Here is a 144,179-nt window from a genome sequence, read left to right on the forward strand (position 1 = left end):
CCTTTGTTCGGAAAGGGGTTGTGGGGTTGATCAGTAGACTGTCATCCCGCTGAAAAGCACCTGCCATCTGCGAATTAGCGAGGATAAATGAGTTCTGAGCGTAGCCAGGATAGTGTGCATACACATTTGTGGTGTAGTTGTTGCCACCACACAATACTTAGGTCAGAATAGGCCCCCTTACAATTTATGTAGAGGTGCCTATTCTGTGTTGGTCCGCGTAGCTGCACGTGTGCAATCGATAACTCTCAGGACACCAGGAAACCCATACCTCCCAAGAAGCAGCAGTGTGGAGTAGTGGTTAGGGCACTGGACTCCTGACCGGAGGGTCGTGGGTTCAATCCCAGGTGGAGGACACTGCTGCTGTACCCTTGAGCAAGGTACTTTCCCTACATTGCTCCAGTAAAAACCCAACTGTATAAATGGGTAATTGTATGTAAAATAATGTGTAAAAAATAATGTAATTTGATAAGGGCTTTGGAGGACAGCGCGTGTTCATCTTCGCCCCTCCCGAGTCAGCGCAGGGGTGGTAGAGGTGAGCTGAGCCTAAAAATAATTGGGCATTTCAAATTGGGGAGAAAATAATAAAAACTAATTGGCAACGACTAAATTAAAAAAAAAAAAAAAGAAACCCTACTTTGTATTTTGTTGCAGCTTGTGAGAGACAGGGAAATTGATTAATTCTCCTACCTGTTAAACTCAAACTGCAGTTACATCTATAGTCTAATATGAGTTTGTAACGGGGGGAGATCTGTGCTGACTATCTGGCACATGCGTGGTACTGCAGGAAGAGGGCAGCAGCCTCGTAGGATCCGCCTGTCAGTCATGGCGATGACACGGAGAGGTGGAGAAGAGGGGGTGTGTGCTTTCCCTCTCTCTGAGTGGCTGAGAGGCGGGCCTTGGGGGATTGCTCGGCCCATAAGAACTGCGCTTGGTTGTGCATTCGGGTGGCCGTGTTCAGAAATATACAGTGACGCTGGCAGAAGACGCCAGCCAAGCCCGACTGAGGGAGACAGCCTTCCTTAAAATAATTTTAAGTAAAAGAAATAATTACGTACTCGAGGGGACGTGTGTAGTTATACGGGGAACTCTGGCCACCACAGTGTATAGAAATAGCTGAGCGTAGGTCGGAGGCCTGTACTGACCGGCTTAGCGGTAGTGGGGGCACTGCGTAAGCAGCACCTTTATTTTGTAGTTTTATTACTGTGTTTTATTTTCCCTTTTCATTTCGCCTTTTGTTTTCATTATTATTTTTGAGCACCCGTGAGTGCGCCAGTGTTTTTTACTGTTTACCAGTATTGGTATTCCTGTGGTCCTGTGTACCGTTGCCGGTACTCGGGCCACGGACAGCAGAAAACATAAAAAAATAATAAATCTGGGCACCAGTGCGGTGTTTTCAAATTAAACCTTCTGTCTCCCATGTGTGTCAGTGAATTGCCCACCACCCTTCCACAGAGTTCTAAATATTTGGGGACGTCTCTTCGCCTCCTCATCCTCTTTATTTGTCTGGCCACATAGAAATCCAGTGCACACTCCATATTTCTTTTATTTCTCTTTTTCTCTCTCTATTTTCTTTGCCTGCTTCCCTGGTAGTTTCAGCTGTATTTATAGTCGACCATGCATTTTGCGCACAGTTTAGACCTAGTTTTCACATGTCAATTGAAACGCAAATGCTAGCACTGTTGATGGTTTGCTAAATCACTACATTTGTGTGTAAATGAGGACACCCTCCTAAAGTTCAGTCCATGTCCAGCACTAATGCTGACTTGCTGGGTGGGCACTAAAACACGGTTGCAAAATCACATAGATGGGCAGAGTCTGTTTGCCCACACATGCACCTAATTTTGGTGCGCTAACTGTCTGCAAAAGTGTTTTGCGGTTGTCTTAGGGGTTTGCGAATGTTGCTAAATAGGGCCTATAATGCCAAGGTTTTTTTAAATCCATTTGACTACACAGTTATCCATTCTGGATAATCCATTTTAAAGTCCTGGTAACTGGTCACAATACAATACATGGCCTGATTGCAGCTAGACCATTGGAATGAAGCTGAGCTACATCACATGATGTGATTGACGACCAAGAAGCAGAAGTAGCATTGTATTTAAAATATATTTCAAATTGAAGTACAGAACACAAGCAAAAGAACCACATGTCTTCAACAGTTCTAAAAATGGAAGCAGTGATAATCTTGTATTATTAAACATGAATTTAAAAACCTTGGTTTTGCACACCTACAAAGAGAATATACCATCCTTCCAATAAGCTAACAGAAGGGTTGCTAAATATGGTTTTTCCATTGTCAGAGCTGCTGTTTTGAAATTAAGAGAATGTAACTGTTTGACATTTTTATTAGATATACATAAATACTGTAATAACCATAATTTATTTTTAGTCATGTTTCATCAGTGGTCTCATATTTTTCCTCATTAATTAATGTGAACAGAAGCACAGTGATCTTACAAAGCCACATTATGGCAGAGTGCCATGATTCCTTTAAAATTAATTTGGGTGTAAAAATACATTTGAGTCCAGTAATACTAGACATGAGCATCAATTAGTGCCGTGCACCTGCTGCATGTGTACTTAGATATTCCAGCCGGTGTTTCCCTCAATTTAATTTACAATCCCTGGAAACAAGACAATATCTGGTACAGGGTTTATGAAAGAATAACAGCTGTAGTTGCATTAGCTCAGATACCTTATTATGCTAACCCCCCAGTGCATGGAAAAAATTAATCACTGATCTTTATGCTAAACATTTTAAACTTCACATCACTATTTTAGCAGCCTATTTACTGAAGGTAATGGAATACATCAAGTAATGAAATGGAAAGTCAATCTGGAGGACTAGTAATATGCTTTGGTAACAGATCCCTTGATGACTGACAATAGGGTGGAGGGTGGAGTGTATCACTAACATTAACCCAAGTGCTGCCATCTGCTCTGCTGTCAGTAATTGCTTTTGTGCTGACAAAACAGCAAGATCATTTTACTGATCCTACTAAAAGCAGTTACTCTAACAAATTATAATGTAGCAGATGACTATTCATTTTGTATATGGTAACTCATTTTGATAACATTTTCAGTTTTGTCTTAATATTAAAAACATAATTTTTAATTGCCAATATTACATTTGTGTCAAAATTAACTGTAGCCCATTTTTTTTAAAATACAGGTCACAGACAAAAGTATTGGCACTCTGCACTTAATAAAAGATAATTCAAGAAAACATGTTAAATACAAGCATCTAGTGAACATTAACCACTAGTTAATATGACAAAGACCAAAATACACAATTTCTTCTAGTTTAACAAATAATCTATACAATTTTTTTTTTAAAAAAAAGCACTTAAGCAATTTCAAATATTTGTTCATGACAAAAGTATTGGCACATTTACATTAAATGTCTGTACTCTGTACAAATTTAATATAACTCTTTTTATTATTATTATTTGTTTATTTAGCAGACACCTTTATCCAAGGCGACTTACAGAGACTAGGGTGTGTGAACTATGCATCAGCTGCAGAGTCACTTACAGTGCCTTGCATAAGTATTCACCCCCCTTGGACTTTTCCACATTTTGTAGGGTTACAACCTGGAATTAAAATGGATTTAATTAGGATTTTTTTGTCACTGATCTACACAAAATAGTCCAAAATGTCGAAGTGGGGAAAAAAACTACTTATTTTTCAAAATTATTTACAAATAAAAAACTGAAAAGTCTTGATTGCATAAGTATTCACCCCCTTTGCTGTGACACCCCTAAATAAGCTCTGGTGCAACCAATTGCCTTCAGAAGTCACATAATTAGTTGAATGGAGTCCACCTGTTTGCAATTAAAGTGTCACATGATCTCAGATTAAATACACCTGTTTCTGGAAGGCCCCAGAGTTTGTTAGAGAGCATATCTAAACAAACAGCATCATGAAGACCAAGGAGCTATCAAAACAGATCCGGCATAAAGTTCTGGAGAAGCACCAATCAGGGTTGGGTTATAAAAAAATATCCCAAACTTTGAACATCCCCCGGAGCACCATTAAATCCATTATTAAAAAATGGAAAGAATATGGCACAACCACGACTCTGCCTAGAGAAGGCCGTCCACCAAAACTCAGTGACCAGGTAAGGAGGGCATTAGTCAGAGAAGCAACCAAGAGGCCAATGGTAACTCTGAAGGAGCTGGAGAGATCCACAGCTGAGATGGGAGAAACCGTCCATGGGACAACTATAACCCGGACGCTCCACAAAGCTGGGCTTTATGGAAGAGTGGCGAGGAGAAAGCCATTACTGAAAAAAACCCATATCAAATCCCGTTTGGATTTTGCCAAAAGGCATGTGGGAGACACAGCAAACATGTGGAAAAAGGTTCTCTGGTCTGATGAGACCAAAATTGAACTTTTTTGCCTTAGCGCAAAATGGTATGTGTGGCGCAAAGCCAACACTGCTCATCACCCTGAGAACACCATCCCCACGGTGAAGCATGGTGGTGGCAGCATCATGTTATGGGGATGCTTTTCATCGGCAGGGACTGGGAAACTGGTCAGGATTGAGGGCAAGATGGATGGAGCCAAATACAGGGAAAACCTGTTTCAGTCTGCAAGAGACCTGGGACTGGGACGGAGGTTCACCTTCCAGCAGGACAATGACCCTAAACACACAGCCAAAGCTACACTGGAATGGTTTAAAAACAAGAACCTGAATGTCTTAGAATGGCCCAGTCAAAGCCCAGACATCAACTTGACAACGCTTGAGCAATTTTGCCAAGAAGAATGTACAAAAATTGCAGGATCCAGATGTGTAAAGCTGGTAGAGACTTACCCAAAAAGACTCACAGCTCTAATTGCTGCCAAAGGTGCTTCTACCAGGGGGTGAATACATATGCAACCAACAAATGTCTTTTTTTTTGTTTAATTAACTTTTGTGTCACAATAAAAAATATTTTGCACCTTCAAAGTGTTAAGTATGTTGTGTAAATCAAATGGTAAAAATCCCAATTAAATCCATTTTAATTCCAGGTTATAACACTACAGAATGTGGAAAAGTCCAAGGGGGTGAATACTTATGCAAGGCACTGTACAATTACATCTCATCTGAAAGACAGAGCACAAGGAGATTAAGTGACTTGCTCAGGGTCACACAATGAGTCAGTGGCTGAGGTGGGATTTGAACTGGGGACCTCTTGCTTACAAGCCCTTTTCCTTAACCACTGGACCACACAGTCTCCTATTTTTAAATATATTCATTGATTGAAACTATTATACAGTAACTAAACTGCATTATAATTCAATAACCAGAAAAAGAGGTCATTATTTCTAACATCTGTAAAGAAGAACGTTGTGGCAACATAGCAGATGATGGTCAAAACAAAAGAGTTGGATTCACATTTGAGAAAACCACTCGTAGGAAACTACAACAAAGGAAATGACTACAGAACAGTATCAAAGAAATATGGAATAGCAAAATCCACAGTCAAAGTAATAATCAAGAAGTACCACAGAACAAATTCAACTGAAAAGCTTGAAAGAAGTGGACGCCCAAAGACAATAACGGGTACAGCAGGTAGGAGAATCATCTGAGCAGGACTTAAAGAGTAAGTAGTGGGGTTCCGAAAATTATAGCGTTACGCTTTGCTACAACTGTTTAAATAACGTGCCTGTAATTTTTCTTTTCATTGTTAACATCGGGACAACTTTTTACACTTATAACTTTTAAAGTATGTTTCAAGGCTCTTTTCAAAATGGCCGCTCTAGTGCACTCTAGTGCAAGATTATTGCCCACATTGTCAAACAGGGTGAGACCCGTTGTCACCAAAATCCAGGCTTTGGCTGATGCAGCAAGACTCAGGTGAGGTCACTACTGGGATTAGCCGGTTATTACCGCCACTTTATCCCAGAGTATGCCACAGTGGTTAACCCTTTAGTAGACCTCACCAAAAAGAGTGCACCAAATCTAATTAAATGGTAAGTTGAGTGACAGGGGGCATTTGGTACTATTAAGTGTAAACTTTGCCAGGCCCCCACTCTTATCACACAAGAGATTCATCCTCCACACGGATGCGTCGGATGTGGGTTTGGGTGCAGTCTTGTCCGAAAAGGTAAATGGAGTAGTAGAACACAAGATACTGTATCTTAGTAAATAAGGTGATTCCTCGGGAGCGCAACTACTCTGTGGTCGAAAAGGAGTGTTTGGCCATTAAATGGGCTACTCACTCTTTACGATATTACCTGTTGGGACATTCATTTGATCTTGTCACAGATCACACCCCACTCAAGTGGTTAAGCACAATGAAGGACAGCAATGCCCGGATAACTCGGTGGTATCTGGCGTTGCAGCCCTTCATGTACCACATGGTACACCGTGCAGGGAAAGACCACCAAAATGCTGATTATTTTTCGCGGGAGGGAGGAGTAATGGGAAAGGTAGATTTAGCCGAGTGTTCCTTCGGCTCCACTATGAGCGGTGGGATATGTGACAGAAATACAATGACTCTTGGTAGTAAATCTCCCTCCCGACCTGTGAGGGTGCTAAGCAGCGAGAACAGAGTACCTTGGACGGGCTGGCCCGACAGTTCTTTCCCAGGGTTCAAGGGAAGTTGGCCAGTTAGAAAGGGGGCAGAACTCTGGTGCATTAATTCATTGACCCGGAAGGAAAATGATGTGGCAGTCACGGATTAGAGGGGTGGCTGCACTCGTTTACCAAGGGGTCATGTGTGATGGCATAAAAGGGGATGAAGAAACGCAATCTGTTCCTTCGTTTTGGTTAAGAAATATAACATGGAAGGACCTGTGGAAACTGTGATAAGGTACCGTGAGTGTTTTGTTTGTTTTGTCTCTAATTATTATTGTTTGTTATTAGTAGACGGCTAACACGTTCCGGAGCTGTCGCCAAGGGCCAGCACAAAACCCGGAACAGCACTTCACTTTTATCACACATAAACTTGTATCACCCACCATGAGCACTACGGCACGCACCCAGGACTGGTGACTGTGATTGTACATTGTGGGAAAGATACGTGTGTTTATTATTTGGGACTGCAACCTGTTTATTTATTCCAGTGCATTACACATTGTTGTGTATTGCCTGGAGTTATTGTTTGGTCACCAGACCAGAATTATAATTAAAAACCCTTTCCAACTGGATTACAACTCTCTGTCTGTTAATTACATACTGCATCACTCCTGCACCTGTACACAATCAACCACTTTGCCACAAGGTAAAACAGCAATAATGATCCATGACGTGGTACGAAACAGAAAAACCAGAGCACTTTTTGTTATTATTATTATTTTTTTTAATAGCTCTTCCTGCAGTGATTTAAAGGACAGATCTCAAACCTCAGTGTACTACAGCGGCCATTTTGAAAAAAGTATTTGAAACTGACTTTAAAGTTATAAGTGTGAAAATTTGTCAGGATGTTAACAATGTTAACGTGGGAATATGTAACATATTTTTTGGACCTCCCGTTATTTACTCATTAAAGAAAGGTTTAGAAGCATCAGGCATAACAGTGCATGTAAGGCACCTGAACACAGAAGAATTGTGTGCACATTGACCTCGCTGCAAACCACTTTTAAAGAAAATTCATAAAACAAACTGTCCAATGAGACTAAAATATAACTGTTTCCTAAAAATGGACCACAGTATGTTTGGAGAAAAAAGGGTACCTACAGTTAAACATAGAGGTGGTTCAATCCTGATATGGGGGTGACATTCATGTGATTGAAGGTTGAATGAATGCAGACATGTATCAAAACATTTTACAAAGTACAATGACACCATCAACTTGTAGGCTGATTGGCAGACAGTTTATCTTCCAACACATCAATGACACAAAGCAAACGGCTGTTAACTCTGGAATTCTTCAAGAAAACTAATGGCCTTCTCAATCACCAAATCTCAATCCAATAGAAATGCTTTGGATTTATCTGAAAAGATCTGTAACCAAGCATTGTGTATCCAATCTGCCTGAGTTGAAGGTAATATGCAAGAATTGGCCCAACAAGATGTACCTTCTCAATCACCAACAAGATGTAGAATACTGGTTAAGAATTATCATAAACGTCTTAAAGCCGTAATAAAAGGACACATGCAATACTAAACCAATAAATACTTTAAATTAATCGTTTATTTTTTGATAAATATTATTTCTTAAATTACTAGAAATTGCTAAATGCTCTTTGTTTTGTTAAAACGTGGTTACATTTTACTAAATGTAAAACTTTGAAATATGGCATAATAGCATAGGATGCCAATATTTAATAAATGGCGAGCACATTTTTTCAATGGGCTCATCCAATTGATATTTCCTGTATTAACCTACCAGTTAATAAAGGAACCACAATCTCATTAACACCAGCAACAGAGCGCGACCACAGCATGTGCGAGCTGTCAGACTGAAAGGAATTCCAACCATCCTCACATAGTTGCTGTCCTCACTCGCTTCTCAGCCGGGAAAAAAATTGCTCACCAGAAATTATAGAAAATACCGCATGGGGTAGTGTGTGATAAATGTGAATTTAATGCCCACCCGCAGGGTGGCATGCTTGAATAAACTCCTCAGGCTTTGCCCTCAGGGTTTATGTAGCATTCCATACCTCAGATGGGCATTACATTCTCATATCACACACTACCTAATGCATTATTCTCTCTCTCTATACATAATATCCTTTCATTGGTATTCAAAAATGTTTCAATAGTGCTCAACTGTTTTTTTTTTCTCCTCTGCAGTTGGGTTAATGGTGGAAAACAGTAATGCTACATGGTGACAAAAACAATATGGTGTGAGAGTGACAACTCCACTAAAAAGATGAGAGAACAGTCACCTTTGGACTGTGCTGTGCACCAGTCACTGGTGGCTGAAAGAAAAGCTTCAATTCCAAGTGAGGAGTCAAATGTTTAATTTTTGTGACACTCATCAATGGCATGTCCCTTTTAAAGATGGATAAGCAATAGTAAACATTGCTTTGACATTTTAGCAGGCAATAATCGAAATATTATTAATTTGACAGCTGACAATACAAATGCTATGGTGAAAAAAAAAAAAAGTTCTCTGATTACAAGCTTCCTAAAACTTTTCAGAAACGAAACACTAGATCAGGTGTAAGAGTTATGTGATTTACACTATATCAGACAAAAAAGATTTGCCTGTCATTACTTTCAGTTATTTCTGAAAAGATAAAAAAAAAAACATTGGGACACAGTATGTACTACAGGTACGTGATTTACAAACGCTACGTGAACTACATTTCCCAAGACTCCCAATATGCCGTCCTAAATACAGTTCTGTATTTTTAACTTCAGAGTGAGTTTTTTTTTACACGAGAGTTTTCGACACGTGTTTGTGTATCTAGTTTCTTACAGGGCCACATTATATAAATAAAATAAATTAAATTTTAATACGAGTATGCTTTTTATTCTTCTGACGTTGTAAATTTACATAAGAAGGCGGTTTCTGAAGCAGGAAAAACATGGCGCAAGAAAGAAACACTGACACTGTGAAGTGTCCTGTATGTTTGTCTGATTTTGAAGTTACGATTATCAATTCTCACTTGGACAGTTGTTTACAGCAAGCAGAACTAAATGACCAAATACAAGAAACCGATAGCAATATTGATGACACTGCACCTCCTTGCAAGAAAACGCGCATTTCATATACTGTGGCTGGTCCTACCAGTGGTAGTGGTGTTGAATTAAATGATGCGAACAGTAAGAAGTTGGCAATAAAAACCTGTACAAGTGCCCCAAAGGAGAAGGAGAGCCGCGGTGGTGACCCCCACTCCTCGACTGTTTTTCCACTTTTTCAGAAAAGCAAACCGACAAGCTCTGGTGAAAGTGACTCGAAAATATTTTTCTCAAGCAAACCTGGGAACTCGGGGAAAACAACACCTGCGACGGAATCAGTTATGAATTATAAAGGAATGAAGAGAAGTACCCCAAACGACAAGATGACATTAATTTATTCTTCTAACACAGGGCCTACTAATGATACCCGTAACCTGGCCCAGCCTATGCAAACACGCACTCTAGACAAATTGTTTGACAACAAACCGTTAGCAGAAAAAATGAGACCAAATACTTTAGAGTATTACTTTGGACAAAATAAAGTTTTGGGAGAGAATACCATGCTTAGGTCACTTGTGGAAACACATGACATTCCATCATTATTACTGTGGGGGCCACCTGGATGTGGCAAGGTAAGTGAATGATAAATTATATAGATTGCCAGTATTGAGTGAATCAAGTGCAAGTGCAATTGCGTTTAAATGCAACTGCGGGCATGCATTTGTAAGATTTACAGTTGAATGCAGCTATAAACAACCTTTTTTGCCATTATAAAGAATATAATGTTATCTGTGTATCCTGCAGGACACGTTTTTCTTTATTAATGTGATTTTAATAGTGTATTGCCATTAGTAAGCTATTAATTCTGACTAGACAATTGTGCTCCAAAAATGTTTCTAGTTACAACACAAGATGACATATGGTGTTGCAGGGAAGAGCAGTTTTCGAGCCTAAAGAAATGGAACTTGGCAAGTCCTTTCTGTATTTTCATGTGGGAAACCAACTAATAGAATGCACACTTTTTTGGGAACCTGCAGCGAATCTCTTTACAGAAACAACACAGCCTGTTAATAATGTGCCTTTTAAATGTTGACAGAACTACAGTTGATCCCCACCAACTAGACGCTATTCCTTAAGCCAGCCAGCCAGCATGGGAAGTTACACGTTTTGTTTACTGTGTATAATAGTCTATTTACCTTAGGCATATGAGAGACATGTAGTAACAAATGCATCCTGTACAAAACAGTACAGTAGTGTAAGCATTGCCAGGGTTTAACATTTGTGGTGGGACGGTGTTGCCTGGTTTACCACACTCGCTAAACTAAATATACTGGTATCCCTAAAAAATTAGTCACATCTTCAAATATATACTACATGTTTAAATTAACAGCCTGTCCCACAATTATAATTCTACTCCCTTAAAGAGTAAGTAGCTGGGTTCTGAAAGATAGAGCGTTACAAGCCCCCATGTGTGGCTACAACTGTTTAAATATCGTACATGTAATTTATTTTCAGCAACATCCTGGCCACTTTTCACACTTACAACCTTAAAGTCTGTCTCAAAGCTCTTTTCAAAATGGCTGCTGTAGTGCTCTGATAATTTAAGATTTCAAGATTGAGGACAGATCTCAAACACTAGTGCATTAGAGCGGACATTTTGAAAAGAGCTTTATATGTTTAAAAGTTGTCAGGACGTTAACAACAAAAAGAAAAATTACAGGTACGTTATTTAAACAGTTGTAGCAACAAGTGGGGACATATAACGCTGTATTTTTCAGAATCCCTTACTCTTTAAGCTTGATAATCACTGGGCATAAAGGTGTATCATCCCGTTTCTAATTCAAAGCTGAGTAACTTTTTAATCAATTATTTAGATTTGTGGCAGTGCAACAGCATAACTTAAGTTTCCTAAATAATAATATGGTCCCTGCAGAGCTATGGGCAGAGGTTAATAAAGCAGACACTAAACCTTCGCCTTTGACCGACACCTGCTACACAGAAAAAACATTGTGCTAGCTGTGGAATTCATTGACATGTTGAAAATGTTAACTCCAGCAGTAAAACTGCAGTAAATTAACTTTAATGGATTTTGTTCCACCAAAAGCCATGTATCAAAACCTCCAATTATATACAGTTTGCACTCTTACAGTAGTGTTGTTCGTCTGCAGTGTGCCTAATTCTCATTTTACATAACCTTACTGTGTGAGTGTTGATGTACATCTTAGAAGTTTTCTGGTTTTAAAACTGAGATGGATGTTTAAAGACATGTTTGAGTGTCTAACAGTCTTTGGGTTCCTTTTTCTCATGAAAAGGAAATTCCCCAGTGAGAGGGACAGGAAGATTCATTTAATGAAACCCTGCTCCGATCTAGCCAGGGCACTCTTGAAACAGAAGCAAGAGTTGACAGCTGCTGCAGTGCAGAATATTCTTACACTTGTATTAGCCAAGAGCGTTTCTGGATTCCTGTACAGGGGGCAGGTAGATTTAAAAGAATACATACATACATGTCATTAAATACCAACAGAATTGAAACATAACTTAATTTACTTTTGCTTAATTCTAGGTATATGCAAAATTTTATTTTGTCTATGGCAGCGTACTGCTGTGGGACCATGATTCTGCATGCTTTGATTATGGACACAAGCAGTGAAAAAACTGGCACTATTTTGAATAGAAAATGTCTAATTTTTCCCTGTCAAATGCAAACTTTTAAAAATGTAAATGCATATAAAAATGTAGGCAACAATTTAGTTTTAGTTTTAGAGAATAGCTTTCTGATTGAGTGTATAAAGTAATGAATGAATGATAAAACTGCCTGGTAGTCACAGACTGCAACTGTATTTTCCACTCCTTAGAAATCTCCACGAAGTTTCAGTTTGGATGCTTCAGCTTATCTATGACACTCAAGGAATTATGGCCAGGAATGTGATACATTTCTTACTACACTGGACTTCTAAAACCAGCAGGTGTTAGTCGTTCTAAAAGTGCCCAGTGTTGATAGACGCATATGCCGTCAAAACATGACATGCTGCCCTTGCAAGAAAGATTTAGTTTCATTGGATTTATTTTTATAATTTATTACGCTGTCTGTAGAATAAATATTACCAAGCATCTTTTCCAAAAAACATGAACAGTTTTGCATCAGTTGTCACATGAAAGGCGTAATAGCCAAATATCTGAAACCTTTTTTTACATTTTTATATTGGCATGATATTCTCAAGTCTTTTTGTTAAGAAATGATCTTCAATTTATCCTACAACCACACTTTAGAATCAGTTCCTGTGTTGTATTAGGACCCCAACCATGGAACCACCAGGGTCCCACATACTAAGCAGAACCAGTCATATCCGAACCTGTAAGATACAATACTCTATACTAACCAATGGACCTCTGGCATGTGACATTCGCACATGCAGCTACCAACTGAATGGTACAGATACAAACTGATCAATGCACATTTTACTATGGGTCTAAACAGTAAATTCAGCTCTTAGCAGGACTAAATGGATTCAGTTGCACATAAAAAAATATATGTATTTTAAAAGATGGTGGATTTGTGGGTTCAGTTTCACTTTTTACGTGCTGTCACTTGACGTAAAACAAACTGCCCAGTTTAACCATGTTCAACAAAAGAAAACAAGGTGGCAAGGGATTAATATAATGACTGCACTTCAAAAGCTGAAACAATAGTACAGTAGTGCTCGTGGTGGGTGATAAGTTTATTTTAGTGACGGTGGTGAAGTGATGTTCCGGTTTAGTGCTGGCCCTTGGCGACAGCTCCGGAAACATCTTTAGCCGTCTAGCAGTGTACAAGACAATTACAGACAAACAAAACACAACACTCGCAATTTAATTTTCCGTAATTCACCGTCCTCAGTTCTTACTCACATTTAAACCAAAGCGAAGGAACAGATTGCGATTCTCCGCCCCCTTTTATGCCGTCACCCATGACCCCTTGGTAAACGAGTGCAACCGCCTCTCCAATCTGCAGCTGCCACGTCGTTTCCCTTCCGGTAGCGTTCTTGCAATGGAGTCTCGCCTTCATCCAGACTGGCCGACTTCCCGACCCTGGGAAAGAACTGTCAGACCAGCCCGTCAAAAGAACTCTGTTCTCGCTGCTTGGTGCCCTCACACGCTGGGAGGGAGATTTACAACCAAGAATCATTGTATTTCTGTGACAGTGACACACTGTCAATGAAAACATTACGTTAGTATCGGGTATGACCTCCCTGAGCATTAACACAATCCTGGCAGCGTTGACGCAGCATCTGGATAGACTGCTGTGGGATGTTCCACCACTCTTCCTGTGCAACTGCAGCCAGCTGGTGAAGGTTGGCTGGTTGCGGTTGTCTCCTGTGGATGACACTGGCGATTTGGTCCCGCAGATGTTCTATTGGATTCAGGTCAGGAGAAAAAGCTGGCCAGGGCAAGACCTCAACGTTGTTTTCTTGAAGTCGTGCAATTGTAATCCTAGCACTGTGTGGTCTTGCATTGTCCTGCTGGAAAATCGACACATCCGGCTTGGTTTGCAGGAACAGAAAGATTGTTGCCTCAAGGACTTTGTCAATGTGTTGCTGAGCAGTAAGGTTGCTCTCAATCTACACCAAAAGCGTTCTTGTGTTAAAGGAGATTCCTCCCCACATCGTCACACTTCCACCGGTTGGCTTGAACAATATGTCACGTTCGAGTTACAAAGGTAAAACTCAGGAGGGAACAGTACTCTTAGTGGTTATACTCATGCACTGGGCCCAAGGGAAATGAGCACATTGAACCCATTATACTTTGAGAAACAAAACCAGACACAATACTTGTATTTGGTTACTTGCCTCCTTAATCAAGAACAACAATGACAATATTACAATGTTTTATCTGAACTGCTTCTAATTAGGAATATTACTACAACAATATTGGAAGACTTAGGTTTCTAACAATGTCATTTCGTTTGAAAATGTCATACAAGTATTAAAGAACAATCGAACGAGAATCAATTAAAATCAGTTACTGTTTTCAGTCAGGCATACTAATCTAACTAAACTACTCTATACAATGCATGTACTAATTCTACTTCTTTTTAAAGACATCTGTACTTCAGGCAATGAATATATGCTTACCCTCTTTGAGGAGCAATTGGTTCAGAGAGGGCAGGTGATGCCAATCAGTAGGTAAAGGCTTTAGTCTCGAATCAGGATTCAAGTACAGAGGCTGGGTTCAAATTCTCACAAGCTCAGTTGAGGGTCAGAGGTTGAAAGAGAACACTTTGGTATCGTTTGATTAAAGTTTTTATGTCCAATTTTGCAGCTGCCTACCCACCTTTCATGACGTCCCCACAACCCCACTGCTCATACAGTATGTGGTTACAATGTGTCTGCTAGCTATCAAGCTTACCTAAATGTTTAGATTCATACGACAAGATATTTAACATATTTAAGCAAAATGCACATACTACTCTAAGTAAATCTAATTATAATGCTAATCCTAAACTTATTATAGTTAATTAGTAAATTTAGCATTTTAATTATACATCCTGTCTTAACACCTTCACTAAAAATAGACCCCCAACCTATTTCTTCAGAAACCCGCTTCTAGTGAGCAACACTGCAAGACCAAACACCTTGATATTTTGATTATTTTTTATATTAGTGCACTGCCTAGATGGCCGTTACAGGGTATAACCAAATTTTTCAGAGAAAATGGTTAGTTTAGGAAAAGTTCTCAGCTCTTTCCCATCTTATAAAAAATTTAGGTGTTGCTGCTTCACCGAAAAGGTGTTAAAAGACAGCTGTGGTCCACTTTTTAGAGAAACTGGTAACTAGAAGCATAGGTTTTACTGCAAGCAAGCTCTTTTCTTCATTTCAAGAGGGACCCCATCTTTCCTGTTCTCCTCTTCTCCCTCAAACAGTAAAGCTGGTCCCAGGCATCCAGTGTCTTGCATCACAGGTATGGTTATCTCTCTGGCTGGCACCTGTAATGTACTACAACTCCCTCAGTAAGCTCCCTATACTGCAGGCATACCATGCTTCCCATGGCTGTCCAGTCTACTGGCTGTTTACACTTGAGGCAGGTTGCTCTTATTATTTCCTTTCCCTTGAAATTGAGAACTAGGCTGACCTCAGTATAAACATATCTTCCAGGGGAATAAACTGTACAAGTGCTCTTTTTAAATAGGCCTTGTCTTTGCTGGCACTTGTCACAACTACAATCTGGGTGTCTCGGAGACGCTTGTTTATTCCTGGAATTTATTACTCTCAAACCAAATCTTTTGGAATCCCCTGCAGGACAGTTATGGAAGGTCCCCTACTTAGTCATTTCAGTCTGTTCACAAAAATATACTAATCTGGGCACACCATGTGCCATTTTAATATCTGTAATAGAATATGGACTTTACTCTGTGTCTGCACATCTGTGCTGTAATCACAGTCAGTAGGTATTTGCAACAACAAATTAGACAAGGAGCCTACCTGAACACCAGTATTTACTTTATGTATTCTCCACACCTTGCCAGGCTCAAGGGTTTTGATCAACTCTGCGACAAACGTAACAGTTGGTATAACGCTCACCATGACGTCTCCACACATTGTCTTCTGTTAGGTCTGTCAAGGGCAAAACTGCATTCATCGGTGAATAAAACACTCCACCACACTCTCTGCCGCCACCTCAGATGTTCTCTGGCCCACAGAAGACGCAGATTTAATCTCCGTTGTCAACATGTTACCCCTGAACGGCCTCCGAGCATGCAAATCATTTTCATGCAGACGGCGAGCTACAGTCATTCTGCTGATGCGCGGGTTATTTCTTCCTGGAATTTCTTGTGCTGTAGCCACTGCAGTCTGAAAACGATTACGCAGATGGATCAGTCGGATGTGACGGTCCTGGGCTGGTGTTGTGGCCCTCTGCCTTCCAGAACATGGCTTGTCCCTCACAGAGCTGGTTTCTTTGGACAAGTCCGAGCAACTTCTCTCACAGACAGGCCGCCTTCAATCATGCCGATAGCAACCAGGCCATCTCCATTACTCAAGCAGAGCATGGTCATATTTTTCGCTGTTCTTGCGTTAATTAAAATCATGTATTTTTGAATGGCTATTTTATACAGATTCTTAATCCACTCATTTTGGCAATTTTAACTCAACTCAAATACCAAACACTAAGCACCTGATGTTTTTTATGAAATAACATGACTTGAGCTCTGTATTTTGTTATCCCAAGGAACAAAACTACTCAAACAATTAACAAACTTATCAGCTCACTATTTAAAATGAAAATAACATTATGTATGTGCCCAATGAGCTAACTTAGGCTGTTGTGTTTTCATTATGTGTGTGTGTGTGTGTGTGTGTGTGCGTGATATAATATATATATAATATAATATAATATATTATACAGTGCCTTGCATAAGTATTCACCCCCCTTGGACTTTTCCACATTTTGTAGTGTTACAACCTGGAATTAAAATGGATTTAATTGGGATTTTTACCATGTGATTTACACAACATACTTAACACTTTGAAGGTGCAAAATATTTTTTATTATGACGCAAAAGTTAATTAAACAAAAAAAAAGACATTTGTTGGTTGCATATGTATTCACCCCCCTGAGTCAATACTTGGTAGAAGCACTTTTGGCAGCAATTAGAGCTGTGAGTCTTTTTGGGTAAGTCTCTACCAGCTTTGCGCAGTTTTTGCCCATTCTTCTTGGCAAAATTGCTCAAGCTCTGTCAAGTTGGATGGGGACCGTTGGTGAACAGCAATTTTCAAGTCTTGCCACAGATTCTCAATCGGATTGAGGTCTGGGCTTGGATTGGGCCATTTAAGACATTCAGGTTCTTGTTTTTAAACCACTCCAGTGTAGCTTTGGCTGTGTGTTTAGGGTCATTGTCCTGCTGGAAGGTGAACCTCCGCCCCAGTCCCAGGTCTCTTGCAGACTGAAACAGGTTTTCCTCTAGAATTTCCCTGTATTTGGCTCCCATCCATCTTGCCCTCAATCCTGACTAGTTGCCCAGTCCCTGCCGATGAAAAGCATCCCCATAACATGATGCTGCCACCACCATGCTTCACAGTAGGGATGGTGTTCTCAGGGTGACGAGCAGTGTTGGCTTTGCACCACACATAGCGCTTTGCGCTAGGGCCAAAAAGTTCAATTTTGGTCTCATCAGACCAGAGAACCTTTTTCCACATGTTTGCTGTGTCTCCCACATGCCTTTTGGCAAAATCCAAACAGGATTTGATATGGGTTTTTTCAGCAATGGCTTTCTTCTCGCCACTCTTCCATAAAGCCCAGCTTTGTGGAGCGTCCGGCTTATAGTTGTCTCATGGACGGTTTCTCCCATCTCAGCTGTGGATCTCTCCAGCTCCTTCAGAGTTACCATTAGCCTCTTGGTTGCTTCTTTGACCAATGCCCTCCTTACCTGGTCACTGTTTTGGTGGACGGCCTTCTCTAGGCAGACTCGTGGTTGTGCCATATTCTTTCAATTTTTTAATCATGGATTTAACGGTGCTCCGGGGGATGTTCAAAGTTTGGGATATTTTTTTATAACCCAACCCTGATTGGTGCTTCTCCAGAACTTTATCCCGGACTTGTTTTGATAGCTCCTTGGTCTTCATGATGCTGTTTGTTTAGATATGCTCTCTAACAAACTCTGGGGCCTTCCAGAAACGGGTGTATTTAATCTGAGATCATGTGACACTTTAATTGCACACAGGTGGACTCCTTTCAACTAATTATGTGACTTCTGAAGGCAATTGGTTGCACCAGAGCTTATTTAGGGGTGTCGCAGCAAAGGGGGTGAATACTTATGCAATCAAGACTTTTCAGTTTTTTATTTGTAAATCATTTTGAAAAATATGTAGATTTTTTTCCCCACTTCGACATTATGGACTATTTTGTGCAGATCAGTGACAAAAAATCCTAATTAAAACATCGGGATTTATTTGAATGAGTTTTTTTATATCATGCTATATAAAAATAGGACTTCTTGTTCCTTTTAAATTGAATCCACACAGGTGTGGCTCATGCGTTAAGCAAATAACATCCCAGCATGGTTAGGGTCATGTATAAAAATGCTGGACAGGCCTGGTTGCCTATAATTATGGCTAGCATGGCTGCAAGAGGAGACCTCAGTGACTTTGAAAGAGAGGTGATTGTTGGGGCGCGTTTGGCAGGAGCTTCAGTGACCAAGACAGCTCAACTTGCTGATGTTTCATGTCGGCATGGAACTCCGAGGGAAAGACATCATCAGCAAAGGGAAACAGTGGGCGGAAGCGCATACCCCAGGATCGTGATATCCGTGCATTAATTCGAAGTGCAAGGCAAAACAGGCGAGCAACTGCAGATCAATTGACTGCAAATTTCAACCTGGGGCGCGAGCAGCCAGTTTCATTAAAAGCGGTCCGCCTTTATTAAGAGCAAAAGGTCAACTCGCAACCGCATTTGGGCTGTGTTTGTACGAGGTTATAGTCATAGTTTACATCATGTGCAAGAGAAGTATTTTTATTTTTTTTTTAAATTTCTAAAGGAAAAGAAACAGAATGAAATTGCATTATGAATATATGTTAAAATATATTATTTTAAAATGAGAATTGTTTTTTTTATTCCTAAACAAAATGAATTCATAAGGCGAGACTTTCTTTGCCACAGCAACCTGAGAAACCTCAGGAGACTCCAGCTCCTTCCAAGAGTTAAACCATGGTTTACGCAATTTACGCAGGTCACAGCGTAATCACTGCACTGCGCTACGCAACCTGTCTTGCTTTGAAAAGCATTTGAAAATACTGTATCCCAAATAAGCAAAGTGACGTCCCCATTAAATGACATAAATAGCATTAGGAAGAATCGTCTCCCAGAGTTGTGTCCCATTCAAGCTGATTGTCAGTTTCCCGATTAGGCAGGCGCCGACTGTAATGGAAAAACACCATTGTTACATTTTAAAGTTTAATAAACTGTAGATCTCAGTGCAATAAAAAATACAGAGAAACTGTGTAGGCTCTGCAATGTTCTCTCTTGTTCTTGTGTATTTTGCTGCCAGGAAATAACTACTGCACATAGTAAGTGCAAGATTTGGTTTTAATGTTGAAGAGAATTTAAAAAAATGTTTAAAACAATGCTAGTATTTAAAATGTCTTGCTCGCAAACATTTCATGTTTTACAGTATGTGTCTTGCGGCTGTTGTCCATATGAATTTTGGTATGCGGCTCATAGGGTCAGGAAGTTTGGCCACCCCTGTAATAAACAATACAGGTTGATATGCTGCTTGTAATTTCGGGATTTATTTTAAAACATTTTACAGTGATTTCAGACAGTGGGATACATCTCATTTAAGTTTCCACTTTGGAAGAAATGCCGCGTGTGGTGTTTTGGTGTGCACATCAAATATGTAGTAGACTGTCTTTCAGCATAACGATGAAAACACATATAATGTTTTTGTGTGCATTGCAACATAGCCACAGCGTGAGAACAGTTAGCCAAAACCTTAGCCCTTGATTTGCTAGTAAGTGTGCAGACACGATTACAAATAATGACAACAATTCATAATGAGTTTATATGTGTTGCGCTGTTTATTATTGTTACACTGTCACATCTAAGTTGAAAGCTTCAGCTAAAATTGAAGTTGTATTTTTTCAGCTAGTCCGATTAGCCAGTCATAATTTCTTCAACTCGGTCATAAACCTAAATATATCTGACTCCAGGGATTAATTGAGGAATGAGGTCCATGTACAGTGCTGAAGACTGCAAAGCAAGTTTTCTGAACATTAAGGTACACCTGCAAATTTAAAGGATAAAAAAACAAAGTTGACTTGTATTGACTTCACTTCAGTGGTAGTTAATTATTCAGAAATTCAGCAAATTATGTCAGTTGTCCTTTACATTTCCATGACACATGTGTATAATTAGTTAAAACTGTGTCTCTTAGCCCCCAAAGGTAATTTATATGAATTACCACATGGAAGAGAAATAGTTATTTAGATGAGTTTTAGTTTACCTTTTTGTGTTTTGTGCTTACTTTCAGACAACCCTGGCTCACATTATTGCCAGCAACAGTAAAAGTAGCAGCAACAGCAGGTTTGTGGCACTGTCAGCCACCAGTGCATCAACCAATGATGTGCGGGAGGTAATCAAGCAATCGCAGAATGAGCTACGACTGTTCAAGAGAAAAACCATCCTGTTTATCGACGAGATTCACCGCTTTAACAAAACACAGCAGGTGCAGTACAGTATTTATTAAAGTCATTCTCCTAGTTTCATGTTTTAACTGATACTCTCAAAACCCCTCCATGTTTACCTTTCGTTAATATCCTTCATGTTCTGTTTTGCAAACATGATTGAGATAATTTTAAATAAATTAACGTTTCGAATTCAGCAAATGGTTAGTGTAACTATTCAGTACCAAAGTTAAACCAGTTTAATATAATCTGTGCTGCCCTCATTTTATCACCAGATAGAAAGCTTCTAATATTAGCAACATGATTTATTATTACATTCCCATTTAATACAATTCAGATTTTAGTCATGCAAGTGTGTACTCGCATTGTAACCCTAAGAATCAATGTTAAGTATGTTGCTGTTTAAAGTTGTACAGTATTGGCATTCTACATTTTACATTGTGTACTTGTAATATACAATGTACACTTTACTGATTAAACAAATGTGTTATTTAATAATCAAATAGTACTATACCTTTGAGTTTTATACAGTATCAACATTTTTTTTGTTTTGATGTGGTATTAGTCTTTTGTAAGTGTTAATATTGTTTAAATATAGTTCATAAAAATGTACAAAACTTGACTGAAAATAAATAAGTGCAATATACTGTCTATAGAACAGATGCATACATCTTTTAAGAAGCTTTTTTGTCAACATATGCACAGCACTACAATATTTCATGGGGATGTTTTGCACTTGTGCAGATTTAAATAGCTCTGACAAGTGATGCTAAAGTATGTTGTCTTACAGAAAAAGTAGCTGTACCAATTTTCCAATTGTCAAAAAATAAATAAAATAGTTTGAATTCATAAAGGATAACTATCTTTAGTAAGCATATCATGTACGTTTTGTATGTAAAGAAGATGGTCCATACTTTTTTATGAATTGGCTTTAAACCTTAAAACATTGAAACATGTAATTGAACTCACTCTGAGTATATAAGCACATCCTTAACAATTAACACACTTTTCTTTTCATTGTCAGGACACCTTCCTACCTCACGTTGAATGTGGCACGATAACGCTGATTGGGGCAACGACGGAAAACCCTTCCTTTCAGGTGAACGCAGCTCTGCTGAGCCGCTGTTCTGTCATTGTCCTGGAGAAGCTCTCTGTTGAGGCGATGGAAACTATTCTTATCCGGGCAGTCCACTCTCTCGGTATCAGAGTGCTGGGAGAGGAGGAAGACGTGGTCGGCTCTTTGGATAGCAGTAGCAGCTCTGAGTAAGTGCCTGCAGAATGCAGCTTGTTATCATACTGAGTGTTTGGAATTCAAGGGCCATGCGTCACCACCAGGGAAGACAAGAGGGGAAATTGCACTGAGGAATGCCTGAGCACAGATAGGTCAGAAATAGAAGCTTTTTTTACCTGAATTGTGACTTGGCAGCTAATTTGTAGATGAACTGGGGATGTATGTTGCATTGTTAGTAAGTGTGATTGCCTCAGTTAACCACATTTTTGTATTTATTTATTTATTTATTTATTTATTTATTTATTTTTTAATTTGATTGACATATGTCATCTCTTTTACTAAAGCGTGAAAATGTGTTTTAAAAAGAACAGAACATTCCAAATGATGGTTCACAACATTTTAATATTATTTCTCCTTAGACTACAACGGTGATGTGAGTCAGTTTTTTTGTGTCTTTAGTATGCCAAAATAAGTCCTAGGTCTGATCTTTAAACAAAGATCCTCCATTGTTTAGAGCAATAGGTACTTCTTATTTTAGCTGATTTATTAAATGCCACTTGGCAAAAGCAAGTTGGACATATCCTGTTTTAAATACACTGTACAATTAAAGTAGGAGGGTGACTGTAGATTTCACTAAAACTCTAGATTGTTATAAACAATATACTGGTAAGTAAAATCCCAGGTCACTCCAGAACCAGCTTGTTTCCCTAAATACAGCAGCTTCAAAAATGGTTCTTTTAAAATCAGCAATTTAACTAAGCCAGTTGTGTACAGTATAGTATATGTGTGACAAAGAGATCTGTTCTTTCTAGAAATGTAGTCTCCTTAGTGCAATGCAAATTATTTAAGAAAATATTGGCCTTTGTGGAACATGTTTTGTAGCAAGCTAAGTAGTCACTATCGTGTGTTTTTAATATGCACAATTATGAATGTGTAACAAACAGGTTAATTAGGTTTCCAAGCTGGCTTGGGAAGCCTGTTATTGTAAAGATTTATTTATTTATTTATTTATTTATTTATTTTTATTGTTGTTTTTCCTCCCAAAACTTTAAACTGCTCCTGTTCGCACGTGGTGTAACCAAATAAACATGAAACTTGGCTGGTATCATCCCGTGTAGATTACATTTAAGATGCAAAAAAATTGCGTTCCTGCATCAACCAAGATGGCGACCTGATGCATTTTTTGGATTCACATACGTCATCAGCAACCAAACCCGCTTCAAGTTTGCAAAGCAGAAGTTGCTGCGATAAATGTTACTGTCAAGATGGCGTTTGTGCGTGAACCAATATGGCCACCTAACGCATTTCTTTAAAAAGCTTTCAAAATCTTCGGTCAAATGTAAAACTAGCTTATAACTCCTTACAAAGTGCAGATAGGTTAATGTTTACTATGGAACACTGTGGCAAAGTGCCCCGCCCCTGTGTGCATTTGTGTGATCTGTGTTGTATGTTGCGTGCGTGTGTATGTTAATGTTGGTGTATAGATTGGTACACAGGATATAAACGGGTCTGTGTTTCACGTGTGTTTAAAAAGTGTAGATTTGTATTTAGGCACGAGGAGAGCACAAATCACTTCACGTGCTGGTTAAATGTAATATGTGAGCACGGGGTTGCACAGAATTAATTCACGTGCTGGGATTCAAGTGAATAATTAATTAGTAATTGAATCCCAGCACAACAGTATATATAGAGACACGTAGCACTCAGTCGGGGTTAGGTGTTCGGTGAGTGGAGAACGGGAGAGAGAGGAGAACGTAAAAGCAAAGCAAAGTAATAATAATAAGAAGTGTTTTCACTCACCGTGTTTGTGTGTCTGTCCGTGCACCGTTTGTTTAGTGTTAGTCGTTTTGTATGTTTGTTTATTTTGGCGCAAGTGCCGTGTCCTGTTTTTGTGTTCCAACCTTTTATTTTCTGTTCTGTTGATTAAATGCTGAGCGAAAGCATTCGCTCAGCTGCACCAAACCACAAATCTCTGTCTGTTTATTTCCTGTCTCTGGTCTGACACCACCCACTCCGGCCGTCTTTGTGACACGTGGTGTCAGAAGAGGGATCTACAGCGCCTCCAGGACTCAGGCCAGAGCAGGAACAGCATTTCTGGATTACAAAAAAAAAAAAAAAAAAAAAAAAAGAGCAAGAAGAGGGATGGGGAGAAAGAGCTGCAGGAAGCAGCCGAAGCAGCGGTCACCCCAAGCAGCAGTAGCCACCCCACTGCCACCGGGTTCCCCACCGTCCCGAAAAATATGGGACTGGTTGGTGCACCCCGAGGGGAAAATGGAAGGCTGGAGAGACGGCTGCCGGGACCTGGAGGACCTCCTCGGGGGCCTCGAGGACCAAGGCTGGTGCCTGGCCTGTGGGGTCCAAGGACACACGGTGGCGATCTGCCCCTTCCAAGGTGAGGAGGAGGAGGAACAGCAGCCCGGGTGTTACTGCTGTGCTGAGCCTGGGCATTCCAGCACCAACTGCCCCTGGTACCCCCTCGGACAGCTACCCCAACGATGCCCCATCTGCGGAGGTGAGCACTTCGTGGCCCACTGCCCTGTCCATCAGGAGAGGGAGGAGCAGGGGTCGCCTCAGTCTCCACCACCAGCAGGGGGAGGTAGACTGCTGCTCCCACCGCCCCAGCCACAAGTGCAACAGCGACCAGAGGAGCCAGAGAACCTGTTCCCCTGGTGCACCTGGTGCGGAGAGGTGGATCACCGCTGGAGGGACTGCTCCGAGGTGCCACCGAACTGGTGCGGGCGGTGTGAGGAAGGGGGACATGACTGGTCAGGATGCCCCTATGCCAGCTCGCCAGTGCCCAAGCAGGAGGAGCCTGAGCGTCCACAGCCCAAATGGGAGGAGCCTGAGCGTCCACAGCCCAAATGGGAGGAGCCCGAACGTCCTACGCCTGAGTGGGAGGAGCCCGAACGTCCTACGCCTGAGTGGGAGGAGCCCGAACGTCCTACGCCTGAGTGGGAGGAGCCCGAACGTCCTACGCCTGAGTGGGAGGAGCCCGAACGTCCTACGCCTGAGTGGGAGGAGCCCGAACGTCCTACGCCTGAGAGGGGGGAGTCGGTGCGTCCACAGCCCAAAAGGGAGGAGTCGGTGCGTCCACAGCCCAAAAGGGAGGAGTCGGTGCGTCCACAGCCCAAAAGGGAGGAGTCGGTGCGTCCACAGCCCAAAGGGAGGCAAGTCGGGGCTTCCACAGCCCTGGGACCCAAGCCACCAGCAGAGGGAAAATGCTTGCTGGTTCAGCCCCAAGAGCCGGAAGGGGAGGGGTTACAGGCTCAACCCCCTGAAAATTTTTGGGGGGGAGAGGGGCAGGAGGCTGGTGTCCCCCAGCAGCCTCTATTCATGCTGCTGAAGGCAGCACGGCGCGCACCAGCCCAGCCGCCACAGCGGAGGGAGCCAGCGCCGCCAGGAGCAGAGGAGCTGCCTCTGCCTCCGCCACCTCCACCGCTTCCTCCACTAGGAGCAGAGGAGCAGGAGCTGCCTCTGCCTCCACCACCTCCAGGAGCAGAGGAGCAGGAGCTGCCTCTGCCTCCACCACCTCCAGGAGCAGAGGAGCAGGAGCTGCCTCTGCCTCCACCACCTCCAGGAGCAGAGGAGCAGGAGCTGCCTCTGCCTCCACCACCGCCAGGAGCAGAGGAGCTGAAGCTGCCTCTGCCTCCACCACCGCCAGGAGCAGAGGAGCTGGAGCTGCCTCTGCCTCCGCCACCGCCCGGAGCAGAGGAGCAGGAGCTGCCTCTGCTGCCCGTACCTCCGCAGGGAGTACGGTGGCCGGAGCCCCAGAAAGGGGAGCTGCCGGCCACGAAGAAGGGGGAGGAGGTCTGGAGACCACTTTCCCCAGCAGCAGTTTCGCTGCAGGAGTTCTTGTGGCCGGAGCCCCACAGGAGGGAGCTGCCGGCTACGAAGAAGGGGGAGGTCGGGGGACCACCTGCCCCCGCAGCTTTTTCGCTGCAGGATGGGACCAACAGGCTGTCAGCCGTGCCACTACCGGCAGGGGTGCTGACAGCATTGCCAGCCAAGGGCCCACTGAAGCCTCCCTTCCCAGCCCGAGACTTTGTTCTGGACTGCTGGGTTTTTAAGGGGGGAGGTGGCCGTTGAGGCCATGTGTGCTGCGCACAAGGGGGGGTATATGTGGCAAAGTGCCCCGCCCCTGTGTGCATTTGTGTGATCTGTGTTGTATGTTGCGTGCGTGTGTATGTTAATGTTGGTGTATAGATTGGTACACGGGATATAAACGGGTCTGTGTTTCACGTGTGTTTAAAAAGTGTAGATTTGTATTTAGGCACGAGGAGAGCACAAATCACTTCACGTGCTGGTTAAATGTAATATGTGAGCACGGGGTTGCACAGAATTAATTCACGTGCTGGGATTCAAGTGAATAATTAATTAGTAATTGAATCCCAGCACAACAGTATATATAGAGACACGTAGCACTCAGTCGGGGTTAGGTGTTCGGTGAGTGGAGAACGGGAGAGAGAGGAGAACGTAAAAGCAAAGCAAAGTAATAATAATAAGAAGTGTTTTCACTCACCGTGTTTGTGTGTCTGTCCGTGCACCGTTTGTTTAGTGTTAGTCGTTTTGTATGTTTGTTTATTTTGGCGCAAGTGCCGTGTCCTGTTTTTGTGTTCCAACCTTTTATTTTCTGTTCTGTTGATTAAATGCTGAGCGAAAGCATTCGCTCAGCTGCACCAAACCACAAATCTCTGTCTGTTTATTTCCTGTCTCTGGTCTGACACCACCCACTCCGGCCGTCTTTGTGACAAACACATATAAGAAACCATATGTGCTCTATCCAAAAATGACCTTACCTGCGACCTTTGACCTCTCCATAGTTTATAATGTAAAACTAGCTTATAACTCCTTACAGTGCACATAGGGTTATGGTTACTATACAACACATTTAGGAACCCATATATACTCTATTAAAAAAATACCTTGATCATGACCTTTGACCTCTCCTTAAGGTTAAATGCCAAATTAGCTTATAACTCCTTACAGTGTGTAGATAGGGTTGTGGTTATTATGGTGTTTAAAGTTATAAAGCATCGTGAGAATGAACTAATGCAGTATTTTTAATTGAAACTGCTCCAGAAAACTGATCTGTTGCTGACACTTGTGCTGCAATGCTACAGCTTGCCAAAATGTTCAACTGGTGCTGAGCTTGGAAGCTGTAAAACTGCCTGGCAGTTCTAGTTTATTTTTTATTATTATTGTTGTTATTATTATTATTGTTATTTAGCAGACACTTTTATCTAACACAACCATACAGAAATTAAACAAAATACAGAAATACTAAATTTAATTTAAATGTTTCTTATAAGAAGGAAAGATAAAATAAAAAAAATAGATACAGAGAGAAATGGCAGATGGAAAGACATAGCAGACATATATAAAAGCAAATTTAAGACTTAAAGCCCGCAGAGGACTAGCTAATTAAATAACACAACACAGAATATGTGATATGTGATACAGTAAAGATGTGTGACTCTAAGCCAATCAAGAGATGGCTGAAACAAAAGAATAGAGGCTGGCAACCAACACACAAGGTTTTACATTTCACATTGCATATTCAGATACAATCTTTTGAAACTATGCAGTTTCAACAGGAATGAAGAGGATTATTTTTTTTATTTTTTATAAATTAACAAGATCATCTTTACTCTGAAAGCTTATAGTAAAACTTGTAAAGGATCAAACTGGAAATAAAGAAAGAACATTTTCTTTTCCAGGCTGCCATGCCAAGTGATCCTTTTCCTTTCCTTGTAAGTACAGATTAAGTATAGTTGTTAGTAGAAGATTTAAAGGGGGTCATACAATTTGGAGAAGTCTGTTCAACTCGAGACAATGTATTCGGACCTAGAACATTAAATCTGTAAGCTGTAATGTGTGTGCGTGTTTTGTTTATTCCGTTGCTGAGTTTTTGGATGCTTTCCTTCCTAGCAAGTTATGGCTGCACTTGCAAACGATCTGATTTTACAACTGCCAGCCAAGCAAGATAAATTTAGACGAAAGGATTTTGGCTTGCCTATAGTTCCAAGTGGGTCAGTACAGCGTGTACTTAAGTGCTTAACCCACTTTACCTTATAGTCCCCTGAATTATCTGTGTCTTTTGAACTAACAGACCTTTAAAGGCAACTGCATGTAATCCAAAATAACAAACTGTCTACACAACATCTGTGGACACCACACAGTGATAAAGATGCATTTACAAAGATTGTTGTAAATTTGACATGTTGAAAAATACATGGGTCTGGTCAGCATATCGATCTATCCAAGCTGGTACTGTTTGGTAGAAACTCTGATATTGTAAAAGCTTCTCTTCGAATTCCTCATAAAGCTAATGACGCTTCTTTGAAAATGGCTGACTGTATGTCATGGATGATTTGAGAGCAGACAGGAACGTTTTGGTTCATCTTTTCTCAGCAGTAAGTCACGTAGCTGCTTATCTACTAGAGTAGTCATGCCTTTTGTTGGTGTTTTTTTTTTTTTTTTAAATACACGCATTGCTATACTGTACTCGAATTTAAGATGCAGACTATTTTTGAGAAGCAAAAAATTGTTAAAGTTCGTCTTAAATTCAAAGGAATACAGTATATCTTTGCCTTTTTTAACCTTCTGTGTTTTGGAAGAGAAAAATCGTTTTCTAATAGCGACGGTGCCCTCTCGATGAAGGCTCTACTGTTCTTTCTGCTTGGGATGCTTAACTCCAGTCGCGGTCAACTAACACATGGTAGAGCCTTCAGCGACAGGCACTATTGCTACTAAATAAGTATACGATTATATCGCAGTGGTCATGACTTTCACAGAACCTGAATTTTGCCATTTGTTTCCACTCCACTTAAAAATAGGAAGTGAGAAGTACAGATCTTTTGAATTGGTGGCAGTGAAAAGTTAAAACGGTTAGTAAATCAAATAAAGATGAATACTTACACAGAAAAATTGCTAAATTAAGTTCTAAGCAACTAGCAGAGCAATATCCCAAACAATTTCATGAAAGTGGAGGGCGCAACTTTAAAGGAGAACAAACTTTTCAGATTAACCAGAGCCTTTTTGTGGAAGGGCGGTGGTAATTCACTGACACAGGGGAGACAGAAAGGTGAACTTGAAACACAGCATAAGTGCCCAGTTTTATTATCGGTGGGTGAGTCCATGTTTTAGCCCGCAGAGGACGGCGCTGTTGACCGTGGTCTGTCTACCAGAGTACAAGTGCAGGCGCACTCACAGGTGCTCAAAAAGAATAAACAAAAGGCGAAAGGAAAAGACAAACTACAAATAAAAGGTGCTGCACTCGGCAGCGTCACACCGACCGTCGCTACACACACGGCTCGGGTCTCCGTCCTACTCGCTGCTCCCTCAGCCTGCTGTAACAATACTTGGGGTCTGCCCATGGTCTTCCCCGCTACCACCATTTTTCTTTTGTTTTCTTTTCTTTCGGATTTTCCTTCCCAGCCGTGTCTCAGTTCTGGACCAGAGCGTCCGCACATCTCTTAAAAGGGCAGACCTGAGGGAACTGCAGAATGTTATTTTATAGTGCCAGCAATCCCTCCAAGACCCACCTCTCAGCCACTCCGAGAGAAGGAAAGCCTACACACCCTCTCTCCCACCTCTCCGTGTCATTGCCATGACCAACAGGTGGATATTGAACAGCTGCTGCCCTCTTCCTGCAGCACTATGAATACACCAGAAGAGTCAGCACAGATCACCCCCTGCTACACTTTTGTACAGAAAATATACCCCTGCATACCCTCTAACGCAAAACCAAAAGGGAGAACGGTTTACGGTTTTGGAGAAGCATGAAACCCTGATTTGCAGCTCTTGCAGTAGTTGCCAAACTGGGGAGAAAATTGGCATGTAAAATAGGTGGGTACACCTATAGAATTAATTATTTATTTATTTAATTTTGTGACTGCTTTCATAAGGAGTGCATTTTCTTCCAGTTTCCACAGTTCATTACGTATGTAAAGTAGAGTAAAACATTCCTTTTCTGAGAGCATTTAGTTTCCGGACTTATGTTTCCTTGGACACTGTGAATCGTGATGGACCAGTCAGTTTCGAGCTTACAAGCATGACAACCGTTTGGATTGAGCTAAGTAGGGTACATCTCTGGGGTCTTCAAGTGGGCACCTTCCATCCTCAGTGTTTCGTCAACTAGCCCACGACACCTCAAGAGGGCTCGACGGTGATTCTGGCGTCCCAGTATCACCCCCCTCCGTCCCCCACTCAACTCAGCCCAGCTTACTTACCTGTACATCAGCGTTTCTTTCTTTCTATTGTGCTTGAGATCCCCAGCCAGAATCTTTCCGTCTCAACCACAGCCAGTTGCTGCTCCTCTCTGCTGCTTCAGATAAGTTCTTCACTGTGCGACGCAACTCTTGGCCACTGAATCCGACGTCTCTGAGAAACCGGGTTGTAGAGTGTGCCACAAATGCTCGACAACCCACTTCCACTGGGTAAACCCGGACTCTCCATCCTCGCTGTTCCGCTTCAGTGGCTAGTTGAGCGTACCGCAGTTTCTTCCTCTCATACGCCTCATCTACAGCATCCTCCCATGGCACTGTTACCTCTACCAGGTGAACAAGGAGTGCTGATCCAGACCACAAGACAATATCTGGTCGAAGGTTAGTGGTGGCAATCTCAGGTGGAAAAATAAGCCGTTGACCAACATCTGCCAGCATTTTCCAGTCTCTAGCAGCTTCCAGTTGTCCTGGGCGAGGATTGGTTTTAACACCTTTTTTTGGTGGTTGCTCTCCTGGGCGGAGGAATGTTGTCTTTTGTGTGTAATGTTTTGATGGAACAGATGGCAACTTATTGGTCATGTTACGCTTGTCTTCCAATTTAATCACATCCTGATGTAACTATCACTATTTAATCATATCCTGATGTAACTATCACTATTACCTGCTGTATTATTGAATTGTGGTTTGTCAAACTTGTACTTTACTTGAACAAAAGTTATTGTATTTCTTGCTCTTATTGTATTACTTGTATTGTAACGCTTGAAATGTTTTTGCTTACGATTGTAAGTCACCCTGGATAAGGGCGTCTGCTAAGAAATAAATAATAATAATAATAATAATGCTAAGGCCAAACATCGCAGCACCTGGTCATGGCGCCAAGTAAACCGTCCTTGGCTAAGAGCCACCTTACATCCTGTCAAAATGTGCCTTAATGTTGCGGGTGATGAACACAAAGGACATGAGGGATCCTCTCCTACCCAGAGGTTTAGGTTCTGTGGTGATGGGAGAACATCATATGTTGACCTGATGAGGAAACTGATCCTGCTCTGTTCCATTGACCATAGGTCTTGCCAGCCAATCTTGGGTTGTTCCACACTCTCCCATCTCATCCATTCTCCCTGCTTGGCCTGGGAAACGGCCTTTATACACCTCATCCTCGCCTCCTGCTTTTGCATTTCGTTGACTACCAGCTTCCTCCTTTGAGCTGGGGCTGCCTTGTGCCATGTAGGAGGAGTTGAACTGAGACCAAGACCCCCTCTTTCATGCTGAACTTGCCCCATGGTATCACCAATTCGAAGGGCAGCCTTTGCATCTTCCACAGCTTTCTTTGCTGCCCACTTTCTTCCAGTTTTCAACACAGGTGCTGCCTCCCTTACGCATTTGTCGCATGACTCTACTAACGTCATTTCCAGTCTGACCTTGGCGCACTTAAACTCCTCGGTTAGAGCGGAGACTGGTAGCTGCAGTATTCCTTTACCATAAAGTCCCACTCTGCTGAGGCAGCGTGGAACTCCCAACCATTTCCTGATGTATGAACTGATTAAAGCTTCCAGCTTCTCTACTGTTGTCAAAGAAACCTCGTACACAGTCAGTGGCCACAGCAACCTCGGCAGTAGACCAAACTGAAAGCACCAGAGTTTTAGTTTACCTGGTAAAGCGCTGCTGTCTATGCTCTTCAACCCTTCCACTGCTTGTTGTCTAACTTCTCCCACACGAACTGTGTCCTTTAGATCCCTGTCGTACCATCTCCCAAGACTCTTCACTGGCTTCTCAGACACTGTTGGTATTGCCTCACCATTAATGAAGAATGTTTTATCGACTACTTTACCTTTAATTATAGAGATGCTCCTTGATTTAGTGGGCTTGAATTGCATTCGTGCCCATTCAATGTTATTGGTTAATTTGCCCAATAACCGATTAGTGCAGGCTACTGTTGTAGTCATGGTTGTCATGTCATCCATGTATGCTCGAATTAGTGGTAGTTGCATTCCAGAAGCCAAGCGCTCTCCTCCTACTAACCATTTTGATGCCCTAATGATTACTTCCATTGCCATGGTAAAAGCCAGTGGAGAAATGGTGCATCCTGCCATTATTCCAACCTCTAGGCGTTGCCATGTAGTGCTGAATTCTGAAGTTGAAAAACTAAATTGCAAATCTCCAAAGTAGGCGTTCACTAAATTTGTTATTGTCATCGGAACACTGAAAAAATCAAATGCTGCCCAAAATAGTTCATGTGGCACTGAACCATATGCATTAGCCAAATCCAGGAATGTCACATGGAGCTCCTTCCTATCCTTTTTAGCTGATTGAATTTGTTGCCAGATCACATTGATGTGTTCTAAGCATCCTGGGAAACCTGGAATGCCCGCTTTTTGTATTGAAGTGTCAATGAAGCAGTTCTTTAATAGGTAAGTTGACAATTTCTGAGCAATAATGCTGAAGAAAATCTTGCCTTCTACGTTTAATAGGGAAATAGGACGAAATTGACTGATGCTTGTAGAATCTTTTTCTTTAGGTATAAAGACTCCACCTGCTCGGCGCCATGCTCTTGGTACAACCTGTTTTTCCCATGCCACTTTCATCACTATATAAGCGGCAAGATGTACCGGTCAGATCTTTTGCTGCATAATTAGTTGATGTATAACTGTGGTCTAGTAATATTATTGACTGTTTACACACAAAATGTATTTACAGATAAAAAGTGCACCCACGCACACAAAAAAAACACACACAAACACACACATACAAATACGCATAAACACATACTGTTATCTATCTATCTGTCTATCTATTTTAAATAGGCACAGTATTAAAGATTTTTAAGAAGTTCAAGTCAAATGGAAATTTATTTTCAAACATATGTACTGTATGAATCTCTTCTTCCTTTCTCTTCTGTTGATGTCACACTTTGCATGTCTTCCCATATTGGGTAAGAGCAACAGTGGGGGGAGGTAGGGTATTTTCATGCTAAATGGAATGCTGTGAAGTACTTTTTTTTTTTTACCCAGGAAAGGTAACTGACGCTTGGGTATAGAGCTCCTTCCCCACACATACCCTGTCCTCTGCTCACTCCCTCCCCAGCACCCTCTACAACCCCTACTATCCTATCCTCCTTCTCCTCCTTCTCGCCCCTCTGGGATTCCGATCTGTGCTCACTGCTCCAGAGCAATAAACGCACCACGTGTGCTCTAGACTCCCTCCCCGCTCACCTTTTCCAGGCTGCCGCCCCTGCCTACTCCCCTTTTATTTCCTCTTTCCTCAACACATCTCTGCTCTCTGGCTGTTTCCCCTCTACCTTCAAACAAGTCTGCATCACCCCCATCCTAAAAAAAAACAAAAACTCCTTGGAGCCCTCATCCCTCCAGAACTACTGTCCTGTCTCCCTCCTCCCGTTCCTCTCCAAAACCTTTGAGCGAGCGGTTCACCGCCAGCTCTCTGCTTTCCTGTCAACACATTATCTGCTTGACCCCCTCCAATCTGGTTTTTGTCCAGAACACTCCACTGAAACTGCTCTTCTCTGTCACAAACTCTCACTCTCTGCTCGTGCTGCCTTCTCTTATCACTTCTATACTGATGATGCCCAGATCTTCCTCTCCTTTCCCACCTCTGACTCTGACATTTCCTCCCGTATCTCTGCCTGTCTCTCGGCCATCTCCTGGATGCACTCGCATCATCTTAAACTCCATCTCACAATCAGATCTCCTCCCCCCCCACTGCTGATCTCCCTCTATTCCTCTTGACTCCACCACCCTCTCTCCCTCCTCATCCACCAAAACCCTTGACCCCTCCCTCTCCTACTCTCAGCACATCTCTACTCTGGCACGGTCCTGTCGCTTCTTCCTCCGCAACATATGCAGAATTCACCTCTTCCTCACCAATTTACTCCACACGGCACCTAGTTCGGGCCTATCACTGTCTTGACCATTCTGCTCCCTCCTATCTCCAGACTATCATTTCTTCCTACACCCCCTCTCATCCTCTCTCTTCCTGCACCTCTGGCAGACTAGCTATAGGAGGCTGTGTGGTCTAGTGGTTAAAGAAAAGGGCTTGTAACCAGGAGGTCCCCGGTTCAAATCCCACCTCAGCCACTCACTCATTGTGTAACCCTGAGCAAGTCACTTAACCTCCTTCTGCTCTGACGTAGTTGTAAGTGACTCTGCAGCTGATGCATAGTTCACACACCCTAGTCTCTGTAAGTCGCCTTGGATAAAGGCATCTGCTAAATAAACAAATAATAAATAAACTAATAATAATACCCCACCTCCCCTCCCCCGCCTCCAGAGCCCGCTCTTTCTCCACCCTTGCCCCTCAGTGGTGGAACGACCTACCCACGGATATCAGGACTGCTCAGTCCCTGACCACCTTTTAGCATCTCCTCAAGATACACCTGATCAGACGCATCTGTAAACACTCTCAACTATACTGGACTATATGGCACCCACTTGTACCAGTACTTGCATCAGGTTGTACTTGCACTGAACTGCTGCATTCAACTGCTGCTCCTACCTATAACTGCATACTATATCTTCTATTTGATTTTACTCTTATAGGTATCTGTACTCACATTTTGTGTAATTGCTCTTATTTGAAATCATTCTTATCCATTTATCTATTTATACTTACCACATGTTCTTACTGGACTTTGCTCATATTAGCAAGTAGTTACTATAAGGTTTAACTGCACTTAGTTGAATTCGCTCTTATAATTTACTGTATGCTTTATTTTGCTTGTACTTGAATTGATTTTATTGTACTTTTATATCTGCTCTTATCTGTATTATTGTATTCTGTAATGTGATATTTTATAATATGGTTACCTGTAATGTGATATTTTATAATGCAATACTTTGTACTGTGATAACTTGTAAAAATTGTAAGTCGCCCTCGCTAAGGGCGTCTGCAAAGAAAGAAAGAAAGAAAGAAAGAAAGAAAGAAAGAGAAATAAATAAATAAATAATAATGCGCTGGTGTGGCACTGTCTACTGCGTGTCAAAAAAGACACAATGCGCTGGTGTGTCCAGTCCTTTAGAGTGCTAAAAGGCATGGTCCAAAGATAGACCCAGTATACAAAATGCAGGCATTAATGTCTGTGTTTGCTTTCACTTTCAAACGTTTTACTCCTACGCACTCACTCACTCGTGGCGACACGTTCTCGCAAAATTTGAGCTACAACAGTATTACATTGAAAGTCTTAAATAGTGTATACAGTCTACGTTAATAACCTTTACCCTTGTCCAGGGTACTACATAAACATTAATGTGATTTCTATAGTAAGCAGTCGTACTTTAATACAAATTAAAGCTAGTAAGCTGTGTATTGCAGTGTTTTATATCAGACTGCAAGCACCAGCCGAAAAGGGAAGCTGCTCCAGATTTCCAGATTTCCTATAGTAATGCATGCTAATCTCCTAAGGAAGTGGTTTGTCGGTTTGTGCTAATCTGTATTCAAATGAATAACAAATATCCCAAACCATCTGTCTGTATAAAATGTAATTTGTAGCCCTTTTCCAGTTGGTAAGTAATTTCCATGTTTTTCCATTTCATATACCTATAACTTGATATTTATGTACTGGGTTTTTACTTTCAAACTACGTTGTTCAAGTAAATGGGGCAGCAGTGTGGAGTAGTGGTTAGAGCTCTTGACCGGAGGGTCGTGGGCTCAATCCCAGGTGGGGGAAACTGCTGCTGTACCCTTGTGCAAGGTACTTTACCTAGATTGCTCCAGTAAAAACCCAACTGTATAAATGGGTATTTGTATGTAAAATAATGTGTAAAAAATAATGTCATTGGATAAGGGCGTCTGCTAAGAAATAAATAATAATAATAAATGCCAATACATTATTTATTGTTGTTTTGTATTTATTTTAATGAAGCAACAGTTAACAGAATTGAAAAAACATTAAAAACAAAAGAAAATAACACAACAATGTAGAAATCACATTATTGTTTACAAAAAATGCAGCAGAAACAAACTAATGAACTGTAAAATCAACAGTGTTTGAATCGCAGTTCTCGCGTGCATTTTTCAAAATGTATAATATAATATCTTTATTTTTATATAGTGGACCACCATCACAAAGCGCTTTACAGAGGTAGGCTGTGAACTGTGCATTATGTGCAGAGTCACTTACAATAGGACATTGATTTAACATCTCATCCGCAGGATGGAGCACAAGGAGGTTAAGTGACTTGCTCAGGGTCACACAGCGAGTCAGTCAGTGACAGAGGTAGGATTTGAACCAGTGACTGTTGGTGGGAGGTGTGGGATTTGAACCGGTGACCTTCTGGTTACAAGCCCTGGACTTTAACTACAGGAGCACACTGTTCAAAGAAACTTGCTTTTTCTTAGTGGTCTTGGCAATGAATGTGAAAGTTTTTGTAAAACATTTGCTTCATCCAATATGAAAGCAAGTGCAACAACCCTCTCCCCACCTTTCTCTATAAATAAAAGCAATGCAGCCAATTTGCAAAGTGATCAACTCTTGCTACTTTTGCTGTGCTTGGGTAAATGGTTACTGTTCATACTGGGTGTTTACTGAGGTACAGGCTACAGTCAGTTCAGTGGGACTTGTGTCATATGTTTATTATTCAGTGCTTAAACCCAATGGGGTGAAATATGTGTTTATTGAGGCGTGGGCAAGGGGTTTAAGATGTGCAATTAGGTCAAACCAATTTTATTTGCTTGTTTTGTAGACCACAGGTTTACATTGAGCAGAAAGCTGTCCGCACCATTGCACACCTGTGTGACGGAGATGCAAGAAATGGGCTAAACGGATTACAGCTTGCTGTCCAGACGAGAATGAATGCAGCAAAACTAGGCCACTTGAAGCTCGATACCTCTCAGACCATTTTAATTGAGGAAGATCATGTCAAAGAAGGGATGCAGAGATCACACATACTGTATGACAAAGCGGGTAAGTTCTAGCATGCTGTTTGTCTGGGATTCTTGCAAGTTACGGTATGTGTTTCAGAAAAGGTGTAATCGAAGAGGTGGTATTTTGCTGTAGCCTATATCTTTCACCATAATCTCTGTTTTTATTTGTATTTTGTACAACAGAACCTATAGTTTCAGATCCTGTAAAATACTATATCCTCTATTAACTGATGGACATCTGGCATGTGACAGTAATACATGCTGGTACCGATTGAATGGTACAGATGGAAACGGATCAATGCACATTGTATTATGTGTCTAAAACAGTAAATGCATCTCTTAGCAGCACAGAATAGATTTGAGTTGCATATACAAACCAGGTGCTAGAAAAGGGGGGTATTTCTACAGACCCAAAGGTGGTCAAAAAGACTGCCGTTTCACCTTTTACATGCTAGCTGTTACTAAGTTCATGGAAAACAGGACAAGAGTATGAGGGATTCATATAATTACTGTAGCATTAAAAAGCTGAAACAATGTTTTCACAGCTGTGTCTGTGCACGCTAATTCTGCAAAAAATTAAATACTGTCAGATTACTTTGGTACGGACTGAAGTACAGTATGAATGTTTTGTAAATTCCCAAATACTGTATTACAGTGCTTTGTTTTTCAGTACTACACTTTTTTTGCAGTAATTTTTCCAGATTTTCTTTGCATAGTATGTGTGCAGTATTGTACGTCAGTGTTTTTGTTGCCCCAATGTAAAGCAACTACAATGTAGTACAACAACTCCCTCAGAGATACAATATTTTCACATATCAGATAAACCCCTGGAACCAATTAAATTGGATATGCCAGCATCTGTTGTATTTCTCATTAACATATAATGGTTTCTGTGCACAGCAATATGCAGTGGCATTTGACAATCTTTTGCCGGCCTTAAATTATTGCCATGAAATGGATAGCCAGATACTCGTGTGGTTCAACAAAGGTTTATGTGCCTTGCAAAGTTATCAGGTTTTAAAGTGGAGAGCCACTTTTTTTTCACAAACCGGGGAGGAGGGTTATCGCTTTGCGGTCCTATGTCAGACCTGGTCCGACATTGCAATTTTCCCTTTCCGGTCCAATGTAAAAAAGATGTAAAAAAACAGGTCTCTAGTCATTTTTTCTCCGGAAAAAGCAGAAAAAACGATTCAATGGCTGAGTGAGACCGATAGGAGCCGAGAGAAGCCGAAAAAAAAGGGGCGTATCTCATGAATACAGCCCCGACACTACATAGATAACATGGACATAAACAAGATAGCTGCTTCTGCATCCAGCGCTCAAAGAATATCACAGACATTTGCAGAGCTTTTTTTAGATGTTATAGTAATAAAATAATGACTTGGATCGCATTATTGAGGAGTTTGTTGATAAAACGAGTGATCAGGAGATGATTTATCGGTATGCACTACTATGTAGAGGTATGTAAAAAATACAGCGAACAAGGGGTGGGTTGGGGCTGGAGATGCAGTACGGAGTGTCTTGTTGATATGCAGTACCTTTTAAACCTGTTTTACTGTGAAAAAAAATACTTTTAAACAGCGCGTCTAAAATAAACTGCACGTGTGAAAATAAATTGGACCTGACGCGCCTGACACGCATTGAATAAATGGACCGCTAAGGGTTAAGCCTTAGCATGTCCTTTGCTACCCTGTTCTGCTCGCTTTATTTCCTGCCTTATACCGTGGTTTACATGCTACAGGAAGCACCGGAGCAACTCTTACACTAAGTGATGCCTTCATTCCCTCTCTGTTAGAGACAATACGACGCCTCTGTAAGGGACATGACAAGTGCTCAGCTGTCAGGGTTATTAGTGTAGGCTTAACTTGAAAGCCTGCCTGAGGCTACAAAGTACAGACCCATTGTTTATGTTGGACTGAGAAACCGAGCCATTCGGAGGATTCTCTGAGGAGAGCCTATCAAAAATAGCTATGCCAACAACCTGTGTACTTGAGGTATTGCAGCAGTGCATAGTGGTGTGAGAATGGCATTGGGTAAGCATTTGAAATATTAACCACATGAGAAAGGCACTTTAAATAACTAATGTAACAATATAGGGGATTATATTTTGTGTGAGGTCATTTGAGACCAGTCACAGAGGCGGGAACGATAATGCATTTCCTCTAAGATTTTCATTACACGAGAGTAGATGTTAAAACTTCATGCTGATTTGAACTCGGCTCTCGCCAAGATAAGCACCAACTAAGACGTAGCTTTACAGTAAACTAATGTGATCCATCTGTGTCTCCATCCATTTGCGCTTCCTTCCATATAATGATGTAGATATCCTTCTGTCTGGTGTTGATGGCTGAAGTGTAATGCTGGCTCCAGGGATTAGTTTATTGCCTCCCTAGCGCATCAGCACACACAACGGCTGTGATGCTGGCTCCGGGGATCAACCAGTGCGGTCTCCCCAGCGCATCAGCATGACAACCGTCTGTCTGGATTGAGCTAAGTAGGGTACATCTCTGGGGTCTTCAAGTGGGCACCTTCCATCCTCTGTGTTTCGTCGACTAGCCCATGATACCTCAAGAGGGCTCGACGGTGATTCTGGCGTCCCAGCATCACCCCCCTCCGTCCCCCACTCAACTCAGCCCAGCTTACTTACCCATACATCATTGTTTCTTTCTATTGTGCTTGAGATCCCCAGCCAGAATCTTTCCGTCTCAACCACAGCCAGTTGCTGCTCCTCTCTGCTGCTTCAGATAAGTTCTTCACTGCGCGACGCAACTCTTGGCCACTGAATCCGACATCTCTGAGAAACCGGTTTGTAGAGTGTGCCACAAATCCTCGACAACCCACCTCCACTGGGTAAACCCGGACTCTCCATCCTCGCTGTTCCGCTTCAGTGGTTAGTTGAGCATACCGCAGTTTCTTCCTCTCATAAGCCTCATCTACAGCATCCTCCCATGGCACTGTTAACTCTACCAGGTGAACAAGGCATGCTGATCCAGACCACAAGACAATATCTGGTTGAAGGTTAGTGGTGGCTGTCTCAGGTGGAAAAATAAGCCGTTGACCAACATCTGCCAGCATTTTCCAGTCTCTAGCAGCTTCCAGTTGTCCTGGGCGAGGATTGGTTTTAACACCTTTTTTTGGTGGTTGCTCTCCTGGGCGGAGGAATGTTGTCTTTTGTGTGTAATGTTTTGATGGAACAGGTGGCAACTTATTGGTCATGTTATGCTTGTCTTCCAATGCTAAGGCCAAACATCGCAGAGACCATGTGGTTAAAAGCAGTTGTTGTGTGTGATAAAAGTATCAACAGGAATTTTATATGGTTGTGCATTTGTCCTAAATAAGTCCATTTGAGCAGTAGGTTATTTATTTACGATTCTTCAAGTCTGTTTACTGTGCATATCTCTGCAAGTATCCATTCTGAACAATTTAAAAACACCTGCCAATGTTGTCATACTTTCTTATTTAATGTACACCCTCCTTAGTTCTTGTATTAACTTTAATAAAAAAAAAATTAAAAAATCACATATTGATGTAAGTCCCAGTTTTTACTTTTTGTACAAGACACTTGAAATTGTATTCATTGAATGATGGTGACCACAGCCCTTGATACCAGGAGAGACATTCTAATTTCTAAAATGCACAGCTTATAGTATATTCAATAACATCTACTCTTGTGTAATGGAAATCAATAACAATACAAATGATGTGATGCTGAGGACTGTGACGTAACTGAGTCATAAGCATCCAATTAAGCCATGACTAACTTACATTGTCAATGAAACACTGTCATTAAGTGGTTTACTCAGAATGAACTTGTACAGTAAGCATGACTAATAAATTGTTTTTATAGTACCGTAGAGTGTTTAGAAATAAATACAGTACTTGGCAAACAATAAATCGACCTGCATTTATATTCATGTATATATCAGGTGAAGAACATTACAACTGCATCTCTGCACTACACAAGTCCATGCGGGGCTCCGATGAGAATGCTTCCCTCTACTGGTTGGGGCGCATGCTGGAAGGTGGGGAAGACCCCTTGTATGTTGCTAGAAGACTTGTGAGGTTTGCAAGTGAAGATGTAGGTAAGCAAGCATTATACATTATTATAATGTAATGGTTCGTATTTAGTTGTCCTGGGATTTTAATTCTGTACGTATACAGGGTTCAGTGGCAGAGTGGGTTAATGCACTACAGTGTGACACGCTGTATGCTTTTCTTTTGTTCATCTGTCCATTGTGATTATAAGCTCTTCCCTGACAATATTCATAAAAAAGTATAATGCTTCTTTTACAGGAATGGCAGATCCAATGGCATTAACCCAGGCGGTTTCTGCTTTTCAAGCCAGTCATTTTATAGGGATGCCAGAGTGTGAGGTATGTTTATTTACAGTTTTTTTTAATTTTTTTTATTTTGTTTTATTTAAAAAAAAAAAAAAAATTACAGATCCTAAGAAATTAACCAATAAAGTACAGTACATCATGTGCACAATGTCACACCTGAGCCAGATGTTTATGTATGTGCATAGGCACCTAACCCATAGGGCAGAGGGGGCACGTGCCGCCACCCCCCCACCCCCCCCAACTTTGATTACAACTTTGATTTTATAATAATAAAAATAATATATATTTTAGCTCAGAGCCAGCTGCCCATTACTGTATTTATTTATTTATATATATATATATATATATATATATATATATATATATATATATATAATATATATATATATATATATATATATATTGATGCACAATGAAAACGCAGCAGTCTTAAGTTTTACATCAACAGCTCATTGGACACATACATAATGTTATTTACATTTTAAATAGTGAGCAGATAGGTTTGTTGATTGTTTGAGTAGTATTGTTCCTTAGGATAACAAAATACTGAGCTCAAGTCATGTAATTTCAAAAAAACTCCACATGCTCAGTGTATTTGAGTTGAGTTAAAATTGCCAAAATTAGTTGATGAAGAATTTGTATAAATAGCCATTTGAAAAGACATGATTTTAATTCACGCAAGAACAGCGAAAGATACGACCAATCTGGAAGTGTTGATTTTCCAGCAAGACAATGCATGACCACACAGAGCTAGGATTACAATTGCATGACTTCAAGAAAACAATATCTAGGTCTTGTCTACACCCTGTTTCAAAATTTTCACATTTTTGTTGCCTTATAGCCTGGAATTAAAATGCATTAAAATAAGTGTTGTGTTTTTTGGGTTTTTTTGTGTTCTTTTTTTTCATTTATCTACACATCCTACCCCACAACTTCCAAGTGAAAAAAATATTCTAGAAATTTTTAGAAACTTAATTAAAAATAAAAACTGAAATAGCTTGGTTGGATAAGTGTCCACCCCCCTTGTAATAGCAATCCTAAATTAGCTCAGGTGTTACCAATCGCCTTCAAAATCACACACCAAGTTAAGTGGCCTCCACCTGTGTTAAATTGTGGTGATTCACATGATTTCAGGATAAATTCAGCAGTTCCTGTAGGTTCACTCTGCTGGGTAATGCATTTCAAAGCAAAGACTCAACCATGAGCACCAAGGCGCTTTCAAAAGAACTCCGGGACAAAGTTGTTGAAAGGCACAGATCAGGGGATGGGTATAACAAAATATCAAAGGCCTTGAATATCCCTTGGAGCACGGTCAAGACGATTATTAAGAAGTGGAAGGTGTATGGCACCACCAAGACCCTGCCTAGATCAGGCCGTCCCTCCAAACTCAAGAAGGAGACTGATCAGAGAGGCTACCAAGAGGCCAATGGCAACTTTGCAAGAGCTACAGGCTTTTGTGGCCAAGACTGGTCAAAATGTGCATGTGACAACAATATCCCAAGCACTCCACAAATCTGGCCTGTATGGTAGGGTGGCAAGAAGGAAGTCACTACTCAAGAAAGCCCACCTTGAATCCCGTTTTGAAGTATGCAAAAAAACACTCAGGAGATTCTGTAGCCATGTGGCAAAAGGTTTTGTGGTCTGACAAAACTAAAATGGAACTTTTTGGCCTAAATGCAAAGCATTATGTTTGGCGCAAACCCAACACAGCGCATCACCCAAAGAACACCATCCCTACTGTGAAGCATGGTGGTGGCAGCATCATGTTATGGGGATGTTTCTCATCAGCAAGGACTGAGGCACTTGTCAGGATAGAAGGGAAAATGAATGGAGCAAAGTACAGAGAAGTCCTTGAGGAAAACCTGCTGCCCTCTGCAAGAAAGCTGAAACTGGGACGGAAGTTCACCTTTCAGCATGACGACGACCCAAAGCACACAGCCAAAGCTACACTGGAGTGGCTGAGGAACAAAAAGGTCCTTGAGTGGCTCAGTCAGAGCCCCGACCTAAATCCAATCGAAATTTGTGGCATGACTTGAAGATTGCTGTCCATCAACGCTCCCCAAGGAACTTGACAGAGCTTGTAAAGAATGGTCAAATATTGCCAAATCTAGGTGTGCAAAGTTGGTAGAGACTCACAGCTGTAATTGCTGCCAAAGGTGTTTCCAAGTATTAACTCATTGGGGTGCAGACTTATCCAATTATGATCTTTCAGTTTTGTATTTTTAATATATAATTTTTTTCCCCTTAACAGTGTGGAGTATGGTCTGTAGAGAAGTGGAAAAAATCCTAATTTAAATGTATGAAACTGTGGCACTGACACAACAAAATGTGAAAAAAGTTCAAGGGGGTGTAGACTTTTCTATAGGCACTGTATATGTGTGTATGTATGTGTGTGTGTGTGTCTATATATATATGTATGTATGTGTGTGTGTGTGTGTGTGTGTGTGTCTATATATATGTATGTATGTGTGTGTGTGTGTGTATATGTATATGTATATATATATATATATATATATATATATATATATATATATATATATATATATATATATATATATATATATAATATATATATATACACTACCGGTCAAAAGTTTTAGAACACCCCCATTTTTCAGTTTTTATTGAAATTTAAGCAGTTCAAGTCCAGTGAATAACCTGAAATGGTACAAAGGTAAGCGGTAAACTGCCAGAGGTTAAAAAAAAAAAAGTTTAGGTTACCAAAAACTGAAAAATAATGTACATTTCAGTTATACAAAAAGGCCTTTTTCAGGGAACAAGTAATGGGTTAACAACTTACAGCTGTTCTGCAGCAATGGAAGTAAATTAAGCCTTGAAAGTTGATGCTAACAATTCCTACAGGTGTCCCAACTTTTGTTGATTACAACTTTTGTTGATTCTGTCTGTATAGAAGCAGTGTTGGAACAGACTGTGTTACTACACCCTCTTAAGCATTATTTGGACAGTATTGTACTGCAGGAAGTAGTATATTGCTCTCATAATGGCGAGAAAAAGGCAATTAACAAAGGAAGACAGACAGACCATTATAACCCTTAAAAGTGTAGGTCTGTCCTTTTAGAGAAATTGCAAAGAAAGCCAAGGTGTCAGTGAGTACAGTTTCCTACACTATCAAAAGGCACTTGGAAACTGGAGGAAACTCTGACAGGAAGAGGTCTGGCAGACCCAAAGCCACAACAGAATCAGAAGACAAGTTTCTGAGAGTCAACAGCTTGCGTGATAGGCGGCTCACAGGACAACAGCTTCAAGCACAGCTTAACACTGGTCGAAGTAAGCCAGTCTCAGTTTCAACAGTGAAGAGAAGACTTCGAGCTGCAGGTTTGACAGGTCGAGTGGCAGTAAGAAAGCCATTGCTAAGATGGCAAAATAAGAAAAAGGGGGGGGGGGAGCAAGAATCAGACCTTTTTTTTTGGTTGTTTTTTAAAGGGAATTAACAGGAATTAACTTTGTTCCTGGGTAGCCATAAACCGGTTTAACACCAACCCTAAATAAAAAATGTTGTTGCATTGATATTAACCAGTAGTAATTATCTGAAGCAGTGGTATTTCAAAATAACAGAAGCCTCTTTTTACTTTAGTGTATTAGGCTACAATATCTTTTCCAATAAAATTCAATCCTTATTGAAATTAATGTTCAGCTTTCACAATGACACTTGTTGTGTTCTGCTCATACAATCAAATCAAGTACAGGGTAGGAATTTGCTTGCATCATGTATAAAAAAATAAAATAAATACGTTTGCAGGCCTTCGTTTGCAGCCAGTGTCATTTTACTTTAAAGACGTACCTAAAATTGTAAAAAAAGTAATTGAAATATTTTGCTTACATTACCCTCCCTGCCATTCTGCACAATGTCAGCCCTTGTTAAAGATACCTTGCCCAATATTTAAAGTAAAAAATATATAAATATTTTTAAAATAGCAAGAAATTACTTGTTTGCAGTAGCAGCAGTTAGGAGGCTGTGTGCTCCAGTGGTTAAAGAAAAGCGCTTGTAACCAGGAGGTCCCTGGTTCAAATCCCACCTCAGCCACTGACTCATTGTGTGACCCTGAGCATGTCACTTAACCTCCTTGTGCTCTGTCTTTTGGGTGAGACGTAGTTGTAAGTGACTCCAGCTGATGCATAGTTCACACACCCTAGCCTCTGTAAGTCTCCTTGGATAAAGGCATCTGTTAAATAAACAAATAATTATGGTTTTAAGTAAAGTTTGCCCATAACAAAATAACTTTGCTCTCTAACTCAATGGCCCTATTTAGAAACAAGCACAAACGCAAAGACTTGCAGGAATAAAACAATTGTAGTGGTATAAAACTACTCCTTCCTGCAACTAACACTGATAAAACTGTTTTATTTAGCAAAAGTATTTGCACTTCAAAATGTTTTTTAAAACCAATACTTTTGACATGACAAGTAATTTGAACTGTCTAGCTTAGAGAACACTTACCTTTAAAAGAACAGTACTTGCTTTTCTTTGTTTGTTTAACACTTTCCTTTAATAAGCTGCATGTGGGAATTCTACCTGTGTAGCATTGTGCAGAGATGCCACTGGTACGGGTGCTACTTGCATGTATTTGTTATTAATACATGCTCAGTAAAAGCCGAAGTCTGTAGATTTACAAATACTAAAACAGTAACTTGACAAAGACTGAACAGTAAGATTTGCTTGTTTTTTTAAGCACTCGGTATGCTTGGAAGTTAGTCCTTCAATTTGCCCTCCCACATTTCAACGAAGTTAGGGGCCTATGTATATGTGTACCTCTATGAAGAGTGGCAGTTTGGATCTAAGTAAGTGAAATACTGGATCTTTGAACATTTTCTTCACTAGTGCCTAGGAAATGTGCTTTTTTCGTGCTTCTAACCTGAAAATATTTCAGACTATATTGATGAACTTGTGTTAATTTTTTTGTTTTTTTGTTTTCCTCTTCAGGTGATTTTGGCACAATGTGTTGTTTACCTAGCCAGAGCCCCTAAGTCAGTTGACATTTACAAAGCTTATGGTAATGTAAAGGCATGCTTAAGGACTCACAAAGGGCCACTGCCTTCTGTCCCTCTGCACCTAAGGAACGCCCCCACCAAACTCATGAAGAACCTTGGCTATGCGAAAGGCTACAAGTACAACCCAGCCTTCAGTGAACCTGTGGAACAGGATTACCTGCCAGAGGAGTTGAAGGGAATAAACTTCTTTACGTATGCAGCAAATAACTGAACACAAGTGTGTACTTTAAATGTTGCAATACTTAATATTTTGCGTAAAAATAAGTTTCTACTGATATCCTAACAGTAATCAGTCTTTCATTGAATGTAATAAAATTGTTACAGAGAGATATTTGTAATTTAACCTGCAACTGTAGAGTTGATGCAACAAGTTTTGGAATCATGATGTCAATGCATGCAGGGGTCTTGGGTCTGGTTATAAGATGAAGCAATGCCAAATATGGGAAAGTATGTTCCACATGCTTTTAATGCTTGATGAAAACAACATCTTCAGATGCAAAGGTCACCTTGACCTGACATAACTGTCTCTGCAGCCGCTGGACTGGGATCAGGCAGTATCCTGTTTTTTAAACAGACTGGGCTTTGCCGTTGGCTGTCCCTTGGTTATTCCTGCTTGCACTCACAAATTAGTCTATTTGCAAAGCATTAAAAACTTGCTTAATCAACTGAAACAGTGCAGCATGGAACTGTGATTTCTGTTCTGTACAGTATCCTGAAAATTGATTCATTGAAAGAACTGTATTCAGTGATCGATAATCTTTGTTGAAGAAAAAAAAGAAAGCTTTATTTTGTAAAACTTAATGTTTAAAATTATATGTTTTGTTTCTTAATGAAAAAATAAAAATAAATTCTAACATTTTTGAACACTACCTGTCCTTTTTTTCCCCAGTATAGTAGATGCACACTTGCATACTTACTAAACCTGCCTTTTATTTACAATAGTCCGAAGACCTTTTTAAACAATTAATTCCATTACAACTGTTTACTGCCACCTTATTGGTTGAAACCATGCTGTTTAATATTCCTCAACTGAGCTTCTATGTAAAGCAAGTGGTCTGCTTTTTTCAAGATGTTTCCACAGCTCAACCCCCGCTTGACTGTGGCGTCCATGATGCTGCCCACTTTGAACACGCCCAGGTGTAGGCCCCTTTGTAAGTCTCTCAAGTAGGCCAGTACTGCATCCAAAAGACTTCTTCCCAGCTGCTGCTCGCAAGCTTCGGAATTCCAAGAAAGAATCAAAGTGGGCAACGTGTCAGATACGTAAACTGAAAGTGTGTCAGAGTTGTGATCAACCTGTAGCCCATAAGGATAAATCACAGCTTGATTTTTTTTGAGAATTTCCACCGCTACTTTTTAGGCATAAGCCCCAGATAGGTGTATTCAGATGACATCCAGGGTGTAGCCACAGTATTATAAAATGCTCCAAACTAAGGCCACAGTGCACATTAGTCCACAATACAAAACCACCGCTTTATTTGGCAGTGTTTTGTTCAGGAAGCACAACACTGAATGGCAGGAGATGTTAAGCGCTCAGAATTAAGGTGCGGTTGCAGAGCTTGGCGGAAGCCTGTTGCATCTGTCAACCTTAACTAGCCAATATGTTTAAAACATTTTAATATGGTACACTGCTATGAAAGCTTAAAATATAATAACAAAGAAAAACGTACATGTGATGAGGATCTACCTTCCGAGACCCCCCCTCTGTTCTGAATCAACTGAAGTAAAATTCTGTCCATTGTGTCTGATTTATTATTTTATTTTCTCCTTTGGTATCTGGCCGTCTGCAACAGTGAAAACAAAGTTTTGTTTTTGTTCTTTTTAGATTTGACCAGGTGATTTAAAAAAAAAAAAAAAAAAAAAAAAAAAGTTTTACAATACTAAGGTAAAAACTGAAATGTTTGTCTGCTTGTCTTGGTTTCGTGTATAGTTTTATTTTATAGAATTATTTTAATTTATAGAATACTGTTTACAAATAGGTAATAGGAATTTACCCAACAGTTTTGGGATACCTGGGTAATATTGTAGTTCATACCAACAAAGCAGTTCTACTAACTGATTTTTCATTGGGGTATGAAATGGGAGTTGAGGTACTATTCCATTTGTACCCTACCACAGCAGGTTTCATTACTTAACTTGGAAACTGTTTTAAGGATTGTATCAAACCAGTGCTCTAAGTTGAGCTCAGTTTAATAAGAATTTGCCTGGCAAGTTCCCTTTCAATTTGAAGATGACCACCAATGACATTACGTATGGGATATGCCTGCCCATTGGGTAGGTATTGCTGAGCTCGCTATACCAGAGCTGCTGATAGGCCCCTTCCTGGGATGATGTACTTGGTCCCGCCCACCGAAGGGATAAAACTCTCAACCAAAGGAAGCCATTTCTCTTTTTCCTTCTCAAGACGGTACAGTAAGACCTCTGTGTTGAGCTGAGCATGTTGATAAAAAAGAGCTTCTCAAGTCGATTGTATTTGCCTTGCATTCGTACTGAAAGCTGGCTCGCTGCTTTCCCAGAATCAACAATTTTGAAAAAGACCAAGCCTTTTTGCCTTTCTGTCTTTCAGCAGCCTTCTCGTTTGTGTGGTAGGCTGCTCTTTGTATCTGTCATGTGTGAGTGACTCCCTGTGCAGTCATCCTCGGGTGATTGTCTATTCTTTCTGAGTACACAGTTCATCCATGGGACTAGGCCTTGCCGCATCCCCGCTGTCGAGTAGACCCTTCTGGCTGTGGAGGCCCGCCCACCTCAGTGAGTCAGGCCTTGTAAAGAAACAGTGTGCTCTTCCCTATACTATCTACCGTGTTTTTGTCTGCTTCAACTCACCCACCGCGGCTTCTGCCTTGTGTCCCCCTGGTACATGACACTTGGGTATCTCAGTGCATATGGCACATGGTGCCCAGCACCTCAGGGTCAGTGCACAGTCACAGCGCTGCACGGTACACTGTGCACATGGTGCTTGGTACCCACTACTACAATGCTAGTGCGGGAACTCACGGTGCTACGCGGTACACATAATGCATGGTACTCTGTGTGCACGGCGCTCAGGACGCACGGTACACACGGTACATGGTGCGATGTACAATGCTAGTGCAGGAATGCACAGTGGTGCACGGTACTCGGTGCGCACAGTGCACACGGTACACGGTGCTTGGCCACTGTCTCAGACCTAGCGCAACAGCTCACAGTGCTGTACGTTACTCTGTGCGCATAGGGCTCGGCACTATACTACACTACTGCACGGGCATGCGGTGCTGCACGGTACGCGGTGCACAGTGCGCGGTGTTAGGTACCCTCTGCTGCAGCGCTAGTGGGTGAGTGCACGGCGTTCAGTGCTTGAGCGCAGTGCACGTTCCATGCAGAACACCAGGCCCATGTCAGGCAAGTTGGGGTTCCACCCCTGCACGGCCTGCAACGCCAATATCCCGTAAGAGGACAAGCATACCCCCTGCGTGGTGCTTGGGTGTTCAACATGCCACCTTGGCCCTCAAGAGGGATGTGGCCTGTAGCATCTGTGAGGCTTTCCAGCCCCAGATGAAAGAAGCTCATTTGGAGAGGGCCATGAGAGCATCACAGGAGGCATTTTCAGGGCCAGCACCCTAAACAGCCACCCCAAACTGCCCTGCCTCGGCCTCGGCAGCCCGAACAGGGCCCCTGAAGGCTGGCAGCCTCAGACCCCCTTTTCGGCACAACAGCTGCAGTACTGGCGCGCTTGCACCTCAGACTCCTGGGTGCTCACCACCGTGCAAAACGGTTATGTGCTTCAGTTCCGCTTGGGACCTCCTCCCTTTCAAGGCATCATAAATACTTTCGTGACAGACCCTCTCCAGGCCTCGGTACTTCAGAAGGAAGTGGGCGCCTGTGCAACTGAGCCATTAGTCTCGTAGACCCCAACTCCCACAGAGAGGGGTACTACTCAAGGTATTTTCTGGTACCCAAAAAGGGCGGCGGCTTTCGCCCCATCTTAGACCTGAGGCTCCTCAACGGGTTCTTAAAAGAAAGGAGGTTCCAAATGCTGACACACTGTCACATCCAACAGTCCATCCGCCCGGGCGACTGGTTCACCACCGGACTTACGGGACGTATACTTTAACGTTCCCATTCGTCCAAAGCACAAAAAGTATCTCCGCTTCTCTTTTCAAGGAAGCGTTTACGAGTTTGCTGTGCTGCCATTCGGCCTCTCCCTAGCTCCTCGTACGCAAAGTGCATGGACGCTATTATTATTATTATTATTATTATTATTTATTTCTTAGCAGACGCCCTTATCCAGGGCGACTTACAATCGCAAGCAAATACAAATACATTCAAGTGTTACAATATAAGTCATACAATAAGAACAAGAAATACAATAATTCTCAAGTGTGACAAACCACAATTCAATAATACAGCAGATAATAGTGAAAGTTACATCAGGATATGATTAAGTAGTGATAGTTACATCAGGATATGATTAAGTACAAAATACTACAGATTAAACACTTGGGAGATTACAATATTCTGAGGTACAGGATTAAATGGCTCCCCTACGGCTGCCTATTGTGCCAGAAACTACTGGGTCTGATGGCCGGAGCCATGTGCCTGCTACAAGCATGGCTCAATGCGTTCCACCTTAATGCCAAACACCACAGACCCCGTCGGCTGACTGTGTCTCGTGTGCTCGGCAGCCCTACGCTGGTGGAGGACTACCTCTCACCTGCGCAAAGGTGTACGAATGGGAGTAGTGTTGAACCGCCAAGTGGTGACGACAGACGCCTCCAACTTGGGTTGAGGAGCAGTCTGGGAAGGCAGAGGAGTACGCGGATCATGGCCGTACCGCTGGACATCCCTGCACGTAAATATGCTGGAGTTGCAAGCGGTATCCCTTGCTCTCCACCACCTTCTCCCAGTGCTGAGCGGTACGTATGTATTGATCCACATGGACAACACGACAGTGGTGGCGTATGTCAACCACCAGGGTGGCCTACGGTTCCCGGGGTTGCATCGCATGGCCTTCAGACTATTGACATGGGCTCGGAGGAACTGTCTGTCCCTACGGGCGATGCACATTCCCGGAGCGGTGAACTGGGCAGCGGACCTCCCGCATCCATCAGAGTGGCGACTCCACCTTCAGATAGTGGAGCGCATTTGGGAACGGTTCGGGAAGGCACAGATCAATCTCTTCGCCTCAGCAGAGACGACACATTGCACCCTATGGTACTCCCACCACTGCTTAGGCGGTCCAATCGGCGTAGCGCATGAATGGCCCAAAGCGTTTTTGTACGCTTTCCTGCTATACCGCTGCTCCCGGCTTTTCTCGAAAAAGTCCGGTTAGAGAAAGCATCAGTTCTCCAAGTGGCCCAGCTGTTGCACGGCCAGCCCTGGGAGATTCCACTTCACATGGATCTCCTCAGGCGAAAGGCTCCCTTTGGCACCCGGAACCGGGCAGGTTCCGGCTATGGGTCTGGCCCCTGAAAGGGACTGCTGGTTATACCTAGAGCTATCAGATGCAGTTGTGGGTACGTTGCAGAGCGCTAGGGCAGACGCCACTAGGTCTTTGTACACCTACAAGCGGAGGTATTTCCAGGCTTGGTGTCTGGTTAGAATGCCAGTCATCTTACAGTTTCTGCAAGAAATGCTTGATGCTGGTAGGTCACCTTCCACCTTGAAGGTGTATTTAGCGGCTATCTCTACTTGCCATACCCCTGTAGATTCGGTGTCTCCGGGTCCGCATTTTTTGGCTACCCGTTTTCTTAAAGGCGCTCGGTGATTACGCCCTCCTAGGAGGACTGTTCTCCCCGAAATGAGCCTTAATGTTGTACTGGAGGCTCTTACGAAGGCCCCATACACTCCATAGAGCTGAAGTACCTGTCTATGAAGACAGCCTTCCTCTTGGCTATCACCTCCGCTAAGCGGGTCAGTGAGCTGCAGGCGTTGCCTGTGCACAGCTCCTGCATGCGTATTTGGGAGGATGGCAGCAGGGTGTCTCTGCGCACCAACCCTGCTTTCCTCCCCAAGGTGATCACAGCCTTCCACGTTAATCAGTCTGTGGAATTGGAGTCCTTCCATCCACCTGTTTGCTTCAACAGAGGATGAGAAATTAAATTTCCGCTGCCCAGTGCGGGCATTGAGATGCTACGTATATAATACAAGAGCTCTGAGTCAATCTGACCAGCTCTTCGTCTGTCACGGGACATGGACCCTAGGACAGCTCCTCTCTAAGCAGCGTCTGTCACGTTGGATTGTGGATAAGGTCTCAACTGCATATAATAGTGCTGGCTTGCCTCCACCTGTAGGGTAGTCGCACACTCCACTAGAAGGTTGGCTACATCTTGGGCCCTCTTCAGAGGTGCCTCGATGTCTGATATTTGTACTGCGGCTAGCTGGGCTACACCACATATCTTCTCCAGGTTCTACCATCTTAATGTGGTAGACCCTGCCTTGCCTTCTGTAGGCACAAGGGTCCTTGAGGGTGTAAGTTCACACCGCTAACCTCTGGGTTAGACGGTGCTTGTGCGTCCCTCATGTGCTGCCGTTCCTTCTTGGTTGTCCTCACAGATTCGATGGAAAAAGAGAAATGGCTTCCTTTTGATGAGAGTTTCATCACCCCGGTGCGCAGGACCGATTGCATCATCCCAGGAAGGGGTCTATCGGCAGCTCTGGTATAGCAAGCTCAGCGATACCTACCCAATGGGCAGGCATATCCCATACATAATGTCATTGGTGGTTGTCTTCTCTTTCAGGGAACCAGGGTTATATTAAGTAACCTAACCTAGCATGAGCATTTCCTTCAGTTGACCCGTGGAACTTGAAGATATTTTCCTCATCTAAACAAATAAAAGGTGTGCCCCTAAAGTATTTAACCTATTTTAATGTATTTCAGCTAAAAAAAAAAAAAAAATTTTTTTAAGTACATCAGTACGTAATGTGCAATGTTTAAACCCAGCTCAAACATACAGTGCATATCGTTTCCTATTCAATGTCTAATTACAAACTAATTTGGACATTTCAAAATTTTAATGGTAATGGCAGTCTGAGACTTTTATTATGAACACAAAACATTACCTCCCACAATAGCATTATATGTCCCCACATGTTGCTACAAGTAGCGTACCTGTAATTTTTCTTTTCATTGTTAACATCCTGACAAAGAAAAAAACACAAGTATGTTGAATCAACTATTACATAGGAAAGATTCTACACTTTTCTTAGTGTTGATATTTCTAAAGGAATTTAGCATCCGTAGAGCTTCGCAGGTCACATGATCAAGTCCACCAATTTGCAATGACACCACAAGAGGATGCACCATAGAACATACAAACTCATTTATTATAACAATGTCTATGATTTCTCCCTCTGTCCAATGTATAGTTACTCTGGTGTCTTCTCAGGTGGAATCACAGCTCCCCTGCCCCATTACCTTGTTGATGTCATCCAGCTAGCAGAAAAAGTAGTTTCTTTAAGCCATTTCCAAAGCTGTTTAATATAAGAGCACTAAGAATGATTACACTTACTCCTGTAAGAAGAACTGGAAGAAATCTGCTTAAAGTTACACGTGTGGCAATGGTTTGTGCCGAAAAAACTGTGTCTGTTGATCATGATGTAAATCTGTGCGTGACAGATCATTCAGGAGTTGGATATATGAATATACAATGTCAGTGCTTGTTAAATGTCAGAACTGGACAACTCCCAATCCCCATGTTCTAATAGCTAATGATATTGTCCTGCTATATTTAAACTTGCCTGTAATTTACCTATGCTGTAAAATTGTCTTTTGCCTTCAGTTCTGTTTTGCCCTACTAGCTCCTAACTTCTCTTCTTGTAATGTGTCAGTGTTTTATTATGTTTGCTTTGTTTTTATTGTTGTATTTAAAATTGTCCAGCTTGGGTACTTCACTTTATCCCTAGGGTTATTGTAAATGTATTCACATATTGTTGTTTGTTCAAGGGTGTGTGCAATTGTAGTTTTGTTTTTAAGCATAATAAAACTTGAGTTTAATTTGTGTTTTATTAGATAACTTTTGGCTGGTTTCATAGTCCTCGATTTGGTAGGTAATCCACGATTAGTGCTAGCTGAGATTTGTATACTGTATATATCTTCCACCTCCCTTATAGAAGTTTGTAAACTGAACTGCCTGTGCACTAGGGTCTTTTGCTGCTTGGTGGCAGTACATAATTCTCTTGTTTCCCTGACTCTTTCTAATCCAGACATTACTTGTATCTAAATAAATGGTGCCAGATATGCTATTAAACAAAGCACACAAATAAAATATTGCGTAAAATGGATTGCTCTGTATGTGTGACATTTAATTGATAAAGTGTGGACATGATGAGTTGCTAGCGACTCTTCTAGTCTACCACAATCTTTGCTGGCAAGTATAAACTGTAGGTTTTGTGGATAACTGAAAACCAAAATTAATTTTGATATACTGTAATATTTAAGCAATTTTCTCTAGCAGGTATTTTGACTAGCTAAGCCTATGTATTTAAGGCTTTAATGTTTATTGAGATATAGGGTAGCACACACATTTGTTTTTCTTAGAATACTAAACTACACATAAGCTTATTTTGGTACTTTCTTTTAGTTTTAAAATTGCTCTGTAATCTGTGTAATTGTAATAGCTGGGTGTAGATTCTGTTCCTCCCTAAAACAGTACAGTACATGCCTCCACTAGTGCAAGCCTCAAGGACATTCTTTCAATGAACATTATTTTGTTGATGTAAGAACCATATTATGCACTTAATATTAACTTTATTATTGTTGTAACATTACCTTGATGTATTTTCTTCCAGCTTTAGGTCTTCAACATGTTTACTGGCTTACTGTAGCTGCAGAGTTAACTTTGTTGCCTGCCAGCTTTTAAAAAACTTTCCCTGCCTAGCCTACTGTAATAGTGTAAAGTTGAGACACTGTATTATCGTGAATATAAGTGCATGCGCCTACGTGCAGCAATTCTTTTCTGCTTGTTTTTGTGCATATGCATATGGACAAACTGAATTATGATTGGAAATGTTGATGTTCACAAAAGAATCTACTGTATAGTAAGTTAGTGATGTTATTATTTTGTTTGAATGCTTATACATATTGTGTCTTCTGTTTCAGCTCTCCAGCACATGTACCTACTGTAGGTTTATGCATAAGCACAGTCTTGAATACAGGCACAAGCTTATATTTGTGAAAATACAGTACTAATGGAGCCTGCAGACTCTTGAGAAATACTGCCTGTTAAGTTTCAGTTTAAAGAAATTTCAAATCCATTGTTACACACACACAAGGAAATGCACTGTTATAGTGAAAATTAAGTTTTAAAGTTTAATAAGCAAACAAAATATAATTGTGCAAAACTAGGATAAGTGCCTTGGGACAATCAGTTGTAAAGTAAAGCAACACACTTCATTCATAAAAAAAGCTTTAATTTCAGGTTTAGTTGTTGGTCATTGGGAATCAAGCCAGGGGCATATTACATTATGAAAAGGAAAGATTATTTCCATTTTTTAAATTTTTTTTTTTCAGCTCCATCATGGAGATGAATACCTGCCAAAAAAGAGAATGCTGTTGGTTTTGTTGTGCCGAATGAAGAACAGGAATGGGTGGTCCGCAGTGAAATGCTCCTCTCGCAGCATACAGAAGGCGATTATGCCGGCTGTGGCAGCAGCAGCTTCAGTGCCTTCCTCATTCACCTCCACAAAGGACTTGTGCACAACCTGGGACAAGAAGAGGCCAGGCCCTCCATTCATTCCTGACAGGTCAGCTTTGGAGCAGAAAACATCTGCCATGCCTAAGCTAGCCAGGTGTGTCTTCAGTTCATAACTTTCTTCCAGCTTGAATTTGGGAAGGTGGACATATATATCAGTGTGAGTGTCCATGTTGTCCCTCTTAGTCCACTCCTGGATCTTTTCCAAAGTCAGCTCTTTCTCCAGCTTAGAAACACACAAAAAATATTTTTAAATGGTTTCATAAGCCATTTCCACAACTTCGATCAAGGCGTTACTCTGATTTATGGTTTGAATAACTATAAATAAAACATTTACTGTACAGTTACTTTTTGCCCCGATTTGTTCAGGTTCTGATGCTCTACCCATGAATTACTTTCTCCATAAAATATCTGCTGCTGTTTTACTTTCTTTTGTCAACAATTTCATGACCACTCTACTCTGCCAGTCTAAGTTCTCATCACCATGGTTAGTGATTGTTGGCCTTTGTGTCGTGGCTGCATGTAGAAAACTTAGGGGGCAAGTCGATCAAACTAACTTCTCTGCTGCATACCAATTATTTGAAACAAAATGTCATTTAAAGTCATTTTTCAAACTTTTAATAACATGTTATTTGAAGAATAGGGAAGTCAAACCTTCCTGGAAAATAATATTAGCATCGCAGAGGAAATGCCCACATTTTAAAGGCAGCACAGAGCGGAGTACTGACAGACAAACTGAAAAACACTATCAGCAGGGTGCTCAAACATATTTTTTGATTTAAACAGAAAATCTAAATGGATTTTATTAAATAGTTTTAACCCAACTTAAAGATATCTGAAACAAAAGCTTTAAAAAAAAAAAGTGTTTTTTAAACCAATTAAAAAAACCTTTTAATGTACAGAAATCAGCTCATTAGCGGTATTTAACCATAAGTCCATCTTGGATTTACTGTACATGCTGTACTAACTTTGAGTTTCAATAGTTAAAAACATTTAAATAACTATGTAAGGGACAAACAACAATTCAAATAAAAAAGTGAATGTGTGTTAAAATAGCAAATCGCTGACTTGGTAGTACAATACGTGCCTCTAAAAACACCATGTCTCACTGTAAACTGCCAGTCAAAAGTGGAAGGCAGTGACTGAGCAGCTGCCCCAGTGCACTAAGACGTATCAAAATATGATCATTAAATGTATGGGTGCCGATGATACAAACTGTCTCATCAAGTCACTGGAGAAATATATCATGAAGAAGAATCCGCCAGCTTTCTATCTTTATCCACAACCTGGACGAGAGCCAACCAATGTGAGCGATAAAAAATATCTGGTATACTTGCAGGCCATTAAGAAAAAATTAAACCGGTGTCCCAGGAAAAAAGTAGATCAGGAAAAAAGTTGATCAAGCTCTAGAATTTAAAGGGGAGGTTCCATTGTTTCTAATGTAAACGAGCCTGGGCTAGGAAATAAGTAGATCGGATATATTAATGAACAATAAATAATTTAAAATTAATGTTATAAGTATAATTTATATCAATTAGTAGATCGGATTTATTCGGCGGTATGCTGCTAGATAAGATGATGTGAATATCGCTTTAGATCCGATATATTAGCCTAAAACAAATGCATAACCTTTGTACGTATAATTTACATTAACATGTAGATCGGATATATTCGACAGTATTACGCTAGATAAGGGAATGTGAATATCGCTGTAATATATATTAGCAGCAAATAAATAATTTAAAATGAATTGTATGATTGTACATTTCTGATTGTGTATTTCTGTTTGTGTAACAAACGTTAACTACCAAAATGTGTTACGTATTGACATTATTTTGCATTTCTTTTTGTTTTGGGAAACACTTACAGTATGGACAGCAGGTATGCGAGCGATTGTCCAAAATTTAAAGCATGAGTTTCAATCATGGAAAAAATTAAGCTCCATGCTGCGATTACTAACTAGGCCACGGTGCACATCAATCACACGATGTACTTGGAAAACGTTGCTAATACAACATTATTACTTTATATTTGTTCTTTCATTTATTTTTACATACAATACTTTGTATAATTAGGACAGAAAACGAACAGGAGACTGATAGTGTATGTACTTCAATTACAATGTGGGAAGAAACAATACATTCATTAATTAAAAACTAAAGAGTTAACGTCTTTGCTAAACCGTGGTAAATACCTGTAGTTCAACACCAACCAAGATTTTGTGTTGTGAGAGAGAGCAACCAGTATATGTAGGCTACTCTAATATCAGCATCAGCATAATTTTAAAATGGTAAATCCCTGTAGTGCAACAACCAATAAGACATATAACGAGAAAGAGATACAGTATATTGAATTAAAGTGAATTATCACGATTTAAAATCATGTAGATATACATATATATATATATATATATATATATATATATATATATATATATATATATATATATAGTATCTCTCTTCCTCATTATATGTCTTTTTTATATATCTCTATAACATTATAAATTCCTGTAGTGCAACCATGTAAGACATAACGAGCAATCATATCTACCATGGCATACGTTTTTCATTTCTGTATTTGTCCTATCAAGAAGATTTGACAGGGTCCTTTTTTTTTTTTTTTTACATAGTACAAATCTTATCCCTTAGTAATACTATATATTACTGCAAGGAATACAATTGTCACGTTCACGAAGAATATGGCATTTATGTTAATGTACTGTGTGCAAACAACGATATATATTTTTTTTTAATTCCCAACCTGAGTACACGACACAATTCCTTTCTAAAAAAAGCTTTCGTCTGGCTATTTGTGGTTAATTTTCTTCACCCTATCCCAGTTTAAAAACCACAACCCTAACCTAGAACCTTTTTTTTAAATAAACATAAGACATGCAGACAAATCAAGGTACTGTATATACTATTCATTTTTTTTAACTGGCGGTTTTGCCACGTCTAAACTGTAGTAAAGTTATTAGCTATACTAATATTAAAATGTAAAAATACGACCTTGTCATACTAATATGATGGATGCAGCATGTCATCAGATTATATTACTGAAACATTTTAATTAAAGATTGACAACATTTTGACGTGTAAAATAATTTAATATATAAATAAATCTCTGCGATCACACATAAACTACATCTGATTGACAACGATGTTATAGAAACATAAAAAGACAGGGATTTAAAACATTTTACCGTATATAGAGCCGTCGACCACACATTTTAAAGTTCATACGAAAAGACAGTGGCACAAACACGCACCAATATACAGTCTAGTAAATAAAACGGCCAGATAAAAATAAAAAGCCATGCAGTGAACCTCCCCTTTAATCAAACTCTAGCCCCGCCTTACTTTTGTCTATTTTTGCCTTACTGCGCTTGCGCAATCAACTTTTTTCCTGGTCAACTTATTTCCTACGACACCGGTACCATAACGGCAAAAATTTAATAAGGGCTTCTGAGTGGCGCATCCGGTAAAGGCACTCCGCGTGGAGCGAAGGATGCGCCCTATAGCCTGGAGGTCGCTGGCTTGAGTCCAGGCTATTCGTACATACATACACAGAGAATTCAAAAACAGCAAACAGCTCTATAACAAGGAGAATCAGGATCCAACATACTCATCAGTCACTAGAAATACTTAGCTACTGTAATTAGCTACTACTAACTATAAAAATAATGAAAACTATGAATTATTAAAATATATGCCTGTTTTAGGATACACATTTGCCTCAGTGTCAATGTTATATTTGTATCTTATTTTTCACTTGTTATTTTACTGGCCTTTTAATTTTCCAACTTCCTGCTATCAACTTCCCCTACTTTAATTTGGGAAGGTTTTGTTAATGGGAAGTTCAGCGAAGTTAAGCCAATTTTATTTGATCAACTAGCATGGAGTCGGAAGTTCTACAAAGTTGAGTTGAGGGAAGTTCGCAAACCTTGTCCTAAAAACATACTTCCTGGGAAGTTGTTGATCGATTTGTCCCCATAACTGAATAGTTCCAACTTATTTAAAATTGCAATCTTACCTGCTGCAGTCCAGTGGAGCTATCGTCCATCTCATTTGGTAGTAGAATGATCATACTGAGCTCTTCCTCAACATACGGTAGCTCCAGGATTTGGAGTTTCAGTTCAGGAACATAATTGAAAGGAAACTTCTTCATCTGGTACATCATTGTCACTGGTTTACTTTCATTCTAAAAAGCACATTACCATTGGAAAACAAACATTCTAATATTATTGATATGCGTAGTGTTGACCCAGTCAATATACTTTTAGCTAGGAAGTGCATTTTTAGGAAAATATTAATTTAGGCAATAAACAGAGTAATTATTCAATTAGTACATCGTCGGTGATACATTTGCTATGTTTATTTTACAAATTAGTATATTACTCCAGCTACATTGTAATTAAGTTGTCCCGATAGCGTGTCAGGTACTGTATACACACAAAGGCTTCTTTGAATGTTAAATTAAATGTCAAAATAAACAATGAAATTATTACTATTCCTGCCAAAGATCTAAAATTAAAATCTGCAGTAAAATCTAAACAAAAAAAATAAGGACAATGCATATGGGTAGTTAACAACCATTTGTAAATGTACCTCTGTCTGATTTTGAAATGACCAAGGAACAAATGATTAAAAGTCAGGAAAGTCATGGGTTACTAACTGTATTACTTGTCAATGAATAATGGAAATATTCAAAGTTTAAAAAAAACAGATACTGGAAATTGTATAGATACATACAGAGATATGTTTGTTGCTTTCAGTCAAATAATCTTCAAGCTCTACTTGCCTTATTCAGTTTGAAGGGCATTTCTTTTGTATTCTTTTCATCAAATTTGTTCAGCCAGTTTCCTTTGAAATAGATTGCGTTCACCAGTACCAGTCTTGTGAGGCTGTTGATTGATCCCTTTTTCAATAAGTCCTTTATTTTACCTTTGGGGAAGGGATATAGTTTTGACTTGTTTCTTGATGATCACACTTCAACATTTCAATTTTGCGCTAAATTTTACCATGCTTTTCCTGTGGTTATTCTGTGCATTTACCATAGTTTACCCTGGTTTGCCATGTTTATTAACATGCTTTACCATACCTCACTATTCTTTACAATGTTTACCTATGCTGTCACTATGCTTTATTACACTTTGTTATGCTTTTACAATGGTAAACTTCAATAAGGGTCCCCACCTCTGTTTTCAAATCTGTAGAGTTTCACCCTTTTTCTATGAACCTTTCTCTGGGTACAGCTTCAAAAACCAAGGCAACACGTCCTTGCTTTTCAGAACAGGAATCCAATCAAGCCATTCATTCATTCATTTTGGTTTCAGTCGTTTTCTTTGTATGACCTCATTTGAATTGACAATGCTTATTAGGTACTTGAATACTTTTCTTCTCAGATTCACTCAATACTTGTTTAATACTGATGTTAGAAAAGTAAATACAAAGGTGGAATGCCTGTGTTTACTTTTTTCTCTGGTCTGTCTTAAAAGCAAGTGCCTGAGCCAATGACAAAGCCTGCTTCCACTGTGTTATACCAATAGGTGATTGCCATAGGAAACATTTTGACAGACCGGAAAGACCCGTATTGAAACAAGTCATCTGACATACAAAGTGCCTGAGCTAGTAATGTTAGAATCCTGTAGATTTGTTTTAAACTTTGTAAAAGCAGACATGAAATCAGGAAATGAGACACAAGTGTTAACAATGCCAGGCTGCAGAGGACTTTCACTTTAAATATTCTACTTATACAGCCCCTTTATAATGACCTACCTTCTGTCTGGCTTTCTACCCACTGGTTGACCTGCTGCCTCGCTTCCTCTGTGGCACCAATGAAATCCACAGCTGCTAGGTCTGCATGGTAGAATTTCAAAGTGGACTCCAGGAATTCCTACAGGTTGAATGCAGACAGTATTTCTGAGACAGAATGGCTGAATTCTACAGACAATAACACAGTTTGTTGCAGGGATGGGCAAAGGTCTTTGTTCCAACCACGCCAGAGCCATGTTCTAAAATGTTTAACTGTATCAAGTCCTAAAGTAGTTTATTCTTTCATTCCATTTGTTAAAGCTGGAGAGGAATGGGTCTGCAGACCACCACCCAGTGGTCAAATCTTCTGAATCTTCTGAATGAAAAAATATGACCTGGTATAGATACTAGAATTAAAAATGAATACCCCCTCTGCTCAAACTATAATTAACAGACATATGGTGGCAGGTGTAATCTATCCAACTGACCTTAAGAAAGCTGAACGTCTTCTCTCCGTACAGACGGTTAGCAAGTTTCAGCAAATAGGAAGCACCAGGTTTGTTGATGTCAGCACTCAGTGTCTGAAAACCAGAGTGCACGTCCACGGTCTTTTCGAAATGGAGTGCCTGTCAAAAACATTTGAATCAAAGCAGATCTAAATCAGGCTTATTAATAAAAAGTTGGTAAAACACACAGGGATATAAAGCTTTAAGGTGTGCTAAGCAAATGTGTAAGGTATGGCTAGGAAGAATGGGAAATGTTTATAATTTATTTTAAAAATAAGTCAAATCTGTTACATCTAAACGCCCATCATACACAATGAAACATGTTTCTACAAATTTATTTAGGAAACACTGCTACTATAAAGTCACAAAAACAGCATTTATATTGTATTGATGGTTTATTGAGTCCACTGTGACATACATTTCAGTGAAATTGACCATTTTAGACACATCTTGTAAAAAAAATGATTTGGAGGACAGCTGGTTCTTGTAAATAAAGCTCTCCCCCACTTTTTAGGTTCATTAGTGTCACAATACTCAAATCTAAAGGACCAGACCAGACCACTAAATTACAACACAGTAAATGATGTATAAAACTACAAGAAACTCAATTCCCACTTTGGTCTACATTGACCATCAAGGTATCTGGAATTTCAGTTGTATGTAGCTTTTGTAAGCACAAAACAGGTCAAAGTTCAAATAAGGATATCTGCCTCTTGTCATGCTCTCTCACAGATTCACCCCAAGACAAGGACAAAAAACAAGACTTCAGCAAAGGGACTGAGCAAGTGGTCAAAAGACAGAGATATTGTAAACAGTCACAGATAACGCAAAGGATACTTAGCAAATAACCAAATGCTCAATTTGTAAGTAAAGATTTTCTAAAACAAACACATTAATCTTCCTTTACCCAACATCTTCTCATTTACTGCACCTGTACTTTGTGCCAAAATATTACTTAATACTAAAGCAACTGGCAACTGAAATAGAAGCAGGCTTGTCCTTCTCACAGGCTGTGCACACAAAAAGGCAATCTGAAGTTAAACAGTGACTCATGCTGCAATATAATGTAATGTTTACTTTAATATATTGGCATTGCAATTGGGTGTCCCAGGGGAACGTTAACAGCTTCTCAAGTTAAATTCTTAAATCTCTGGAGCTGGGAGACACCTAGATAAACAGTGGCAGGTAAGGGGCCAAACCCTGCTGACTCACTTGCCATTTTCAGATACAGTTCAGGTGGTCTTGCTTATTTAGTGACTCATTCTCTCCCTACACCTCTAAGCAGCAAGTCGCTAGCAAGCCCCCCAGTCAAGGTAATTAGGATAAGTGAAGTCACAGAGTGAGCACTATGTGGCATCCCAAAACAACCCTCAATAACAATGTATAAGACAGGGTCACAATTTAAACTGGTGCCCAATAACCCCAGTAGCGAGTCAGTGTATTTGCCAGCCTATATGTTCATGCAACAGGCAAAATATAGGTCCTCAATTAAGCATGAAGCATTCCCAAGTACAACATTACCTTACCTTGGCCATCTGAGCAGCAGTGTTTCCTTTGGCCCCGAGATACACCATTGCTAGAGCTGCTGTGATGCTCAATGGAGAAAAGAAGATGTTGCCACTAGAATTGGATTCATTGATCTTTCTGAAGAGCTCCAGGGTAAACTGGGTATTGGCAGCACTGAGACTTTCTATGTGGGACATTTCTGAGAATTACAAAATAGACAATTACAATGGTTATATTTGGATTCATCTTGCTCTACCCTGTAAGAAAATTAATAAATAAATAAACAAAAAAATACAGATAATATACAGTAAACCGTTGTACATGGAGGGTCTTTTTATAAATAACCTACATCCCTTTATTGTAAAGTCCAACCGTTTATTGTCTACACTCCTAAATTAAGATATTTTCTATAAACCTTGTCAGGGATTTTACTGGTAAGACTCTCTTTCATGAGCCCTTCCATGTTTTACTATGTGCCTAAACAAATATAAAGCTCCGAAAAAAACAGCCCAAAATTGCCATCCCTGCAAAATACAGCTTTATATAAAGTGTTACTGAACTGTGTACATGTGTATTAAATGTCTGAGTACGGACTCTTATTTTGAGACTCAATATTTCAATTTACATCCTGTTGTATCTTCCTGTAGTTCTCGTTAAAGGTATGGCGCAGATGTACGCTAACTAAACTAAATAATACTCGTTCGTTGTAAACCGTGTTTTTATTTGTTTGTTCTGTTTTACATCATTAACAAGTCCTCAAACTAAAATTAAAAATGTTTATACAGTCTTTTTTTTTTTTTTTTAAACTGCTACAGTGGATTCCAAAACAAAATACAAGCAAGCCATTTTCACCTAGTGATCTGCATTTCCGTTTTGGTCAATAGCAGATATTTTGCAACAGATATTAATCAAAAACGTGATTGTATGTTTGAAATAAATAAATAAACCGCTTACTTGTCGTTTTCTATTCCTTTTTGCTTCGGGTTACTGTTAATCCTGGTCCACATGCAACTGACAGACTGCGGATGAACACTAGAAATTGAATGCGGGGAGGGGAGTGTTCCGGGTAAAGTTTTTATGTGGTACTTCAGTCGTAGGTTGTGAAATTCAAAGGTGTGCGTCGAATATGTAAGAGGCCATAAACACAGTTTAAAGTCCGAGAACTGGAATTTATTATTATAGATAAGAAAACGATTCAGTATCAGCAAATCAGCTTTCAGCTATAGGGCATAATGAAGCATTAACACAACGGGATGGGTTGACATGAGTAACCGGTGCGGTTAGGCTATATCATATAAATCCACCCCCTGGAGTGCCTTAATGCTATTGTAAACCTATAATTATGAACACAGCAAAAACAAAACAAAAAAAAGCTTTCCAATAACAGTAAATATCACTACGCACGAGAACATCTTCCAGTGAAAAGTAAACAACGTTGGTTTAAAAGTGTTTTATTTTAATAAATGAACATCAGTTTATTTATACATATCATAATTAAATATTGATTAAAATGTGTATTAAATCACTTCTGTATATCAGTGCGTCTGTGTGAGAATGCTTTGGTTAGCTACTGTTACGGGGGGTAGTGTTTTGTCTTTTCCACTTATTTTTTTAATTACTGCTAAGAATATTAGTTAAAATGTTAGCATTGTAACGTTCTGTGCTATGGAGTTGAGACAGACTCAGGGAGACCAGGGCTGTGTTCCATTTCAAAACCTCGCCCCTACACCCTACTTCCCTTCAAAGTGATCACTTCCAAGAGTGATCACTTCGAAGGGTTGTAGGTCGTAGGGGGCGCAAAAGTGTTTTAATTGGAACACACTTTAGCGTCATTATTCACGGCCAGGGAAAGGCGTCATTATTTGTCAGCGCTAGAAATTATTATTATTATTATTTATTTCTTAGCAGACGCCCTTATCCAGGGCGACTTAGAATTGTTACAAGATATCACATCATCTTGTATCACATCATACAATTACCCATTTATACAGTTGGGTTTTTACTGGAGCAATCTAGGTAAAGTACCTTGCTCAAGGGTACAGCAGCAGTGTCCCCCACAAGGGATTGAACCCACGACCCTCCGGTCAGAAGTCCAGAGCCCTAACCACTACTCCACACTGCTACCCAGAAATGTGTACAGTCTGCCGTAATGATACGCAGCATTTTATTTTAGGGAAGTTGGATATAAATGTACATTTTGGTGGTGTTGATACTTTGCTTTATTTTAACAAACATTGAACAGAAGTTTTTGTATATCTTTAATTTCTTAGTAGTTTTTGGAAGATATATTCATAAAATGAAGTTGTCAAATTCTACTCTAAATTGTATTTGATTTAAAATAGAGATGATTATAGCAACACCTTTAAAACAATTAGAAATAAGAAAACAAGAAAAACGTGTGCTTTTTTAAAATTGATTTTGGAAGCAACATTGTAATATTCCTGGCAATGTAGAAAGTTTATTTCTCTCTCGTTTTTATTTTATTTTATTGTATTTATTTATTTTTATTTTTTTTTTTATAGGAGTTGATATCCTATTGATGTATAATTTTGTTTCAATAAAAGCATTTTAAAAAGTACAGTCTGCCATAGAAGAAACTCGGGAGGTCGTTGACATTTTTTTTTTTTTTTGTATTAAAGCACTAATAAAACATTTGCTTTTCGTGTTGTCATTTTATATGGGTGCGTATATAAAATATAAAATATATAAAATAACATAATACTAACCAATACAACTGAGATATGTAAATATACTTTTAAAAAGTGAATAGAAATATAAAAAAAATGTATTTAAAATTAAAACGTCATCAAGCAGAGAGTGCAATAAATTCATCTCGAACATTGGTTTATATTTATCTGGGGACACGTACAAGAATCACATGAGTGTTATTTATATGACACGAAGCATAATATTGTTTTGTTATATGATTGCTAATTACATTTGTAGACGAACTCCAATTCTCTGGCTCTATTTTTGCGCTGTGTCTTTAAGACGCAATGTTTGATGGGATTAACGCAATGCTTGGTGGGTTATAAAAAGAAAATCTTCCGCAGAAGTGTACAGTGCTTGTACACTTCGGGAACGCCCACTTGAAGGCCCCTTCGAAGGGAGCATTTTATGTTCACTACGGATTGGAACACCCCTTAACATGGCCGCCGCCCACTTCCGCCCTTCGATCTTCACTTCGTAGGGCGCATTTCCATGAATTGGAACACAGCCCAGATGGGCTTCGAAATAGGCTTTTTTAATCCTGAACTAAAATGAAATAAACAAACAGCGAATCCCTGTTTGGGCTGGGGTTCACGCCAAAATAATTATAAAAGCTAAATCTCTCACTACACTTTGACTCGCTTTCTTGTCATACACTCCTTCGTCAGACTCACTCTGGGTTATCTCACTATTACTACACGCACTCTCCCGCTCACGGCTATCCCCCCTCCTACTTATAGCCTCCGGGGGGCCCGCCCACTACACGCACACACACACACTCCATAGGCACACGTACACACCCACACTAACGCACGCGCACACACCCACACAAAAGACTTGCCCCGTACCCGTACAATACACATTAAACGAGACATAACAAACAAGACAAACAAGACAAACACAATGTCCAGGATGCCGTCATCGCCAGGGTCGTTACATAGCCCCCCCCCCCCCCCCAAGTCCCCCGTCCCTCGTCCCTCTGGAGGCTGTGTGGTCCAGTGGTTAAAGAAAAGGGCTTGTAACCAGGAGGTCCCCGGTTCAAATCCCATCTCAGCCACCGACTCATTGTGTGACCCTGAGCAAGTCACTTAACCTCCTTGTGTTCCGTCTTTCGGGTGAGACGTAATTGTAAGTGACTCTGCAGCTGATGCATAGTTCACACACCCTAGTCTCTGTAAGTTGCCTTGGATAAAGGCGTCTGCTAAATAAAGGACAAAGTCTTGGAAACGACCCGGGAGGCGATGTTGTCTCTGTGGGCAGGAGCCCTGTGTGGAGGACGGGCTCCTGTCAGCCTCAGGGGACAGGGAAACTGGACTATCGGGGGAGGAACCCTCAGGCCCGGGGTCCCCGGGAGTGGAAGGAAAGGGACGGCCAGGGCGGGGTGGATCAGGAGGAGGTAGGGGAGGACTGTCAGGAACTGCTGGATCGGACGGTGCTGGGTGTAATCCCAGGTAGGGGGCTAGCCAATCCCCACTACCTTGCGTCCTCTAGGAGGCAGCTGCACCCTGTAGGCCACGTCCCCGCTCCTCTCCAGGACCTGGTAAAGCCCGAGCCAGTGGCTGTCCAATTTGGGGCAATGGCCCCGCTGTCTCTTGGGGCTGAAGACCCACACGAGCTCCCCGGTGGTGAAGTGGCGCCCCTGTACCCTGAGGTCATAGTTCCACTTCTGCCGTACACCAGCGGCCTGCAACTGGTCCCTGGCGAAGACCGATTCCAGTCAGTCATGTAACCTCCTGGCATACTCGGGGCCCGTGGGTACACTGGGGGCGTCTGGGGGGCAACCGAAGGCTAGCTTCGCAGGCGTGCGCAGCTCACGCCCCAGCATAAGCAGGGCAGGGGTGCAAGCGGTGGAGTCCTGGATGGCAGAGCAGCAGGCCAACAGCATGACAGGCAGGTGGGTGTCCCAGTCCCGCTGGTGGGCAGCGGTGGTGACGGCCAGCCGCACGGCCAGTGTGCGGTTGAACCTCAGCACCAGTGTCTTCTTGATGCCCAGGTGCTGGCAGATCCCGATCTCAAAGTTGCGTCCCTGGTCGGAATGCAGCTCCTGAGGGACCCCGAACCGGCTGAAGAACCCCTCCAGCAGTGCTTCAGCGACCGTCTCTGCCTCCTGGTCTGGCAAAGTGTACGCCTCTGGCCACTTAGTGAAGTAATCGAGGGCCACCAGAATGAACCGGTTCCCCCTCTCGGAGCGTGGAAAGGGGCCTAGTACGTCCATGGCAACCCTCTCCATAAGCCCACCGACCTGGTACTGCTGGAGTGGGGCATGTGACCGGCCCTGGGGTCCCTTCCGTCCTCCACATCTCGCCTGCACTACCCCCAGTAGAACGCCTGGCGGAGTCGCCTCAGGGTCTTGATCACTCTGAAATGACCAGTGCCTGGGGTCCCATGATGGACCTCTAGCACCTCCTGGGTCATTGCCCCAGGGACAACCACCTGCCACCTCACCTGTTGCGGGCACCTTCCACTGCTGCTGAAGGACTCCATCATGCAGGGCTAGTCCAGTCCACTGGGCCCACAGTCCCCTAGTGGCGGTGGATAGAGTGGCCACCTCCTCCCAGGGAGGCCTTCGCTGCTTCTCTAGCCATTGTAGCACGGGGCGGAGGTCCAGGTCTCGGTCTTGGTGGGCCCTCCATTCCACCCTCTCGGCCGATACTCCCACCCGTCATTGCTCTTCACCCCGGCCGACCAGCTATGTTTCCCTCTCCTCCCTCCTGCTGCAATGGGTGCATCCCACCCGGGCACAGGGCCGACGGGACAGAGCGTCCGCATTGGCGTGCTTCTCACCAGCCCGGTGTTGGATCCAGTATTGGAACGTCTGGAGCTGCTCGATCCAGCGGGAGCCCGGCAGAAGAGACGGACCCCCTCCATCACTGCAAACAGCTCCCATCGGGTGACGCAATACCAGCGCTCCGCCTTGCTGAGCGACCAGCTAAAATATGCCACCACATGCTCCCCTTCAGGACCCGGCTGGGACAAGACAGCCCCGATCCCCTCATTGCTCGCATCCGTGTCCAGCAGGAAGGGAGAACGGACATCCGGGGGGTCCAGTACCGGGGACTGGTACAGCACACTTTGCAGGGACGTGAACGCCTCCAGTTGCTCCTTGCTCCACTCAAAGGGCTCGTCCTCAGGAGGTTGTGCAGGGGGCCTGCGATGGTGGCAAAGGCCTGCACAAACCTCTGGTAATAGGACGCAAGCCCTAGGAAGCCTCTAACCTGCCGGGGGTTGACAGGGGCAGGCCACCTCTGTCTGGGTCCCCTCTGCTCCCACTCTGTGCCCAAGGAAGGAGACCTCCTGGTGCATCAGCTGGCACTTTTCAGGGTGCAGTTTCAGCTCCGTTCTTCTCATTCTCATTCTCCGGAGCACCTCGCACAGGGAGGCCAGGGCGTCCTGGAAGGTCCCTCTGTGGACCAGTAGGTCGTCCAGGTAGACCAGGCACTCCGAGGGGTGTACTCCGGCCAGCACCTTCTCCATTAGCCGCTCGAACGTGTGCCAGTCCCCGGTACTGTTCCCCCCGGATGTCCGTTCTCCCTTCCTGCTGGACACGGCGTTGCAAAGTCCAAACAGCATCACAGTAAACTGCTACAGACCCCTCCCGGTGGAGAAGGCAGTCTTTGGGCGTGCAGAGGGGTCCAGCGCGGCCTGCCAGTAGCCGCTGCGGAGGTCCAGCGAAGAGAACAATCTAGAGCCGGCCACCAGGTCCAGGGACTCGTTGATGCGGGGAAGGGGGTAGGAGTCTTTCTCCGTCACATCGTTCACTCGCCGGTAAATCGATGCAGAAGTGCCACTTGCAATCCTTCTTCTACACCGTGACTACCCGCGAGGTCCAGGGCTGTCGGATGGCTCAATGATCCCTTCTGCCTTCATCTCCTCCAGCACCTGCTTGCTGGCAAAGCCCCTCGCAGCTCCGGAGCCAGACTGTGTCTTCGGTCGGGACCGATGGCGGTGGGGAGACTGCTGTGGATGCTGGGTTACCCCTGGTGGTAGGGCGTGGCATGGTGGTATCCTCCGGCAGCAGTTGGGCGCGGTTAGCAGCGCCGGGCAGGGCTGCGTTCCTCTGGGCCGTGCTGGGGCTGCAGGAGGGCGGCTGTACAGGCTGGCAGCGTTGCAGCCTGAGGGTGACCTTGTTGGCTGGCGAGCGTTGCAGCCTGAGGGTGGCTGTGTTGGCTGTAGCTCCTTGCGGCGTTGGGCCCGTCGAGACACTGTGTTGTCCCTGGTGACGCTGGCGCATAACGGGGCCGGTGGCCTGGTGTGTGGTGGAGCCCGGCGGAGGGATGAGGTCTCCCATCTCGCTGCAGCGGTTCGTTGTGCCCTCGACAGAACCTGAAGCTGTTGAGCAGAGGGGTCCCGACTCCGACCCAGTGGTCCAAGGTGGAGGCTTGTCCCCTCGGGTTGGCTAAAGCCAAAGCCGGGCCCCCCTGTATGTGCAATTGAGCCACCGTTGAGCCAGTGTCCACGAGAGCAGTGCACGGGACCTCCTCGATTCGGACGGGGACGTGGCAGAAGTTGCTGTTTCCGTGGGGAGCGATGAAAGGGACTGGGTTGGACGCCAAGGGGCCTGCATAGACGGGACTACGTGGGCCCCTTGGCGTTTCCCTGCGGTTGCTGTGTCAGGCATGGTGGTGCAGCGGCTGCTGCTGGGCAGTGGCGCCATAGGTGGCCAGGCTGTCTGCAGCCCCAGCACAGCTGAGGGTGGGTCTCAGGAGTCCGAGCTGGCTGGGTGATCGCTGCCCTGATGAGGGTGATAAGCTCTGCAGGCCAGGTGGGGTCAACAGTGCTGTACTGGGCCTCCTCTTCCTCTGTTTGGGCCATGCGAGCTGTAGGTGGTGTGTGGTCAGGCCACCTCTTCTGCTGACCCCTCTCGATTCCAGAGGCAAGGTCCTGCTCCCCCTAATCGAGCACCGACTCGACTCGTTTGGCGTGAGCCACGGTGAGCTCTAGGGAGGTTGGGGTCAGTCCGCGGACAAAAGCTTCCACGGCCAGGTGGCTGGCGGGAACATGAGGTACCCCCTCCAGGCTAGGTACCGGACATCAGCCGCCAGTACACCCAGTTTCTCTCCAGGGCCTCTAATGCGGTTAGCCAGCTGCAGGCGCAGGCCGACTGTGGTCTCCACTCTTCCAAAACGGTGCTCGAGATCTGTGGTTAGCACCTTGTACTGGGCCACCTCATCTGGGCCCATGTCCAGCAGAACCTGCAGAGCTTCTCCCTCTAATGCAGCTGCCAACTGTCCGGCCTTCTCATTTGGCCCCCAGCCATTAGTGAGTGCTGCCATTCCGAACTTGGCACGGTACGCCTCCCACGGGGATCTACCATCATATCAGCCCGCTTTCCCTGCCGGCTCGCCCCTGGCGTCATGTTCCCCCCACACATGGCTTAACGTCACGTCTCGTCAGACACACATTCAGTGTGATTATTATTATTATTATTTGTTTCTTAGCAGACGCCATTATCCAGGGTGACTTACAATTGTTACAAGATATCACATTATTTTTACATACAATTACATTATTTTTTTACACATTATTTTTACATACAATTACCCATTTATACAGTTGGGTTTTTACTGGAGCAATCTAGGTAAAGTACCTTGCTCAAGGGTACAGCAGCAGTGTCCCCCACCTGGGATTGAACCCACAACCCTCCAGTCAAGAGTACAGAGCCCTAACCACTACTCCACACTGCTGCCCCGCAGTTCAGCAACCAATGTCCCGTAGCTACTATAGCCATTTAGATCGACGGTGGTTAGACAATGTGAAACCTCTTCTTGTAAATAGGCAATTAACTTGCTGGCTTTCTCTCTCTCTCTCTCTCTCTCTCTCTCTCTCTCTCTCTCTCTCTCTCTCTCTCTGTTCAATCGTTTTCCATTGCCATCATTTCGAATTGCTTTAAAAAGTCTCTCCAATCGGCCTTACCATTGTACTGCAGATGGCAATAGTAGGCCCCTTTGTTGACATCCTGCTGGAGGGCGTGTGTGTCCGGTGGTGACGCTGCCTCTTCCGTGATGCGCATTTGCGGTCCTCCCATCTCTGTGCACGATGATGTTGTTGCGGTTTGTGAAGAACCTCCTTCTCCCTCAACAACGATGACGCAGTGCCCCTCAGCCTGCGGGGCAGTGTGTCGTTCTACCAGCTCCACCATCTTGATCCCTCATTTCTCTTCAGCCCAAGGGTTCCTGCTTCTCTCTCACTCCGTGTTCTCTCCTCCCCACGCGGCACCCGTTCTCAGGTCGCTCCTGACCCTCAGCTCAGCTACCAGCTCCTCCAGTCTGGCTCGCAGCTCGTCTCCTCTCATCTCTCTCGCGTCCGCCATCTTCTCCCTCTACTTCTGTTTCACCCCTTGTGGCAGGCGCTGTACAAGTCCCACATCTGACACCAATGTAGCGTTCTGTTGTATGGAGGTGAGACAGACTCAGGGAGACCAGATGGGATTCGAAATAGGCTTTTTAATCCTGAACTAAAATGAAATAAACAAACAGCGAATCCCTGTTTGGGCATTTCTTGTCATACACTCCTTCTTCAGACTCACTCTGGGTTATCTCACTGTTTCACAGTTAGGCGTGCTTTTCACCTTTCCCTCTGTCCCTCACAGTTGCTTCTCCATTCAAGTCCACACGCGCTCTCCTGCTCACGGCTATCCTCCCTCCTACTTATAGTCTCAGGGGGGCCCGCCCACTACACGCACACACACTCCATATGCACACGCACACACCCTCACTAACGCACACGCACACACCCACACTAAAGACATGCCCCGTACCCGTACAATACACATAACATTAAACGAGACATAACAAATAAGACAAACACAATGTCCAGGATGCTGCCATCGCCAGGGTTGTAACAGCATTGTTAAATTCTGCATCTTTCGCTAGATTAACTTTTCTGCTGTATGGTGGGTCATTCAAAGATCGACTCATACCAGCTCGCAGATTAGATATGCTGTATATACATTTTTATTCCTCACTGAACCGACATCAATTCCCACAGGAGATTGTTCAACTCGTCCTTAGAAAGTACATTAAATATATGTCTACCTTTTTCTTGGAGCATAGTTTTGTAGCATATTCACAGCCCATTTAGAAGTCTTTATTGTGTGTTTTTTGTTTCAGTCAAGTTCAAGTCGACTCAGTTCTATTTCCATTATTTCACTGTGCTGTTTTTCTTTTAAATAAATTGGAATTACTGCTACGTTGTCCGGTTCAGAAAATCCATCTTCATACCATTCTTCAACAGTTTTTCCATTAAAAAGATACAAAATTGCTTTTCCTCTGCCCTGCCACAGGGCCCCTTCATCCTTTTTGCATTGGTGGCAGGTTCTCAGAGAGGCTGGATTCCAACTTCATCCAAAACAGCAGTTTTGTTTGAAAAACCAGAGGGTCTGAAAAAAAATTCAAGCCTCTGAAACTCACGGCTTGTCCCATTATTATATTTAGATGATGGGCATAGCAATGGACATCATGTGCATTTGAATATATTTACCTTACAAACTTCTGGACCCCACTGGTCTTGCCACACATTAAACTAGCTCCATCGTAGCTCTGTGCAATTACTTTAGCCTTTTCACTTTCTTCTGTGAATATGGCATCTAGCTGTTGCATAATGGCAGTGGAAATAGCTTCAGCATTTCCACATTGCAATTCAGTAAACCCAAATCGCTCGTAAATCGCTCAACAACACGTCCAGTTTTGTGAACAATGTACCTAAAACCTAGCACACTTTGGGAAATATTTGTAATGTCACTGGTTTCATCAACTTGAATAGTGACATAATCAGTCTGTTTCAGTTCTTTCACAATATTTTCTCTGCAAACCTCTAACATGCCGCCTAGAAGTTCTTGAACTGTCTTAGAGGTGCCTTTAAAGACTGTTGCCTTCTTCAAGTGTGTTTCCATTACCTGATCAAGCTTTGAAACAAAATCAACCAGCCCAAGAAACTTTCGTTAGCACCCTCGCCTTCAACTAGGGATGCATAACTCCAGTCACACTCAACTAACACATGGCAGAGCCTTCATCGACAGGCACTATCTCTTAATTAGAAAACGATTCCGTATCATCAACCAATCAGCTTCCAGCTATAGTGGGCATTGATACACAGTAGATGCCCGCTGGAATGTCACCACATCACCTGTGAATCAAATTTAAAATCAATCCACGCAAGTACCGTGTTTAAGACACAATTGGTCCAAATTTATTTTATGAAATAATTTCCTAATAGTGATAGTGACCACCAATGAAGGCTCTTACGTTAGAGTCGTATTACTCGGGATGCCTTTGGCTCGAAACGCATAAGAACATAAGAAAGTTTACAAACGAGAGGAAGCCAGTCGGCCCATCTTGCTCGTTTGGTTGTTAGTAACTTATTGATCCCATAATCTCATCAAGCAGCTTCTTAAAGGATCCCAGGGTGTCAGCTTCAACAACATTACTGGGGAGTTTGTTCCACAATTCTCTGTGTAAAAAAGTGCCTCCTATTTTCTGTTCTGAATGCCCCTTTATCTAATCTCTATTTGTGACCGCTGGTCCTTGTTTCTTTTTTCAGGTCGAAAAAGTCCCTTGGGTCGACATTGTCAATACCTTTTAGAATTCTGAATGCTTGAATCAGATCCAGTTGCGGTCAGCTACGATATGGTAGAGCCTTCATCGACGGGCACTATCACTTAACTAGAATTAACTGTAACAAAACATTGAATGTATATGAATTTGGCTTAAACTTTTGACTTCCTCCATCTTTAAATTTAAAAGGGATCAAATTTTCTAAAATAATATTGAGAATTTAACGTGATAGAAATCCATTATTCAAGCCTACTCTCAACATGTATTGCTGAACATACTGTAGCGGCGGGGCAGCTGCAACGAGGGACCCGTATGAAATGGACGGTGTTATGGACTGGGGAAGGGGATGGGACTTTGCTGGTTACAATCTTGTATAATGTGTATTTGTTCTGCTCTATGCATGCTGTCAGTGCGTGTGTTTCTCTGCCTTGGTCGTCTCTCTGTCCCCTGTTTTTTGGCTGACCCGCTCGGCTGCTGTGTGTGTTTGATGGGAGACTAGGAGAGCGTCACACATGGGGAGAGATTGGTTGCATGTTCGACCAATGAGGTGTTGTACTACGAATGGGCCAATTGTTGAAAAGTGGCCAGAGTTGTGCTGTATTAAAGGGCGTGAGTGACGCCATGCTAAAAGAGTACCCTGAAAGAGCTATTCATCAGAATCCATTGCCACGCAGAGCAGGTAATAGTAGTTTTTACTGCTTGAACTTCACGCTGTGGTTTGCATCTACCTTCCCTGCTAGAACCCACCATAGCCGGCCACTACACTGGTGTCAGAAGTAAAGCGGGATTGAAATGGAACTAGCGGAAGACACACAGCAGGACCTGAGAGAGTGAAGCACTGGTCGGAAGCAGACAGTGGGCGCTGTCCTGGTTAAAGGTGACACTGATAGTAAAGGCGCTCTGGAAAGTCGAGAGAGAGGGAACTCCAGATGGCGCTTCACAGCACCACGCAACAAACAAGCAGGAAACGGGATCCCCGCCTGGCAAGACGAGCCTATAGCAATAAGCCCAACAGCTTCAACCATCTGATTGCCCTGGATACCTTCTTGCGAAGCCTGCAACCGCTGCAGCTGAAACATCAGGTTTGCCTCGCTGGCCCCCGCACCATAAATGAGGCAGTGGACCGGGCCCTAGTGATTGAAGCTGTGCTGCACGACGAAGAGCCCCCACCCTATCACCCGACAACCTGGCCGGTCTGCACGACCGACCACGCCACTGAAGAAACTCCAGGCTGCAAACATGAGCATGCGTGAGGGAGATGAGGCCAGCTGGGGCACCTGATGGCCAACTGCTGCTGCATAGAGGCCAAAGAGATGTCTCTGCCAGGACCGGCGGGAAACTAAAGGAGGGGCCCCGCGACTCAACCCCACAGCAGATGCCTTCCAGCCTCCCGATGAAGCAGTAGTTGGGCGCACCGGAGACGACACCTTCCTATACGCCCCTGTCCACATTGAGGGAGTCCTGTGCACCACCCTGATCGACACTGGGTCCTCCATCACCATCGTCCGTCCAGATGTGGTACAGCAAGCGGGGACGGACAGGAGTCCAACCGACCCTGGTGCAGCTGAAGACGGCCACTGAGAAGCTGGCATCCATGGAAGGCAAGGGATGGCTGCAGGTGGAGTATGGGGGAGTGACCAACCACCATGAAGACCTCTGCTTCCTCGGGCTGGACTTCCTACAATGCGTGGGGACTCTGTTTGACTTGCAATGGGAGCTGCCACCCCCGACTATATCACACCGGATCCATCGCCCGTGTCAAGCTGCCCGCTGCCCGATGGGTCTTCCCCTGAGCCTGGCTGCCACTGCTTTGTCTGCCATTAGCCACCTGTGTGCCCCCACCATGACCTCCCAGAACACCCCCGCCTCCTTGCCACCAACTCAGCCCGGGACATGGTCAGCAGTGGAAACAATCTGGTGCAATAGCTGTGACACTGGCTGACTAACATCGTCACATCCCCATCAGACAGAGACTGTACCGACTGCCCCTCTCCCGGCAGGGAGTAGCGGACAGGATCCATTGAGAGATGTAGGAAGCGGAAGCCCTTCGCAGTCGCAGTGCTCGAGCCTAAAAAGAATGAAGAGTGCTGCTTCTGTGTTGATTATCTCAGTCTCAAGGACACCATGAAGAAGAAGAAGTACTCCTACCCCTTGTCACGCATTGACAAGTCGCTGGACCTTGTGGCTGGTTCTGGTTGGTACAGCTCATTGGATCTCTGCGCCAAGACAGCCTTCTCTACAGGAAAAGGGCTGTGGCAGTTCAAAGTCCTCCTCTTTGTGTGCAACGCGCCTGCTACTTTTGAGAGGCTGATGGAGCAGGTGTAGACGGGCTTCCTCCACTGGCGCTGTCTCATATACTTAGATATGCCACCAACTTTGACACGGCCCCGACAAACCTGCGGGTGGTGCTACAGTGACTTGGAGCCGTCGGACTCAAGCTGCATCTGGACAAGTGCAGGCTGGTGGAGATGAATGTTGCATTCCTGGGGCACTGTGTGGGGAATGACAAAATCCAGAGGGATCCTGAGAAGATTGAGGCCGTCCAGAGATGACCGACCCGAACTGACCAACATCAGCTGCAGGGCTTCACAAGACTCGTTTCCTATTACTGACACTTCATCCCCCCAGTCATTGCCAGTAACAGGTTTGTGCTGGTAGCGATGGACTACTTTTCTAAGTGGTAAGCTCTACCAAACCAGGAGGTGGTTACAGTCGCAGATGCCCTGATTGAAGGGTTCTACTCCTGCTTTGCCTCCCCCCCCCAGGAGATGCACTCTGCCTGGGGATCAGGCACCACCCCCCTTCACCCACAAAGTGATGGGTTGGTGGAGCTTGACAGCTCGTGGACCGGTCCCGCAGGATCATCAGCCACCTGGGAGAGGTAGTATAACACGTGGGACTTCCCCCCACCCCACCCCACCCCACCCCACCCCACCGGCCGTCATCTTGGCAGCGCCTCCTTCACCATTACCCATCGTCAACTCCCTCTCACACCCACTCAGCTGCAGTGGTGCCTGTTCTTGAGAGACGGGTCAAGAGGCCGAGCCTGCGCCCGGACTCATCATTGCCCTCTCCTCAGTTGCCAGATCCGGCTGCCCCTTCACTTCAGGACAGGTCAGTTCTTCCCAGGTTGGGAAGTGTTTGAGAGGGGGGCAGTGTAGCGGTGGGGCAGCTGCAATGAGAGAGAGAGAGAGAGAGAGAGAGAGAGAGAGCGAGAGAGAGAGAGAGAGGGGGAGAGAGAGGGAGAGAGAGGGAGAGAGAGAGAGCGCTCATTAATCACTTAGCTAGATATTAAAATAATGAGTTTTCAGTTTATCAATCACTTTTTTTCTTCATTTAATATTTTTAAATTAAACAAAATGTGATATCTTTAAAAACTGCACACTTGAGAGATAAATAGGGCATAAATAGGAAGAAATCAACAGGTAAGATTTGGGGAATTATTTCATTAGCTATTAAATCTAAAGGATCTTTATAAAAGGATACTTCATAGTATATATAGAGTAAGTACCTTAAGATGTTATTTTTCATAGCTTTTTTTATTACATTTCCTCTCACTATGTTATAGTGTTTGCAAACATTCTGATTGATTCTGGGATATTTTGTTCCAATCTTAAGTTATTATTGCTTTTCCCTAAAACTGCCTTTACCTGGCTTCGAGCTTGTATGGAGAATCCTCTGAGCTGAGACTAACAGCCTTCCTCCTTTCATTTCAAATCATGACAAGACTCAGAACCACTCAGAATAATTGCAGACACTACAAAATACAGTAGCATAAAAATGATCTTTAATATTTCTTATCTTACTATACCTGTCTATATATGTGTTCTCTCTGATAACCAATTGCTTTTTACTTTCTGCTTAGATTATTATATTACCAGACTTACTTACTAATGTCCTTTTCAATCACTGAAAAAGTGGAATTTCTGAAGTGAGGTGGTTTGAAAAATGACCAAAAAGGATGCTGTACAACTGTCATTTTGGACTCTCTGCAACTGTAGAGCTAGTAAATGGAAAACATTTATTCACAGCTATGAAGAGGCTAGAAATTATAGATTTTAGAAGAAGACCCAGTTCAAGAAGTGTGAAACAGAAATGTACATAGGTTGGTACAACACTGTTAACAAATAGCATCAGAAAAATCCCAAATTATATCCAACAACAATTTAACAAATTGAATACATCTTTCAACAGTTGTTGTGTTAAAGGCCATTCTACATGTAAAGTAGCTAGATATAGTTAGTGATTTCATAGACATTGGTTGTGACATCATAAAACTCATTACAACAAACTAAATAAGAGTTCATATCATTTGGCTGGTCGGTTTACTTTGCAGCTTAATACAATTGCACATATTCTCTGTGTGGTTCTGTCCCTAAGGAATGTGTAAGTACCTAGTGTGTATTTGTAAGGGTTTGGCGCATGTGATCTGGCCAGAAAAACAAGAAATCAGGCAGCCATTGAAACAGGAATGCTACCAAGAATGGCTGGATGACCCAGCCTCCCATCCACAGGTTTCTGAACAAACTGTGACAGCTGGAACTCCAGTCGTCGCAGGCACAAGCAGCTCAGGAGTACCTGGAGCTGGTTCTGGTTGCTGTAATTTTTTTCAAACAACGACTTTGGCAAACAGAATATGACGTAGTGCAGTTTTGTCAAATCCATAATGAATGTTTTAGAACTTTTTGCCAAAATTTTGATAAATGTAAACCTTTGTTATGGAATTGAACTTAACTATATACAAATATGGCATACTTTGTTGCAAGTGTTCTAGCTTCTACCCTTTTGTTATTTGTTTATGCAACATATATAGCAGATGTGCAGCATATTCAACAACAATAATATCTATAATTTAGTATGTATAATGTTTTTATATATCTGACCCTAATCAGCAGTGGGGAGTGGTGCTAAAACTTTACATTATCTTATACACAAACCTTGCAACTAGCTGTGTACCTGCACCTTTTAATAACATGCTTATTTATGGACCCAGTCTTTACATGCTGCTCCACAAGTGTGAGTATATCTTTCTGTAAATAAACTATATGGCTGTGTGACATCACGGCCCGGATATTATTGGCAGAGGATATTATTGGCATGGAGACTCAGAACACAAAAAAGCTGCAGTTTGGCACACATGTGCACTTTTAATAATAACACAAATAACAAAACAACTAACAAAAGACAATAACAAACAAATAGGCACAGTGGCCAAAACAAGATGAACACTTTATCTACAACACCGTGTGGTTTCAGGCTGAGCCGCCACTTCCATGTAAACACGGCCGTGAACTCCACTAAACACCAACAATACTGTATTTAAATTACAAACATCACAAACACTAACCTTCACCTCTCACCAACATCAGCGCTAATCATTCTAAATTATCACCTGTGAACACCTATTTTATACACCCATGGCTGGAGCCTAATTCATCATTTTATGATTTATTCACTTGTCGGCTCCAGCCACATTCCCACGTGTTTTGACAGGGAGAAATTTACCCCCCTCCCTGCCAAGCCAATATTCCCCACACCAACACATACACACGTGCACCGTCAGGGCTTTCACCCTGCCACACTGTCACAGGCTGGTTTCACAGACCCTCATTAGCACTGATTTTGGACTACCTTACCTAAGTTAACATTGGGTAGCTCAAGACTAGTGTTAATTGGGGGCTGTGAAACCAAATGTTACAATGACAAACATTGCTTACGTGCCTGGTTGCAAGGACTGTGGTTTGATACTGTGGTTGTAGCATTTACAGCTTGTAAATGTGCAGTTCCTAAAACAAGCTTTACACATAACCCTTGATGCCTCAAGGCCGCATGTCATGAACAGGAATTAAAAACGAATTTGGAGGTACAGAAAAAAGGGTATATATCCAAATACACTGGACAAGACACTACATTGGACATTACATAACAAAAATAATTGACCTGTTCACTGTTTTCGTTTTTTGGTATAATATTTTAACTATTTATCTTTATGTATTTAGTAATATTTGTTTTTGCATATTCATGCTTTTTTATTTCTTAAATCCACTTAAAGGTTTAAGAAGTGGGTTTCACTGATTGTTTAATTTAGTCATGTGTGTCTTATTTGATTTGAATTTGAGAAGACTGACTGTGATTAACTAGGTGGGTTATATAAAGAGGGACCTGTATGAATGTGAGGGCAGTTGGTTGAGTCAGGTGACACGTGGCAGACTGCAGGCTGCAGTGCCTTTTTTATGCATGTGGCCACTCTCCAATTAGCACAAATGACCTAAGTGGGGAATGGTCACACCTGTGATTGCTGGCAAGGCTAGATTTAACCCTATCCCTGCCAACCTTACATTCCCCCCCACACACACACACACTACTTACAGCAGCAGGGCTTCTTCCCTGCCACAGTAAATGTTCAGGAATATTTTAAAGTAATTAAAAAATGAAGAAACCTGCTTCTTTTGAAAAATTTGCATCTTAAATAAAAAAGACTATTTTGCTGGCAAGTCAGTTGTTTGTAGAATTGTTAAGAACTGTCTAACACACATACCTGGCAGTGAAGTAGCAGAATGCTACAGTACCATACGAGAGAGATTTAATTAAAATTCAAAAAACCTATTCAAACCTCAGATAGATCAGCTGTCTTTTTAAAAACCCTGTAGTATTTCATTTAAAAGTGGTTATAGCTATCATAATACATTTATACATTTTACCTAGTATGCACTTCCCGTTTTAATGTTATAATAACATTCATTTCAAAACATGGTATGTGTGTTACTAAATTAGGTGAAATAAAATCTGTGTGTACAAGCCATGCTTTTAGGTCTTTGGTTATTTCACCTAGAGAGTGAAATTGCCCCCAGCCTTCAAAGCCTTTTTTCAGGTCATTAACCAACCAGTTGTCTCCCTTATTGACTGATATGCTTTCAGCTAGTAGCATTGACCCAGAAGACACATGTGTTTCTTTCAAAACTGCTCATCTGGGGGCTCCCGAGTGGTGCATCCAGTAAAGGCGCTCCACGTGGAGTGCAGGATGCGCTCTATAGTCTGGACATCGCGAGTTAGAGTCCAGGCTATTCCTTTGCCGACTGAGGATCTCCCAGGGGGCGGCTCTCAATTGGCCGAGCACCGCCCGGGGGGAGGGAGGGCTAGGTCGTCCAGGGTGTCCTCGGCTCACAACGCACCAGCGACCCCTGTAGTCTGGCCGGGCACCTGCGGGCTTGCCTGTAAGCTGCCTGAGAGCTGCGTTATCCTCTGACGCTGTAGCTCTCGGGTGGCTGCATGGTGAGTCCGCAGTGTGAAAAAAGCTGTCGGCTGACGGCACATGCTTCGGAGGACAGTGTGTGTTTGTCTTCGCTGCTTCCGAGTTAGCGCAGGGGTGGTAGCGGTGAGCTGAGCATAATAAAACAATTGGCCATTCCAAATTGGGAGAAAATAATAAAAAATAATTGGCAACGACTAAATTAAAAAAAAAAACTGCTCATCTGAGACCAAAGTAACAAATGGAAGTGCACCACACATAAGATTTATATTTTGCTTAATCAGTAATCCCAGTTAATACAATAGAATACAGAAAACATTTGATGGTTATCGTTATTATATAATTTTTTAGAAAGTTATTTTTTTATTAGTTAAGCTTAACATGTATTGTTTATTTATGAAAGATGTTAGAGTTCATGTTTCATATGAAAAAGTGTCATGAGTTGTTATTTACGGTATGTGAATACAATCAAAATATTTAAATTGCCTTGCAAAGAAAATAAACAAGGAGAAAAAAGTTTCTTACACAACCATTTATTGCTTAGATCTGTATTCAAGTAGCTTGTCATGGTCTGAAAAGAAAAAAAGGGAAGAAAAACTCATTTAAAAATATATCCTGAAACTTTTTAAAGCTTAATTTCCAGTTTAAACTCCACTATATGCTTTGTCAGCCTGCCTTACTGGAACAGTGGGTCAGGTGATAATGACACAATTATTTAAAAATACAGAGATCACTGGGGGGACTGTAATACACCACAGTGGAGACGAAGACTGCTCCATAGAGAAATATTTATAAATATTTTTAAGTTAAAGATTAGCTGCCTTAATTTTCAAACAAAATCCATATCTTTCACATTTCACATCTTGCATTTCTTAAATGTGTTGCATGAAAAAATAAACTAGCAAATCTTTATGATTTAATTTTGATTTAGTGGAGAAGAAATATTTTATATGACCCTTTGTTTCAGAGCAACACACTGCATTTTAGATTTTTTTTCTGCTGTAGTAAGGATCATGTAGTAATACAAATACATTTGAAATATATAGGCTACTTTACACAGACGAGTAACCATATCCTCACTGTGGATAACCACGTCATCAATGTAAGCAGCAACATACGGCTGATGGGATCGTAAAATACGATCCATCACCCGCTGGAACTGGCGCTCCATGCAACCCAAAGGGCATGGTAATAAACTAGTATAACCGAAGGGAGTCAAAAACGCTTTCCTCTCCCATGACTCGGGAGTCAGGGGTATCTTAAGTGAGCCATGCCTAAACGCTCCAGCAATTCATGTACCCGGGGCTTGGGATAAGCATCGAATTTCAATTATTTTATTGGCTCGCCTAAAGTCAATACAAAACCAAGTCGAGCCAGTCATTCCGGGACTCTTCTATTACCCCCAGCTTAAGCATTTTATGAATCTCTGCTTCAACTTACCTGTCTTTTACGTTCAGGTATATGATACGGCCTCTGGAGAACTTGCACCCCCAGCTCAATGTCATTGTGATGGTGGGCTATTCGAGTCTGTCCCGAGACTGGAGAGAAGACGTCTGGAAAAGCCACCAGCAGATCTTGAGCCTGATGTTTCTGTTTTGGTGTCAGATTGTCTCCAATCTGCACCGACCCTGTTTTTGCCAAAACAGAAAGATCAGGTCCCAGATCTGTGATGTCAAAAGACTGCGCGGCTAACAATGCCTCCTGTTGGAACCACGGTTTCAGGAGGTTTATGTGATAAATGTGTTTTTCCCTTCATCACCCCGGTTGGCAGATCTCATAGTCCAATGTCCTGACCCGGCATGTAACCTCAAAAGGTCCTTGCCACTTTGCCAGAAGTTTAGACTCAGAGCTGGGTAATAATAGAAACACTTTATCGCTGCTTAATTTCATAATTTAACTTTCCTATAGCTCGAATCACCTAATATGGCCCCTGCACACAGTTTCGATTCTGATGAGGGAAGAAGCTGGTGCTGGTGCTGAGCTGATTTGAGATTGTCCTGGGCCAAATGACCGACCAAATCCAGACGATCCCTAAGTAGGAAGACATGCTGCACTAAATTTTTGGATGAGCCTTTGTGCTCTTCCCACCCCTCTCTCAACAGATCAAGGATGCCATGAGTCTGTCTGCCGTACAACAGCTCGAAGGGGGAGAACCCTGTCAAACTCTGCGGCACCTCTCTCACTGCAAAAAGGAAGTAGGGGAGAAGCGATGACTAGTGTTTTTGCTCTTTGTTCACAAATCATCTCAGCATCTGCTTTAGGGTCTGATTAAAACGTTCCATCAAACCATCTGTCTGTGGATGATAAACAGATGTCCTTATGGGACATATTTTTAACCCTTAGCGGTCCTATGTCGGACCTGGTCCGACATTGCAATTATTCCTATCCGGTCCAATGTCGGACCCTGTCCGACATCATCAAAAAGACGCAAAAAACTGGTTTCTAGTCGTTTTTTCTCCGGAAAAAGCCGAGAAAACCATTCAATGGCCGGGTGGGAGCGACAGAAGCCGAGACAAGCCGAAAAAAAGGGCGTATCTCATGAATAGTCATACTTGCCCCTGGCATCAGATAACGGCGGCCATAAGGAAACAAGCTGGCTGCTACTGCATCAGCGCTCAGAGAATATCATGGGCATTTGCAGAGCTTTTTTTCAGATGTTATAGTAATAAAATAATGACTTGGATCGCATTATTGAGTCGTTTGGTGATAAAATGAGTGATCAGGAGATGATTGATCGGTATGTACGACTATTATTATTATTATTATTATTATTTATTTCTTAGCATATGTGAAAGCTATAGCGAACGAAACGGTGGGGTGGGGCTGGAGATGCCTAGTGAGTGCTTTGTTGATATGCAGGGCCTTTTAAACCCGTTTGACTGCGCGTCTAAAATTAACTGCGCGTGTGAAAATAAATTGGACCTGACGCACCTGACACGCACTTAATAAATGGACTGCAAAGGGTTAATATTTTGTAAACTTACTGTAATGTGTTAGACAGAAAGTTAGTTCCATGATCAGTCAGTATCTCTTTGGGGATTCCTACTCTGGCCATAATCTACACTAATTATTTTGCTATCGCAGTGGCACTAGTGGACCACAATGGAACTGCTTCTAGGTATCGCGTTGCATAATCTACCACTACTAATATATGCGTATACCCAGAATTAGAAGGTAGCAAAGGGCCCACTATGTCCATTGCAATGCGTTCAAAGGGGGTGAAATAATCAGCAGTGGGACCAAAGGGGCGGGGTGCACTCGACCCGGCACCACTCGCTGGCAGTCTGGGCATGTGGCTAAACATTTTGACACTTCTTTATGAAGACCTACCCAATGAAATCGAGCCAATATACATTCTCCCACGTTTTATCAGCTCCGAGGTGCCCCGCAAAAGGGATATCCTGTGCCAGCCACATGATCTTGAGCCGACAAGACAGGGGATTATTGTATAGGGTAAACCTAGCCCGTGGCAAGGTTTACCCTATACAATAATCACCCCTTAATAATGAAGTGTGGAAATATTAGCACCCCAGCGCCTTCAACATCCTTACCTTCAATAGACCGGACCTGTCCCCAAGTGTGCACTATTGAGGGGTCGAGTCTCACATGTCCAGTATATTGAGAGGGGCTGGAGTAGCCTCTGCTCTGGCTGGCCCTGTAACCTCGCCCTCTCGGTCACAATGCGTTCCAACTCCCTTTCACTGGCGTTTGTTACCCTCAGCACATTCTCCCACCAGGCCCCAGCCTTGTCTCGTTAATGCTCCACCTAATTTTTCGACCCGTCTCTCTTTATTAGTTTTTTCTTGGATGAAATAGAGGGGAATACATTTCAGCGTGGAAGGGAAAACATCACCAATGATTTCCCTTTTTTCTTTTTCTGCCACTTTTACGTGTGTGGTCGAGACTGCCATTAATTTGACCAATTCTTTATAGTTTGGCCAGTCTCAGCCCAGAATTACTGGGTGTGGTAGCCTTTCCGCCACCCCTACTAATAGATGACATTTTATCGGTCCCACCAATAAGTATACTTTTAATGTGGGGTATGCCATCGTGTCTCCATTGATACAGGAGATAGCCACCTGACCTTGTGGCTGCCACAACACACCGCCCAAGTGAATTGTTCGAATTAAAGTCTGCTTACACCCTGTGTCCACTAATGCGTGGGTTTTCAAATTCCCTAAACCCATATTAACAATACAAGGCCCCTTCCGACCATTTCCCCTTCACTTACCCGCTTCTGATGCCACGTCACACTCCATTGCCGATGGGCATGACCTGGCACTGTCCGGGCTGTTGGCACCTAAAACAGACAGGAGGGGCAGAGGGAGCAGAGGTTAAGTGTCTGTCCTGTTGCTGGTATGGCAACGGGGCAGGGGCAGGGGCAGCAAATCTACCCCAGCTGGGGGCCAACCTTGGCCTCCATGGTAGGGAGGTAAGGTTGTCCATTGGGGTTGGCGGTCTTGGAGGTCTCGATCCAGGTCTTGGAGGTGGTGGTACTGGGAGTGGTGGAGTTGAGAGAGGAGGTGGTGCTCGGCTGCTCCGTTGGGCTGGAGCAGTGAGTAGGCTGGTCTTGGCGGAGATCAGAGTCTTCGAAATCTTCTGCCAGTTTCATGGCCTCTTCCAGGGTATCGGGATTGTGGCGCCGTATCCAAGCTTGGGTTTCGATGCCAACCACATGGCAAAACTGCTCGGTTACAATTGCTTCACCGATCTGTGGCCCCGTCTTCTGACCGGGGCTGAGCCAGTATACCATGTGATCACACAATCGTTGGGCTTCATTGTCCGGCATGGCCTGGTACGCTGCCTGGGTTTCCCTGATCAGGCAGGACCCTAGCTGGCTGGCCCAGAACTCCTTTGTGGTAGCCAGCCGCTAAGTACGCTTCCGGGTTATCCTCCACCATCATTTGCTGTGTCCGCGCCTTTGGGGCCATCATCATGGGTCCCATTGGTACATGGGGCAACATCGCGATACCAACCCTATCAATTAGAGTCGTATACCTCTCCTCTCTCAGTCTTTCCTCGACCTCCCATCTGCCATCCAGCGCCTCCAGCAGTGCCGCTAGTGTAGCGTGATCCAGCCCGTTTTCTGAGTGGTTTGCAGTGAGTAGGTATAGAGGTGATGCAGTGCTCAAGACAATGACAAACAACAAAGTACTGGTGAAATGGTGGTTTATTTATAATCCAAAGTCTGATGACAAAGTAAAGAAATGGAGTGCTGGCAACACACAGTGATGTGTATTGCACAGTTCAATAAACAACGGGTTGCAATCCCGAAATAATAGACACAAACTAAATACACACATAAAATACATACACGATCACAAGTCCAAAGTGAGTGCTGTAGTGCACGTGGTGAAATACAATTGTAATCCGTGAACAATGGTGCAGTGTTGTCCGGGTTTGTGCTGGCCTAAAGTGACAGCTCTGGATTGTGTTAGCCATCTAATAAATAAGAAGCAGTACAATTATATGATACAAACAAACAAAACACTCACGGTTATTTTATACTTGTCCTTCAGCGGTTCTCTCTTAACCATTACAAAGGAACAGATCACCTAGCCACGTCCCCTATTTGTACCTTTAGTCACTCTCCCTTGGTTAGTGAGGGAAGCCATTTCTCCTCCAATCCGCGGTTGCCACATCACTTTCCCTCTGGGGCGATGACTTAATGTATCGCAGCTGTGCCCCCTTTCTAGATGGTCCACTTCTACCTAACCCTGGGAATGAATTGTCAGGCCATCCAGTCAGGGCACTCTGTTCCCTTTATACAACGCCCTCACAGGTCGGGAGAGAATCATTCTGTCTCTGTCACAATGCTCCATTACTATTTTGTATATTAAACACATTTTGTTCAGGGAGTTATTTGTGATATACAGCAACTAAGAACATGTAATTATTTTGATTCTTTTTGAGCAGCTGAAAAAGTATTTAAAATTGATTTCCATGTTAGATTCATTATTACCTAATAGTCCATGAGCCAGGGGGGTAGTCGGTACCACCCGGAGGGATGAAGGCTCATTATGATTTTTGGCAAGATCTGGATCCCTAGAGATAGAAAATAAGTAATAGCAGTGCATAACTCTTTGCTTTCTCTGTGTTATCACCACATTTTCAACCATACCCCTGAATTTGCCAGCAAATTACCAGGCTGCGATATGGAGGAGGTGTCTGGAGAAGGACCCAGGGACACCTAGCTCTATTGGGAGAGGCTGAAAGTGAGAAAAACAGGATGGGGAAGTGCAGCTGGCAGTAAAATGGTTCCCGACAACAGCGGAACCATTTAGAAACCGCAATACTTTTTTTTTTTTTTACCAGCCTTAATTAAACAATTTCGTGCCATTTACTTTTATATGGACAAAAAGTCAAAGGGCATAATAATAGGAGCATGCTATAGACCGCCAAATTCAGAAGCTGAGCAAAATAATCTGTTATACAATGACATTCGAAAAGCTATACTAATGGGGGATTTCAACTTCCCCCCTTTTAAAATGGGAGAACCCTGTGGGGAGCACGACGGACGAAATTGAAATGGTGGAAATGACAAATGACTGCTTCCTAATGCAATTTGTCAAGGCACAGACTAGAGGGGAGGCATGCCTTGATTTAGTCTTTTCAAATAATGAAGACAGAATAACTAAAACAGAGGTCAGAGAGCCATTGGCAAACTCAGACCACAACATGGTCTCATTTGAAGTATTTTTTAAAACCCCAAAAGTAATGACTAAAACTAAGGTTTACACTTTTAGAGAAGCAAACTATGAAGGTATGAAACAGAGACTAACAGAAGTAGATTGGAGTAAAATAGAGAAAACATCCACAGAAAAAGGATGGCTGTTTTTTAAAAATGTAGTACTAGAGGCGCAAAACAATTACATCCCAAAAGTAGACAAATCTAAATCTAAAACAAAATGGCCAAAATGGTTTAGTAGATCAATTTAAAAAAATGTTCAGTGAAAAAAAGGCACTTTACAGAGCATTTAAAAGGGACCAAAAACAAAATACACAGAAAGAGTACTTGGAACTGCAAACACAAGTCAAAAAGGAAGTTAGAAAGACCAAGAGTGAGATAGAAATCAATATTGCTAAGGGGGCTAAAACCAATTCCAAAATGTTTTTCCAATATTATAACAGCAAGAGAACATTCAAAGAGGAGGTTAAATGTCTAAGAGACACAAATGGCAAAATCATAGATGAAGAAAAAAAAAATAGCAAATACATTAAATGATTACTTTTCACAGGTTTTTACAAAGGAGGGCACGGACAACATGCCCCACATGTCGATCTGTTCCTATCCAATTTTAAATAACTTTAGCATAACAGAGGCAGAAGTGTTAAAGGGACTAGGAGCTCTTAAAATAAACAAATCCCCTGAGCCGGATGAGATCCTCCCAATAGTACTCAAAGAAATGAAAGAAGTTATTTACAAACCGCTAACCAAGATCATGCAACAGTCTCTTGACACAGGGGTTGTACCGACAGACTTGAAAATAGCAAACGTAATACCGATCCACAAAAAGGGAGACAAAACCGAACCAGGTAACTACAGACCAGTAAGCCTGACTTCTATTACACCGTGTAACAATTTTTTTTTTTTTCTGTTCCTGGGTAGTAAGTGTTATTTCCTAATTGCTTATGCCTCAAAAGTATAGAAAATGGCTATTATTCCCCACAAACTTTGCTTTTGTGACCAGGACAGTGATATTTTGAAATTTACCTATTTTCCAGAACATTCCAGATAGATTCAGTGCTGAGTAAACTTGGAGTAACTTCTAGAACTTTCTAGAACTTTCCATTAATATAAATAGTAGTATAAATACAGGGGCCTTAAGCCCACCAGTTCAGTTTAGTTCCAGCTGCCTAAGTGGATACATATCTGCATTTTTCTGAGATGGCATCAAGGTCATAGGAGACTTCAAAATGGTGGCATTCCTGATGGGTCTCCAAGGCGGTTTTACCAAGTTTCCCTGCTATCTTTGCCTTTGGGACAGCAGGGACACCAAGGCGCACTACCACAGGCGGGACTGGCCACAGCGGACCGAGTTCTCTGTGGGGAGGAACAACGTCAAGTGGGAGCCACTGGTGGACCCCCGGAAGGTGCTGATGCCACCACTGCACATCAAATTGGGCCTTATGAAACAATTTGTCAGAGCTCTAGATAAGGAGTCGGCAGATAAAGAAGATCCTGGAGTGCAATGAATTCCCCAAGAAGCTCACTAGTAAGGAGAAAGCGGCTTGGAACAGCTTTGTCGCAGTGGTTCGGGGCTTCCTGGGCAATCACAAGGCCGAAAACTATGTGGAGCTGGTTGAGACTCTGGTGAAGAACTACGGCACAATGGGCTGTAGGATGTCCCTCAAAGTCCATATCCTTGATGCTCATCTTGATAAATTCAAGGAGAACATGGGAGCGTACTCGGAGGAGCAAGGCGAGCGCTTCCACCAGGATATACTGGACTTTGAACGCCGCTACCAAGGACAGTATAACGAGAACATGATGGGAGACTACATTTGGGGGCTGATTCGTGAAAGTGATTTACAGTATAATCATAAATCTTGAAAAACTACTCACTTCTAAATCTTTTGTAGTCATTTTTGTATTACTTTAGTATAAATACATGTTAATTTGGATTCATATGTTGTTTTTGTGAACGAAAAGACACAAATTCGCCCGTTTTCTCATTGGAAATAGGTAAATTTCAAAATATCACTCACCTGGTCACAAAAGCAAAGTTTGTGGGGAATAATAGCCATTTTCTATACTTTTGAGGCATAAGCAATTAGGAAATAACACTTACTACCCAGGAACAAAAATTGTGTTACATAGTGTTATATGTAAACTTATGGAAACTATAATAAGATCCAAAATGGAGAATTACCTATATGGTAACAAAATCCTGGGAGACAGTCAGCATGGTTTTAGGAAAGGGAGATCATGTCTAACTAACCTACTTGACTTTTTTGAGGATGCAACATTGAAAATGGATAATTGCAAAGCATACGACATGGTTTATTTAGATTTCCAGAAAGCTTTTGACAAAGTCCTGCAAAAAGATTAATTCTCAAACTGAACACAGTAGGGATTCAAGGAAATGCATGCACATGGATTAAGGAGTGCTTAACATGTAGAAAACAGAAAGTAATGATTAGAGGAGAAACCTCAAAATGGAGCGAGGTAACCAGTGGTGTACCACAGGGATCAGTATTAGGTCCTCTGCTATTGCTAATCTACATTAATGATTTAGATTCTGGTATAGTAAGCAAACTCGTTAAATTTGCAGACGACACAAAAATAGGAGGAGTGGCAAACACTGTTGCAGCAGCAAAGGTCATTCAAAATGATCTAGACAGCATTCAGAACTGGGCAGACACATGGCAAATGACATTTAATAGAGAAAAGTGTAAAGTATTGCATGCAGGCAATAAAAATGTGCATTATAAATATCATATGGGAGATATTGAAATTGAAGAAGGGAACTATGAAAAAGACCTAGGAGTTTATGTTGACTCAGAAATGTATCATCTAGACAATCTAGACAATGTGGGGAAGCTATAAAAAAGGCCAACAAGATGCTCGGATATATTGTGAGAAGTGTTGAATTTAAATCAAGGGAAGTAATGTTAAAACTTTACAATGCATTAGTAAGACCTCACCTAGAATATTGTGTTCAGTTCTGGTCACCTTGTTACAAAAAGGATATTGCTGCTCTAGAAAGAGTGCAAAGAGGAGCAACCAGAATTATCCCGGGTTTAAAAGGCACGTCGTATGCAGCCATGCTAAAATAATTGAATCTATTCAGTCTTGAACAAAGAAGACTACGCGGCGATCTGATTCAAACATTCAAAATCCTAAAAGGTATAGACAATGTCAACCCAGGGGACTTCTTTGACCTGAAAAAAGAAACAAGGACCAGGGGTCACAAATGGAGATTAGATTCAGAACAGAAAATAGGAGGCACTTTTTTACACAGAGAATTGTGAGGGTCTGGAACCAACTCCCCAGTAATGTTGTTGAAGCTGACACCCTGGGATCCTTCAAGAAGCTGCTTGATGAGATTCCGGGATCAATAAGCTACTAACAACCAAACGAGCAAGATGGGCTGAATGACCTCCTCCCGTTTGTAAACTTCCTTATGTTCTTATGTTCTTATATCTAAAATACATTTTAAAATAGCTGCATCTATAAGACATTTCATACCGATATAAAAATGAATACCATAGATTTTTTTTCCCCTTACCCTGTGCACTGGTGCTCAATACTACTAGGCTATCCACACTACGCATAATCATTTCTCTGCAAGTGTTGCATTTGTTTTTTCAGACATCCGATATTATTATTATTATCATAATTACTATTATACAATATACCATTATCAAATAAACTCTGTGGCCCAAAACTACCCAAAGAAAATAAACATGAGCACGGCTTTCATATTGCTGACTTAATAAAAACAATAACGTCAGAGTGCTATAAACCAGTACAAACACGTTGTGTGCTCAAGATTTCTGATGCAGAAATCAAAAGAATGAATCCACTCAACCAGCTTTTTTAGGTAAGCTTTCGATTTTTTATTTTATCTTTAAGGTAATGTTCATATGCACATTACCGGGTAAGGGCGTCTGCCAAGAAATAATAATAATAATTACATGCAGTTCACAAGGAGGTTAGGTCTACTTAATTTCACTACATCGGGGAAAGCATAAGTGTTTATTTCATGAATGAAGTTGAAGAGCTATACGTGACCATGCAAGTCATCTTGGCCCTGTAATATTCGATGCTTTATTTTTTAAGTGGGTGGGAAACGGTAAACACAATTTGCAAGATATAAATGGTACAACAAACCAAATATAGAAATACACTTTTTTATTGCCATAAATGACCCCAAAACATTTTTTTCGATTTGAGATATGGAGTTTAAAGCTACAGTACACAACACAACATAATAAAATAACACACCAAATAGCAACCTACATATTCTACATTTGTTTAATTTTAACAAATAATAATATTAATAAAATAATCTGAATAGTGCAACTGGTTCAGAATGCTGCTGCTGCAGGAATACTGACAAGTACAAAACGAACTGACCATATTCCATCTGTCTTGGAAACTTTGCATTGGATACCTTTCAAATATCAGGTTATTTTTAAGATTCTTCTGTCCTTCAAGGCTGTCTGTGGAACTGGCCTTAGATATTTATCGGACTGGCTGCATCCCTACATGTCAGCTGTGCTCTTCAAGCTCAGAGCTGCTGGCTGTTCCCTTGACCAGGTGTGTCACTCTGGGAGGTTGGAGTTTCTCCACTAGTGCTCCTAAACTTTGGAACTCGTTGCCACTAGTTGTGGGAGGCTCTCATTCTCTTGAGAAATGTAAAGCACTGCTAAAAAGACATTTGCTTTTCCTAGCCTTTGGTAATAGGCAGATTTTTTTTTTTAATGTAAATCATTTTGTAATGTTTGTAATCGTGTTTTTATTTTAGTTATGACGTTGTACTTTGTATTTTTTTTTTTTCTGTGAAGCGCTTTTGGATGTCATTACCATGAAAGGTGCTATGGGCAGCAGTGTGGAGTAGTGGTTAGGGCTCTGGAATCTTGACCGGAGGGTCGTGGGGGACACTGCTGCTGTACCCTTGAGCAAGGTACTTTACCTAGATTACTCCAGTAAAAAAAAAAAACAACTGTATAAATGGGTAACTGTATGTAAAAATAATGTGTAAAAAACAATGTAATTGCTTGTAAAAATAATGTGATATCTTGTAACAATTGTAAGTTGCCCTGGATAAGGGTGTCTGCTAAGAAATAAATAATAATATACAAAAATACATTGATTGATTGAAATATTGTAACCTGGCCAAAACAATAGAAAATGTCTTCCAACAATATGTTAGTTTGACACATTGGCAAAGTAGCTACAAATGTGTCAAACTATGGTACTTTGGAAATAAAATAAATACATGGCAGACCTATGCTTTCAAATAAAATGATCAAACTTGTGTACAATTCTACCCATAGATCATGGTTATTAATGTTATTATTTGTTAGAATTAAACAATTGTAGAATATTTAGGTTGCTATTTGATGTGTTATTTTATTGTGTTGCTGTGCCAGTTCCCTTGCAAAGTGAGCTGGAACCTATTTAAGGGTGGGAATCTAATAGTGGTCAGTCTACAGGTAACCAGGGACTGAGGCAGATAGGTAAGTTCCTTCTTCAAGTAAGTTTAAATTAACTACATTCAGTAACATTGTAAGGTGGTGTTTGAATTAGCTGAGTTAGTGTGTGATTAGTACCAGGTGAGTGGTTAAATTGAATAGAAGTTGATTTGCTATTTGATTGGTTTCCACACAGTTTAGTTGGTTCTTTTGCCACGCAGTTGTCATATTAATTAGGCAGCCTATTTCCGCACCAGCAAGAAGGGAGAGAGGTCTTCTCCTCTCTCCCTCCTTACTCTTTTCTGTCCCCTCCGACCTCTCCTCACTCACTGTTAATACCTTTGAATTTCATGCAGTCCAACTCACTTCACTCCTTCGACTTCTGTCTCTCTCCATTCCCTCCTACCCACCAAGCTGGCCGACAACTGGTTCTCACCTTCTCCAGGGCCTGCCGCCCCTCCACCCTCTCTGATCACTATTTCATCTCTTTTTCTCTGTCTCTCCCTGCTCCTCCTACCCCCACTGTCACCTCTCGCTATAACCTCAGCTCTCTCTAGCACAACTCTCTGTAGACTCTGCTACCTCCACACTCTTCTCCTCCCTCACCTCCTCCCTCGACTCCCTCTGTCCCTTCACCTCCCGACCTGCTCGCCCCTCCCCTCCCCAACCCTGGCTTTCCTCTGCGCTCCGCTCAGCAAGAATCACACTGCAATCTGCTGAAAAGAAATGGAAGAGAACCAAACTCCCTGCTGCCCTAGACCTCTACCACTCCCTCCTATCCTCCTTCTCCTCTACTCTCTCCTCTGCTAAATGTACTTATTTCCAATCTATAATCCAAGCCTTCACTAACAACCCACGTAAACTAATCTCTACCTTCTCCTCCCTTCTAAACTCCCCCCCTCCTCTAATGACTTTGCCTCTCTCTTCTCTTCTAAAATCTCAGATATCCGCAAACTCTTTAACACCTCTCCCTCCCTCACACCCACTCTTGCTCCAACCTCTTCACCCACTGCATCCCCTACTAACTCACCCTCCTTCTCCACCTTCTCTCCCCTCTCAGACTCTGACCTCTCCTCCCTGCTCCAGGGTCACAAACCCACCACATGTGCCCTGGACCCCCTCCCCACTCACCTCTTTCAAGCTGCTGCTCCTGCTCTACTTCCCTTCATTTCCTCCCTTCTCAACACCTCTCTCCTTTCTGGTCTATTTCCCCCTGCCTTCAAACAAGCCTCTATCACTCCCCTCCTCAAAAAACCTACCCTCGACCCCACCTCCATCCAGAGCTACCATCCTGTCTCCCTCCTACCCTTCCTCTCCAAAACCCTCAAGCAGGCTATACACCGCCAGCTCTCTGCTTTCCTATCCAACCACTGTCTGGCTTCCTCTCTGCTCACTCCACTGAAACCGCCCTCCTATCTGTCACCAACTCACTAAACTCTGCCCGAGCTGCTTCTCTCTCCTCTGTCCTAATTCTCCTCGACCTCACTGCTGCCTTTGACACTGTTGATCACTCTATTCTACTATCCTCTCTCGCTGACCTGGGAGTCTCTTGCACTGCTCTGGTCTGGTTCTCCTCCTACCTCTCCAACCGCAATTACCAGGTAACCTGGCGTGAAGCAACCTCCACACCTCGCCATCTCTCAACAGGAGTCCCCCAAGGGTCAGTCTTGGGTCCTCTCCTGTTCTCTCTCTACACCCGCTCCCTGGGCCCCCTCATCGCATCCTATGGTTTCTCATACCATTTCTATGTTGATGATGCTCAGATTTTCCTCTCCTTCCCCACCTCTGACTCCACCATCTCCTCCCGTATCTCTACCTGTCTGTCTGCTATCTCCTCCAGGATGCACTCGCATCACCTCAAACTCAACCTCTCTAAATCTGACCTCCTGTTCTTTCCCTCCTCCTCCTCCCCCTCCTCTGATCTCTCTATCTCTGTTCCTCTGGAATCTACCAGTCTCTTCCTCTTTCTCAGCTAAGAACCTCGGAGTTACCCTGGACCCCTGCCTCTCTTATTCCCAGCACATCTCCACTCTGGCACGCACTTGCCGATTCTTCCTGAGCAACATCCAAAGAATCCGACTCTTCGTCACCAACTACGCCACCCAGCTCCTGGTCCAGGCCTTGGTACTCTCCCTCCTAGACTACTGCAACTCCCTCCTGGCTGGCCTCCCTGCGTCCGCCACCCGTCCGCTCCAGCTCATCCAGAACTCCGCTGCTCGTCTGGTGTTCTCTCTGCCTCGCTTTTCCCACGCAACTCCACTACTCTGCTCACTCCACTGGCTCCCGATCACCGCTCGCATCCAGGTCAAGACTCTTTCACTAGCCTACAGATGCCTTGACCAGACTGCACCCAGCTACCTCCAGACCCTCATCTCTCCCTACACCCCCACTCGACCTCTCCGCTCCGCCTGCACTAGAAGACTGTACCTTCTTTACGCTCCCCTGCTTCCAGAGCCTGCTCCTTCTCCACCCTCGCCCCGCAGTGGTGGAATGATCTTCCTACAGATGTCAGGACTGCCCAGTCCCTGACCACCTTCCGGCACCTCCTCAAGACTCACCTCTTCAGAAAGCACCTGTAGAACTCCTGTTTTTCCCCTGGGACACTTATCACCCTTCCTTAAATGCGCTTTACTTGCTCTTATCTGCCCCCTATTTTACTGCATTTAATCCTGTACTTTAGAGTACTGTAATCTGCCAAGTGTAATTTAATCTGTAGTATTTTGTATTTAATTATAGCCTGATATAACAATCACTGACACTTATCTGCTGTATTATTGAATTGTATTTTGTCACACTTGTACTTGCTTGAACCAAAGCCATTGTATTTATCTTGCTCTTAATTGTATTATTACTTGTACTGTGATCTTGAAATGTATTTGTTTATGACTGTAAGTCGCCCTGGATAAGGGTGTCTGTTAATAAATAATAATAATAATAATAATAATAATAATAATAATAATAATAATAATAATAATAATTAGAAGACCAACGCGCACTGTGATGTTGCTGCTGACTGCTTGTGTTTTCGAATGATCTTCTTCAGATCGGGTTCAGGTTAAGTGAATGGTCTGCATCGCAATGGGCTCATTCGCCTGGGGGGGGGGGGGGGGGGGGGGGGGGGAGGATTGGCTAGTCTGTGCATAGTTCAGTTTTGAGGTGGCTGATGATGGAATAGTGGACATTGTGAAGCAAAGCACCATGAAATTAAAGTTTAAATATCTGATAACTTCTATATATGGTTCATATTGCAATTATGCTTATATTGTTCTGTGTTTTGGAAGACTTCGATATTATCGAAATACGTGCACGATATCTATAGAATTTTCATATCATTGCCCACCCCTAATTTTAACAGCATAGTAATAATTGTTGTCACCCCCCCCCCCCCCTCAGCTATCAGAGCTAAACTGAATAAACTGCTTGCCAGAAGACATGCCACATTAATGATAAACTAAACTGCAAGTAATGTACAGAATCAGTAATATTCTGCACACAAATAAAACTGTGTGTTGAATTAAAGACATCTTGCAGCATTTTATAAATTGTGCTCTTAATAAACTATTCAGAAAATATAGCACTGTTGTTAAGTATTGCTTACTACTAGTATTACCATTAGACTACTATATTTGACTTGTAGTATTACATTGTAGCTGTACTACTGAGCAGTCTCATTTTACTGTAGTAGGGGAGACCGGGGCTAGTTGAGACACCACCCATAACGTCCTGTTACATGATGCCATGCTTGTTATTATTATTATTATTATTATTATTATTATTATTATTATTATTATTATTATTATTATTATTATTATTTATTTCTTAGCAGACACCCTTATCCAGGGCGACTTACAATCATAAGCAAATACATTAAGTGTTACAATACAAGTAATACAATAAGAGCAAGAAATACAATAACTTTTGTTCAAGCAAAGTGCAAGTGTGGCAAACCACAATTCAATAATACAGCAGATAATAGTGATAGTTACATCAGGATATGATTAAATACAAAATACTACAGTTTAAACACTTGGCAGATTACAGTACTCTGAAGTACAGGATTAAATGCAGTAAAATAGGGGGCAGATAAGAGCAAAATAAAGCACATTTAAATGAAGGGTGATAGTGTCCCAGGATACAAACAGAGGAGTTCTACAGGTGCTGTTTGAAGAGGTGAGTCTTAAGGAGGCACCGGAATGTGGTCAGGGACTGGGCAGTCCTGACATCTGTAGGAAGGTCATTCCACCACTGCGGAGCAAGGGTGGAGAAGGAGCGGGCTCTGGAGGCAGGGGAGCGTAGCGGAGGTAGAGCCAGTCTTCTAGTGCAGGCGGAGCGGAGAGGTCGAGTGGGGGTGTAGGGAGAGATGAGGGTCTGGAGGTAGCTGGGTGCAGTCTGGTCAAGGCATCTGTAGGCTAGTACAAGAGTCTTGACCTGGATGCGAGCGGTGATCGGGAGCCAGTGGAGTGAGCGGAGTAGTGGAGTAGTGTGAGCGAAGCGAGGCAGAGAGAACACCAGGCGGGCAGCAGAGTTCTGGATGAGCTGGAGCGCAGGGAGGCCAGCCAGGAGGGAGTTGCAGTAGTCTAGGAGGGAGAGTACCAGGGCCTGGACCAGGAGCTGGGTAGCGTAGTTGGTGAGGAAGGGTCGGATTCTTCGGATGTTGCTCAGGAAGAATCGGCAAGTGCGTGCCAGAGTGGAGATGTGCTGGGAATAAGAGAGGCAGGGGTCCAGGGTGACTCCGAGGTTCTTAGCGGAGGAAGACGGAGTGTGGTAGATTCCAGAGGAACAGGGATAGAGAGATCAGAAAAAGGGAGGAGGAGGGAAAGAAAAGGAGGTCAGATTTAGAGAGGTTGAGTTTGAGGTGATGCGAGTGCATCCAGGAGGAAATAGCAGACAGACAGGTAGAGATACGGGAGGAGATGGTGGAGTCAGAGGTGGGGAAGGAGAGGAAAATCTGAGAATCATCAGCATAGAAATGGTATGAGAAACCATAGGATGCGATGAGGGGGCCCAGGGAGCGGGTGTAGAGAGAGGAGAGGACCCAAGACTGACCCTTGGGGGACTCCAGTTAAGAGAGCGTGAGGTGTGGAGGTTGCTCCACGCCAGGTTACCTGGTAAGTGCGGTTGGAGAGGTAGGAGGAGAACCAGGCCAGAGCAGTGCCAGAGATCCCCAGGTCAGCGAGAGATGATAGTAGAATAGAGTGATCAACAGTGTCAAAGGCAGCAGAGAGGTCGAGGAGAATTAGGACAGAGGAGAGAGAGAGGCAGCTCAGGCACACTTTAGTGAGTTGGTGAACTTCCTTAACAGTTGTTGTGGCATAGCCATGTGATTAAACCATCCCGTGTGCGGAATCTATCAAGTTATGTCATTTCATGCCCTGGTAATTTTTGAGGAATTGGATATTTTGACTCGTAGTACAAAGAAATTAAGCACATACTAAGTGAACTGCTTTGTTTCTAAAGGTATAATCTGTTTTTGCCTTCAAAGTTTTTTTTTGGCCTACAAAAATAACTAAAATTGTGGGATAGGGGGGGTAAGTTGAGACATGAATACAACTGATAATAATAAATATTAAAGTTAAATACTTAATTATTGGTATGCTTTTACTATGAAGGGCAGTCACACATGATTCCATAGCCTTGTCCATTTGTTTTTAAAATCTATTTTGTGTATTTATTCTCCTGACATTTGATGACTTTTTGCACTGTATAATTACTATACTTACTGTAACCTGACTTTGGAAAGCACTTTGAGATAGTGATCACCATGGAAAGGTTCTATTAAAATCAAATTGAATTAAACTGAATTGAATTCTATATTTTTTCATATACAGACGTGCTCAAATTTGTTGGTACCCCTCCACAAAAAACGAAGAATGCACAATTTTCTCTGAAATAACTTGAAACTGACAAAAGTAATTGGCATCCACCATTGTTTATTCCATATTTTATAGAAATCAGACTTTGCTTTTGATTTTTTATTCAACATAATATTGTAAATAAGAAAACAAATGAAAATGGCATGGACAAAAATGATGGGACCGCTAACCTAATATTTTGTTGCACAACCTTTAGAGGCAATCACTGCAATCAAACGTTTTCTGTAGCTCTCAATGAGACTTCTGCACCTGTTAACAGGTAGTTTGGCCCACTCTTCCTGAGCAAACTGCTCCAGCTGTCTCAGGTTTGATGGGTGCCTACTCCAGGCTGCAAGTTTCAGCTCTTTCCATAGATGTTCGATAGGATTCAGATTAGGACTCATAGAAGGCCACTTCAGAATAGTCCAATGTTTTGTTCTTATCCATTCTTGGGTGCTTTTAGCTGTGTGTTTTGGGTCATTATCCTGTTGGAGGACCCATGACTTGTCACTGAGACAGAGCTTTCTGACACTGGGCAGTACGTTTCGCTCCAGAATGCCTTGATAGTCTTGAGATTTCATTGTGACCTGCACAGATTCAAGGCACCCTGTGCCAGGCACAGCAAAGCAGCCCCAAAACATAACCAAACCTCCTCCATGTTTCACTGTAGGTATGGTGTTCTTTTCTTTGAAAGCTTCATTTTTTCGTCTGTGAACATAGAGCTGATGTGACTTGCCAAAAAGATCCAGTTTTGACTCATCTGTCCAAAGGACATTCTCCCAGAAGGATTGTGGTTTGTCAATATGCATTTTAGCAAATTCCAGTCTGGCTTTTTTATGTTTTTCTTTTAAAAGTGGAGTCCTCCTGGGTCTTCTTCCATGGAGCCCACTTTCGCTCAAAAAGCGACAGATGGTGCGATCAGAAACTGACGTACCTTCACCTCGGAGTTCAGCTTGTATCTCTTTGGCAGTTATCCTTGGTTCTTTTTCTACCATTCGCACTATCCTTCTGTTCAATCTGGGGTCGATTTTCCTCTTGCGGCCGCGCCCAGGGAGGTTGGCTACAGTTCCATGGACCTTAAACTTCTTAATAGTATTTGCAACTGTTGTCATAGGAACATCAAGCTAATTGGAGATTGTCTTGTAGCCTTTACCTTTACCATGCTTGTCTATCATTTTCTTTCTGATGTCCTCAGACAACTCTCTCCTTTGCTTTCTCTGGTCCATGTTCAGTGTGGTGCACACAATGATACCAAACAGCACAGTGACTACTTTTCTCCATTTAAATAGGCTGAATGACTGATTACAAGATTGGAGACATGTGTGATACTAATTAAAGAAACTAATTAGTTTGAAATATCACTATAATCCAATTATTTATTATCTTTTCTAAGGGGTACCAACAAATGTGTCCAGGCCATTTTAGAATATCTTTGTAGAATAAGCAATAATTCATCTCTTTTCACAGCTTCTTTGCTTTATTCTATGACATACCGAAGGCATGCAAGTATACATGATAAAATAGCTTTTAATTTCATCACTTTTCAGGAGGAATGAAGCATTATTTCAATGAGCTGTAAGGGTACCAACAAATTTGAGCACGTCTGTATAGTAGGAGACATACATTGTATACTATATTTATTATTATGTGTATAGTAGTAGTAAAACTACTGTTATTATTTAACTTTAAAAAAAAATAAAAGCTTTCCATTGATATTTTGTATGAAATGCATATTAAAACACATGCATGAGAAACAGTAATTGGTATATTTTAATGGCTGGAATCAGCTGGCTTCATTAAATGTTTTTTTTTTCTTGTTAATATATTTTTATTGCACACTTGTTAAGTTATATTTTATAACAGTCATTTTAATGTATTAAATTAGTGTTTTCTGCATTGTCCCTTAATAAATGTGTTTTTAATGGAATCATGTTGCCCATTTCATGTTTATTCTATACTGTTTCAACTTACCCCACGCCGTGTCTCAACTTGCCCCGTTTTGTAACAAATTTGTTTAACTTTGACTGTCAATCCACGTTGTTTGTAAAAACAAGCACAAACCAAAGTTATCTATGGTGCAAAGTTTCAGCCTGTTTTATTTCATCGTTTGTCCTACAAGCAGTGTTTTCCAACTTGCCCCGGTCTCCTCTACAGCTACAGTACTATAGTGTTTTTATAGTAACATTATAGTACTTTTTTGTAAGGGATAGAGTCACTGCTGACTTCTAATACATAAGTGAAAATAAAATCTGGAACAATAAAAATATCAACAGCAAAAAAAGGACATGTAAGAATGTAATGCATGTTTAAAGCCTTGCTTCTTTATTACAACTCTGAGCAGAACTAGTGAAGATTACATACTGTGGTTATAAAACAGAGTTATGCAGTCCAGTAATATATCGCTCCATCATCCACGTTTTCAATACCCTTTTCCTTATAAAGAACACTTCATTATGGGTTTTATATACAGTACTCCCTCTCTATAACGGGGGTCTCAGGGGACACACAATAAGAGGGTGGGGGGCGCAGCAGGACACATCACAACACACATCTGACTAAAATACAAAATAAAATAACTCCCTCTCTATAATGCACATATAGTGAAGCAAAAATGCAACTCAGTGAATTAACCATGCATAAAGCACCATGTAATCAAGCCATATATTTTATACAAAAAAAAAACAAAACAAAAAAGGTATCACTTTAATTAGCAGTTTTAAAACTATAAATAGCCTGGCTAAACAGCAGTCGGGAGTTCTGTTTGAAGCGACAAGCAAACCAAGTGCGAGAAGGAGAGCGGGTTGGGCGAGGGGAAGAAGGGAATGGGCTCGCCCCAGGTTCGGCTGCCGGAGCGGAGCTGAAGCGAAGCATCTCGTCTCCCAGAGAAAGCTGCAGCTCCTTTCGCAGCAAAAAAGTAAATACATTAGGAAAGATAACCCCGTAATAGGCCTAATATTTATTTAGTTGCTGAATAGGATGTATGTGTTATACAGTGCCAGAATAGCTTTTCTTCAGTTCAGATACTGTATCAAAAGGGAGAGACATAAACGGAAGTTAGACTGAGAAGTTGTTTACAGTTTGAACAACACCAGTACTGTAGAAATATTGCATGAATCACTAGTATAAGAATTGGGGGACATGATTTAGGAGCGTTATATCCAAGCATTATAATTAAGAGCCTTATCGCGAGGGAGCACTGTATTGTGTGATAAGATATAAGGGTGGAAGGCAAAAATCAGAGCACTTGTATACAAGGCTGACCAACTCTACAGAAGTGCAGACTTAAGGAGAGCTGAACCTGCCATAGAAGAGGATGTTGCAGGTTTTGTTGTGCCTAATGAAGAACAGGAATGGGTGGTCAGCATTGAAGTGTACAGGGATCCTCGCACAGCGCAGCATCATGATGGCTGCGGTGGCGGCTGCTGCCTCTGTGCCCTCCTCATTCACCTCCACAAAGGACTTGTGCACCACCTTCGACAGCACCAGCTCATTATCGGACGACATGCCAGAGAAATCACACTTGTTGACATCAAAGGCATCTACCATGCCCAAGCTGGTCAGAACTGACTTGAGATCATAGGTCTCCTCCAGCTTGAATTTTGGCAGGGTCACGGTCACCTCAGTGTTGCCCATCATTTCTGGCTTAGTCCACTCCATGAGATTTTCAAAGGTGAGCTCCCTTTCAAGCTGCAGAAAGAAAGACCACAAACCCCTCTTGGTATTTTCACAATATTAAAAGTCACATAGCATTGGTTTTAAATAGAAGCTTGCTGTTGTTCAGGGCAGTACAACTCCTAAATGGTACAAGCCTATCAAAATGACCTGTGCTTTAGCTGTAAGAGTGCTCTCTCCTCAACATCTTGCACCAAGCTTACCTCTCACCTTTTTGTGTTAGTGTCTCTGTGGAAGGAGTCTTTATCCTTTCAATCTTGGCTTCTGCATACCATGACCCATCCTCAATAGGGGCAAGATTGTGTCAAACCTTCAATGCAAAGGGTCTTGATCTTACCTGCCGATGATGAGACCATTCTCCCACTCCCTGATGTCATTACTCTCTACAACCTATTGATATGCTTGACAATTTATTCTGTACTTTTATTCTGCATATTTATGCTTGTAAGTAAACACTATCCATCTAGCCTCAACATTGTTCTTTCAGCTGCATCTTCTGGTTCCATTTTGCACACAAGGTTTTGTTAAAGTTTTGGGAAGATAAAACAGTGTATTATCAGATATTAATTGTGACATCTAGTACTTTTAACCATTTTAATATTTTAATATACTTATAATAAATCATGCTAAATGCCTAACTCTTTCTGGCTGAGAACTGAACATTTTTTATACATGTAATGTCTGAGACCTTTCATCTGTTCTTTGTTAAGAACTGCCTGCCAAGTCAAGATAGGCCAAAATATATTCAAGATCTATGTTGGAGACAGGAGAGGTAAGGAATATTCATGGGAATGTGAATCAGGAGAAATAGTTGAAATGTCAGCTCAACCTGCTGTCACTGAGTAGCAGCTTCAGGATGACACAACTCAGACAGAAATTAAGGCAGATAAAAAGGTTGGGTAGTGAACACAGACTTGGGAGGACAAAACACAGAGCTAGCTGATGTTTTTCAAAGCTACCTACTGTTGAAGGTCAGACACCTGTAGACTGTGCTCCCACTAGAATCTGGGGTAATAGCCACCTTCAGTGTTATATTTGCTGCTTATGTATTTGAATGCATTTACATAGAGACTCATAATAAAGTGTTGTGATTCAGACTTCAATTGTTGTGCTTTCTTCCTTCTTCCTACAACTTCGGCACCTATTCACACATCATTCAAAAGGTACAGGCAATCCACCTCTGGTACCAAAATCTTACATAATTAATCAAATCAGTGCAGCTGAACCCCGTCATAAGAACATAACCTTACATGTTAGCTAAAAATCACACAAAAGTAAAAACCAAGAGTTATACTGATACTTATTTGGTGTTGACATCTGGAATGGTTGTAAAACAGGTATTGTCACTAATGGTGCCTTTCATAGGCAACTGCAACAGACCTGCAAAGTGTTATGATTCCTTCATTGGATGTCTGCTAATTTCAGAAGCTGTCCTTCCTTACCTTCTCCAGTCCAGTGGAATCGTCTTCAATGCCCATAGGTAAGATGATGAGCATGCTCAGCTCATTGCCAACATATGGGAGCTCTATAATCTGACTGTTCACTTCAGGAATGAATGTGAGGTTAAACTTGGCTTTCTGTTGCATCATCTGCACAGGCTTTGTTCCATTCTGTAAATAAATATCAGAAAAAAGATTGACAAGTTATAGCATCAATAGGCATCACACTTGCTTTTGAGACAAAGGTTCAAACTCCATATATCATAATTTCTACTTGGGTAAAAGAACATAACTTTTTTTGGAAATGCACACCATTCATGTAAAATCTTTAACAAAGAACCTGCTTACCTTGCTCAGTCGGAAAGCCCTTTCTCTTGTTTCACTCTCGCTGAACTTCTTCGCCCAGTTTCCTTTGAAATAGATGGCATTCACCAGGACAAGTCTGGTCAGAGTATCAACAGTCCCTTCAGCCAACAAGTTCTGGATTTTGTCTACATGATAATACATAAAGTAATTGTAAATTAGCACTAACATAAATTGTTTTTGTTCTGAAGATAATTGGAGAAAATAACTGGAGTCTCCCATCTAATAAACAGGTCAATAACAAACACAGATTTCACTTTACTGGCTGTAGTGTATAGCACTGTGTACAGTGTTATTCTTTAAGAAACCAGTCCTTTGATAATCATAAAGGATAACAAGGTAAGTTTTGCTAAAATAATTAAATCTACTTAAAGTTTTTATAATGTTATTTCACCCTGTGTCTGGCTCTGCACCCAGGAATTGATGTTCTGTCTGGCTGCTTCTGATGCAGTTACAAAATCAACAGCTTCCAGCTCAGCCTGGTAGAACTTCTTGGTGTCCTGAATGAATTCCTACAGGAAGTAAAATGAGAACGCTTGTCACCCGCCATATTAATTTGTGTTGTTTGTTTAAGATGAATGCATTATATGAAAAGCTTAAACTCAATTAGGTGCCTGTGAAATATACTGAAATAAGTTCCTCTCACGAGGACGATTAATGAAATGCATCTTTTGCAATTATTACCACAGCAATTGCAACAAAATGGACACATATTTCACAGTGGTGCTCCAGGTACTTTATTACACTCATGCTAATATGAAGCTCGATGCTACACAATATCAAAGCTTCGGAATGGGTCCTTTTTGCCAATGGGTTATTGTGACAAGGCTGAGGCCTGCCCCTGTAAATTATGTTTCTGTTTTTTTTGTAAATAAAATGTATTTAATTTGAAAGTTTTAAATGAAGTGTGTGCTAGATATGGCAGAGCCGGGAGGTGAATGAGAAGAATCCTGACGACTGTGTGTGTGTGTGTGTGTGCACACATCACCTGGGTGAGCTACAGGTTATCACCATGTGCAGAACGGGATAACTGCACTGTTAGAATAGGGGGTGCGTTCACGACACTTTTTTGCTGGCTAGATTGCAGACGGGAGTTTGCGCGTAACGTCACGGTCTGTGCAGATGGAGCGTGGACAGCTTTGATAGATTAACAACAGTTCTGAGCAGAACCAAAATGGAGGTGGTGTTGAGAGAAATTCTAATTGCAGAAGAAGTGGATGCAATCAAAGTTCCCTTTGTGCTCCACCAGCTTCATAATTTACAGCATGATCAGAAAAGGTATTGTAGAAACAGTCCCTGCTATAAAGAGATAATATAAACATATGTTTTGTGATGTAAGACAAATTAATGAGTATTATAACGGGCAGTATTCCCCCCCGCCCTCTCACAAAGGGGTTGTTAGACAGTACTGTATTTTGATCTGGGATAAAAAATAGTTCAAATACTTGCACATATTGTCACATATCTCACTTCAACTACCTGTTATTAAAGCTGATTTATTCTCCTTAATTCAAAATAGGTTATTCCCTGTCCCTGATAGCCTTTCATCAATAACCAATTACACCTGCTGAAAATAACAGAGCAGTTTTAGGTCCATTTCAACCGTCTAGCATTATTTTATTTTTTTACATGTTTAAAATATATAGTTCTTTTGAAAAGTGCTTTTTTTAAAAATGTATTTTGATGTACATGTTTGTATATATGCTTCCACACGAGGGCTACCATTGCCATAGCCTAATGGTGTCCATCTACCACTGCAACTGCCTGTGTGATTGTAAATAACATCTGGAAGCCAGAGCGGCGTTTAAACGTCAAACCCTCTGTGTCTCCCTCGTTTCTTAGCGGATACCCACACCGTAACAGAACACCCCTGTTACAGTCATACAATTGCATTTAAATCAATCATTACATTGTAGTACCACTTCCCTGACCAAGAATATTATTTGGTAAAGGCAAACATCTCTTCATGCAATATTGTAGGAAAGCGTGGGCCTTATAAACATATTTTTAAAAAAAAGGTTTGTGTTCACTGCCTTAGTACAGAAATATCAATAAAGTACTACCTTACTGATAACTAAAGGCCCAAAAGATTAAAATCTTACCTTGACAAAGTCAAATGATTTCTCTCCATACAGACGATTAGCCAAACACAATTTATAGGGAGCGCCCTGTTTGTTGATGTCAGAGATCAGCGTGCTGAATCCAGAGTGCACATCATCCTTAGATTTGTTAAAGCAGATGGACTGTTGTACAAAACCAAAGAGAGCAGAGTTATTCAGCTTTCCATCTTTATTAGACAGATATACCAAGATATTGTTCCAGTTTTAAATTAATAATAAAAACAAAATTTAAGAATGTTTCTTACTCTTTCTTACTCTTTTGTTAGAGTACCAGTTTGGAACAAAAACTTAGTACATCTGATCATGTACTTGAGGTTTAAAGAAAAACAAAGTAAAAAAAAACAAAAAAAAAAAAACACAAAACAGCTGAAGGATGCAGTTATGTTATTACCCGCCAGCTTTCAAGCATCTACAACATGTCAAGAACAGACCCTGTACCTTCCCAAGAAAGTAGTTATTAGTAACGCAGACTTTTTTGCTACCGAGCAAACCAGCTTTGGATTGCCTTTTCAAGCACCTTTTTACAAACTAAAATATTATTTCTATCTATTGAATTTCAACAAAGTAATTTTCAATTCACAAAAACAAATCATATAAGCAGCCAGACCTATCATGTACCAAAAACAATAAACCTCATGTGTTATTTGATATTGATTAACCAAAAAAAAAAAGCACCAGCCAACACAAAATAAATCCTAAGGCTTTGCCTTTTAACCTCACCCCACCTATCCCAAAAGCTTGCTCCAGTAACTAGAAATGTATGCCACCATTGCCAAAGTTTGTGTAACTTTGATATACCACCTAGGCCTTTGCATTTTCTGTTGCATTCCAGCAGCAGCCGCATCTCCTTTCGGTTTGTTAAAATGAAGCACCTACAGTTTAAAACAAGTAACATTATGAACACATGTAATATTACACATATATGTAAAGCTGTAATGTTAACCATCCAGCAGCACAGCAGGTAGTGGTCATATATATTTGGGACCCTTCAGTTCTTCACTTATCAAGGAAACCTTGGGCACACACAGGCAAGTATACAAACTTCACCCTTGGGTCTTGGAAGACAGTCATCAGCATGTACACTGGGTGCGCATTTAAAAAAAACAAAAAAAAAATGTATTTGATCAGAAGCAGAGATTGGATTATTTTAATATAATCAACCAATAATACAGTCTAGGAAAGATACACCTGAGCATGAGTATGTCATTTATTGTGACTTTCATTGTGATTTAAAGTTGAACGCAAGAATTAACAAAAAAAGCAGAATTGGAAGCCTAATAATACATAAAGGTTATACATAGGGCTTCTGTTTTTCAGTTTTTATTTATTTCATTTTTCAATGCTTATTTTTAGCTATTTGAGTTATGTAAATCATTTTTTTTTCAAGTTTTCAGTTGCTTTCCAAAATGCTTGTGTGTTTTTTTCTGTCACAATAGTAGTAACTAGACAGTACTTGCACACTTAGTTGTACTTTCTTTCCTTTGCTGTCTTCCACAACAAAATCCTTATGGTCACAGGCACATTCTTATGGGATTGTCACAAAGATGGCCGAAGTGGGTGGCGTCAGACCAGAAGCAGGAAATAAAACGACAGAGAGGTGTGGTTTGGTTAATAAACAGAACAGCAAAATAAAAAGGTTGTAACATACAAACACAAAACAGTACACGGCACTGGAGCCAAAATAAACCGGCAAACAAAACGGACTACACAGACCCGTTTATATCCCGTGTACCAATGACTATACACCAACATTAACACACGCACGCAACACACAACACATAATATGCACACAGGGGCGGGGCACATTGCCACAGGGATATTTGTGTGTCTAGACATTTTTTTACATTTTGCAATTCTGTTTTAAATTCTCATTCAATTCTGTTTTAAATTCTCATTCAATTCTGTTTTAAAATCCTGCGAACAAGCCTTCTACTGCAATTGTAATCGCGTTTTAAATCTCGCAAATGGTGTCTCCAATAGAAATGCAGAATTTGCTGCCACTCAGTAGTTGGGGGTGAGTTTAAAATATTCAGAATGAATGAATGATAGATAGATACGAGTCAGGAAGGAGGGACATTGCCCCACTGCATAGAAAGGTAGTTTTTTTTTTTTAATGGGAAAGGGGTGAAGTCAATGTGAATTGAGTAACCATTTCTTTTTTCCATTTTTTGGTGTTTATTGGTTATACACTGATTTTATATATATATATATTTAAATCGGGACATTTCATCAATTTTTTATCGGTTAAATCAGAAGCCCTAGCTATACAGTCAGGGCCGGATTAACCCACCACTGGGACCTAGGCAAGCAGCCCCCTACCCCTGAACAAACAGCCACACACACACATACAGCCTTTATAAAACTAGCCCTCCACCCTTTTACAAGAGGTAAAATTCTCAGTTTGAAGCAGGGACGCTGGAACTAGGGGTGCGGTAACACCCCCTGGTTTTGCATGACTTCCATCATGGTTACAGTTTTGTTCAATGGCTTTCAGCACCCCCACTTTAAAAACTGTTCCAGTGCCACTGGTTTGAAATTATTATGAACAACTGAATGAATCTGACAGAAAATTAAACTGAGGGGATATGCTAAATACATTTCAGAATAAAACCAGAAAAAAACTGAAGCCTACATTAAATCCTGTAGCACAGCTCGACAATGACTTTTCCTGATTTACTGAATAAAAAGGCAACAGTTCAAACAAACAAGGAACACGATATGAAGTTGAAAAAAGTTATATAAAAGGGTCAATGTTTCCTTTTTTTTTGTTGATCGGGTGGATACTGACTTACTTCATTAAAGAAAATGTCCTTTTCTCCAGAGCAGAGAAATCGCCAGTGTTTTGGCATACAAGTAAGTTCAGGTGTTACATATGGTAGATTTCTGTACCCTATAGAATTCTGCACCCTTGATGATTCCATGCTGACACAGCTGCATTTTTTCAAAGATTGCTGGACGTGAACGCTTGATGTTTCTGAACAGTATTTACATGTAACACAATGAAAATGTGTTTTAAAAGAAAAAATAAAGGTGTATAAGGTTACTTTAATCAAGGGTTTTGTGTGTTGAGCAGTGCAGGAGGCTGAACATACTGTATATCTAGACAATCAGTTAAATGTACTGTTTTATTTTTCCACAGAATTAGTTTTGTCTTGTTTACAATATTTGTTGCAAGCTGCAGTGGAACTCAATGGAGAATACAAGATTGGGTGTGGATTTGTAGCAAAATTGCTTGATTTGGTTGCAAAGATTATTTGTGCGTCTTGGATAAGGATGATAAATATGACAACATTTACAGATGAGGGTAAGCCATAGCAATGTATAGAATTATAAGGATGAGGGAGGTGTGGGAGTGTTAACTTGTTGTATGGGTTTCAACTGAAATGTAAATATAGTTTTATTTGCAGATGTCAAATAAATTAAGCAACCTAAGCAACAGCATTTGCCATTTGTTTGGTTTAGATAAGCAACGCCTTTTTTTTTTTATTCAAACCACATAAACCATTTTTTCGCAATGTGCAGCTTACCTAAGGAGCCTCTTCCTCTATTTTACTATAGGTGAGATTGTGGCTTCATGCACGCCCACTCAGAAACCATGCTTAAGATTCGGTTGTTTTTACTTGCATGTACTCAACTACATTTTTTTTTAATGTAGCTTTTCTGTAGACAAATACACTTTGTCCATTTGGAAAATTACACCATAGAAATACAGTATTTTAAAAACAACAGGGTGAAGTGCAATACTTATTGAAATAAAGTTCCACAGGTGACAGATGATTTAAGACAAAATATCATGTTATACATTCAGGCACTTTATAACCCCTCTTGTGCCAGGGTGGGCGTGCTGGTGACATCAGGACAGAATGCAGGGACACACAGGCAGTGCTGCAGTTCAAAAGACGCTGCAGCGCCGTTTATTTAAACAAACAAAAAAATCGAAATAAATATTTAAACAAAAAGACTTGCTCACAGAGCACAAAAGAAAAGGTATAAAATAAAACAAATCTCAAACACAAATAATACGATCAGGCTGGGCAGTAGCTTTCACTGATCCTGTATTTAATTTTACTTTTCAACTTCTCTCTCGCTCCCGCTCCTCCTCTGAACACCCACCACCCAGAATGCAGAGAGCTGCAGGCTTTTATACAGGTGACCATCTCCCGATTAGCAACAATTACACAACTAATTAAACTCGGGAGACGGTCACCTTCTGCACAAGGTTTTTAATTACTGTGGATGGGGCTTCCCATCCACACTACTAAACAATGCAATTACAAAACAACGCACGGCTACTCCACTATATTTATAAAACAATAAACCATAACAATAACAATAACAATAACAATAATAATAATAATAATAATAATAATAATAATAATAATAATAATAATAATAATAAAACAAAACAAATACTAAATAATAAACTGCACAGAGGCAGAGGGGTACCCCATTCTACAAATAAATAAAATAAACAATATATTTAAACAGCAGGGCTTTGCCCTGCCCACTTTTCATGTACAGGGCTCCTCGACCTGTTACACCCCTGTATACAGTACAATGTAGACCTGCACATGCCATTCCCTAAAGCTGGAACCACACCCAAACAGTGTTAGATTTATGGCAGCATTTTAACAGTATAATGATCAATGACACTAGCAGCTTACTGCTATAACTGAACTTGTACCTACTGAGCACCACACCTAGCTTTTGTGGGAAGGGCAGAGAGACACTTTCCCCAGAGAAATCTGAGTTGCTCTGAAATTGTCTTTAAGCATTCTGAAGCTGGCCATTTCTCCAAGTCTTTATTTTATGCTGCCTAGTATTTTAAAAGGACAGACCTAAGATGGCAGAGTTTCTTTAATGGCAGCTTACTCAATTATTTATTAATTAAATAACAAAACTAATATAATAATATGCCACTGTACAGTCTAATGAGGGATATGTTTAGGCAATACAGTTAATTCTACTAGGACCCCAGGGGAGAAAAGGCCAATACAGAACCCTCTGGACAGAATTAACACCAACTGGCCTGGCCCAAGTGTGAGGGGTCTGAAAACAACTAAGAACTGTAATTCTTCTAATGCTTGAGCAGCACATACCTGTGCCATCTCAGAGGCTGTGTTCCCCCGAGCCCCCAGATACACCATGGCCAGAGCGGAGGAGATGCTCAGGGGGGAGTAGAAGATGTTCTCTGCTTTTCTGTCATTACTGAGCTTCTTAAAGAGGTCCAGGGCGAAGCTGGTGTTTGCACTGGCCAAACTCTCCATGATCAGCAGCCTAGGGGAAAGAAAGTACAAAAACGTGACCTACAGAGTATATTGACCAATGCTCCAAAACACACATCTATAAATCACGTTTTACAGCTACTGCACCCAGTTTTCTTGGATGCTGTATTACTCTGGGTTGATATGTATAGATTTCAAAGCTCAAGGCCACAACCTCTTGGTCAACGCCTAGACTTTTTTAGTTTAATCGGTTACAATATATTGTATTGCCGCTTTAAACCAAGGACATTTTTTTCCCCCCAAAGTCCAGAACGCTTCATGTCTTTCAGAAAGGAAACAAAATGAATGGGGGTGCTTAGCAACAGACCAAATTCTTGAAAGTCGGCTTCTCTCTTCAATCATTTAGAAGGTGTGAGCCACCATTACATTGTAGATAATCACATTCAGCACAATCCTCTGCTAAATCTACACCACTTGCATGACATATTAATCTCCATGGATTAGCAAGCCTCAAGACACCTTCCAGCACCTGAGCCAATGCCACTTCTTATAGCTTAAGAACATAACAGACAACAGCATTACCTTGCATTTTTCATATTAAGTACTGGGAAGTTTGTTTGTGTCCTCATACAGTACTACTAGTTGCAGAACTTTGAAGATATTTTCCTTACAAAGATATGGTATCAGATACAGTAGTTCTAGCACTTTGGAAATTGTAATAAAAATATCCTTGCTCATATGTTACTACATAAGATTTTCATATTAGTATTTCATATTACATGTTGGCACTTCATACCAGCAGATCTTGAAGCAGGAACAGTACTTATATTGGCACAAAGTTAATAGATCCTCACCAAGTAATATAGAGTCAATTTTTAAAAAAATATTATTGGGGTTGTGAATTCTGACATTTCCATCATGAATTGGAATCTAATTCATATCTAAACTGGACAGGAAGTAGAGTATCTGTTGACTTGTCACAGATGTGGGGAGTGGATCAGGTTTTATTTGTGGATATCAGTCCCATTTCGGCTATGTTAACACATTACATTTTAGATAACCAAATCTTATATTTCAGATCTGCTGACATAGAATTGTGATTTGCCTCTTACTCAGAATATTACTGTGTCCAACTGTATATAGGGTGAGCATACCTATTAAGCCCATCGCCTCTTATTATCACTCGTTTAAGCAAATCATAGTTTCTCTGATAAATTTAGCTGATCCAGTGGGTGTTTCTGCTTATATCACTTTTTTCTGAGCCAATCAGTTCTTCAGCAACCACTGAAAACTATGTTATATATATATATATATATATATATATATATAATTTTTTTTAATGGAGTACTATTGCTTATTGCAAATTTAGGAGATTAATGTTCCACATATAAGTGAGAAAGTCTGTATTAGTACTTTTTGTAAATGACTACATAGAAAGTTGGGGTTCTAATTTTTGTAAACAGCACATGTTACAGGTTTCAGATTAGTGGTAATGTATTTTCACTTCATTGAAACAAAACAGCTTCTAATTCTGTTAAGCGCTGATCTTCTGCTGTCTGTTTTCTTACTTTATCATAAAATGCAAAAGACATTAGCTTTAGTTTCCATGTTTTTGTGCAAAATTCAATTTTTCCCCGAGGTGGGATAAAACTATTTAAACATATATAATATAAATATATCACGACCTTGTTATGCGATGATGACTTGCAAGCCTGTAGCTCAAAAGAAGCTTTTAATTCCCATGCTGTTCTCACCTTCATCATAACATTAAAAACAGTACCAAACCAGCCATTCATTTCTCGCTCTAGGTAAATTGTTCCACTAACTGCTGATCCGGGGTCAGTTTCGTCACCAGATTTCTTTTTCCCCTTTATTTTTCTTTTGTTCCTAGTTATCTGCCATGCTTCTTTCATATACTTATACATGCCCCTTCCCAGATCCATTTTTGCTACATGCATTAAGCTTATATAGGACAAAAGGTAACCTTAGGAACTGCCAGTGCTTATCAACAGCTTCTTTGTCCTCCTGCAGAGGGACAGTATTAAACACATATGAAGAGTTCACTGTAAGTACTGTACTATTCAAATGTTTTACATTTGAAAAAATGATTTCAAATGCAGCAACATTTTCAAGAAACATGTGGCATTATGTCTAGTTTCACTTTTTAGGTGGTTCAAGTAAAATGTCTATCAAAACATATTCAGATACAACACTCGGTTACTTTTTTGCATTCATTCACTCGTACATAAATACATACTCTAAACAACTCATTTGAACCTTTTAAAATGGTATTCTGTTTTTGTGAAAACAATAAAGTTGAGTTTTTGCTGCTTCTTTGTATGTATAAATAAAATAAAAGTAGGGGAAAAAAAAGAGTGTAACAGTATTAAATTTGCCCCTAAATACCCCCAGCAATTTTCCGCAGAATTTGGTCAAATATCCCCGCAATCTTTTGTAAATATTTTTTATTGGTCCTGCTTATTAATAGCATATGGTGCTGTACTGATTAAGCCCACTTTGGTGATAATCAAAATAGCCAACCAGTTTTGACACATTTATTCACAGACAAGTAGTACAACTAAGAAAAATCTTCTATAGCATTATTTTCATTTCTAATTGATACAAGATAATTGTAACAAACGTCACAACTGTAGTGCATGCTCTTGCAAACTAGTTTGCGTAGATCTGAGCGATGTTGGAGAGTCTGGGCTTACCGTTCATTATTTGTTCTGGAAAGTGCTTCAGTCTGATTATAATTAGGATTGCTATTTTTCAATATTAAAATCGGTAAAGCTTGTTAAACGTCGAATTCCCCAAAAATATGAGTTTGACTGAAATAAATCATTTAGAAATCATCTCTAGTTTGTGTAGTTTTTATACTTACTGTCTGTCCCGTCTCCTTTCTGCTCTGAATAGCTATGGGTTGCTGTCAAACATTGGCTTAACTTGTTTTCTTGAATTATCTTATATTAAGTGTAAGGTGCCAATACTTTGTCTCAGATTATATTTTGCAAGTTATTTTTTATAAAAAGTAATATTACTGATGGGCATTAAGTAAGGAACAAGCAAATGAGAGGTTACTCTTTCACTTACACCACTCGTTATTGGCAGAAACTCCTAGCTATATAGGCTATCTAAATAAATGCTCGCAGCAGATTTGGTAGGCTTAATATGTACACTTGCCCTATATCACAATGATCCAATTACAGTAGTTCATAAAATACTGATTTGACACCAATGTTTCCAATCAAATTTCAAATTGTTATTGAAATTACTCAAATATTGTATCTATATCCATGTTCTATAGGCAACTCTGTGTTAAAGTTGTTTGAACTATCTAGCTCCAGTTGTCAGTTTATCTTTCCCCACAGGCATATGTAACACAGACTAGATTAACAAAGTGTCTAAATAGTTATAAAACCCAGCATCATCTAGTGGACAAACCTGGTCTACAGGTACTACGTACTGACAGCTACACAAAAGAAAAGTGAAATCGACAAGATGGTGCCAGTTCTTAAACCTAAGACGACATGTTGCTAATCTAGCCTGTGTCACACAAGTCTAGTGTGAAATATTATCTGGCAACTACAAGCTCATGAGCTGATCCTGAACCCAGGTCAAAGATCAGATTACTGCTGTGATAAACCCCTGCAGAGAAAGCTGGAATCTGATGTGTGGCTAAAATAAAGTGTGACTCAAACCTTGTGTTACTCTGTTAATCAAAAACAAATACAACCCACCTTCTGCCTTGCTGTCACATCTCTGCAAAACCCAGTGTCATGTACTGTGATGAATACAAAGCTCATTATTTAACTGAGAGTTTTACAACAGGCAGAAACATGCCATTCAGCTAAAAGAGCAGGCCACGCAGTAATACAGTATATACAGAGAGGTTTAGTAGCTCTGATAAACACCGGCACCACTTGCCAGCATTTTATTAATGTGTTTTATTGACTTCAGATGCTTCTGTACCCCCATTCTACAGAAGTGTCTCAAGAACAGAGACTAATATCAGAATTTTGTTTTTGAATAATGCTCTTCCCCTTGGCAGCTGCAGCCATAAATGCCATAGCATTGTGTCTCTCCGATAAACTTTCAAACTCATCATTTCACTTGACAATTTTAAGCAGATGTCAAGGAGTCTTTTTGAGAATTAGACAAATATGTGTTGGTAAGTTTTAGATATCATAATGAAAACTACACTACAATATACAGTAATTATATATATTATATATATTATATATATATATATATATATATATATATATATATATATATAATATATTTTATATATATATATTATATATATATATATGTATATATATATATATATATATATATATATATATATATATATAATATATATATATATATATATATATATATATATATATATAAACACAGTCAACCTCAGTTAACTAGACTGGTGGATAACTGGACACCTTCACTTAATTCAACAGACAGTCTTGGTCCTGGATTTTCATCATATAAAATATATGCATCCTGCTTTTTCATTTTTTAATTCGACACCATGCTTTACTCGTAACTCGACATTTATTACCGGTACCGAAGGGATAAAAACTATTAAAGACTAGCAGATAACTGAAAACCTGAACTTCCAGAGCGGAGTTAATTCTGTAGAATGTACATTTACTAATAATGTACATTTGACAGTACAAGCCAATAACTACAAGTAACAGTTTGTGCACAGTTTGTGACTGGATTGTTTTCGGAAAAATAACGCTGTAGTTATTTTATTCATTCTTATTTCAATCGAACTATACGAGTTGTACAGAGTTTGTACAGTACTGTATACTATAATTGATTCATTCACTGCAGTTCTTTCAACCATTTTCATAAGGACATTTAAAAATAAACTTGTAAATACTATAAATGTGTGAGTTCTGTTACTTACATGCATGTTAATACCATGGCTCATGTGCACCCATGGTTAACTCAATACCTCAGATAAGTCAACATTAAATGGCATCCCCGTGGGATGTCAAGTTAACCAAAGTTGACTGTATATCTCTTTGCTACCCTGTGTGTGTGTGTACACACACACACACACACACACACACATACAGTGCCTATAGAAAGTCTACACCCCCTTGAACTTTTTTCACATTTTCTTGTCAGTGCCTCAGAGTTTCATGCATTTAAATGAGGATTTTTTTCCACTTATCTACACACCATACTCCACACTGTTAAGGGGAAAAAAGTTTTTTATTGAGAAACTAATTATATATTAAAAATACAAAACTGAAAGATCATAATTGGATAAGTCTCCACCCCCCTAAGTTAATACTTGGTGGAAGCACCTTTGGCAGCAATTACAATTGTGAGTCTCTTGGGATAGGTCTCTACCAACTTTGCACACCTAGATTTGGCAATATTGGACTATTCTTCTTTACAAAACTGTTAAAGCTCTGTCAAGTTCCTTGGGGAGCACTGTTGGACAGCAATCTTCAAATCATGCCACAAATTTCGATTGGATTTAGGTCGGGGCTCTGACTGGGCCACTCAAGAACATTTACCTTTTTGTTCCTTAGCCATTTACCTTTTTGTTCCTTGGCAATGATGTTCAGATATCCTGCGGCATTTAAACGTTGCTCCACTTTTATCAAGGGGCCCAGTGTGTGCCATGAAAACACACCCTACACCATCACACCACCACCACCAGCCTGTAATGTTGACATGCGGCATGATGGATGCATGTACTCGAGTGGGTTTCTCCATACCCTATGAGCGTGAAACAGCAGGAACCGGGATTCATCAGACCAGGCAATGTTTTTCCAATGCTCCAGTGTCCAGTGTTTTCGCTCCTTAGCCAACTGCAACTGCAGTTTCTTGTGTTTTGCTGAAAGAAGTGGAACTTTGTTAGGTCGTCGGCTGCCATACCCCATTCGTGTCAAGGTACGACGAGTTGTGCATTCTTTTATCGGTCTTTCGGCACCAGTGTTGTACTGGACTGTCAGTTGACTAACTGTAGCCCGTCTGTTGCTCTGCACAATTCCTGTCAGCCTCCTTTGGCCTCTTTCATCAATGAGACGTTTTCGACCACTGGCCTGCCGTTGGCTGAATGTCCTTTGGGTGGTGGACCATCCTTGATACACACGGTAAACTGTTGAGTGTGAAAAACCCAGCAGTGTTGCAGTTCTTGACACACTCAAACAGGCGCGCCTGGCACCTACTACCATACCCCGTTTAAAGGCACTTAAATCTTTTGTCTTGCCCATTTACCCTCTGAATGGCACACATACACAATCCATGTCTCAATTGTGTCAAGGCTTAAAAATCCTTCTTTAACCTGTCTCCCCTTCATCTACACTGACTGAAGTGGATTTAACAGGTTACATCAATAAGGGATCATAGTTTTCCCCTGGATTCACCTTGTCAGTCTATTTCATGGAAAGAGCAGGTGTTCCTAATGTTTTGTACAGTCAGTGTGTGTGTGTGTGTATATATACATATAAGAGCCAGCTCATATAGTTCAATTGAAATAAGAATGAATAAAATAACTACAGCGTTATTTTTCCGAAAACAATCCAACCACAAACAGTGCACAAACTGTTACTTTATATATATAAGAGAATTGGGGAATTTTTACAAATATTAAATATGACAAACAAAATGTATAATAATATATGTTAAAATGCATTGGAATGGCACATATACAGTTTATTTACGGTTTCAGTAACACTTAATGTATCAAACCAATAATGTAAAATGTTCTCACTATGGCTTAACACCTAAAATGTTTTTTTTTTTTTTTTTTTTTAAAGACTGCAGCACCAATAGTTTGATTTTCTTAAGTCCAATACATCCTTTTTGATACAAGCCAATAATACGTTTTGATCTATAGTTAACATACCACATGCCTTTAAAAATGACTCATGCGCAGTTTTGCTGAGACAGAGCAGCTGTGTGGGTGCCTCGCCCTTATTACCTTCTGCACATAGTGAGTTGTGCGGTTTTCAAGAAGCTGGCTTGTACACATAAAAACATCTATTCTCCAATGTAAAGCGGTCATGTTATTCATTTAGTACAAATATATTGTCAATTTAAATTACAAAAGCTCAAAGTCGTAAATTCAAGATGCCTTTTGGATAAATAAAGAAGCTACATTTTGTCCGTAAATGTGTTTTTTTACACCTTTTTTTTTTTTTTTTTTTTTTTTTTAAAGTTAATTACAGTGACCACCTTATCTGTAAACCTGTAGATACGATCTGTATTCTTGGTAGTTTTGAAACGACAAGCTATCATAGTATGAATGAACCTCATTCGGTAGCAATTGCACATAAACATTCCTGTACATTCACATTCACACATTCAGCATTTAAACAAAACTGGACTCTTTTCTTGTGCTTTGGGCGGCGCCTATACGTGTATCAAGTGGGCTTAAAACAGAAATTGATTCAAGGCTGGGCCCAAGTGCAGTCTACTATTTTTTTATTTTTTTTTTTAAAGCTGAATTTTAAGTCGTGGCTTCGTGGCCATTCGGGAAAAAAAGTTTTTAATAATACAATTTCATTTAATTACACCCACTTCAATTTTACTTTATTGTAAATCAGCCGCATCTTAACAGATAAAGGCAAGTTACCTGCTCTTCACGCAGCATGACACCTGAATAATCATTGACAACAGCGTATTCAACACAAACCTTCAATATGTTAGGTTGTAATACTTACTGTAGTTTGGTTTAATAGTGGTTGAAATGTACAGCAGAAAGCACAGCTTGCAATTGTTTTTCAAATCGGTACGGACAGAATATTTCTAAACCAGCCACGCCTTCCACTGACTGTACTTCCGTGAACTGAGTTTTTAAAGAGACAACGCATTTGTTGCCCCATGGTGGATTATAGCGATATTGCAGTGTCAGAGTGTGCAGGCAAAAGGATTGGGTCACATTCGGGTAAGATTATGACAGACATGTTTAATGTCTACAGGCAGGGCAGGGATTGTTTAATTTAAATAAAAAACATAATTATTATTTGCAGTAAAGAACGCATTGATGCAACAACTACAATAGCATATGAAGAACAGCACCATTTAGATTAAAAACATGTGGAGGAATCCTGTCTGTCTGTCTGTCAATAACTTCCATTTTTACGTGCAGGTACTGCACAGTGAATATAGGTCACAGTGGTCAACTTTTTCATGTTACTGATGACTTTGGAATTAACAGCTGTGGTGGGAGGTGAAGAGCACTGAGCATGTTTTATTTGTATTTATTTTTTTACTGATGGGACTGGATACCTAAGCATACACAAAGTACTGTAGCAGAAATTACAGTCCTGCATTTATTGTATTTGTTTAGCTAAGTTACATTTGTCAAAACCATATAATCATCTAAAGGAAAATCTTGATTTTTTGGTTTTTTGGGTCTTAGGTTATTTAACATGGCCCCATGTCCCAGGTATAGTGGTCCATCTATAAAGGTGGTCTTTATTACAGATTTGACATTGTATTCGTTACTAGCTATTTCATCCATAACTATAAAACAATGGTGGTATATGTTATAATACTAAAGACAAAAGTATACAATTCCATGATGAATGTTTGTAGTAGAATCATTCTCACTGTCTTCAGTTGAATGTATTTACTGGATCAGAATCAATAGCAATCTGTTTGTCCCACTTGTTTGCCATGCTTCTGGAGAAGCTATTATTATACTGTGTCTGTCTTTGTCTCTTGGACCAGTGGTTAAAGCTTAACTGACAACCGGGACACAGCCAGGGGACGCTCTCTGGGGTTTTGTCCTGTGATTGGATACAATAAAATGAATACACTTGATAGCAAAAGTGCAGGATTCTTAGCACAGAATGACTTATTAGGGACTATTCTCAAGAACGTTTTCAAGATCTAGAAACATCATAGTTCTGTGAATATGCGATACATGAAAAAATTAAATGCTTTATTAAACCATTTTTTTCATCACATTTGAAAATAATTACAGTAATTGAGACCAGCTTTTCCATATAGAATGATAAAGAAAATTCTTACTCCTATGTGACCGAGCTGTCGTTGAGTGGTGTGTGACTGGTGACGTCACGGACTAGGAAGTAAACGGAAACCAAACAATGGATGGCGATGGTGAAGCTGAACGCAATGGTGCTCAGCGTATTTATTAAATAAACAAAACAAACAAAAAGGTTTAAACAGACAACAAAACAAAAGGGCATGTTGGCCAAACAAATAAACAAATAATGTTTAGCAGTTGTTTTTAGGTTTTGTTTTCTCTCACCTCACTCTCTCCACTCTGACTCCTATACACTCTCCCCTGAGGGTAGAGAGCTGCAATTTATATACAGTGACCATCTCCCGATTAGCAACAATTAATCAATGAATTAACTTGGGAGATGGTCACCGTCTGCACAAGTTTAATAAGGATGCGTGACTGTCAGCCAGCTAAATAAATCACTAGCTGATCAATCACGCATCCTCACGAGGTTTTTAAACTATAAAAAACAATAACAAATACGCAGCACTTTTATCTGCGCCACAAACAATAATACAAATCATAAAAACACAGTGCACATATAAATATAGGGGCGGGACACTCCGCCACACCCTGTCTTAAAAGTGAGTCAAACAAATAGCCTGTAGAGAAGGCCTAAGTAGTCTAGAAGCCAGAGGCATTATCTTTTCCTTTGCTTTACCCAAAAGAAAGGCATTCTCTTTCAGAAGAGGGGATCTGTAGATTGGAACCCATTTCCCTGGTCTGTGTTTTGTGCCATAGTTCACTTATATGCTTCAATGTGTTCTTCTTGTCCATCGATCAGAGTCTCAAGATGGCGCTCAGTCCACACAGCTGCTTGTATCAGTCAGGTCCTGTGTGTTGAACGTGAACATATAGCTTCCTACATTAAGGATGCCCATTACGCTTATTACAGATTTCATGAGACTGGTATTCATCTTGTCTTCATCTTCCAAAGTTCAGTGTAGCCAAGATTTGTTATATTTAGGCTGCCATTACATGTTTGTTCCTTTGTGCTGTAACCAGCAAAAGTGGCTGACATCAAGATTATATATATATATATATATATATATATATATATATATATATATATATATATATATATATATATATATTATCCAAGGCGACTTACAGAGACTAGGGTGTGTGAACTATGCAGCAGCTGCAGAGTCACTAATATGTTTACGTAACTTTTTTTTATTCATCAGGTTTCATTCATCTTTATGAAGTAAAGTTAGTTAATTATATAGGGTGATGCAAAACTTTTGGCCATTGCTGTATATAGCAAAAAATATTGTATTATTTGTTATACTCACTTGTAATTGCATGACATTATGAAAGCTGTTGATATTGTCATTACTTTACAGGGTATGAGGATATATAACACCGTGTAACAATTTTTTTTTTTTTTTTTTGTTCCTGGGTAGTAAGTGTAATGTCCTAATTGTTTATGCCTCAAAAGTATAGAAAATGGCTATTATTCCCCACAAACTTTGCTTTAGTGACCAGGTGTGACAGAAATACAATGAGTTCTGGTGATAAATCTTCCTCCCGACCTGTGAGGGCACTAAAGAACGGGAGGAGAAGTATCTGGAAGGGCTGGCCTGACAGTTTGTTTCCGGGACCGGGAAGTGGGTCAGCCTGGAAAGAAGCGAGACTCTGTTGTAAGACCGTATTGATTTGACAGGTAAACGAGGCGCAGCTGCAAGTAATAAGGCAGCTGCAACCGTTTACTTAGATATCATGCGGGATTACATATAGGGGCCAGGGTAACGCTGTTCTTTTCCTTAGTTTTGGGTAAAGCGCGAGAGAGAGAAGGACTGAGAGAGGAGCTCTCAATAATAAAAAGAGACGTGATACGTGTTTTGTGTTGTGTTTGTCTGTGTGGTAATTGTTTGTGTTTTACTCCACCAGACAGTTGGAGCACATCTCCGGAGCTGTCGCCGAGGGTCAGCACAATCCGGAGCACCACTGCACTAACCGTCACGAAATACTTGTGTTTGCACTAAGCACCAGCACGACTGCACTCACCCAGGACTGGTGACCGTGTGTTCATTTTTGTTCGGGACTATGCCCTGTTTTGTTATCCCGTGCTTTACACATTGGTGTGTATAGCCGGGGGTTTATTAGTTGACGGTCACCAGACCTGGATTATAAATAAAGCACTTTTTTCCCACTGTATACCGTTGTCTGCCTGTCACTCCTGCATCGCATCACCGCTACACCTGTTCCCCTTCACTAGCCACTTTGCCACACCAGGACAGTGGTATTTTGAAATTTACCTATTTTCCAGAACATTCCAGATAGATTCAGTGCTGAGTAAACTTGGACTAACTTCTAGAACTTTCTAGTAATATAAATAGTAGTATAAATACAGGGGCCTTAAGCCCACCAGTTCAGTTTAGTTCCAGCTGCCTAAGTGGATACATATCTGCATTTTTCTGAGATGGCATCAAGAGGCTGCAAGCATCTGGCAGACGCATTTTGCTATGTCTGCGGCCAATTTATCAAGACAAGAGCGAAAAAGTACTCCGTGGAAGCATCTGCTAAGATGTGTGAGGCCTACAAGGCATATTCCGGCATGCCTGTCGGGGATCAAGACAAACCCTGGGCACCTCATTTCACCTGCGAGCACTGCAAAAAAACTCTGGAAGGTAAGATGGACAATTGTTGCTCGGAATTTTATGTTATAAAATTTGTTTAAATTTTTAAAATTGTAAAAGTTTTTAATTTTAAAATGTTTTACAATTTTCAATGTTATTGAAAATATATATCATATATGAAAAATGTTGCGAGAATCTCTTACACATTAGTCATGGGTGAAATAAATGTATTTTTGTAGGATGGTACAGAGGGGAAAAGAGAGCCATGAAGTTCGCTATCCCAAGAATTTGGCGGGAACCCACTGACCACTCAAGCAACTGCTACTTCTGCATGGTGGACCCTTCCAAACGTCGGACTGGCAAGAATGCACCTGCTATCACGTATCCGGACCTTCCTTCATCCATCGCCCCGGTGCCACACTGCCATGAGCTCCCCGTAACCACTCCTCCGGAGAGAGAGCAGTCGTCTTTAGAAGAGAGCAGCAAGTCAGAGAGCGAGGAAGACGTTGTAGATCCAGATGACAATTTCAGAGGTGGAGCTGAGGAGAGAAACCCATACTACCCCAACCAAAAAGACCTCAACGACTTGATTAGAGATCTTGGTCTCACCAAGTCCAATGCCGAGCTTTTGGCATCTAGGCTCAAGCAGTGGAACTTGTTGGACGAAAGTGTGCAAGTCGCAGATCAGAGGAAGCGTCACCAACCTTTTTCCAGCTTCTTCACCCGTCAAGATGGGCTCGCCTGTAACCAGAATGAGTGGCGCTTCTTCATTGACAGCTCATCCAGGAGCCTCAAAGCCGTGCTGCTCCATAATGGTAACAAGTACCCGTCTCTTCCCCTGGCTCACTCGGTGCACCTCAAAGAGGATTACAACAGCATCAAGACCTTGCTGGACGCCTTGAAGTATGATGAGTATGGCTGGGAGGTCATAGGAGACTTCAAAATGGTGGCATTCCTGATGGGTCTCCAAGGCAGTTTTACCAAGTTTCCCTGCTATCTTTGCCTTTGGGACAGCAGGGACACCGAGGCGCACTACCACAGGCGGGACTGGCCACAGCGGACCGAGTTCTCTGTGGGGAGGAACAACGTCAAGTGGGAGCCACTGGTGGACCCCTGGAAGGTGCTGATGCCACCACTGCACATCAAATTGGGCCTTATGAAACAATTTGTCAGCGCTCTAGATAAGGAGTCGGCAGCCTTCAAGTACCTTCAAGACTTCTTCCCTAAGCTGTCTGAGGCAAAGGTCAAAGCCGGTGTCTTCGTTGGACCACAGATAAAGAAGATCCTGGAGTGCAATGAATTCCCCAAGAAGCTCACTAGTAAGGAGAAAGCGGCTTGGAACAGCTTTGTCGCAGTGGTTCGGGGCTTCCTGGGCAATCACAAGGCCGAAAACTATGTGGAGCTGGTTGAGACTCTGGTGAAGAACTACGGCACAATGGGCTGTAGGATGTTCCTCAAAGTCCATATCCTTGATGCTCATCTTGATAAATTCAAGGAGAACATGGGAGCGTACTCGGAGGAGCAAGGCGAGCGCTTCCACCAGGATATACTGGACTTTGAACGCCGCTACCAAGGACAGTATAACGAGAACAAGATGGGAGACTACATTTGGGGGCTGATTCGTGAAAGTGATTTACAGTATAATCGTAAATCTCGAAAAACTACTCACTTCTAAATCTTTTGTAGTCATTTTTGTATTACTTTAGTATAAATACATGTTAATTTGGATTCATATGTTGTTTTTTTCTGACTTTCTGTGAACGAAAAGACACAAATTCGCCCGTTTTCTCATTGGAAATAGGTAAATTTCAAAATATCACTGTCCTGGTCACAAAAGCAAAGTTTGTGGGGAATAATAGCCATTTTCTATACTTTTGAGGCATAAGCAATTAGGAAATGACACTTACTACCCAGGAACAAGAATTGTGTTACATAGTGTAATCAACTAAACCCTTCAAACCCAGAGCTTGTCTAATTGAGGTTTACTATAAGTTGTTTTCCCCAGCATAAGAAGTTCATCGTATGTTCTTGTCCTCAACATGACATGGTATATTTCGCTGGAGAAGTAAGTCAAAGCCACTCTTCTGTTACAAGACTAGTGTCAGATTTGCTGCCAATTCCTTGCTGACTGGTAGAAGTGGCAACAATTCAAAGGAGTTGAAACTTAAAGGGGAAAAAGATTAGATGCAGATGTGATGGACGCAATTACAAGTATGACATAAAATATATTTATCAATGTACAGTATGTAGATCATACATTCAGATCAGTCATACATTTTAGGATAGGAGGCTGTGTGGTCCAGTCGTTAAAGAAAAGGGCTTGTAACCAGGAGGTCCCCGGTTCAAATCCCACCTCAGCCACTGACTCATTGTGTGACCATGAGCAAGTCACTTAACCTCCTTGTGCTCCGTCTTTCGGGTGAGACGTAATTGTAAGTGACTCTGCAGCTGATGTATAGTTCACACACCCTAGTTTCTGTAGGTCGCTTTGGATAAAGGTGTCTGCTAAATAATGTATAAAGTTCTTTACCATCTAAGAATTGTCATGTGAACAATGGGCTCTATTTAAGTGTTTTATTATCATTAAGTGTTATCAAGTGTTTTATTAACATTAAGGGGTGGATGTAAGGATGCACGCAAAGTGATTTGCGGGTGCAAACCCCCCATAATGTGGCCTTAAATTGTGTTTAGAAGTCTGATTTTAGTGGCCGCCAAAAATGGGGCATATGTAAAGAATGCTGTTCACCTGGCATTCTGCACCCGCTATCAAATTTGCACTTTGCCATCATTAATCTATTCAAATTATATTGAAATGCATTAAAATGAAGAAAAGAGCATGGAATAGGGCGGGATCTGGATACTAAGCAGGTGCAAACTTTATAGGGATTTTGCCTTGCACTTAGGCAGTTGCTGACCCTCCAAAAGCTTTACACCTATATTTACACCTGGAAACCATTGTAGAAGTGAGTAATTAAGAGCTTGTCATAGATGGCTTGGAGGTCAGACAAGGAAGAGATTGACAACAATGCTGCAGGTGAAACGCTGGTGCACGTAATTATTATTAAATACAAGGTTTATACAAAACAAAACACTCAAAACAAAAAGGCATGCTGGCCAAAACAAACAGACAATAAGGCAAACCAACACTGAACAAACATGTATCGTACTGGTTTAAAAGCAGCACGAGTAGCAATTGTTTTCTATGTTTTAAATTTCATCTCTTCTCTCACACATACCTCTCTGTAAACCCAACCTCGATCATCAGAAGCTGCTGGTTTTTATATTGTGGTCAAGGGATTAACTGGTTATCAATTACCTAGTTTATCCCTTGACCACATTCTGCACAGGGTTTCTCTATGCATGGTCAGCAGCCAGCCTCGGCAGCCCCAGGCAGTGCAGGACAGGGCAGGAGTCGACCCTCGGGAGGTAGGTCCAGCTCCTCTGGTGGTGGATGCGGAAGCAACAGGTAGTCTCCCTCTGGTGGCAGAGGCAGGAACAGGGGGCAGTATCCCCCTGGCGGCAGAGGTGGTCTCCCTCTAACACTAGAGACTGGTGTGACTCTCCCTCGGTCGTTGACAAAGAGATGCAGAAAAATAGACCGATTTAAAAATTAATAATAATTGCAGAGAATATTGTGCTGTTGTAGTTGTATTTTTGTTGTATTTTTTTGGGATGCAAATAAAAAAAGTTAACTGAGCTATTGCAACTAAACTTAATAAGAAAAACTTCTTGCCAGAAGACATGCCACATTAGTGATGAACTAAACTGCTACGTAACATACATTCTGTACACAAATAAAACATCTTGGAGCATTTTTGGGGGTTTTATTCTTAATAAATGATTAGGAAAATGTAGCACTGTTAAGTATAGCTTACTACTAGTATTACCATTGGGCTACTATATTTGACTTCTTGTACTGTATTACATTATAGCTGTACTACTGTATTTTACCTCCTTTCCATATTCAAGCCAACTCGAGTACACACCCTAATTGCCCCCCCACCCCAATACTGCGTTTCCATGTTTTTGTAAAACTCGAGTTAGCCTCCAATTTGGGCACATACCTGAGTTCTTTGGTACCATTTCACTATGCAGGCTGAGCAGAAAATACGTCACTAATAATGGAATCCCAGATCTTAGCAACAATCTCTATGAAAGCCAGTGTCGGTTGCAAATTACGGTTAGAAAAAACAAAATAATAGCTTACCTGTAATTTAACAACCCAAAAACATTTAACATGACCGCACATTATGCACTGTGGAATCATGATGAAACATGATCACTGATTATTGTTTGGGGAGATCGGGTCATTCAAAGTCAGCTTCAAGGATCTTTTCAAAATCAAAAAGTGTTTAAAGTTCTACTTTCTTTTGATCTGAGTAGGAATGCGCTCCAATGTAGGGAAAAAATTAAAATCGGAATACAGAAAAATCAAGGACCACAATAACTAACGCGGAAACAATCTCAAAACATTCCACTATTAAGACAGATTTGAGATGCGATTTTAGGACACCATCCAATATCACAAGACAGTCTGCAGTGAATTTTCTTGAAAAGTATCCATTGCCGTGTTTGATGATAACAATGTTACAATGTCAATAACGATGATACAATAATCTGGTTACCTGGTTACTATCTGGCCACCTCTCGCGATAACATGAGTGAGACTTGTCCAGCTCACGTAATAACTCGAGTTTTGGAAAATTCAGGCTAACCCGGGAGCACTTGAGTGCACGCAAGTTGGCTTGACTATGGAAACGAGGTATTAGAGTACAGTGCTGTAGTGCAGAACTATAGTACTACTGTAGTACAGTACTATAGCATTGGCATTTCAATATAGTACATTACTATAGTGTTTTTATTGTAATATTATAGTACTTTTTTGTAATAGATAGGGCCACTGCTGACTTCTAATACATAAGTGAAAATAAAATCTGGAAAAATAAATATCAACAGTGAAAGAAAGGACGTGTAAGAATGTAATGCATGTTCAAAGCCTTGTTTGTTTATTACAACTGTGAGCAGAACTAGTGAAGATTACACACTGTGGTTATAAAACAGAGATATGCAGTCCAGTAAAATGTTGCTCCATCATCCCTAAACACTGCAGTAGTTTTGTAAGAAATAAACAAAAAGGAGCTATGCAACTCAGCGAAGCGTTTTAAATACCCTTTCCTTATAAAGAACACCTCATTATGGGTTTTATATATTGTGTGATAAGATATAAGGGTGGAAGGCAAAAATCAGAGCACTTGTATACAAGGCTGACCAACTCTACAGAAGTGCAGACTTAAGGAGAGCTGAACTTGCCATAGAAGAGGATGTTGCGGGTTTTGTTGTGCCTAATGAAGAAAAGGAATGGGTGGTCAGCATTGAAGTGTACAGGGATCCTCGCACATTCCAGCATCATGATGGCCCCGGTGGCACCTGCTGCCTCTGTGCCCTCCTCATTCACCTCCACAAAGGACTTGTGAACCACCTTCGACAGCACCAGCTCATTATTGGACGACATGCCAGAGAAATCAGACTTCCCAACATCAAAGGCATCTACCATGCCCAAGCTGGTCAGAACTGACTTGAGATCATAGGTCTCCTCCAGCTTGAATTTTGGCAGAGTCACGGTCACCTCAGTGTTGCCCATCATTTCTGGCTTAGTCCACTCCATGAGATTTTCAAAGGTGAGCTCCCTTTCAAGCTGCAGAAAGAAAGACCACAAACCCCTCTTGTTATGTTCACAATATTAAAAGTCACATAGCATTGGTTTTAAATAGAAGCTTGCTGTTGTTCAGGGCAGTACTACTCCTAAATGGTACAAGCCTATCAAAATGACCTGTGCTTTAGCTGTAAGAGTGCTCTCTCCTCAACATCTCTCCACCTTGCACCAAGCTTACCTCTCACCTTTTGTGTTAATGTCTCTGTGGAAGGAGTCTTTATCCTTTATATCTTGGCTTCTGCATACCATGGCCCATCCTCAATAGGGGCAAGATTGTGTCAAACCTTCAATGCAAAGGGTCTTGATCTTACCTGCCGATGATGAGACCATTCTCCCACTCCCTGATGTCATTACTCTCTACAACCTATTGATATGCTTGACAATTTATTCTGTACTTTTATTCTGCATCTGAATGAAGATCTCATTACTGGTGAACAAAAATACAGCATATTTTATGCTTGTAAGGAAACACTATCCATCTAGCCTCAACATTGTTCTCTCAGCTGCATCTTATGTTCCATTTTACACACAAGGTTTTGTTAAAGTTTTGGGAAGATAAAACTGTATTATCAGATATTAATTGTGACATCTAGTACTTTTAACCATTTTAATATTTTAATATACTTATAATAAATCATGCTAATTGCCTAACTCTTTCTGGCTGAGAACTGAACATTTTTATACATGTAATGTCTGAGACCTTTCATCTGTTCTTTGTTAAGAACTGCCTGCCAAGTCAAGATAGGCCAAAATATATTCAAGATCTATGTTGGAGACAGGAGAGATAAGGAATATTTATGGGAATGTGAATCAGGAGAAATAGTTGAAATGTCAGCTCAACCTGCTGTCACTGAGTAGCAGTATGAGGATAACACAACTCAGACAGAAATTAAGGCAGATAAAAAGGTTGGGTAGTGAACACAGACTTGGGAGGACAAAACACAGAACTAGCTGATGTTTTCCAAAGCTACCTAGTGTTGAAGGTCAGACACCTGTAGACTGTGCTCCCACTAGAATCTGGGATAATAGCCACCTTCAGTGTTATATTTGCTGCTTATGTATTTGAATGCATTTACATAGAGACTCATAATAAAGTGTTGTGATTCAGACTTTAATTGTTGTGCTTTCTTCCTTCTTCCTACAACTTCGGCACCTATTCACACATCATTCAAAAGGTACAGGCATTCCACCTCTGGTACCAAAATCTTACATAATTAATCAAATCAGTGCAGCTGAACCCTGTCATAATATAACCTTACATGTTAGCTAAAAATCACACAAAAGTAAAAACCAAGAGTTATACTGATACTTATTTGGTGTTGACATCTGGAATGGTTGTAAAACAGGTATTGTCACTAATGGTGCCTTTCTTAGGCAACTGCAATAGACCTGCAAAGTGTTATGATTCCTTCATTGGATGTCTGCTAATTTCAGAAGCTGTCCTTCCTTACCTTCTCCAGTCCAGTGGAATTGTCTTCAATGCCCATAGGTAAGATGATGAGCATGCTCAGCTCATTGCCAACATATGGGAGCTCTATAATCTGACTGTTCACTTCAGGAATGAATGTGAGGTTAAACTCGGCTTTCTGTTGCATCATCTGCACAGGCTTCGTTACATTCTGTAAATAAATATCAGAAAAAAGATTGACAAGTTATAGCATCAATAGGCATCACACTTGCTTTTGAGACAAAGGTTCAAACTCCATATATCATAATTTCTACTTGGGTAAAAGAACATAACTTTTTTTGGAAATGCACACCATTCATGTAAAATCTTTAACAAAGAACCTGCTTACCTTGCTCAGTCGGAAAGCCCTTTCTCTTGTTTCACTCTCGCTGAACTTCTTCGCCCAGTTTCCTTTGAAATAGATGGCATTCACCAGGACAAGTCTGGTCAGAGCATCAACAGTCCCTTCAGCCAACAAGTTCTGGATTTTGTCTACATGATAATACATAAAGTAATTGTAAATTAGCATTAACATAATTTGTTTTTGTTCTGAAGATAATTGGAGAAAATAACTCTCCCATCTAATAAACAGGTCAGTAACAAACACAGATTTCACTTTACTGGCTGTAGTGTATAGCACTGTGTACAGTGTTATTCTTTAAGAAACCAGTCCTTTGATAATCATAAAGGATAACAAGGTAAGTTTTGCTAAAATAATTAAATCTACTTAAAGTTTTTATAATGTTATTTCACCCTGTGTCTGGCTCTGCACCCAGGAGTTGATGTTCTGTCTGGCTGCCTCTGATGCAGTTACAAAATCAACAGCTTCCAGCTCAGCCTGGTAGAACTTCTTGGTGTCCTGAATGAATTCCTACAGGAAGTAAAATGAGAACGCTTGTCACCCGCCATATTAATTTGTGTTGTTTGTTTAAGATGAATGCATTATATGAAAAGCTTAAACTCAATTAGGTGCCTGTGAAATATACTGAAATAAGTTCCTCTCACGAGGACGATTAATGAAATGCATCTTTTGCAATTATTACCACAGCAATTGCAACAAAATGGACACATATTTCACAGTGGTGCTCCAGGTACTTTATTACACTCATGCTAATATGAAGCTCAATGCTACACAATATCAAAGCTTCGGAATGGGTCCTTTTTGCCAATGGGTTATTGTGACAAGGCTGAGGCCTGCCCCTGTAAATTATGTTTCTGTTTTTTTTGTAAATAAAATGTATTTAATTTGAAAGTTTTAAATGAAGTGTGTGCTAGATATGGCAGAGCCGGGAGGTGAATGAGAAGAATCCTGACGACTGTGTGTGTGTGTGTGTGTGCACACATCACCTGGGTGAGCTACAGGTTATCACCATGTGCAGAATGGGATAACTGCACTGTTAGAATAGGGGGTGCGTTCACGACACTTTTTTGCTGGCTAGATTGCAGACGGGAGTCTGCGCGTAACGTCACGGTCTGTGCAGATGGAGCGTGGACAGCTTTGATAGATTAACAACAGTTCTGAGCAGAACCAAAATGGAGGTGGTGTTGAGAGAAATTCTAATTGCAAAAGAAGTGGATGCAATCAAAGTTCCCTTTGTGCTCCACCAGCTTCATAATTTACAGCATGATCAGAAAAGGTATTGTAGAAACAGTCCCTGCTATAAAGAGATAATATAAACATATGTTTTCTGATGTAAGACAAATTAATGAGTATTATAATGGGCAGTATTCCCCCCCGCCCTCTCACAAAGGGGTTGTTAGACAGTACTGTATTTTGATCTGGGATAAAAAATAGTTCAAATACTTGCACATATTGTCACATATTTCACTTCAACTACCTGTTATTAAAGCTGATTTATTCTCCTTAATTCAAAATAGGTTATTCCCTGTCCCTGATAGCCTTTCATCAATAACCAATTACACCTGCTGAAAATAACAGAGCGGTTTTAGGTCCATTTCAACCGTCTAGCATTATTTTATTTTTTTACATGTTTAAAATATATAGTTCTTTTGAAAAGTGCTTTTTTTAAAAATGTATTTTGATGTACATGTTTGTATATATGCTTCCACACGAGGGCTACCATTGCCATAGCCTAATGGTGTCCATCTACCACTGCAACTGCCTGTGTGATTGTAAATAACATCTGGAAGCCAGAGCGGCGTTTCAACGTCAAACCCTCTGTGTCTCCCTCGTTTCTTAGCGGATACCCACACCGTAACAGAACACCCCTGTTACAGTCATACAATTGCATTTAAATCAATCATTACATTGTAGTACCACTTCCCTGACCAAGAATATTATTTGGTAAAGGCAAACATCTCTTCATGCAATATTGTAGGAAAGCGTGGGCCTTATAAACATATTTTTTTAAAAAAGGTTTGTGTTCACTGCCTTAGTACAGAAATATCAATAAAGTACTACCTTACTGATAACTAAAGGCCCAAAAGATTAAAATCTTACCTTGACAAAGTCAAATGATTTCTCTCCATACAGACGATTAGCCAAACACAATTTATAGGGAGCGCCCTGTTTGTTGATGTCAGAGATCAGCGTGCTGAATCCAGAGTGCACATCATCCTTAGATTTGTTAAAGCAGACGGACTATTGTACAAAACCAAAGAGAGCAGAGTTATTCAGCTTTCCATCTTTATTAGACAGATATACCAAGATATTGTTCCAGTTTTAAATTAATAATAAAAACAAAATTTAAGAATGTTTCTTACTCTTTCTTACTCTTTTGTTAGAGTACCAGTTTGGAACAAAAACTTAGTACATCTGATCATGTACTTGAGGTTTAAAGAAAAACAAAGTAAAAAAAAAAACAAAAAAAAAAACACAAAACAGCTGAAGGATGCAGTTATGTTATTACCCGCCAGCTTTCAAGCATCTACAACATGTCAAGAACAGACCCTGTCCTTCCCAAGAAAGTAGTTATTAGTAACGCAGACTTTTTTGCTACCGAGCAAACCAGCTTTGGATTGCCTTTTCAAGCACCTTTTTACAAACTAAAATATTATTCTATCTATTGAATTTCAACAAAGTAATTTTCAATTCACAAAAACAAATCATATAAGCAGCCAGACCTATCATGTACCAAAAACAATAAACCTCATGTGTTATTTGATATTGATTAACCAAAAAAGAAAAGCACCAGCCAACACAAAATAAATCCTAAGGCTTTGCCTTTTAACCTCACCCCACCTATCCCAAAAGCTTGCTCCAGTAACTAGAAATGTATGCCACCATTGCCAAAGTTTGTGTAACTTTGATATACCACCTAGGCATTTGCATTTTCTGTTGCATTCCAGCAGCAGCCACATCTCCTTTCGGTTTGTTAAAATGAAGCACCTACAGTTTAAAACAAGTAACATTATGAACACATGTAATATTACACATATATGTAAAGCTGTAATGTTACCCATCCAGCAGCACAGCAGGTAGTGGTCATATATATTTGGGACCCTTCAGTTCTTCACTTATCAAGGAAACCTTGGGCACACACAGGCAAGTATACAAACTTCACCCTTAGGTCTTGGAAGACAGTCATCAGCATGTACACTGGGTGCGCATTTAAAAAAAACAAAAAAAAAAATGTATTTGATCAGAAGCAGAGATTGGATTATTTTAATATAATCAACCAATAATACAGTCTAGGAAAGATACACCTGAGCATGAGTATGTCATTTATTGTGACTTTCATTGTGATTTAAAGTTGAACGCAAGAATTAACAAAAAAAAGCAGAATTGGAAGCCTAATAATACATAAAGGTTATACATAGGGCTTCTGTTTTTCAGTTTTTATTTATTTCATTTTTCAATGCTTATTTTTAGCTATTTGAGTTATTTAAATCATTTTTTTTTCAAGTTTTCAGTTGCTTTCCAAAATGCTTGTGTGTTTTTTTCTGTCACAATAGTAGTAACTAGACAGTACTTGCACACTTAGTTGTACTTTCTTTCCTTTGCTGTCTTCCACAACAAAATCCTTATGGTCACGGGCACATTCTTATGGGATATTTGTGTGTCTAGACATTTCTTTACATTTTGCAATTCTGTTTTAAATTCTCATTCAATTCTGTTTTAAAATCCTGCGAACAAGCCTTTTACTGCAATTGTAATCGCGTTTTAAATCTCGCAAATGGTGTCTCCAATAGAAATGCAGAATTTGCTGCCACTCAGTAGTTGGGGGTGGGTTTAAAATATTCAGAATGAATGAATGATAGATACGAGTCAGGAAGGAGGGACATTGCCCCACTGCATAGAAAGGTAGTTTTTTTTTTTTTTAATGGGAAAGGGGTGAAGTCAATGTGAATTGAGTAACCATTTCTTTTTTCCATTTTTTGGTGTTTATTGGTTATACACTGATTTCATATATATATATATATATATATATATATATATATATATATATATATATATATATATATATATATATATATATATATATTTAAATCGGGACATTTCATCAGTTTTTTATCGGTTAAATCAGAAGCCCTAGCTATACAGTCAGGGCCGGATTAACCCACCACTGGGCCCTAGGCAAGCAGCCCCCTACCCCTGAACAAACAGCCACACACACACACATACAGCCTTTATAAAACTAGCCCTCCACCCTTTTACAAGAGGTAAAATTCTCAGTTTGAAGCAGGGACGCTGGAACTAGGGGTGCGGTAACACCCCCTGGTTTTGCATGACTTCCATCATGGTTACAGTTTTGTTCAATGGCTTTCAGCACCCCCACTTTAAAAACTGTTCCAGTGCCACTGGTTTGAAATTATTATGAACAACTGAATGAATCTGACAGAAAATTAAACTGAGGGGGTATGCTAAATACATTTCAGAATAAAACCAGAAAAAAACTGAAGCCTACATTAAATCCTGTAGCACAGCTCGACAATGACTTTTCCTGATTTACTGAATAAAAAGGCAACAGTTCAAACAAACAAGGAACACGATATGAAGTTGAAAAAAGTTATATAAAAGGGTCAATGTTTCCTTTTTTTTTGTTGATCGGGTGGGTTTTGACTCGCTTCATTAAAGAAAATGTCCTTTTCTCCAGAGCAGAGAAATCGCCAGTGTTTTGGCATACAAGTAAGTTCAGGTGTTACATATGGTAGATTTCTGTACCCTATAGAATTCTGCAGCCTTGATGATTCCATGCTGACACAGCTGCATTTTTTCAAAGATTGCTGGACGTGAACGCTTGATGTTTCTGAACAGTATTTACATGTAATACAATGAAAATGTGTTTTAAAAGAAAAAATAAAGGTGTATAAGGTTACTTTAATCAAGGGTTTTGTGTGTTGAGCAGTGCAGGAGGCTGAACATACTGTATATCTAGACAATCAGTTAAATGTACTGTTTTATTTTTCCACAGAATTAGTTTTGTCTTGTTTACAATATTTGTTGCAAGCTGCAGTGGAACTCAATGGAGAATACAACGGGGCTCGGGCACAGAAATATCGCGCGTGCACGTCTAGCGATCTTTTAAAAACTGCATCTTCACAAGCATGGAATAATGCGGGGATACATTATTCTATGGGGTAATGTTACAGAAACACCTGTCAGAACAATCTGATTTGGAGATACATCCCTCGGTTCGAATGTCAGTGAGTAAAAAAAGAAAGAAATACGTAACCGTTTTAGGCCCCTCCTTCAGTTAGGGCCCTAAGCACAGGCCTAGTTTGCCTATGCGTTAACCCGGCCCTGTATACAGTACTCAAGTGCTTGTGCTTATAAAAAATGCAGGATCTTAAAAAAAAAAAACAGAAAAAAACACAAGGTTTGGAGCTTTATTCTCATCTAGCATTAAGGTTTTTTTCAGTTTTTTTTTGTGTTTTTTTTTTAAATTAGGGCTAGATTGGGTGTGGATTTGTAGCAAAATTGCTTGATTTGGTTGCAAAGATTATTTGTGCGTCTTGGATAAGGATGATAAATGTGACAACATTTACAGATGAGGGTAAGCCATAGCAATGTATTGAATTATAAGGATGAGGGAGGTGTGGGAGTGTTAACTTGTTGTATTGGTTTCAACTGAAATGTAAATATAGTTTTATTTGCAGATGTCAAATAAATTAAGCAACCTAAGCAACAGCATTTGCCATTTGTTTGGTTTAGATAAGCAACGCTTTTTTTTTTTATTCAAACCACATAAACCATTTTTCCGCAATGTGCAGCTTACCTAAGGAGCCTCTTCCTCTATTTTACCATAGGTGAGATTGTGGCTTTATGCACGCCCACTCAGAAACCATGCTTAAGATTCGGTTGTTTTTACTTTCATGTACTCAACTACATTTTTTTTCAATGTTGATTTTCTGTAGACAAATACACTTTGTCCATTTGGAAAATTACACCATAGAAATACAGTATTTTAAAAACAACAGGGTGAAGTGCAATACTTATTGAAATAAAGTTCCACTGGTGACAGGTGATTTAAGACAAAATATCATGTTATACACTCAGGCATTTTATACCCCCTCTTGTGCCAGGGTGGGCGTGCTGGTGACATCAGGCCAGAATGCAGAAACACACAGGCAGTGCTGCAGTTCAAAAGACGCTGCAGCGCCGTTTATTTAAACAAACAAAAAAATCAAAATAAATATTTAAACAAAAAGACTTGCTCACAGAGCACAAAAGAAAAGGTATAAAATAAAACAAATCTCAAACACAAATAATACGATCAGGCTGGGCAGTAGCTTTCACTGATCCTGTATTTAATTTTACTTTTCAACTCCTTTCTCGCTCCCGCTCCTCCTCTGAACACCCACCTCCCAGAATGCAGAGAGCTGCAGGCTTTTATACAGGTGACCATCTCCCGATTAGCAACAATTACACAACTAATTAATCGGGAGACGGTCACCTTCTGCACAAGGTTTTTAATTACTGTGGATGGGGCTTCCCATCCACGCTACTAAACAATACAATTACAAAACAACGCACGGCTACTCCACTATATTTATAAAACAATAAACCATAATAATAATAATAATAATAATAATAATAATAATAATAATAATAATAAAACAAAACAAATGCTAAATAATAAACTGCACAGAGGCAGAGGGGTACCCCATTCTACAAATAAATAAAATAAACAATATATTTAAACAGCAGGGCTTTGCCCTGCCCACTTTTCATGTACAGGGCTCCTCGACCTGTTACACCCCTGTATACAGTATAATGTAGACCTGCACATGCCATTCCCTAAAGCTGGAACCACACCCAAACAGTGTTAGATTTATGGCAGCATTTTAACAGTATAATGATCAATGACACTAGCAGCTTACTGCTATAACTGAACTTGTACCTACTGAGCACCACACCCAGCTTTTGTGGGAAGGGCAGAGAGACACTTTCCCCAGAGAAATCTGAGTTGCTCTGAAATTGTCTTTAAGCATTCTGAAGCTGGCCATTTCTCCAAGTCTTTATTTTATGCTGCCTAGTATTTTAAAAGGACAGACCTAAGATGGCAGAGTTTCTTTTTTAATGGCAGCTTATTAAATAACAATACTAATATAATAATATGCCACTGTACAGTCTAATGAGGGATAAGTTTAGGCAATACAGTTAATTCGACTAGGACCCCAGGGGAGAAAAGGCCAATACAGAACCCTCTGGACAGAATTAACACCAACTGGCCTGGCCCTGGCACATATCCAAGTGTGAGGGGTCTGAAAACAAGCTGTAATTCTTCTAATGCTTGAGCAGCACATACCTGTGCCATCTCAGAGGCTGTGTTCCCCCGAGCCCCCAGATACACCATGGCCAGAGCGGAGGAGATGCTCAGGGGGGAGTAGAAGATGTTCTCAGCTTTTCTGTCATTACTGAGCTTCTTAAAGAGGTCCAGAGCGAAGCTGGTGTTTGCACTGGCCAGGCTCTCCATGATCAGCAGCCTAGGGGAAAGAAAGTACAAAAACGTGACCTACAGAGTATATTGACCAATGCTCCAAAACACACATCTATAAATCACGTTTGACAGCTACTGCACCCAGTTTTCTTGGATGCTGTATTACTCTGGGTTGATATGTATAGATTTCAAAGCTCAAGGCCACAACCTCTTGGTCAACGCCTAGACTTTTTTAGTTTAATCGGTTACAATATATTGTATTGCCGCTTTAAACCAAGGACATTTTTTTTTCCCCAAAGTCCAGAACGCCTCATGTCTTTCAGAAAGGAAACAAAATGAATGGGGGTGCTTAGCAACAGACCAAATACTTGAAAGTCGGCTTCTCTCTTCAATCATTTAGAAGATGCGAGCCACCATTACATTGTAGATAATCACATTCAGCACAATCCTCTGCTAAATCTACACCACTTGCATGACATATTAATCTCCATGGATTAGCAAGCCTCAAAACACCTTCCAGCACCTGAGCCTATGCCACTTCTTATAGCTTAAGAACATAACAGACAACAGCATTACCTTGCATTTTTCATATTAAGTATTGGGAAGTTTGTTTGTGTCCTCATACAGTACTACTAGTTGCAGAACTTTGAAGATATTTTCCTTACAAAGATATGGTATCAGATACAGTAGTTCTAGCACTTTGGAAATTCTAATAAAAATATCCTTGCTCATATGTTACTACATAAGATTTTCATATTAGTATTTCATATTACATGTTGGCACTTCATACCAGCAGATCTTGAAGCAGGAACAGTACTTATATTGGCACAAAGTTAATAGATCCTCACCAAGTAATATAGAGTCAATTTTTAAAAAAATATTATTGGGGTTGTGAATTCTGACATTTCCATCATGAATTGAAATCTAATTCATATCTAAACTGGACAGGAAGTAGAGTATCTGTTGACTTGTCACAGATGTGGGGAGGGGATCAGGTTTTATTTGTGGATATCAGTCCCATTTCGGCTATGTTACACATTACATTTTAGATAACCAACTCTTACATTTCAGATCTGCTGACATAGAATTGTGATTTGCCTCTTACTCAGAATATTACTGTGTCCTACTGTATATAGGGTGAGCATACCTATTAAGTCCATCACCTCTTACTATCAGTAGTTTAAGCAAATCATAGTTTCTCTGATAAATTTAGCTGATCCAGTGGGTGTTTCTGCTTACATCACTTTTTTCTGAGCCAATCAGTTCTTCAGCAACCACTGAAAACTATGTTTCATATATATATATATATATATATATATATATATATATATATATATATTGTAACACAGCAGGGAGGGGGTTAAATCCTCCCTGCAGAAAACATGTGCAAATGCACATTGGTTGATGTAATTGTTTTGTTTTATTATTTAATTATCCCCTGCACCTGGTGATCATTGTAAATTAGAGCCAGGTGCAGGGTATTTAAAGAGAGCGGCCAGCCTGTTCTAGGCTGCTGAGTAGAAGGAGGCAGGAAGAGGTACTCTGCTTCCCAGCAGTCGTAAGGTAAAAGTGTGTTGTATTAAACCTGTGTGGTGTTGTTTATTGTGTAGTGGGGAAACAGCCTAGCTGTCCCACTGGTAGTCAGGGTGTTCCTGAGGTGTAGTTAGTGCTCGTACAGAGCTAGGTGTTTGTTTTGTATTTTGTTTACTTTGGGTTTGGTGACTATTAAAAAATTAGCGCAACAGCGCTGTTAAAAATCAAGTTTTGTGTGTGGCTGGGTCATTTAAAGTGCTGGAAAAGAACCCGAAGGACTAAAACCCTTCACATATGGTGTCAGAAGTAAACAGCACTACTGACCCGAGGAAAATAAAAATGGAGACAGAAGACTTTTTAGATGTGATTAAAGTGCTTAAACAGATGGTTGCGGAACAAGAAGAGGCCAACCGCAGGCAACGAGAAGAGAATGAGAGGCGAAGGCGAGAGCAAGGGTTACCCCCACAAAAACCGACAGAACAGACAGAGTTGGAACTGCTGATCCAGAAGACGGACTGGGCTGTGCTAAAATGGGAGTGGCCTGCGGTACAACCAGAACCGTCTGCAACGGAGCAAGAACTGGGTGAGGAAACACTGGTAGTGGAACCAGAGCCGCTTCCAGAGCCCAGAGGGGAGGAGCCGCCGCTTCCGGAGCCCAGAGGGGAGGAGCCGCCGCTTCCGGACCCCAGAGGGGAGGAGCCGCCGCTTCCGGAGCCCAGAGGGGAGGAGCCGCCGCTTCCGGAGCCCGAGGGGAGGAGCCGCCGCTTCCGGAGCCCACAGGGGAGGAGCCGCTGCTTCCGGAGCCCACAGGGGAGGCGAAAAGCATACCGCCACCACAGCCCCGACCACCACCCCTACGGTCCAGTCCGGCGTCGCTGCGTCCGGTCCCTCGCCCCTTGCTCCTGGACACCCTGCCGGCCTTCTTGGACCTCCCTGTGCTGGACCTAGAGCCCAGGAGTCTGCAACACTGGCCACAGCTCTGCCCCTGGTTCCCTGCTCCGCTCTCCCCGAGCACCCAGACGTCGCTGGGCTGCTGCCAGACGTCGCTGTTGCTCCCCCTGTTAGCTGCTTCGCTTCCCCTGGGTGATCGGACTTCACTGCACCGGTTCCCAGGGGAAGACCTCTGTCCACTGCTGCATCCTCCAGTGCCCCGGCCTACGCTCCGGTCGCCCCTGTCAGCCTGTTGGGGTCCCTCGTCGCCGGTGCACGGTCCTTACCTGGCTGGGCCGGGACGTGGACCGATCCACCCTCAAGTCCACCCGTGGAAGAGGGCGAAAATTGACATTTGTGGACTCGAGGGTGGGTGGTTGTGTTTTAGGGGAGGGGGTGGCCTTGGAATGGCCGATCAGTGTTGCACACTTGAGGGGGAGGATGTGTAACACAGCAGGGAGGGGGTTAAAATACTCCCTGCAGAAAACATGTGCAAATGCACATTGGTTGATGTAATTGTTTTGTTTTATTATTTAATTATCCCCTGCACCTGGTGATCATTGTAAATTAGAGCCAGGTGCAGGGTATTTAAAGAGAGCGGCCAGTCTGTTCTAGGCTGCTGAGTAGAAGGAGGCAGGAAGAGGTACTCTGCTTCCCAGCAGTCGTAAGGTAAAAGTGTGTTGTATTAAACCTGTGTGGTGTTGTTTATTGTGTAGTGGGGAAACCGCCTAGCTGTCCCACTGGTAGTCAGGGTGTTCCTGAGGTGTAGTTAGTGCTCGTACAGAGCTAGGTGTTTGTTTTGTATTTTGTTTACTTTGGGTTTGGTGACTATTAAAAAATTAGCGCAACAGCGCTGTTAAAAATCAAGTTTTGTGTGTGGCTGGGTCATTTAAAGTGCTGGAAAAGAACCCGAAGGACTAAAACCCTTCACAATATATATATATATTATATATATATATATATATATATATATATATATTTTTTTTTTAAATGGAGTACTATTGCTTATTGCAAATTTAAGAGATTAATGTTCCACATGTAAGTGAGAAAGTCTGTATTATTAGTACTTTTTGTAAATGACTACATAGAAAGTTGGGTTTCTAATTTTTGTAAACAGCACGTTACAGGTTTCAGATTAGTGGTAATGTATTTTCACTTCATTGAAACAAAACAGCTTCTAATTCTGTTAAGCGCTGATCTTCTGCTGTCTGTTTTCTTACTTTATCATAAAATGCAAAAGACATTAGCTTTAGTTTCCATGTTTTTGTGCAAAATTCTATTTTTCCCTGAGGTGGGCTAAAACTATTTAAACATATATAATATAAATATATCACAACCTTGTTAGGTGAAGATGACTTGCAAGCCTGTAGCTCAAAAGAAGCTTTTAATTCCCATGTGAAAGCTGTTCTCACCTTCATCATAACATTAAAAACAGTACCAAACCAGCCATTCATTTCTCGCTCTAGGTAAATTGTTCCACTAACTGCTGATCCGGGATCAGTTTCGTCACCAGATTTCTTTTTCCCCTTTATTTTTCTTTTGTTCCTTGTTATCTGCCGTGTTTCTTTCATATACTTATACATGCCCCTTCCCAGATCCATTTTTGCTACATGCATTAAGCTTAAATAGGACAAAGGTAACCTTAGGAACTGCCAGTGCTTATCAACAGCTTCTTTGTCCTCCTGCAGAGGGACCGTATTAAACACATATGAAGAGTTCACTGTAAGTACTGTACTATTCAAATGTTTTACATTTTTAAAAATGATTTCAAATGCAGCAACATTTTCAAGAAACATGTGGCATTATGTGTTGTTTCACTTTTTAGGTGGTTCAAGTAAAATGTCTATCAAAACATATTCAGATACAACACTCGGTTACTTTTTTGCATTCATTCACTCGTACATACATACATATTCTAAACAACTCATTTGAACCTTTTAAAATGGTATTCTGTTTTTGTGAAAACAATAAAGTTGAGTTTTT

The 144,179-nt window shown here is 41.1% G+C and overlaps 4 protein-coding genes across 7 annotated transcripts in view; 1 reads left to right on the plus strand and 3 right to left on the minus strand.

Moving 5' to 3' along the window:
- Positions 1–9,430: 9,430 nt before the first annotated feature.
- wrnip1 (WRN helicase interacting protein 1) lies at positions 9,431–47,257 on the plus strand. 2 transcript variants are annotated; one of them, XM_059022623.1, is made up of 7 exons: positions 9,431–10,191; positions 20,559–20,753; positions 21,737–21,975; positions 36,861–37,081; positions 40,968–41,123; positions 41,335–41,414; positions 44,461–46,461. In XM_059022623.1, exons 1-7 carry the CDS (start codon positions 9,466–9,468, stop codon positions 44,542–44,544), a joined length of 1,701 nt encoding a protein of 566 aa, XP_058878606.1. In that variant the 5' UTR covers positions 9,431–9,465; the 3' UTR covers positions 44,545–46,461. The 2 variants fall into 2 exon arrangements, with proteins under 2 accessions (XP_058878606.1, XP_033856206.3); XM_034000315.3 differs by having other exon boundaries at positions 9,432–10,191; positions 46,324–47,257.
- Positions 47,258–55,648: 8,391 nt separating this feature from the next.
- On the minus strand, positions 55,649–64,993 carry LOC117399534 (leukocyte elastase inhibitor-like). The gene is made up of 7 exons (XM_033998791.3): positions 64,776–64,993; positions 63,842–64,020; positions 62,298–62,435; positions 61,834–61,951; positions 60,857–60,999; positions 60,089–60,256; positions 55,649–56,282 (listed from the first exon to the last, which is right to left on the minus strand). Exons 2-7 carry the CDS (start codon positions 64,016–64,018, stop codon positions 55,881–55,883), a joined length of 1,146 nt encoding a protein of 381 aa, XP_033854682.3. The 5' UTR covers positions 64,019–64,020; positions 64,776–64,993; the 3' UTR covers positions 55,649–55,880.
- A 37,633-nt stretch (positions 64,994–102,626) lies between these two features.
- On the minus strand, positions 102,627–120,981 carry LOC117400247 (serpin B6-like). Its single transcript, XM_059022624.1, has 7 exons — positions 120,838–120,981; positions 113,021–113,198; positions 107,904–108,044; positions 106,196–106,313; positions 105,787–105,929; positions 105,442–105,609; positions 102,627–104,014 (listed from the first exon to the last, which is right to left on the minus strand). Exons 2-7 carry the CDS (start codon positions 113,186–113,188, stop codon positions 103,610–103,612), a joined length of 1,143 nt encoding a protein of 380 aa, XP_058878607.1. The 5' UTR covers positions 113,189–113,198; positions 120,838–120,981; the 3' UTR covers positions 102,627–103,609.
- A 1,253-nt stretch (positions 120,982–122,234) lies between these two features.
- The window catches only part of LOC117970115 (serpin B6-like), a 28,911-nt gene continuing 6,966 nt past the window's right edge, over positions 122,235–144,179 (minus strand). The window contains exons 1-7 of one of the 3 annotated variants that reach the window (XR_009328502.1): positions 139,602–139,779; positions 134,351–134,491; positions 132,643–132,760; positions 132,239–132,381; positions 131,894–132,061; positions 127,966–130,424; positions 122,235–122,980 (exon numbers count right to left, since the gene is read on the minus strand). Coding sequence is in view for 2 of the 3 variants with exons in the window: in XM_059022626.1 (XP_058878609.1) it covers positions 130,020–130,424; positions 131,894–132,061; positions 132,239–132,381; positions 132,643–132,760; positions 134,351–134,467; positions 135,209–135,238; positions 139,602–139,779 (1,159 nt within the window). In the remaining variant the exon portion in view is untranslated. Of the gene's footprint in view, positions 122,981–127,758; positions 130,425–131,893; positions 132,062–132,238; positions 132,382–132,642; positions 132,761–134,350; positions 134,492–135,208; positions 135,239–139,601; positions 139,780–144,179 lie in introns of those variants that run through there. The other 2 variants (XM_059022626.1, XM_059022625.1) reach the window with 2 other exon arrangements.

Source organism: Acipenser ruthenus, chromosome 4 (assembly GCF_902713425.1).
Source record: "Acipenser ruthenus chromosome 4, fAciRut3.2 maternal haplotype, whole genome shotgun sequence".
Lineage (NCBI taxonomy): Eukaryota > Metazoa > Chordata > Actinopteri > Acipenseriformes > Acipenseridae > Acipenser > Acipenser ruthenus.

Coding starts and splice junctions, on each gene's coding strand:
- wrnip1 (XM_034000315.3), top strand. CDS start 9,466: ATGGCGCAAGAAAGAAACACTGACACTGTGAAGTGTCCTGTATGTTTG. Junction 20,754..21,736: donor GCTTTAACAAAACACAGCAG/GTGCAGTACAGT, acceptor TTTCATTGTCAG/GACACCTTCCTACCTCACGT. Junction 21,976..36,860: donor GATAGCAGTAGCAGCTCTGA/GTAAGTGCCTGC, acceptor CTTGTTTTGTAG/ACCACAGGTTTACATTGAGC.
- LOC117400247 (XM_059022624.1), bottom strand. CDS start 113,188: ATGGAGAGTTTGGCCAGTGCAAACACCAGCTTCGCCCTGGACCTCTTT. Junction 106,314..107,903: donor AATCATTTGACTTTGTCAAG/GTAAGATTTTAA, acceptor TACTTCCTGTAG/GAATTCATTCAGGACACCAA. Junction 105,610..105,786: donor GGGCTTTCCGACTGAGCAAG/GTAAGCAGGTTC, acceptor ATTTATTTACAG/AATGGAACAAAGCCTGTGCA.
- LOC117399534 (XM_033998791.3), bottom strand. CDS start 64,018: ATGTCCCACATAGAAAGTCTCAGTGCTGCCAATACCCAGTTTACCCTG. Junction 62,436..63,841: donor CTGCTGCTCAGATGGCCAAG/GTAAGGTAATGT, acceptor TGTTTTTGACAG/GCACTCCATTTCGAAAAGAC. Junction 61,000..61,833: donor GGTAGAAAGCCAGACAGAAG/GTAGGTCATTAT, acceptor CCTTCCCCAAAG/GTAAAATAAAGGACTTATTG.